At 33.3% G+C, this 135451-nt stretch overlaps 5 protein-coding genes, 1 long non-coding RNA gene and 1 pseudogene across 7 annotated transcripts; 2 read left to right on the top strand and 5 right to left on the bottom strand.

The window, feature by feature from the left end:
• Positions 1-8463: 8463 nt before the first annotated feature.
• LOC140061243 (carbohydrate sulfotransferase 11-like) lies at positions 8464-10697 on the bottom strand. The gene is made up of 2 exons (XM_072107752.1): positions 10662-10697; positions 8464-9330 (listed from the first exon to the last, which is right to left on the bottom strand). Exons 1-2 carry the CDS (start codon positions 10695-10697, stop codon positions 8464-8466), a joined length of 903 nt encoding a protein of 300 aa, XP_071963853.1.
• A 6104-nt stretch (positions 10698-16801) lies between these two features.
• On the top strand, positions 16802-115544 carry LOC140061242 (uncharacterized). The gene is made up of 15 exons (XM_072107751.1): positions 16802-16820; positions 17438-17490; positions 22544-22708; positions 22909-23054; positions 23421-23524; positions 29830-30023; positions 30772-30853; positions 31247-31376; positions 31810-31948; positions 32577-32684; positions 34602-34697; positions 35495-35646; positions 36080-36211; positions 37980-39119; positions 113714-115544. Exons 1-15 carry the CDS (start codon positions 16802-16804, stop codon positions 113871-113873), a joined length of 2820 nt encoding a protein of 939 aa, XP_071963852.1. The 3' UTR covers positions 113874-115544.
• LOC140060416 (ficolin-2-like) lies at positions 39727-67953 on the bottom strand. Of its 2 annotated transcripts, none has more exons than XM_072106606.1 (4): positions 67751-67953; positions 66627-66760; positions 66103-66364; positions 39727-40966 (listed from the first exon to the last, which is right to left on the bottom strand). In XM_072106606.1, exons 1-4 carry the CDS (start codon positions 67893-67895, stop codon positions 40719-40721), a joined length of 789 nt encoding a protein of 262 aa, XP_071962707.1. In that variant the 5' UTR covers positions 67896-67953; the 3' UTR covers positions 39727-40718. The 2 variants fall into 2 exon arrangements, with proteins under 2 accessions (XP_071962707.1, XP_071962708.1); XM_072106607.1 differs by lacking the exon at positions 39727-40966 and adding an exon at positions 58372-59146.
• Positions 54835-54955, top strand: LOC140061400 (5S ribosomal RNA; annotated as a pseudogene).
• Positions 83482-96215, bottom strand: LOC140060850 (ficolin-2-like). Its single transcript, XM_072107210.1, has 6 exons — positions 96101-96215; positions 95608-95869; positions 94353-94472; positions 85299-85449; positions 84849-85165; positions 83482-83729 (listed from the first exon to the last, which is right to left on the bottom strand). Exons 1-6 carry the CDS (start codon positions 96173-96175, stop codon positions 83482-83484), a joined length of 1173 nt encoding a protein of 390 aa, XP_071963311.1. The 5' UTR covers positions 96176-96215.
• On the bottom strand, positions 88375-89762 carry LOC140060417 (uncharacterized). Its single transcript, XR_011847322.1, has 3 exons — positions 89462-89762; positions 88862-88982; positions 88375-88655 (listed from the first exon to the last, which is right to left on the bottom strand). It is a non-coding gene; the product is annotated as an uncharacterized lncRNA (long non-coding RNA).
• Positions 104057-110100, bottom strand: LOC140060415 (ficolin-2-like). The gene is made up of 4 exons (XM_072106605.1): positions 109852-110100; positions 106743-106879; positions 105920-106181; positions 104057-105061 (listed from the first exon to the last, which is right to left on the bottom strand). The coding sequence occupies exons 1-4, from the start codon at positions 110015-110017 to the stop codon at positions 104796-104798; spliced, it is 831 nt and encodes a 276-aa protein (XP_071962706.1). The 5' UTR covers positions 110018-110100; the 3' UTR covers positions 104057-104795.
• Positions 115545-135451: the final 19907 nt, after the last annotated feature.

Raw genomic sequence — 135451 nt, 5'->3', positions numbered from 1 at the left:
TAACCCTTATCCAAATGTCTCTTTTTTGAGATTCTACTGTAGTACTTAATAAATGTTTTTCTTTTTCGTTTTTTTTCATTCTATCTTAAAATAATAATAAACACATTTTACATAGTATCTAGCTATTTTAAGAGCTTGATGTACACCATCATAAATACCATACCATTATGTTAGCAATGCATTTTTCAGATACGTTTTGTAGCTAATTTAGAGCAAATCATTCAGATATTGTTTTTTATTTTTTAGATGTTTTGATTGCAATCAAAAAGAAAGAGAATTAGAAAATCTCAAGAAAATTTTAGAGAATGAAGAGCATAAGGTTATGGAATTGTTTAAGGAAGTTCAAAGGTTAAGATTATCTTATATCGCTACACATAAGCCCATGGAATTCCGCCCTTTTGTTTAGACTGAGAATGCTATTGCCTGGCTCAAATGTTATAATAAAGTTTCCTAATTAACAAATATTTTTTCACGCTGCTGCTCTAGCCCGCTACGTCACACGAGATGACTCATTCATTAGATGAAATCAAGCAGCTTTATAGTACTACACTTTGACATTTTTGTTAAAATGGAAACTCCACTATAATTTATTGGTACCACCTGTTGAATCCAAAAACGGCTGAAAGAGTCTAACGACAAATCCCAAAGCATTCTGGTATTTATGAGTCCCATGATATAATTCGCTGTCAGATAATCATTGAATTATTATCAAAACAGTCCATTGAAGTTTTTGTTTGTAATAGGATACTTGAAGTATCTAGGCATGATGAAGTGACCCCCAGACTTGACCTTAGCAATAACAATAAGCGAGCAGCGTTTTTTGTAAGAAATATTCTTGTTTATTTTAATAACTTAGATAAGCAGGAAATATATTTTCTGATATTTCTGTAAACAAAATGGTAAATTATTTAACTCTTATTAAAACAAAAAAATAGAATTCAGCTACCCAATTCAAACCAAGAAAAAGACAAGACAGATGTATTAATGAGTCTCCTACCAACCATGAATCTGATAAACCAGAAAGATCTGAAACCAGTCAACGAAAACAAAACACCAGTTGTCATCGGTCAATGTGCTTTCGGGGAAGTGTCTCTAATGATATACAATCCCACCAACTAATTGGTTGCTGTCAAAACCATCTTGAATGGCAGTGCAGATAACATCAAGCTAGAGGCCCGCACAATGCAGCTATGTTCGTCTCACCCATCATTTCCGTTCATGTTTGGCGTAGTAAAAGATGATAATAACATCATATCAAAAATTGTCTCTTGACTGTCTCAGATGGTGTGAAGTTCCTCCACCAGAACAACATAGTACATAACGATATAAAAGCAGAAAACATTCTACTTTAATTTGAAAGTGAAGAATGGATGATGGGCAAGATTATTGACATGGGTGGAATAACATCACCACTCGTGGAACCACCTGCTGCTGAAGTAACTTCAAGCGACATCTTCGCCCTCTGCTTTGTTATGTGTGAAGTAGCCCAGGCATACCATTGGCAGCAAATAAATGAGTTGGCCATGAAAACTCGACCACCGATTGGTGATCTCATCTCTCTTCTATCCAACCTTACTTCTGATAGAATTTAATGATCAGTATAATATATTCAAATACAATAATCAATATTAATAATATCAATATTTTACACTGACTGAATATCTTTTAATTAACGTTTGCAACTTTCAAAATGTGCAATATTTGGATAATAATAATTATTTATAGATGTTTATATAAAGAAAATGAATTAAAACATTACGGTTTATAATTACATATTTTTATGGCAAATAAATATATTGGTGAAACTTTACTAACAAAATAATATATAAAAAGTGTTTGTTGTTTACTACTGGATACAGACAGCGGTGACTGAATTGGTAATGTTTATGCTTTTTATTCTAATCACTATCAGTAGTATCTAAAAGCGGCCACACTAAATGGCCGCTTTTAGATACTGATACTGATTAGAGACAGAGGAATTTGCATAAATTTAGACATTATGTTTGTAAATATGGTGTTGATTTTGTATTTACTGTCAACATAAGATATTGGTGTTGCTACATACGCTGAAAGTGTACTACATTGGTGCTGGATTGTTCTACATTAACAGTTGTTTCGACATTAGCTGGCGTTTTCGACATTAGCGGTTGTATAATCTCTCTTTTCATGATGGATATTGATTGAGGAGCAGTGTCAGTTCATGACTCCCGCCCTCATATAGCACTAAATAACAATCGTTAGATACACTATTAGTTCTTACTTTTGAATTCAGGTTAGTTGGCATTACATTATTTTCTAGGGTTTTTTATTTCTGTTGGACAAAGTACAAATAAATAAAATATTTACGTACAAAAGAATAGGGTTCAAAATAAAACAGTCCTATCATTGCAAGAAAACATACAGAATAACAACATTTTTAAAATGTCAAAAATGTTTACCTTTAGCCTACAATCCGAAAAAAAAACACATTATCTATCCAAACCAAATATAAGACATCATCACAAAGAAAAGAAATGTCAGTAGGCCGAATTTCAACCTGAATTCTTTCATATGCAGTATATTATCTAGACTCAAAGCAAATGGATAAACCACCAACTAATCAACCACCACCGGATGATAGTGTATGCCTTGAAAGCTGCTTAAGAGATACTGGTACTGTTGTTGGATGTGCTTTCTGTTCCAGAGATTGTCATATTGCTTGCCTGAAATTAGAAAAGAAGCCAGCTAAAAAATAAAAATGGACGTGTGATAGCTGTAAACAGGAACTCCCCTACATCATAAAGAACCTTATTGAGAGTATTGACACACTGCAATCAACAATAAACGAAATGAATAAGGAACAAGGAAAAATGAAAAAACGACAAAACATACTAGAAGAGGAAAGCAAGAAACTAATGAGAAAACTGAGCGAAATGAGTATTAAGGTAATTAAAATTTCAAAACCAAATACAGTAAAAACCGAATCAAATGATGGATGTAATTCTCTGATTATTGGTGACTCCATTCTTCGTGATTTTGAAAATTTTTCATCATCACACACCGATGTAATTGTGAAACGAGACGCTACTATAAATGGTATAACGGATGAACTAAAAGAAAATACGAAAAAAATACTCAAATATCATCATACACGACGGAGGAACGAATGACATATCAAATGGAAAAGATATTGAATTAATCGTATTGGAAGTGGAACACGCCATCACCTTCATTATGATTAGAGAACCAAAGATATCAATTTACATATCAGCGGTATGTCCAAGGAACACAAATATGGAGGAGGTAGAGATGTTAAACAAACGCTTAGAAGGATTATCAAAGAGACTGGACTGTGCTTTTATTGATATATCGCCAACTTGTACCTATAAATGCGGATCGATGGATAGCTCAATCTTGACTGATGGTCTTCACCTATCATCGGCTTGATCGGCGAAACTAACAAATTGTTTCAAAAATGCCATCTCTTCCATAGATCTTGACTTGGAAAAAAAGCTGGTATGGCGACAGATGAAAAACAAACACAGCAATGCACATAGAAATCAACAAAGACAACGACAAAACAGAAACAACACGCACATGTCAGTAAGGAATGCACATCAACCAAGAAACAATGGACGATATCAAAACAAAAACTCGACAAATAAAACTTGCTGGAAGCTGGAAGTGTGGACTGTCAAATCACCGCGCCAATGAATGTTACTACAATGAAGGCCTGGTATGTAAATCATGTGGAGAAATGGCACATAAGGCAAGATACTGTGTAAATAATGTAAATTTTTTAGATTCAGATTTTTATGATGATAAATATTATTTTAATCCAAATTGATTTACTTATAACGATGCAAATCATCATCTTGATGGTGAGATCGCGAATACCTTTTTAAATAACTTTGAAATAAATTTTATAGAAACGAAAATGATATTGATATAGGAAACATAAACGTAAATAATATTGATAATGATGTTTTTAAAGCATTGAAGCAAAATGGTTTTATTATAGACCATGCAAATATTCGTGGTCTAACAATGCATTTTGATGAGATGCAACATATTTTAAATGAAAGTAATGTCGATGTTTTTGTTTTAATTTTAAACGTTTTTAAATAATACCATCAATGTAAAAACAACTCCCTGTTTCAACTAAGTTGGCCGTTTGGTTTTTTTGTTTATATTCGGACCGCGCGTGTGAAGGTATAGTAGTGTAGTAAGATCAAATTAAATATATTCATAAAACATAGGAGTAAATTGTTGGAAATAATTATATAAAATTACATCGAGAGAATTGATGATAAGAGCTTTTGTTTGAAATCGAATGTTGTTGAGTAAGCTGCCAGTACTTTATGTATACTATGCGCTATCTGTGTCCAGTCAAAACCCTGGGATACTTCTACCCATGTCGCAAGCCGTCTAAAACGTCTTTCTTCTTAGGCCAAAACGGCTCATTGTGTCACGGAATAATGTATTAATTATACCAATTAGGATGGTATTGATTTGAATAAACGCCCGGAACACCTCTCTCCAATAAAACATCAATTAAAATAATTATCGCCAACGAATATCAAAAGCATTTAGATAATGGTAACCGATCAAAATCTTCCAGTCCAGAATGTCCTTCTAAAACTTTTTACCCGAGTCATTATCATTCCGAGAACCAACGTCTACACTTCCTAGAGGGGAAGCGAGCTCACCTCAATTCCAGGTTGATGATTATATAATATACAGGCGTGATCGTCAAAACAAAGCACGAGGTGGTGTTGCGATTTACGTAAATCAAAATACCGCACATAGAATAAGGAATGACCTAATGTGTGCTGAACTTGAACTTATATCTGTTGAAATTATGCGCAATAAATGTAAACCCCTTGTAATAATATTATGGTATCGACCACCAAATCCAACTACTTGTCTTTTTGACCACCTACAAAATATTTTACGTAAAATTGAATTACCAAAAGAAAGAGTTCATGTTTATGGGGGATCTAATGTAATATAACAAAATACTTTTATAATTAAGAAATCGACCTTTGTATCGGAATTCAAATAAGTTCACAAACTTGACCCAGAAAGTCCAGAGGAGAGTTTGTCCAGATGTTTTAATGACCATTTAGTTTATAATAGAATCCCTAAAGAAAACACTTAGCTTAACTTTGTGACTGTTCTCATCGTAAAACAATTAGATATTGACAGTTTTAAGCAGAGATTCGACAGGGCGAATTCATCATTGTAACCTCCCCCAGATAAGATCAATCATTCCCACTTAAACACCCCTGGATCAACTTAGGACCAATCAGTAACCTCTAAAATTACGTAGTGACATATGCAAATGAACCGAAGCCAATATACCCCCAAGTTTCAGAAGAGCCCAGACACACCTTACAGCCACCTCACGGAGCACACACCTTACAGCCACCTCACGGAGCACACACCTTACAGCCACTTCTCCAGAAGCAGACCTACACACTTCACACCTCACCGACAGCATCACTGATCCTCCGTTCCTTATCTATACTTATAGTTGTATATTGTACTGAAGTATTATACTGAATAAACAATATGTGTTACGACAGTTAAGCGAGTAAGAGTCTTCATTAGTACCTTAACACAACACTATATTACACTAAATTGCGACCTCCTATCCACCGAACCACATTGTTACACCAAAAGATTAAATGAAATAACTACAAACTTTCAACTTGAGCCCGTCATACATGAACCTACTCGTATAACTAAAGATAGTTCAACGCTTATTGATGTAATGTTCTTTACCAACGTTTCAAAGGTTTCTGGCGTTACACATGCTGGTCTCATTGACCACTCCAAGATATACCCTATATTGGGAAAACGAATAAACCATGACACGCTAAATAAACAGAAACACAAGTACAACGAAATTTTAAAAGATTTAATGAAAATGATTTTTTCTCTGATCTCCAAAATATAAATTGGAATAAAATTATAAATAGTGGAAATGTGGATGAAAGTGCTCAACTACTTGAAAATCACCTTATATAAAATGTAATTGGAAAACATGCTCCTATGAAAAAACATAGAATAAGAAAGAAAACGGCTCCTTGGCTTGGTAAAGATATTATTAAAATGATGCGAGAACGAGATTAATTTTTTTTAAATATGTAATATTTCTAATTATCAAACTTTGGAAAAAATACCATAAATGCCGAAATGCATGCAACAAATTAATTTTAAAAAGTAAGTCTGATTTTATTAAAGACAAAATAAACGAAAATAAAAACGATGTTTAAAAAACATGGAATGTAATAAGACATATCATACCATCAAATAAGAAAAGTCAACATTTTCAATGTATTTGTAATGATAATATAAAATCATCAACGGATGATAAAGAAATCGCAAATGTCATGAACAATTTTTGTTCAAACGTAGGTCCCAGTCTTGCAGCAGGTACAGTATAGATAAACCCAAAAGTAAAATTGATTATGATGGAATAACCCTTCACAGACAATGTATTCAATTTTGAACCCGTGTCATATGAATGGGTCTTTAGCTATCTGAGCAATCTTCTAACAAATAAAGCTACTGGGTTTGACAACCCCCATATATTTATAAAATAGCTGCTCAAACGATTTCCCCAATTATTATATATAAAATTGAAAACAGAGAACGTTCTGTCTACATAAATAATGTTCCTAGAGTATGCTACAGTAAACATCTTGGTGTAAACATTGATGAAACGCTAAGCTGGAAATACCATATTGAATATACTCGTGCGAAGGCTCTAAAAGGTTTAGGTATGCTTAAACGATGTAGACACATTTTTCAAAATAATATAATATTAAGACATTTTGCTAATTATATTATTAATCCACATTTAACTTATTGTAGTGTAATCTGGGGTAATTGTGGCTCGAGCTTTCTAAAAAGAGTACAAACTGTACAAAATAGAACAGCCCAAATCATATTTGGCCTATCTTGGGACACACCAAGTGAAGATGCACTTCAGCGAGTAAATTGACTTACCCTCTCAACTAAAGATGAGTATAAATATTGCATGTTAATTTATAAAGTTATGACAGGGCGGGCACCCACATATCTATCAAATCTGGTTAAACAAAATAATTTCAAATATAACCTTAGACATAATGATACAAACCTCTATGTTCTGAAACCTCGCACTGAGTATAAAAAAACGTAGTATTTTTTATAGGGGGTTTAACCTGGATTAAACATAATATTGATATCAACAAGATGCCACAATCTCTGAACGTATTCAAAAAAGAAATTGCAAACATATTTAAACAGGAAGTCTAATGCTGTATTATTTTATAAATTCTTTTTTTTTAATGTTTTTCTATAAGTGTGTATACACTGTATTATTTGTATATATTATATATGGCATTACCTATTACGAACTTGTGGAAGTTAAGAACACCTTTGTTTTTATGTTGAACGAGTTTTATATTTTGTATTTTATAATTTCGTGAATAAATAAAGATTTTGATTGATTTTTGATTGTTCATACAACATTGTTTCGGTATCATTAACCTGCCATTTTCTTAGGAAATCTAATTACTAGTCATACAATTGGCATGCTTTGATCGTTTACTTAGTCAGAAGATTAAACACTCAGATTTTCTAACATATTTTTGTCTAATATATCAGGTAAATGAACTAGTCACCGTTATTTGTACAGTAAATGTTGACAAATCAGGTATATAATGTATAAATGACTAATTCAATCATTTTAATCCCAAAAAATCAATAATTTCATTTACATTTTTTTTCTGCCATGGCTCCAATCCAGCGGAGGGTGCTAGCCGTTTTTTTACATAACTAATGACGTTAAAGGACTGTTGTCGTGGCAATTGTGGTTTTAGAGTGTTGTGCAAAATGACGGTATCAGGCAGATTCCTTGAAGCCCAGTATTACATAATATTTTCGCCGCCACTGAATACATTGGTCCATTTCAATAACAACAGGGGGCGATTCAAATACCCTCCACAATCCAAATATTTCCCCGAGTGCGGTTCAAGTCATCTCTTGAGGCCCTATATAAAACAACCATTACTATTAATACCTACTCCAACCCCCATCTCCTACGATCCAACTGTAGTTTAAAACATGTAAGCCTATGCAAATGACGTTGTTTGCATACAGTTAAGACACATGTAGGCCTATGTAAAATAACGTTGTTGACATAAGTTAGTGTTATTTGCATACACAAAGATACGGTTGTATTTGATGACATTGCATACGTTTAGTGTTGTATACAATGGTTTGAAAAAAAGGTTTATGGTTTACACATTTGATCTTGAAACGAAACAGGTAATAAAGATCCACAATAATTTTTGCGTAAATAAAGAATAATGTATCAACAATAATGATGTCATATGCGAGATTCAGAAAAGCCGAAAATTAATAAATATATTGGTGGCGTCCCGTAATAGTTTGGCAGCAACATAATATTCATATTATTGTATTGTATTATTAGGGTATAGCTATAGGCATATCATAGCCAAACAGTGTAAAGTCGTATTTAAATTTATTGTATAGTTCCCCCAAAATAGGAATTGGAATGGAAGAAAATTCATTTCTTAATATATCTTTAGAAGAACTGTTGGTAAGATGAGCTCCAGTAGATCGAGGAAATTTTAAATTATGAATATTCGTAAGGTTAAATATGTATTTTGAATCATTTTCAATATCTTCAAAGTAACCTATGATGTCATAAGGAACATCACATGGATAGCAGACAGTATACATTTCCCGCCAATGATCAGAAGAATGGCGAGCACTTCCATTTATGACCAAATTTAGGAAGTCTTTGAATTTCACTGTTTGGCTTTTGTCGTTGTGATCCCATTTGAAATTTTTAAGAATTTGGTTAAATATGTCTTGGAAACGACCATAACTCTGTAAATGTGGCCCTAGTTTTTGGTTAAAGGCTGATAATAAACGTGAAAATGGATGCCTTACAAACATAAACTTTGTGTATGTATCCATTATCTCCCTTTGCTTTTTATATGAAAATCTTTGAAAAATTGTAACATTTGTTTTCCATGCTGAGCTAACTTCTGGTGCGGTCATATTCATTACTTCCGTGTAGTTCTTATACCCTGCAAGAATCAACAAAATTCTGCACCAGCTCACAGTCCCTGCTTTTGGTGTTTGACAATAAACTATTTTGTGTTCCTCGTTAACTAAAAGAAGAGGAGTGTTTACTGGTTTAGGAATTTTGTCTCGATAAAACCGACACATCTCCCTGGTGTGGTTAATCCTTTTTGCATGAATAAGTGAATATCTTTGCATAAAGTTATCACTTGTTTCCTTTTCACTTTTGACTGTCTTGTACACCTGTAAAACAATGCATTATTAAATTTGTAAAGGAGCTTTTATGCACAAAAAGATTGAGAATATATTAATACAATAATCAATACCTTAAAGTGACTTGTATTTATAAAGTGAAATACGGTATGAAAAGAAGATGAAAAAACGTTAAATAGTAGTAGACCTAATATCGGTAAATACAACAAACTTACTAGAGTAGAACTACTAGAATATTTCTTCACATTCCTGTGAAAAGCATGAAGTGAATGGGAACTTATTATGGAACCTTAATCAATGAAGTTGAACCAAAAGAGAAAAATAAATATCCTAAAAATATCAAACCTTTTTAAAATAAATGTTATATATTTTATAATCTATAACCTCTTGAAGAGTAGGGATTTTGTGACGGGCCGAGTTTGAATGGGCGACTTAGCAGAGAAAATAAATTATGATAAAGATTTAGGCCTACAGTAACTAGACCCTTATGTTTAAAAAAATGAAAGACCTAAGTAGAAGAAAAATGCATTAATTAGAAAACGTAAATATTCAATTTGTGTAGCTTACTCAAGAAAGTAATATTTTACTGTAGTTTCTGCGTCAATGAGGACATCGTTAAAAGGAGGGTTTTGATCGCTTATTATTAGACATATTGACCTAAAAGTTTCGCTTCGTAACTAAGTTTAAATTGTAGACAGGAACAGTGGAAGAATTGGTGAGAAAGTGTAGTGACATCGACAGTTCATGAAGTCATGAGGAGTTGAAAAGGAGGAGTTAAAGCTTAACCAAGCAATAGAGGGCACAACCCATTAAAAAAAAAACAAAGATGCGTTTTTGTATTATATATTATATAAAAAAAAATCGCCCACCTACAGGAGATTATTCGATACAGTATCAATTCGTATACATGCACTATGCTTTTCAGGCACATATAATTACAATGGCTGTTAAGTGGAAAATATTAACGACATCGGAGAATGTTGGGTCTCCAAACTAAAAAATATGGTCACATAATAACCTATTATATATATATATATATATATATATATATATATATATATATATATATATATATATATATATATATATAATACCGCATGTGGTACTGATAAAAAACACACTAGGGCCTGACCAAATTAAGCTACAGTACGTAGATAAAATTGTTCTCTGTTACAAATTGTTGGACGATTTTTTAATTAACAAAGCATGAAGTAATGAAAAAATGAAATTGAAGAATATGCTGTAATGACCGCGCCATTTTCTGGCTACCATCCTTTCCATATAACAGTAAAACCTAACAACTCAGAGACACATTTTTATAAGCATCCCTTTATATACTGTAACATTTACATAAAACTCACATGTGTTCTTGCTTTTGAATTTATGTTAGTTGACATCACATTCTCTTTAAGTTTTTTGCTGTCTGTTGGACAAAGTACAAACACGTAATTATACAATAGTTCACAAACGCTACAGTATAGGCCTACTCGTTTGTAAGGTAACCAATTACATTGTAAATTGTAAACGATTTTTACCTTTAACTGAAAAAATTTGTATGTGTCCAACCCAAAAGCAAGACGCCACAAGGAAACCAAATAGAAGTAGGCCTAACTTGAAGTTTTTCTTCATTGTTTTTACGCAAACACACCAGTAAGTCTTGCAAATGGAGAATCAAAACACCTTTTTATTCTATGTACTAGGGCACTGTTCTGACACTACGGTACTGCATATAGAAATAGTATTTAACTGTGATTTAAGCAGTAAGGTAATCCAACTACATAGATGGATTACAATTCAAACATATATGGTAATTCAATATCTCTAGAAACCATTTCTTTGTGTTACACAGTATTGGATAAATATAATATAATAAACCTGGGGTTGTAATACAAATAGAACATAAATTAATTTTTTAAAGAGCAGCGAAACAGCCATATAATCAGAATCGACTTATTAATTTGGGCTCATTCATTTCAAAATCGGTAAATGCGGCAGTTCACACAATTGATTTACATATGCACAATAGGTTGGTTTTTATTGTGAATAGTTTTAAGCGGCGCTTCTAATGATTGTGATGGCGTTTGTTGTATGAGAGAATGCATCTGGTGGGTGAAAATCTGTGATAATACCATATATTTCTCTGTGGTCTAGTGGTAAGATACTCGGCCTGTAAGTGGGAGGTCGCAGGTTCGATTGCCGCCAGATGCATTTTTTCATACAACTAAAAAATATGGAACTTTCGCCAATGAGCTATGGTCGACGCGATTATGAGATCATGTTTAGAATATGAGCACTGTTTCAAATGTTCACTTTTACACCAACCTTTCATTCATCCCCGAATTCTCTCATCTTTGTCTTCTCTTTGTCGATATCATTGGAACATTTTCTCAACGCCAGACTTTAAATTTCAGAGTTGTGAAATGTAAGTCAAAACTGTACTTGAAACATTACGATTACAGAATCCAGTGCAAATAAAATTGCAAACGCGGAAACAAACATAGGCCACCGCAGGCCTAATATATGATACATAATATAGTGATGAAAATCAAATGGAATTGTTTAATATTCGTTAAAACCTGTTTACAGTAATAAATCAGTTACTAGGCTTACCAGTAACCAAATTCCAGTTAAACCCACCGAATTCAACTGGTTTTAGAATGTTTAACAAAATTCGACTGGTTTTAACTAGAATGTTTTAACTCGTTTCCCCACTGAACTTATTTTTCTCCTGGTTACAACGAAAAGGGGACATACTTTTATTTTTTTTATTACATTCAAACACAACTAGCAAAAAGTGAAGAAGGACTTGGCACAAACGTAGATGTCGCCACCTGTAGTTTTTCATCACCGGTAGCGCTTTGATGAGGATTTTGTCATCTATTCATCAAGCTAAGCTGAAGATTATGCTGTTAGATTTGATTGCTTTGGTCTTCACAGATGAGCAAGTCTATATCGATTTGATGCTGAAAGCTGTACCTTACAATCAATAATATACTTTCGCTCAAAACTGTGATTTTATTTGAATAGAACGTTTATTTTGTTCTTGAAAGGTAAGTTCTCGAAGGAGTAGAATGCACTACTAGTAACGTACGAGATTTTCAGTTGATGTGGAGACAGGTGTGTGGAACTGGAAGCGGAATGAGGAGGATGTAATGATGTGAATGTGATGATTCGAAGAATATGCGGTACTACTGGAAATATTTACTATCTTTGTTGCTTTCGGAAAGGTTCACAATCCACTGTTTTATTCATAACGCTTATGCTTTAATTTAATAGGCGCATGATCCGAATTGAACAGATTTGTTTTTGTCAATGAGGTGTTGTCTCGACACCATTAATTTCTTGAGGAGGTAGCGTACTAGCCTACTGCTTAGTTTTAAATGTGGTGACATTCATAAAGGGTACTTCATCAATTTCATTTTGTTTATAACAGTAGGCCTACAAATTCAATGGTACTGTTGTATACAGGGCCAATGTAACTCCCCAGATTGTTTTTTGTTTGAGAGAACTACCTTTAGGTCAGATTGATTAGCTTATCATAAATAAGCTTGCTTTCTCAATTATTCATCCTAGAAATATATAGCTCCACATTGCAAATATTTTGTTCATTCATCATTGATCATCATAAAATGTTAGGGAGTCAAAAAATCGACTTTCCATTTTTTTTGTCAAGAGACCTCATAAAAGGCTCTGTCTATACCTTTTTCACATGGTTTGTCTACTTCTACATAAAAAAACATGTATGCATTCTAAGTAAAAATTCAACATAACAATACTTAGGCCTACCTGCAATAGGATAATTAACCTTCTTCTTCTTCAAATATCCATCGAGTGTTATCCTTTTATTCAATATACTGTATTAATTTTATTAAGCCCTCAAGTCTTAACAAACTTAATCGCAGTTAAAATGGTGGCTTGTCCATTCACAATGTCAAAAATGTTGTCAGCACAGAATGAAGGTTTATCCCTTACTATGTCTGTAATAGAAGTGAATTGTATCTTATTAGATAATTTCATGTGTAATTATTTCATGCATACTTTAGAAATAACATTTGTGTCATGATGATTATTTTATTTTCATGTTAAGCACACACACACCAAAAAAATTGAAATTGAAATTATAGGAGTTTGTTCAAATTAAACTTAACAGATAAAAATAGAATACCAACATTCTAACAACCAAATAAAATCACCTAATAAAAATTTATATCAACAATTTTTTTAAATTACAATTAGAACACACATTTCTTAAACTTTTTATGTTGCATTGCAACTTCCTAGAAGGAAGAAATGTCAACATCAATATTTGATTATGATTCAAGATTCAAGATTCAAGAAATGTTATTTGTCCATAAAAATGGAAATTCACTTTGCTTGGTAGATTGAAAACAACAATAAAAACTGTTATGGTGTTGTTGGAAAAGTTCATGAAAAAACATAATTATTACAACTTTAGACTAAAGAAAGTGAAGTCACTCATCAATGGGAAGTGTTACAATAACCAAAGCAGCCGATCCAGGGGCAGGGAAAGCTATATGGGAGATTTCCCACTTTTGACCGCAACAATTAAATTCTATTTATCTATGACAAAGGTAATGACTCCCCATTTAAAAAATCCTAGATCATGAAAGTCTGTTTTGCTGTTAACTTTGGCATGGATATTATTTTTTTTTTAAAACTATGAAATATTAATGAGTAAATTTAAAAGTTTCTTTTAATTTTCAGGAAAGTGTATCTTCTTAGATTGTAAAAAGTCTTGACATATAGGCTACTGTATTCTGCTATGCTACTGACATATAGGCTACTGTATTCTGCTATGCTACTGACATATAGGCTACTGTATTCTGCTACGCTACTGACATATAGGCTACTGTATTCTGCTACGCTACTGACATATAGGCTACTGTATTCTGCTACGCTACTGACATATAGGCTACTGTATTCTGCTACGCTACTGTAGGCTTAAGTACCATTGACAATGATTTTTGCTATGGGTACCTGTTAAATATTTACTTTATAAAGAAAATTGTCTTTGCTGTAGGCATTCTATTCACAACAGTGGCACAATATTTACAAATTCTGGATATTGACAATGCTTTGTAAGAATTGTTACAGCTCCTGTATTTGTACCACAAGCAATAGTGTCAATGCTTTAAATGTACCTTCTGTTAGCTTAATGGCCTGAGCTTCTTAAGAATGTTAATTTTGTTAAAAACATGATAAAGCATCATGATTAATCTTGTTGATCATGACCAACTAATATGGACCTGCAGCAAGAGTTGCTTTATTTAAATGTTAATTTGCACAAAGTAGGATGAAGAATCATTCATAAGGACCACTAAATGTGTTTTTTTTTATGAACTTGTCAACATTTACAAATCACTGTTAAAACACAAAATAACTATGAGCAAGTTTTTACATTTTGTTTTTGTATCGAGTTATATGGTTCTTATATAAACATTTTTATTACAAATTATTTTTTATGCTGACTAAACCAAGTTCCATTAAAAAAAAGATATATTGTATATATTTTATTACAAATATCACACCTACCCAATAGGATTACCTATTAATTAGTTTGCTACATGACAAATTTCACACTTCATCTAAGCATCTTCAATTAGGAATCCATATTCTCCATAGAATAATTATGTTGCACATCGCTTAATAAATTGAATTAAAAATCTCCAGGGAGAATCTACTGTGTTGTTTGCATGTGTGTAATGGTCCGAGTATAGGTGTAAGTGTGAATTTTTACAAGGTGTTTTGATGCATCATAGATTAACTTAGATATTTAATTTGTAATGTTTGCAGATAACAAGAATAAACTAAAGACATCTCACAACAAAAAAACTGGCCTCTCGTCTGTGTGTTTTTCTTTCAGGTGTTTCACAGGGGTTCCATGTGAAATTTCAAACTTGGTTACAACTAAATTATTTTCGTATAAACTGATTAGGATCGGAAAAATTTAAAATGCAGACAGTATACTTTTCCACCAGGATACTGCTAACCGTTAGCATTTGATTCAGTTTTTCTTTTACCAAATTACAATCTATTGATCCGTATACAACTATTGTATTCTTTTGATAAAGTCATTTTATTTATACTTTAACCTTGAATTGGGAATATCATATAAATAATTAAGCACCTATATTATACACCTTGGAAGTTAAATCTACCTTTGTTAATTTTAAATTAATTATCATGTGAGATTATTAGATTTTATTAGGTTTACAAGGGCATCTTCTAGCTGAAATCAAATGCATTCTTTATCAGATACTTGCTAAATTAAAGAAGGTCTATACTGTATATGCACATTTAACTTGCTTACACATTTGACTGTCATTAAGAAAAATCAAAATTGATATATTATATATTAGGATGTCTCTCATAAATATGTGCTATCCATCAAGTAAATGCATCATCTCTTGGCTGTAATGTATTTGTTGTCTTTTCCGAAAGGAAATAAAAAGTGGAATGTCTCAAAGATTTTGTGCATATATGCTACAACCATGTAGGAAGTTTGTAGGAATACTCCTACATGTAATGCAATAATTCAACATTGTTAATTGTTATAGCTAGCAGTGCATTAAGAATATCATAGATATAATCTTAAAGTTGTTATGAACTTTAACTTCAATCTAAATTCAAATACATCAGACACTCAAGGCATTTGTGCTATTATTTCAGTCATTCAAAATGGTTTTACATCTTTCCTTCAGGTGCAGAATATTAGTATAGTGCAAATAGTAGATTAGGGAAAAGAGCAGTAATTAATCAAGAATTATAATAAGGTAAAAAAACCATTAGGCCTAAAGCCGATTTTCCACTAGGCGAATTTGTTCGCGCGAATCGAAGGCGTCAGCTAATACGCATGCGTAGAGAAGGATTTGGAAGACGTAAACATGAATACACATGCGTACAAGCTGGCGCGTTCGATTCGCGCGAACAAATTCGCCTAGTGGAAAATCGGCTTTAGTTAGCGTAACTCGACCGATCCTAAAAATATATTTACTCTAGACATTTGTATTTATTTGAAAGAAAAAAAAATTCAAGAATAAAAAAAAATGGAAAAGAAAAACTTTGATTTTCCAAAAATTAAACCATTTCAAATATTTAAAATACTGAATAAAAGCAAATTAGTGGTTGAGCTTTTTCTTTTTTAATTGGAAAAAACAAAATTGCCTACACCTAACTACCCTATATTTATCTATATAAAAGTCAATTTTACAATGCACAATATCTTTTAACAGAAAGAAATAAGAATTATTATATTTATATATTTTTTATACCATTGTAAATATAGAAAACAAAATAATAAATTATTCTATTATTAAATTAGACCTTTATAGTTTCCTTTTCCTAATCTGATTTATCATTTTATTTCACCTCAATTTATTTTGATAGACGGAAGCAAAGACTTAACAATTGAATGATCGAATGTTTCAAGATGTGACTGGAGCATAGACTTTGTATGTCCTTTAGATGATCATCGTGACAAATGGATTCGCCAACTAGAGGTCAGTAAAACTTTTCCATTCATTTTCAAGAGAAAGTGTGTCTTTCTGCTGAATAATACCAAATACAGTGGATATAAGATATATATGAATATATATATATATAAATCTAAAGGCAAATTACTGAAAGAAATTACAATGCCTTGGGTATCAGTGGCTGGATCTTAATGGAGATACAAAAAAAAAGTGAAAAGCTAAATCAAAATGATAAAGTAAAACAGCCAGAAAAGCTCTTATCAGTACAAGTGAAAGTACTAGGACAAAAATATATATATATATGTTAAAGCAGATATTTGTTTTAATATTATTGTATTAATATTGATAGTATAATTGGATATTGGCAACATTTATATATGCAGGATTTTGCAACCGATGATAAATATCATGTGATTCAGTTTTTTAATTAACATATAATATTGTTGATGTGTTTTAATCAATTCTTGAACTTGTTATCCTCACATATTATCAAGCCTATTTCATTTGTCCTTTAATTAATTGTCTTTAGAGAATTTTAATAAAAGTACTGTATGATTTTTTAAGTGATCATAAATAATACAGTAATAGAAATATATTATAAACATGGTTAATAAAATGTATAATTAGAAAACAATTTATTCCAGGAAAATCTGAAGATGGACCGACTAGAGAAGAGTTTGCTGAACAAATTGTTCAGGTAATTTATGCATGTTCATCAAAATAGCAACAAAATTACAATTTATACAATACAAACCTGTAAACAACGTTGGGCAACTTCTTAAAAGACAGAAACAAAACATTTAGAAACGATGAAAAGAAAATAATAAATAGCACTATATCCACGCTTGCTAATGTTTGCTGCTTGCAATTTTAATAAAAGTTAAGCAAAGGTACACAAGGCTTGATCTGCTAATTCAACTTGTTTTATCAACACATGAGTTTTTTATTTTGCTAGGTACCGTAAGATTTTTAAAACTAGTAAAGGTTTGCTAGTGAATAAGTAAAAGTAAATTTTAAGCTCTGAAATTAAACTGATGGTTTAATATTTTAAATAACATGTGTTAAATAACATCAAAACATTTCAGATTATGAGTGAAACAAATTATTATGATTAAATATTAAAAAATCTAATCATTTTCAATTCTGTCTTTTTAAACTTTTACTGAATTTTTTAATTAACTGATGTTAAAAAAAACTATGTTAGTAATCTCTCTCTCTCTCTCTCTCTGTATTTTCGAATTATAAAAATGACATTCCAAATATTGAAATTTGCTGAAATGAAGCAGAAAAACAAATAAATTTGAAATGAGAATTTGTATTGCACATTTGTAATTTGCAACTGACATTTAAAATGTAGTTCAGATATATTTTTGTCTGTGTTTGAAATTCAAATATTGTTTTTCCTTTTGAAAACAAATTTCTAAGTAGCTGGAGATAGTGTAATCCAGAGAAAAGTGATCACTCCCTCCTGATGATAAAAAATAATTTCATCAGTCAAACTGTTCTATGGTATAATAATAATGTGTGATAGTTATTTGAACTTAAGCCTGTTTTCCTGTCGACGTTAAGTTGCGTTGAGTTGACATATTCAACGATTTAACAGGAAAAGGGGGTAAAAATTAACGAACGTTGAAAATCGTTAAAATCTTAAATCGTTAAAGTTGAACTCGGTTCAACTTTAACGATGACAATCGTTACGATCGTTAAAACTGACCAATCAAATGGTCCACAAATTACGTCATTGCAGTTTGTGAAAAAATAGGTACGCGCTGACAATTCTTGAATGTTTACAACGCGACGATGTTTTTCACCTTTTTTGTACACTTTTAAGGTCTGATATTTAATAAAAACAAGTGAAAGTTAAATTAAATTATAATATTAAACCAATTAAATTTAATGTTTGTCTTTAGTGTAAGCCTAGATTAAGATATCAACGAAAGCATGTCCTAGGCTGGGTTTAAGCATCAAAACCCATAACTTTTTCAATTTTCATGCGGTCCCGGCTGCGCGTGGCCGGCCTTAGTTTTGCAACACTTCACGTCCGCGTGTCCCAGCAACGCTCGAGAGAACCAAGAAACTATGAACGATCGCGTAAAAATGTGTAAATATTAGCGGTCTGACTTGATCATCGTCATCGCTATTTTATTTTCAACTTTAACGATTTTAAACTCAACGCAACTCAACCTATTTCAACGTCGACAGGAAAACAGGCTTAGGACTATTGTTAAGATGTACACCTTGTAAATGGGTGGTTGCAGGTTCAGATGACTTCACAGTGTTACACAGCAATATTATACAAATTTCTGTTTCTGCACGTAATCATACATATGGGGTATCAAAATGACTGGAAGGTTAAACTACATTTTAAAAATTCCCAGAGTCTGGGTGTAGGCTATTAAATTGGTTGAAGAGGGGCTAAAGTTGATGAGTATAGAGATATATTGCTAGTTTATATATAAAACACAGTTAAAAAACACAGTTAAAAAACTAGAGGGTTTGCTCGCTTCGCTCCCGCACCCTCTAGTGGGTGTACTCAAATGATCCTCGAAAACATGACCAACGCCTCTGGAAATTGAAGCCCGGCTGACACCTATGCATATGACTGATGATTAATTAGTACTAATCAAAACAACTTTCGTAGCCTACTTATATATCGGTCGTAGTAGACACCATTTATAATTATAAATAGAGCAAGCAACAGAAATAATCGATAATATAAACAGTAAAGGTGTGTCCCTGGTAGGCTTACAGGCCTCCTATAGTAACATTGAATCGCACCTAAATTTGATAAAATGATTAATAAATAGCATAAATAATCAGTTGAATTACTAAAACAAATTGTATTTCACGTAAAGTAAATATTTTTTTAATTCAATTTTTTGTCAAAGTGAATAACTATTGGATGACATTAACAAAGCATACTCAACAACAAAATTGGGACAATATATTATCCCGTGTTTAGTATGCAAGTTGGCCATAAAACTGCAGTAGCATGTGTTATAATTACATACAATGACACATTTTTGTAAAACAGAAAAGGTAACTGCTTTGAACTTTAATGAAAAGATTACTTTTGTTTTGATGTTATTTCCATTGTACACATTTACAATAGCTAATTTTTATATACAACGTTAATGTTTATTAATCAATAACGTTTTCATAAAAAGTGTGTAATTGAATCGGTCTTAGAAATTGACTGATTGGCTCATTAGCGCTCGTTCATGACTGAAATCATGTCATTTCCCGACATCTGCGTGATCACGTTGAACATCAAGCGTTAGATACAATAACGGAAATAGTTGTTTTGTACTCTTCATCAATATTTAAAGCATATATTTATAGATGTATGCAATCTTATATAATACTCAATTAGATCAATTCTACCATTGAAGTTATTTCTTACTTTTAAATGCATCTCATATTGTTGTACATCTTTCTACTATTTCAAGATTATATATTTGTCTATAAACTGGAAATTTGATTATGATTATTTTTTATCATAAAATTACAATATAGGCCGATATTAAAAATGTTGTAAAAGAAAGTGAAATAGTAGTGGACAAAATAAGAAATAGTTTAACCAAGCTAACACATATTAAACAGTAAGAAAGAATGTTCAATTCATTTCCTCTCCATCAACCAATTCATACCAAATCGCATTCACCAAGTTCAGTTCAAACACAATTTGAAGTACTGTAAGGCCACATAAAAAAAATACTTGTTTAGCATCACTGCCCACCCCAGGATTTTGGCCTTTGTTTTAAAAAAATGCTGTATTTATTATTTTTACGACATTCAATATTTTAATATTATTACTCACCAATGACAGATTGAATATTTTCTAGTTAAAAAGTTCCCCAATCAAATAAGGCATCATAGTCATTTTGTGCTTTTATGGTGGATAACTGATAAATGATGTAATTTCAGAATTGGTGTGAGGTATCAATAAATAATAAACAAACTAGTCATATATTTCATGAATATTAATAACTAATCCATAACAGCTGCAACATAACTGCTATATATAATAATAATATTCATATTTATAGCAACAATCATCATTTTATGAAATATATGATGCGTAAACTTCAAATCCTTTTTTTTATATATGTGTAACAAAAATTGCAAGCTTTATAATAATTGTTTTAATATTAACTTAATAGTATAATTGAATGTTGGCAAAATTGATATACACATAATTGGGAATCGTGGGCTATGATTGTGAGCCTCAACGAAGGGTGACACCGGAAACACTTTGCGAATTGAGTATCTTGCGAACTTGTAAAATGCTAGAAGGTGTAGGGCCTAACTGTAGCGGTCTCATTCTGAGACAGCAGATTGGAACTAGCATGAAGCTGGCAAGGAAGCCGAGCCAGTCGAATACCGCCAGGGCCAAACTCTCGAGAGGACCGGGCAGACCTGCCTGCACAGGGACTATTCATGCTTTGGTCGGGTACACCACGCACATTTTTATTTTATTTTATTTATTTATTAAACTTTATTATAAAGCCTACTGAATAAGAATAATGGCCATATTATGGTATCCACATTATTTCATCCCACCTTAGGTTCTTATGTACATTAATATATTGTAAGAATATTGCATAAGCTGAATTTGTACTATGAAGACATTTGGCTTAAATTACAGGGTAATCATGCAAAGCTCCTAATAGCCTGAAACAACAATAATGCTCTATAAAAAATGATATCCAATATTTTGATTAAATTCGTTTCTGGATTACATACAGTACATTTTACAATCACAGATGCAAAAACAACCTTAAATTAAATGACCACACTATTGCACATGCTTTGTGTACATGTACAACACACTTCTTTGGCCAAATTTACATTGAACATTAATTTTTACCGAAAGTACATTAGAAGTGATATTATTATAACTTTTGTCAGGGAGCTACTGTATTAAGTCAGATGTTTTTCGCATCTGTGACGTATTGTACAACATTTTTAGCACATTTGACAATACTTTGTGAACTAGCCTGTCGGTCATATCTCCCAAACACAGAGAAATACTTTCAAATTACAAATGCGTTCGCGCACTGAGCATTTAGTACAAATTACGTCATAGTAAGAAATAACATTTGACTTTGAACTCAGGTCACATGGACTGAGTTGCCTTCATTTTTATACTACGCCTATACTTTAGATAAAAAATGCTAATTGATAAAAAAAATGGCAGACATCTGCAGAAAAATTGATAATCCAATGCATCATGACATAGAACGTAAAACTATTGTATTTTTTTATCGAGTACATGGCATCTTGGCTCCAAAAGCACATTCAATCACCTCCCCCTCGTCTGATCTAAGCAACAATGCCTTTTATATAATGGGGATGACAGTAGTTTTAAAGGTTAGGCTTATCGATATTGGAATTAATATGATTTGTTAATTGCTTAAACAATGAGTTTAATATATTATATAATAACATTTGAGATATTATTGAAAGAAAATGCGATAAATTGCTATTTTCTTATGATTTCACGATGTATAAAATAGTTTTTTTAAATTTTCAGTAATGAAACTTACAACTTTCAGTTATGTATTAAATAGCCAAACAGCCAGAAAGAAATTGCAGAGCACTAACCCTTCCTCAATTTATAAATAATTTGAAAAATGCCTGTGCTATAATTATGTAATTGAGGGTATGACTGTATTGATATAAGTTGACTGTATTGATATAAGTATAAATAAATACATCTATAAACACAATTTTATGTTTTTTTGTAGCTGACATATTTAGTTCAGGAAATGAAAGATGGATTTGTGAGTGCAATGCAAGAGTTATCAGTGATTCAAAGTGAAGATATAGCCCTCCATGATCAAGTAAAGGAGCACAAAGAAGATGTTAACAGTCAATTAGCAGAGCTCACTAGTGCTATAAAAGAAATCAAGGTATGCCTATAACAGAAATTTATTTTTTAATATTTTAAAAAGATTTGCTCAATCCATATTGGTTTTTTTTATTATAATAAGGAAATAACTAGTCGTCATAGTAATTTTTAATTACCTTTTTTTATTTGTATATTTATCTTCTGTTTATTTATGTAAATTGATGATTTAAAAGATGGTGTTACAATTTGAAAATTTTTTAGAGTGAAATGAAAAAAGCAATATCGAAAGTTCAAGAAAACAGTGCCACCACACAACAACTATGCGAGCAGGTAGAGCATCTGCAGTATGAACGAACAGTACTGATAGAGGAGCTAACACAAGATGGCTGTATTTCTGATGTATTAAGGTATTTCATCTCACAAACCAACCAACCTCTGTTGGTAGCCATTTTCTTATTTTTAGAACATGGAGAGTTATTAAATGCAATTTTCATATTGTTTGTGAAATATCTGTGTCAACCACCTTCCACCTCAGATTACTCAAAGTACACTATATTATAATACACAAACCAGGCCCCAGACTTCGGCATGAATTCTGTGCCCTTTTTGATCAGCCCATGTTACTCTACAATTTAAAAAACGATACAGCAAAAAAACAGAAACATTAAAAAATAGGAATAATTTACTTTGGTTTCCTAGAAAATGAAATAAATTCTTGAAATGGTAAGTGTCATCATTCTTGTTATGAGTTCGAGTCTTTTATCCACATTCAGAAAGAAGAAATTAAAGAAAAATTATGAAGCAGACGACAGAAAAGAAAAAGTGTGTGACTTGGATTTAGATATTCCAGAAGACAAACTTGATATATCAACACTCAGTAAGATTTCTAATTTTTATTATTATGAACAAAATAAAGTACTCCTCAAATCTTTGAAAAAAATTATAAATGTAGTGATCAGATTAGCACATGTAAAGGAAAGCTGTTTGCATGATTGCTTTTGAATGAAGGCAATATTCCAGATACCATTTTTAAGTGTTAAACATTTTTTATTTCCATAAAAATCTTTTTGACACTTTTTAAAATGTTGCTATATAACCTCTTCTTTTGTTGTTGTTGAAAATATACTTATTCCTTAGTTATTGAATACAAACCTAAAATAAACTTAAAGTAAATAACCTCCCAAGGCAGTTACTCATCTTCAACCCCCACCCCTTCAAATTTAGTTTAAAACCTTCCCACAATACCCCATCTGTGAATGTGTGCAATAACTACACAAATTCTCTCAAAGCATTATTATATTTTTTTAAAGTATTTTAGGTTTTAGAAATTTCTTTCATCTTTAACCATATCAATAGAGATTTATTTATTTATTTACCAAGATTTTAATATCTAACTAAAGAATTTATTTTGATTTTTAAACTTTAATTATCCTACTTTTGTGATTTTGGTAATTATCTGGCTGTAGGCATTTTCTTCATAATTGCTAGTAGTACACTATACAAACACAACGCTTGACTGCGAAACAAGGATATCTCCATGTTTCAGGGTGTTTCACGGTATCCTATAGGCACATATATGTTAAATATTGGTATGTACTGCAAATTTGGAAATTATTCGGTGTGGGCTGTAAATTCTTTATTATTTGAAAGTAACTTCTCTGGTTACGTTCGGCTGTTGAAACGGTACCTGTCGATACATATAACAGACTCCAGCATCACAAAGCATGCTGGCTCTTTATGTATTTTTATTTGAAATCATATTTATACAGGATAAAAACAAATCAGGTATTGATATTGCAACTGTTTTACATAATTATGGTCCTGTTTTTAGAGCCATTAATTTATTTTACTTTATGTATTATTTATGGAGACAGTAAAGAAAATACAAACTTTGAACAGTATTATATATAAGAAATCATATTTAAATTTTATCCTAACGCAGAAATTAAGTATACGCAATCTAATTAAAAATTTAGTTGATTGTGTATATTCTATAATTAAATATGTATGCATGTTTATCAACAAACCTTTTTGCACTTTTAATATCAATGAATAATTCATATCTTAAGGATGCCAAACACCTACGTTCAAAAACTGACTTTATGGCGTGTCAAATTGCTCTTTCTGCATGAATAAACTATAAACAAACATGTTTAATTGGTGCATTCTTTCATAGTTTCTACAGCTTGCTGCAATTTACGTACGATTTCTTGTCATGAATCCTTCATTAAAGATTCTACATAGTTAATGACATGATCGAGTGTACTATATGTACTACTTTTTAAGGCCATGGAAAATATATTATATGGTTCTTGTCAGCCGCACATGTTCAAAATTCGGCCCAATAATAAATAAATAAATAAAGTATTTGTTTTCAAGAAATAAAAACATGTTTGAGCATGTGATTAAATGCTGTGAAGTGAAATCCTGCCCAAAAATTATGTTTTCATATGGCTTTCACTGTTATGTCTTTCAATCTCGTGACTTTCAATTTAAGACTTTCAATTTATTTATTCAATCTTTTGTCTTTCATTCTTATTACTTTCAATCTTATGACTTTCAGTTCTTCTCATTGATATTGTGTATATCCACAATAGCATTACCTTTGTTTTCGGATTCCACCTGAATATTAAAGACACTACAAATTCTCCTGCAGTAGAGGGAATGAGGACCTAGGGAACGTATTATTAGCAATAACAGTAAATCTATAAATACATAAATCCGTAACATTTCTTTATTTCAATCCAAGTTACTTATAATAATATATTACTGTATTTCACTAATAAATAAATGTCCCTAGATATAAAGATATTCGGCCTACTGTATCGTGAAGGAAGCCTGTTAATAATTGTGCAATTACCTCTGTTTAAAAGAGTGAATAATGAGTCTTTATTTGAATATAACTATTTTATGGATAATCTTTAAGTTTTGTTAATGGATGATTATTGATAGTAATAGAAAAAAAATGATGTTGATGACCTTTTTGACCTGTAATTTTCATAATTTTATTTATTGTTAAGCGCTTTGAGGCTATCATAATGCACTATACAGTACTTCTATAGTGTTGCAATAAAGACACTTTCCCTACAATTGTTGACGTTTTGTAAACATAATGCAATATAAATTACTTTAAAAACATTAAACCTTGTCTTAAATGTACGTTTCATGGTAATTATGATAAAAAGAGAAAAATAATGCACTACCTAAATAGCTCACGTTGTACGTCCTCTCATCGAGAAATCAATCTGCTCACAATGAATGCTGATATTTATAGCGGGCCGCTTAAATTATTAAAATCGACTTTTTACCATTTAAAGACAAAAATCTTTATCACAATATAAGCCCATATAGTATTTAAATTTGCATAAAATGCATTTTGTGAAATTAGATGGAAAATACGTTGGGAATGTTGCTTTAATAATAATAATACAATTATGGATAGGCTACAAACAATGAAATTGTTGATAATGATTTTATAACATCAAACATTCAATGAATGTACAGATGATGATTATTATATTTTATAATACAACTTTAATAGTAGATTCTTGTCATTTCTTTAAATATTGTGGGTCACATGATATTAAATATTAGATGCTCCTCGAGAGTGCAGTGTTATACAATCAAACACTTCTTTTCAACCAACCTGCTTACATCCGTCAATTAATCACCTTTTATGTTCCTGGACGGACTCTTAGATCATCTGATGATTTTTTATTCTCTGTTCCACGCATAGCCACTAAAACCTTTGGTCATAGATCATTTTCTTTTGCTGCACCCACACTCTGGAATTCACTCCTCCCACAAATTAAACACTGCTCTTCTGTTGCCGTATTTAAAAAATTGCTCATTTTTTCGACCACTAACATGCCCAGCGCCTTTGATTTTGTACCTCGGTCTTTGAATTGACGCTTTATAAATTTTGATATAATAATAATAATAATGTGACAAGAGGCTAGGTTGTAAAAAATTGTTATATTTTAACCTCATGAAATTATTTGTACCATTGCACTCACAATATTATTTGTATATAATATATTTTTCAGATTTTGTTTTGCTTATTTCTGTAGACTATCTTTAAATTGAACTGTTACTAATTCTGATGTAAATGTGATTGCAAGTCAAAGTGGGATTTTGTCGTAACTTCAAATGTATGGACAATCCAATCAATTAACGAATACTATAAAAAATAGATAAGTGAATGTATCCTGACCAGTTGTGACAAATGTTTATTTCATTTTGATATATGTATCCACTTAAAGAGCCATAATGTAAGCTGTCTTTGAATATTCAATTCTTTTGCTCTTTTGAAATATTACAAATCATACACTTCTATAATAACACATGTACTCATATCTAATGCATTTTTTGGCTAGCTGCCAAATTTATGTATTATTGAATTTGAATCAAAAATATATATACATAAGTATATAAGCTAAAATATGTGAACGTAATTTAAAAACACAATGGGTCAGAACATATAAAGTGATGTACAATAGAAATGTACTGTACAATATATATATATGTATTTATGGAAATAAAAGTGGGATGAACCCATGTAAGACAAAAAAATATATATATACAAATAGTGTATATTTCTATCTATATAGAAATTTGTATCAATTTGATCTCTGTTGTGCATGCATACAATTGAGGGACTAGTGCTGCTCCACCGTACCACGCCGAGAATGTTAAAGAGTCGGTATCCAATCAAGTTTGAACCATACCATAGCAACAGTGGTCTAATGGTTAGAAGGTTCCGTGTTTGAATCTTGGTTGGGGCGGCTTTTTCTCATTCTCATAGATTTCCTGCATCTTAACGTTTCAAATTAATTACATTTCAATTCCATTATCACCGGGCGGTTTAGAATTTATTCTGTGCCTGTGATGTAAATATAATTCTACTTAGTATATTATCTACTATATTGTGTTTTATATAATACCTAAATTCTTCTCATTTGATTGGACGATTGTGCTATGGTACAAATAATTTCATGTTCAAATATGATTTTTCATCTTTTACCTCTTGAAATTATTTGTACCATCACACTGTACTCATAAACATTCATTTAGTTTCTTTTTCAATTAAAAGTATTATGCCTTGTAATTCTAAACTCCAATAACTCTTTATTTATTCTATACAAATTATAAAACATACAAAGTAATTAAACTATAATTAGGTATAAACATGTCTTGAAATCGTCAAAGTTACCAGATAATGGACTTCTGTCCGGTTCCGGGTTTTTCCCTTTGAAAATTAAGATATATCAAGTGAAATGTTTTTATATCATTTTGTCACAGCCATTTCGACTGCCATATTGGATCCAAAATATCAGATCGTTTTTAAATGTAGTTTAAAACCTTCCCAGTACAATTCCAGTTATTTGATAACCCATGTTATGTATATGGATGTGTGGACTTTAAAAAAAGAAACTTTCAAACACTCTCTTATATAAATATATATTTCCCGGATATTTGCATGTATGTAAATAGATCTGTTCATCATTGCTATTGAATGTCATGTCATTTTACAGCTTGTGTTTTATTACAGTGTGCTAGTTGATTTTTCTAGCTTATGATGAACAGTTTTATTTGCTCTGACAGTTACACATAGAAAGCATGTGTTATATTTTTAACATTAAATTTAACAAGCAATACCTCATTTACTTTATGAGTCGGAAATTCATAGCATAGTTCATCATCTGGTCTCGTTTATTCTCTTTAAATATTAATTGGATTTCATAGAAATTCTTTATTATTATTTTGTCATTAGAATTTTTATTTTTAACTAAAGATTTTATAAGAGAAATACACTGCGGTTATACATATTCATGAGATGCTTGTCTAGTAGGGAGGGCTGTTTATCCAGGTAACAGCACTTATAAACAGTAGAAAGAGGGTTGACTCATGTCCCGAGACGGCACACCACTTGTCGACTTGTTCCACACTTAATTTTCGAAGCAGGGAAATGAGGCTGACATAAGGTCTGTCAGGACAGTATGTCCTAATGAATCGCTTATTTAGACTCTTGAAGTTCAGTATGAGTCGCTTCCTTCTGAGAAGAAGTCCTTGGCGCCGAACAATTAAGGCGTAGTGAACCTAAGATGATAGCTGGAGAAATGTCGGCCAATTGCAGAGATAAAAGACTGCTGATCAGCAATAAGACCTGTGATCTGCTGTAAAAGTGTAATGACCTCAGAATTGTTCTTTTTTTGGGTTATCAGGGTCGGCCAAGAATGACAGTAGCCTGATATAGATGTTACACAGAGCATCTTGCGAGAAACGACTCCTTTGCCTTTGAGGTGGTGGATCTGAGACTCTGCGGAAGCCATCTCAGGTGCGACATCAGATATTGTACATCCCACAGGATGTGGAAGTGGCGCAGATTTTGCCAGGTCCAACGTATGCATTTATTGCACAGGTCTGTCTTGACTACACGTACTGCACTTTACGGGTGATTGATACACACTCCTGTTTAGGTAGCAAACACACAGCCATTGCCTAGCAGTAATTCCGCTAACGTAGCTAGGATCCGTATCATTTGAATCCCTTGTATACTGTCTATCGGTATGTTTAGTTATGCGGACGAGACAACATATCAAAGTTAAAATTCTATAACGTGAAGGTAAAGAAGACAAGGGCAACATCAAATAATCACGAATAAATAATAATAAAACCCTCTACTAGTTTCTTTAGCTTGTCACTGGAATTCAGTTAGATTCTTGTCAGTTCTTGTCGTTGCACTGTGTTTAACGACGGTACAAAAAGAAAGGATGACAATAATCTGTTGGAGAGAAAGGCTGTTTTTAGAGCATAAGGCATATAGGCCTGCACATCTTTGGCTCTTATTAATGTATAATAATGTTCTTCATTTTGTAATGTATTACCCTCTCTCTCTCGAGGGGGACTCTATACTTACTATATAGGATCCTGATATATATGCTGTCCTGAGATATTACTGTCTTTTCTGATGTATGTTTACATTTGTTCTGCTTTAAATGTTAAACTTTTTACCAAATTGTTTGAAATTTTAATCTTTTGATCTACACAGCTCTGAAACACTTCACATGAAATCTGATAAAATTGTTTACTTGTTGCAGTGATTTGCGACTAGTTATTATTTCTAGTAAAATATCACAGATCAGCGTTGACTTATCATTTAAGCCTACTTGTAATTTTTAGGTATATTAGACTATGATTCTGATGACTCGGATGATGGACTTGACCTTGAAAATGACGAGAAAGATTACTATAAAGATTTGGAGAAGGAGTCTGTAACAACGGATTTAGAAGCAAACTTAACGGAGGAAGAAAGCGTCAAGTCTTCTTTCAAGCGCACTGTGCAATTGCGAAGAGGAAATGAGGTGAATTGTCAGGTGAACTACTTAATATCCCATCATTTTTCCTACCTAAAATAAATTGAATTGATAAGAAAAAATTGTATATAATATATCATATGATTTGTATGCATTCAGAAATAAGATCATTTTAATATGCGCTTATCATTTGTGTCTATAAGTTAGTATAACATGCATCACTCTCAAACTATGACCTTCATGTTATTTGATGATATGCCAGAAACTACTTTAGGCAGTGAAACATGCAGATTGACTGTTAGACTCAATAGTAAAATAGTCACACGACACATCATAAAGTGTCACTTGTATTAACTTGAAACATCATATTGAAAAACCTAATAATTCCCATGTTGATATAAAATTTGCAGTACACCATGGTACCCACAGCATTGTCATTTTTTCAGTAATTTGCCTTTGGGTTTTATATTTATATATACGTGGTATACTGCAAACTTTATATGAAAATATTGATTTCGCCTTCCAAACCACTAATAATTCCCATCGTTAATTTAGGGTTAATGAATCAAATGTACAGTAGTTTTACTTTCACTTGTGCAATAAAATAAAGAGGATCTGGGTACTTAGTCAATGAAAACAATTTAAATATATTCCTCATACAAAAAAAATGAATTTCACTGATTTATGAAATAAATGATATTTATGATTTTATGTTGGATCACAACCTTTCTACACAAACATATTTGATATAAACTCTAATTATTTGGAGTTAGTTTATTACGAAGTAATCATATGACTGTTTTTACAGGAATCAAGTGGCTCGTGCAATAGTTCCTTTGGACCCATGGATTTCCCTCCAAAACAAACTGAATTCATCTCATCTGAAGAAGGTAAAATAAAGCACATTAATGAAATAACACTCATGAAGAATCACATCATCAGGGATCTCTTGCATACTTGAAAATATACACAAGAACACTGAGTTTGTAAAGAAAATCACATTGCAGCTCCAAATAGCTCTATTTTAAAACTGTTTCTTTTTATAAGGACCTGTTACTGCTGGCAAGAAAATACTATTTTTCAAAATATAGTATTTTAAAGCTGTATTCTCTTGCTCAGCAGAAACAGGCCCTATTATTCTTAGTTTATCAGCTGAGTAAGCACAAAATAGACCAATTAAGACAAATTTCTAAAACCACAAATTGGTTAGACATACATTGTTTTTAATTCACATTGATTATACAAGTTTCACTTAAATATTTCTCTCTCATGTATATCTTCAGCTTTGAGACAAACTTTGGCAAGACAATTCTTAGAATCTGAAAGACGTTATGTAAATCAGTTACAAACCACACAACAGCATTTTAACAACCCTCTTCTTGGTGAAGGATTTATCCCCCAGCCTGATATAAGGTATTTAGTATTTTGTCACCGTTTTGTGTTGTATGGAATACATGATAATGGGATTGGAATACAGTTTACAAACTTGATTTTCCAAATTATGGAAGCTGTAGAAAAAACTTTTACTATCCAGATGAAAATATATTAGTTCATGTATAATACAAATTGTGATGCAATTTTTTATCCTCTATTTATATTGATTTTATTTACAACAAATATTTCGAAAACATATTGTAAGGTCCAATCATCTTGAGATAAAGCACATTAAGTGATTCTATAGTTAAACAATCTTTACTAGTGATTACAAAAAGATAACAATAGCTTACTTTAATTTTCCTTCATTCACAATTCTTGTGTATACTGGTACTATACAAAAATTAAGCATTAAAATACTATTTTTATATTTTGTATTTTTATTTCATTTTCAATTGAAATATTTTTTTAGTGTAATGTTCCCAACTGAGCTAGCCTCTTTACTTCAGAAGCACAAATCATTGCTGATGTCATTACAAAGTCGTTTAAACACATGGAAATGGCAAGGCATGATGGGTGATATTTTGGCAAGAATTACAGATACATACAATGTAGGCAATTTGTTTAATTTAGTTATAATAATATTCGGTATATCTTTATTTTAGTTTTTTAATGACACAAGCAGCCACTGGCTGGAACTGTAGTCGTACATTATTTGCCTTATAGTTACAGTTGTCTTGTTTATATATATTTTCTTTATTTTTCCCTCCAAAAGTCTTGTAATTTTATCGTAAACTTATTTGTACAATGAGAAATTATTAAATACGCCTGTTACGGGCCCACAAATATTTTGGATTGCAATATTTGTCAACATTATATTCTGCTAATTCCTAAATTTTGGAATTTTTTAAAGCTGATGTTTGGTTAATAAATATATTGTATAATCAAAATAAAAAGATAAGGGTGCCTTAGAAAATTACCGTAAAACCTCGAAAATAATTTCGAAATCAAGTCCATCTCGAAAAGCAGCAACCCAAGAGTTAAAAAAGGAGAAAAACATCATGTGTTTTTTTTTTTTTAGGTTTTACGGTATACTCACATTGTTAATCCTCAATTGCAGAAAAAAGGCTGACCACAAATTTTTTGGTTCGTCAGGCTTTGGGCAACATGTAGCCCTTTATAAAACCAATTATACTGTCTATAATATATTATTTATCACCATATTTCACTAATTTGCAGGCTGACACGCTAGATGTGTATACAAGCTATATTGCAAATTTTCCAAGGTCTTTATCAAAGATGAGTTATTACTGCCAAAAGTCTCACACTTTCCGCAAGTTTTTAAGGGTAAGTTTTAATAATTGATGGGAATTCATATATGATATAGATACTTCAGTAGACAACCCTGTGTCACATTGGTGTTACTCTGAATAGGAGTGTTTTTCTGGATAGAGGTGTTCCTCTGAATAGAGGTTGACCGCATTGTTAAAATCTTGTCATTCGTTCAGAAAATAAAACAGTGCTGTTTTGTTAACAAACAAAACCATACATACTGTAATACTGTACGTACTGTCCTCCAAATATTATTTATGAGAAAATAAAAGCAAACCAATTGGAATGCAACCCATCTATTTTGACCCTCCCTATTATATAAAAGCTTTCAGGATATGTCACAGAACCGATATAAATGTATTTTTACAGAAAGCCTGACAGTCATCTCATGGTAAAGATGACACAAGTTGTTCTATTTGCTGTTCTATGAAACAAAACCGTTGAAAGTGTTCAAATATAAACAGATTCATTTACGCTAATAATGTAACATTTTTTCTCCAGACCCTTTTATAATGTTGTCTTTATAATGATGTATAATGACAAAATAAAAACAAAAATGCCACATGACACAAAAATGTTTTTAACAAGCATTTAATATTTACTAGATCAGTCAAATTTTAAACTCCAATCTATGGTTGATAATAAATTCATGACAACTTCAAGATGTGATAAATTATAAATAGTTAATATGAAATAGACAAAAACAGCTCTTAAGTGAAAATTGCTCCATTGAGGTTTGAAATATTACTAATAAATATTTATTAAACTAAATTGTAAATTTTCTTTAATTCACATACATACAGAAGTACAGAAATGTAAGTCTTTGCATTTAGGTTAGCTTTGTTGGCCTTCAACATATATAAGTGTACACGTATACATACTTAATATATGTATATAAAATCAATATATAAAATCAATTATATATTTTAAGTTAAACTACATACTATAAATACTTATATTACATAGCCTATGTAAATACGCTAACGTGATTGGTTGAAACTGCATCACATGACTACCGCTGCGAGGATCGTAAATCGTATATATCCTCGAGAACGATGATATTTACTGTGTAATTTTCGCGTAATTATCGTGTCCCCTGTCATTAAACATATAGATTCTCGAGTACGTTGATATTGACTGTGTAATTTTCGTGTGCCAACACTCGCGTTGCCGATAAATAAACAAAAGTCATCAACTCGATCTTGAACTCGGGTGGAATTGTCACTCCATCGCAAGACAACGCTTCAACCGCTGTGCCACGGAAGTTGCTTGAAGAAATTAATCATCTAAACTATTTAAACTATGCATACATAGCGCCCTCATTTGTTATAAGTCCACCCTAAATGTGATGAAACACCGTTTGTGATTGGTCAATACTCACGGTAGTAACCTAGTGTACGCGCTGAACATCCGGTGATTCGGCTCCTTGAAGATCGAGAAGAAGACGAATTGTTTATTCGGCCTACCTGATTATAATATTATTATTTTTAATAGGCTTATTGATGGAAATTCTTCTGTTAATTTAAACGACCTAGGCCTAAGTGAATATTTTATTGCCAAGGAATCATTAATTAGTAATTATCTGTATATTATTCTTCGCAAGGTAAGGTGTCTAGGCAGGCTTGTTTAAATACAATACAAATACATAGGAGGCCTAGCCTAGCTTCACCCAACCCAGCAGACTTGTTCTTGGCTATATAATATAACAGATATTGCCTTTTATATCGGTTAAATATAAGATTTGACATCCCCTCGGGAATGATATTAAGTTCTCGGGGAATATATATTTCCCTCAGCTGGCGCTTCGGGAAATATATATTCCCTCGAACTTAATATCATTCCCTCGGGGATGTCAAATCTTATATTTAACCTCTAAGCAGTCAATATCTGTATAATAATCAATGAATTCAATGTATGTATTTTCTTTTACAGAAACAGTTGTCTAGTTTAGGTTTTATTGAGTCAGATCTAGTTGGCAGCCTACTTAGTCCTGTTCAACGTATACCTCAATATGTTATTTTCCTTAAGGTAATCAACTATGTCGCTTCATTTTTGTAAATGTCACAAAATCAGGGAATTCAGACTCTTGAGACACGCTTATAATTATATTAAGTCCAGTGGTGTAACTGCTAGGGTCCAAGAGCGTTTGAGCTCTTAAAATAGGCCCAAGAGCAGTCCTAATGCAACTACCCAGCATTGAACTGCCACTGCCACTAAACCAATGGTCCTTTCTCCCCATGTTACCCCACTGAATAAGTCTCTATTATTCTCAATTGTTCTATAACTTTCTGAATTGCATTAAATTGATCAAAACATTAGGCCCATACAATCATGACAAAATACTGCCAATGCACACTTTCCATCTGTCCAACTGTCCACATAATAATAACTTCAATCTTTTCTCAACATTCAAATATTTACTCAGATATTTATTTCTCCAAGTGGACCCTAATTTAGGGTTTATTATGATTCTATTATATTTAAATGATGATGGAATACATTTTTGAAATGTTTTTTTATTAGTAAAGTTTAAATATAATTATAAACTTTTATAATTGAGCCCGATTTTTCTCACAGATGTACTCATCTTTCCTCTATCTATATAAATGAGCTGTTTAGAGTTTGCTGGTCAAATTTTATAATATATTATATTTTTATAATTCAAACACATGGATAAAAAAAAAAACCAATGTTTATAAAATTAATATTCAAATTGAGATTGGCAATTAAGATTTAAATTTTATTAAAATATATTTTATTGTATTTAATTTTTAAAAGTTGTAATAATAAAGAAGTTTCCATTTCAATTTTTTTATATTTTTTAGCAATTATCAAGATGTACATCTGTGGACCATCCGGATTATATTTATGTACAGAGCTCTACGCAACGCTTGACTGACTTTGTAACGGAACAAAAACCAGCGATCGAATCGGCCATTCAGACTACTAAGCAATTCCCTGTAATACTTTATAAACGGTAATTAAGTATCAATCTATGACCTTGATTACATTACATAGCTGAAAACAAATCTATTGTGTGTTCATGTTTGATAAATATTCTTTTTCTTTACAATATATTTTTAAAAAAAATATTAGCTTATCAAGCATGAAGTGGGACACATTACTTAATAAAATTTGAAATGTCCCTAACCAATCAGATTTCTATTCAAAACGAATTAGAACCAGTATATCGATGTGACACTTATGCATTTTGATCCATTGTCACTTTACTAGATTTTACGCCATTTTAACTGGACGCAACAACTAGAGGTTTTGGCCGTAGTGTTAAGGCTTAATATTGCCTTGAGTTATTCGATAGGTGTGTCCCAAAGAAGGTGAGCTACTGTCACTGAAGAAAGAAAACAAAAATAATGCAATTATTATAATTAATATTTCTTTTCATTTGATAGAAAAGAAAACAAATTACCTACTTATTATGATAGCACAAGCATGAATGCTAAAACACCAAGTCAGGGGTCTTCAACAAAAGACAGTGGAATACATTCAAATGATGAACAAATACCAGAAAACAGAACTAGCAGGTAATTTTTTTTTGTATTACAGTCAACCAGAACCAAACACACTTTTTCAAAAACCTCCAAAGTCTCCTCTGATAATCGTGGAAGTTTTCCGTTGAAGATGCAATTTCTCGCAGTTGTTTTGGTTATACCACAAAAATAGCATTTAGGTTATACATGCAATGGATTTTCCATCTTAACAAAACACCCAAACACATCAGTATTATAGATGATTTTTTTGAATACAGTCAACTCTCCCAATACCGGACTCTCCCAAAACCGGAATTCACGAAAAACCGGACTTTTTTGGAGGGCCCAATTTGTCCCTATTCTAAATGTACTGTAATTTATCATGAAAACCGGAATACCCAATTCCGGATTCCGGACAAATTATGAAGTACAAAACACGAAAATTAGCGTCTAAAAACCGGACTGACAGTTAAAAAACTCCAAATATTTACGAAAACAACGTAACATCGTCGTCGCTGACTCGGATTCAATACATTCACAATGTACAAAAGCTTTTAACCATACCCTCACCATGCATGAAGTGCGCGACGTTTCGCGGTACGATCAAATAATGTTGCCATGGAGCACTACACTGTGATTGACAGGTCAGTTCATTGTTAACCCACGAGGCGGCAATTGCTTTGTTGCGTATCGAACTGCGGTGGGCTTTTTCACATCGAAGCGCTATGTCTTAATGTCTATTGTTTTTAGCAGGGAGTTGTTAACAACTCCCTGTTTTTTAGCATATGAATTGTTTTTTAATAAAGTTCAATTTACATTCCACTTTGTGTCTTTGTTTTGTTTAAATTATTGTTAAATTCACAATTGCAATAGGACTTTAAAAAGGAATGTTTCACTAAAAATGTGCATCATTATAAATTTGGAAATCACTATGGCAAAACGTAAACGGAATGAACTTGACTTAACTAGTGTTAATAAACTTTGAAATGTTACCAATTAATTATTGTGTCATTATTGCTTGGCTCGTTTACCTAATCAATTTTCATCATTGCTATCAAATTACGTCAAAATAAAGGAGCTTAAAAAACATGTGGTCTAGGTGTGGGCGTTTTTATTTGATTATGACACCTCTGCATATGCGCATCAATCAAAGCCCTTCACCCATGCTGCTGCTGCTAGCTAGCTCACGAAAAACAATAAACAGACCGAAATTATGTTCACCGTACGTACGTACGTAGGCCTTTTTGCCGTTAAAATTACATTGAGAAACAATAATTTACTATTGTAATGTTTTATTGGTACAGTAAATAATGTAACTTTTAAAAAAGGTAAATTGAATTACTGTAGCTTAATATTAATAAAGTAGGCCTAGCCTAGGCCTATCAGTATTTATTTAATTAAAACTAGATTGACACAATCATAGCCTAGCCTAGGCCTTCCCTACGCTAGGAGACCGTACCGGGCAGCATTCGGACCGGTGATTCAAAGCATTTTCAGTGACAACGTGATGACTTAAAAAATATGTTTTCAGGAAACCGGACTTTCGAAAAACCGGAAAATATATGCCCGCCCAAGGGTGTCCGGTATTGGGAGAGTTGACTGTAGTACTCTTCTAGCGATTTAAAAAAATGATAGTGCCATGCTTTAACTCTCCAGATACTTAATATTTGTTTGGGACATAATAAACTAAACTTTTCTTGAAGTGTGGTTTTCAAAATGAATTTTTTGAAAAGAAGAATATGATTTTGGAAGTTGAGTTTTTCAACAAAAGTAAAACGAGCATTAATTTAGCATTTATTGTTGTTTTGTTATCTGGTCATAGGTTAATTCAGGAGCTTAACCACACCCATCAGTTACTGAGTGAACTTGCTGCCAGTCCTGTTTTTCAACTTAAAAGTACAGAAGCTATCCAGCATTCGCATTTCAGTGACTTCAAATCAAAAGCCATCAACAAATATCGACCAAAATCACGCAACAAAGCAAGAATGCGGCATAAAATGCTGCAGTTCAGATCCGCGCCATCTCTGAGTAGTATGAATGCCAGCCACATTGAAGACATGAAAAAGTCTGAGAGTATGTGGATGAAAACATCTAAAACAGATGTTACATACCCTGAACAAAGTCTTGCTAAATCTCAACCAGCTTTGGCAAGATATGGTCTTGTACAGAGTAACCATAGTACTTTTGGTCAGCTGTCAACAGGTTTGATTAATGGTAACCATAGCATAGGTCAACTTTCAAGCGGATACAGTTTGCGATCAGATGTGGTGATTCCCCATGCTGAAATAAGTGACATGCGCAATTCCCCATATATAAATGACAAATTTGACTTTTCAACAAATTCAAGAATCTTAAGAGGAAGGCAACAACATCGAACCCTACCAACATCATCAAATTATGGAATTTATGGTGCAGATGATACTGATTTAGATAGTGTCTGTTATGTACCATCCACGCTAACAAATGCGCCCTCAAGAACAATGCAATTGAAAACTATGATTACAACGAAAGTCGAAGAAGCGAATAGAAAGACTGGTTGCGATAATGAAAACAGTTTTCCAATTTTACGAGAAAGTCCGATACGAGATGCAGATGATATGATGTACAAAAGCTTGCCAATTATTGCTCCATGCGACAGTCCAATCTGTCAAAAATCCTCTGATACATATGGTACGCCAACTTATGATTCTGCATCAATTGAAGGTGGTAGCATCACAGAGAATTCCAAGCATTATTCACAACCAGATTTACGTAAAATAAGTAAAGCTAAAAATCGCAAAAAGAAGAATGCAGCAGATGCTGACATGCCAACACCATTAACGGTATGGAATGATGCTGGAGATGAACATTATGTTACAGGCAAGACGAGACGCAATAAGAAGCATGTTGCTATTGATGATTCTAAACTCTCATCAAAGAAATCGTTCAAACATTCGTTAAAGAGTATATTCTTCAGAAAAAAGTAAGTACAATAATTGATTTTAGTACACAATTATTTGTTTTTGTTTTTCTTTTTTTGATGATTATCACTCATTTTAATTACCGTACAATAGTAGATGCCTCATATCACATGGTGTTAATTTTGTTCCACTTTTTGATCATAAAATAGATAAATAATAATGAAAAAACGTTCATTTTCTCTGTTCTGTGCTCGTCCAATTCAAGAAGTGGTATGTTTTGTGTTGACCCAAATGGAAATTAATTACTTTTACTAATTGAATATGAAAAAAGCAATAAAGAAATAAGAAATTTAACATCTACTGAAAAACTTTATTTTCAGTACATGTTAAATTCCCACCCTTTATTGATGTATAGTAGTAAAAAGAAAAGCACTAAAAACAATATTAAGGTGATTTTTATACCACTTTACTAGTGGTTTTCTGTCAACTCGGAAGTTCCTTCCTTTCATAATACATCATTTTTAAATTAGCCATATGATGATTATTTTTTGTTGTTGATTGCTACATTAAACTTTGTTTTTAGTTTTATGTACAATATTTCTTTTCAAACGTTTATTTAGACATTAAAACTTGAGATGTTTAACAATACACTGATGACTCAACACGTAATAGAATTAATCTACAATAAAACATATAACCCGGCCAGTTCTGTTTTACAAAACAAAACGAACAGTATTCAAAAAATTGTATTCATATATCCAAAGGCAAATTACAGAAAAAATGACAATGCTGTGGGTATCAGTGGATCTCAATGGGGATACAAAATAAAATAAGCAAAATAAGCTAAATCTAAATTAAAATGATAAAGTAAAACAGTCAGAAAAGGTAGCAATGTGTGTAAATGATTGACAATAGAACATACGAGTGAGTCCATGAATAACATCAAAACTAGACTACTTTATTCTTATACCCCTCTGTAGAGGGCGCCATTCACTATTATGTTAACCTGGGATGGTTGAACATTACACCCTTCATCATTAACAATGTTCAATACGACATTTTAAAAACAAAATATGTTTATATTGAAGACACTTTCCCTGTAATTCTTATACATAAATAAATACATGGTATAAAAATAAAATAATGCATACATTAAACCAGGATATTCCTTGTCTTAAATATACATTATGGTTAATTACGATAAAAAGTGAAAAACAATGTGTTACCTAAGTAGCTCGCATTGAATGACCTCGTAGACGGGCCTTATGTCTATCTGGTAAACAGCGGTAACATACAGTATGAACATTGTACGCTAGCTGTAGACCTAGTCTTGCGTTTTCTTGTAGCTGAATTGTCTTTTTTTTACAGGATCTGTTAATACAAGTTGTGGAAATACTGTTCTTCTACATTTTCCCTTCACGATATATTGCATATAGCAAAACAAAAATATCAATCTGTGCATGATGCATGCTAGTATTATAGCAGCCTGCTTAAATTATTAGAATCAACTTATTTTTCACATTAATAGTTCAATTTTACATAAATTAAAAAAAAAACGTAGGGAAAGTGTCTTTGAATTTTATTAATTTTCAGATTAATTATTATACTCACAACACAAAAAATATTGAAAGTTATCAATTTCGCTATATCATATGCTACCATTAAATTCTACGTATTTTCATCTCGCTAGTTTTCAAGGAATAGTAGTAATCTTTCCAATGTCTCCACACCACACCTTTTCCATACTGATCGATCTGACCACCCAGGTACAATCCATTCAGATTTGAACTGTGACAGGCACCATACCACCAAGCTCCCTTGTATGACACAGAACATGATGAGGCTACTGTGTCATGATCTTGGTCAAACGTCGAAAACTGGAAATTGGTATGTTGTGTCAGTGAATCACCTAAAATAAAGATAGATAGATAGAATCTAGCCAATTTCAGTAAATTGCATAATGTGCACTTTGGTATAGTACTTCCTAATTTACTACCTATTGAAATCCTGCTTACTATAGTTAAGTTGAGTTATAGATACAGTAATTAGTTATTAACAATTACAAATTTATGTTGAACCAGTTGCCCTAAGTAGGGATGTTTTCCAAAAGTATGTAGTGTTTATGGTACCATTCTGAAACATACCCCACATAATCTCAATATGTAATAATTATTTATTTATAAATTATTCATTTATACGTTTTTAATTGCTGAAATTTGGTATACATTGACTACAACATGTAATGTTGACCACCCATAACAAAAAGTCTTAGTAGTTATAGCTCTATAGCGGTTAGCCTTATAGTCTATCCGGCTTAGTAGATATAGAGCTGTCGCCTATTTATCACCTACTAGTAGATAGATATTTGATAGATTTTTTATAGTTGTTAGTAGATTTTTGCCTCATTAGCATATTTCGCGATGATATTAGTAGGCGACACCTACTAAATACAACTATGATTAGACTACCAATAATCTATCTAGAATGGATTCTTAATTGGCTATTATTTGGCTTTTAAAAATCTACATTAATTTGCTATTTATGGGCTATTAAAAATCTACTAATTAAATGACTATTATTGGGCTATTAAAAATCTGTATAAATTGGCTATTATTTGGCAATTAAAAATCTACATAAAATGGCTATAATTTGTCTACTTAAAATCTACATTATTTGGCTATTAATATACTATTAAAAATCTACTAAATAATTGGCTATTATTCGACTACTAAAAATCTACATTATTTGCCTATTATTGGGCTATTAAAAATCTACATAAAAATGGCTATTATTTGTCTACTAAAAATCTACATTATTTTGCTATTATTGGGCTATTAAAAATCTACTTAAAAATGGCTATTATTTGTCTACTAAAAATCTACATTATTTGGCTATTATTGGGCTATTAAAAATCTACATAAAAATGGCTATTATTTGTCTACTAAAAATCTACATTATTTGGCTATTATTGGGCTATTAAAAATCTACATAAAAATGGCTATTATTTGTCTACTAAAAATCTACATTATTTGGCTATTATTGGGCTATTAAAAATCTACATAAAAATGGCTATTATTTGTCTACTAAAAATCTACATTATTTGGATATTATTGGTCTATTTAAAATCTACTTAAAAATGGCTATTATTTGTCTACTAAAAATCTACATTATTTGGCTATTATTGGTCTATTAAAAATCTACTTAAAAATGGCTATTATTTGTCTACTAAAAATCTACATTATTTGGCTATTATTGGGCTGTTAAAAATCTACTTAAAAATGGCTATTATTTGTCTACTAAAAATCTACATTATTTGGCTATTATTGGGCTATTAAAAATCTACATTATTTGGCTATTATTGGGCTATTAACAATCTACATATAGATATTATTGGACTATTAAAAATCTACATATAACTATTATTGGGCTATTAACAATCTACATATAGATATTATTGGGCTATTATTTATTAAAAATCTACATATAAATTGGCTATTAAAAATCTACATAAATTAACTACTGTTAATTTAGATACTTAAAATCTACAGAAATTAAAAATCTAATCTTTTCTGGCTAAAATACAGATACAGAACAATAATTCATCTTATTGGCAAATAACAAATGTATAATGACAATAATAATAACAAATTAATTTTTTTCTCGTATTTGTAAACCTTAATCTTGTCCATACATATGCGAGTCCGAAAACTTTAAGCACATATTTTAACTCAGTTGGACATGTAAAAGGAAGAATACCAAACAACAACAGTTACTTTTGTAACAATTTAGACTTATTAAGTGAAACAAGACATTAGTAAACCAAATATACAGTATACATTTTATAAATTTATTTAACAAAAAATTAAGATAGTACAGTATTTGTAAACCTTAATATCTTAACCATAACATTGCACATGTTTTAACATCACTTTTGTAACAATCTAGACTTATCAAATGAAACAAGACACAGTATCCAAATATACAGTATACATTTTATTCAAACTTCAAAATTCAAAACAATTCCTGAATGGAATTAGACCAGACAATAAGAAATGCACCAAATATTGTCACTATTGACATGAAAAATTAATTACGCAAAAGCACACTTCACCATAAATTAATCATCTTTGCACTTGACCATCAAATTTGTACTTGTATAGGTTAAAGATCGTCTCTCTGAAAAAATAATTGTTTAAACATTTTTTTGTTGAATATGCCATTTGAATTTTGCTATACAAGGGCTACCTACCAGTAACCTATTAACAGACTATAAACAAACTGATAATAGCCAGTAACTATTAATAAACTATTTATTTTATATACTTAGGCCTACTAAGAATGATTACAAATAGATACAGTAGATATAGCTAGATGACCTAGGCCTCTAGGCCTAGATACTGCATTAGAAATCTATTATTTAAATATCACAGTTGTAATATCTATCAACTGCATACTTACAATAGCTATACTAGGGCTACCAATAATAACTTATTAATAGACTAGGCTTAGGCCTATTAACAAACTGATAATAGGCCTAGGCAGCCCAGTATAACTATTTAGTATTAATATTATAAACTAAAAAATCTATTTTATAATTGAACCCTGGGAAGTAGGCCTACAACTTGTGGCTTATTACTATGTTTTCATTTATGTACACACCTATAATTATATTATACTGTATAATGCTATTGTTGAATAAATAAATGTTTTTTGAACAACAAATAGGCAATGTAGGGCCTAGGCTAACTAGTAGTAGGCCTATAAGCCTAGGCTATAAAGTATATTAGGCCTAGGCTAGGCTATTATAATTATAAATTGAATGAAAAATGCCTAGTGCAATTTAAAAAAGACTAGGCCTAGGCCAGGGCCTACCTAGCTTAGTAGCCTAGCCTAGGCCTACTAACTAATACAGGCCTGGCTAGCTTATAGAGCCTACTAGAGGCCTACTAGCCTAGCTTCTAGCCTATCAAAAAGGAACACTTTAACTTTAACAAATAAAATGTAAAGATATGGATTGATTCACTTACCACTAAACTGACATTGTGGTTGGAATAAAAATAAACATTCATGGTCTGATCGAAAAGGCCTACAACAAGCGAATGCTCCTTTTTTCTCTGATCATCTGCATCGTGCCTGCTGCTGCTGCAAAACAGAAGCGGGAATTTGGGTGTAACAATTGTTATACACACGCACTAATATATAGACAACGGCTATCTATAACCTATTAACAAACTACATTTTACATTTTACATTTAACTTATATTCCATACCTACTAAATATCTATTATATATAGATAGATGGAGACTACTACAAGTCTATTAGAAATCTATGAGTAACACAGTTTTGTATTATCTATCAACTGTCTACTTATAATAGATAGACAACAGCTATCTATAACCTATTAACAAACTACGTTTAACTTATATTCCATACCTACTAAATATCTATTATATATAGATAGATGGAGACTACTACAAGTCTATTAGAAATCTATGAGTAATACAGTTTTGTATTATCTATCAACTGTCTACTTATAATAGATAGACAACAGCTATCTATAACCTATTAACAAACTACGTTTAACTTATATTCCATACCTACTAAATATCTATTATATATAGATAGATGGAGACTACTACAAGTCTATTAGAAATCTATGAGTAACACAGTTTTGTATTATCTATCAACTGTCTACTTATAATAGATAGACAACAGCTATCTATAACCTATTAACAAACTACGTTTAACTTATATTCCATACCTACTAAATATCTATTATATATAGATAGATGGAGACTACTACAAGTCTATTAGAAATCTATGAGTAACACAGTTTTGTATTATCTATCAACTGTCTACTTATAATAGATAGACAACAGCTATCTATAACCTATTAACAAACTACATTTAACTTTTTTTTCATACCTACTAAATATCTATTATATATAGATAGATGGAGACTATTCCCTGTCTACATAAAAACTCTTAAGGTGAAAAATATCTATTAAAAACTACTAACAATGGTGTAGCTTAAAGACCTACTTTAAATAGTGCTACATCAACTATGATACAACTACTTACTGTGTACTTTTAATAGGTAGTACCTATTATGTCACCTATCTATTTTATGTAGTCAGAAAGTAGTCAAAGAAATTATGATAAAATCCTTAGTAGCCAAGAGAAAAAAACTACTAACGGCCTATTAAGCCTACTAAGGATAGAGCTATTTCTATTAAAGACTATCTAAATATACTTAATTATTTCGTTATGGGCAATAAACAAAAGTTGTAAAATATTTATTCAAATATATATATATTCCAATATATCTTCTAGCTTTGATTCTCTCAGTGCAATAATAGAGGGTGCAATATTTTGATAAGTGATTAATATTAATATGTAGATTTGTTTTTTTGGCCCATTTGTTTCTGTGACTTAATAGGCATATAAAATTTGAATTTTGCAAATCCCTTTCCCCCTAAAATTTATGTCTGAAATTGTTCTCATGTTAACAATTTTAGAGTGTTTGCTTGTAGTCCCATGATTTTTATAGTGAGCTCCATCTATATATAAATTTACGTAAGGGCAAAATTCGATAAATCCCGGTTAATTTATTGTATTTTTACTCGATGGTATATAAAGTTGGTTCATACTTTCGGTACTGATTTTAACCATCTGATATAACCCTGTTTACTAATTAAATTAAGTTAGTTAATTAGTTATTGACGATTAAAACGAATTTAGGTTGAAAGATTTGCCCCAAATAGGGGTGTTTTCCGATCGTGGTATACACTGTCTAATGGATGTCCATCTTGAAAAATACCCGCCACAAAAATGCGAGGAGGCTTCGCATTTTCCTATCTCCTCCTACGATAATTGTTTTTAATAGCTGAAAACCGGTTGCACAGCTCGAGTACAGTATCATAATGTTGAAGACAGGCCTATTTTCTTAAAAAAATACTATTTTGATAGATTTAATATACGTTTATACAAATACAAATGTTTTGATTTGCGATGAATGGAACATTCCAATCTCTGTGTCATTCCACAAGTGTCTATTCCCTCAGGCGTCGTAAAGGAAAGTACTGTACACTCATAACAGAAATTCGATCCATTTTTTTTTCAATCTGTGCTGCAGAGGTTGGATATAATTTTTTTTAAATGGATAATGAGCTAGTGCTAGCGCTTTCAGTCGCCGTATATTATGTACAAATCTTTATTATTGCAGTTAAACCACCCACATCATCACCCTTCCCTCATTGGCATGAGTAGCGTTGTAAAGCCATAGTAGAGCCTGATAGGCCTACGGTGCATCATATGCCCTAAACGCAAAACAACTTTGGTGGGTAGGGTAGGAACCAACTTAAGTATGACTTGGCTCTAAGAAACAATTGAAAACCATTAGGCCTACTAATTAAGTTGAGTTAGATAATTTAATATTTATTGACGATTAAATCGAATTTATGATTTTCCCCGAATTGAGGTGGTTTTCACAAATTGTTTTACATTATATAAACATACACGTCGTATAGTAGTGATGTATCGTTACATGTACTGCTATTTCAATCTACTAGGACGGTGATACTGATAGTTTCAACAAAGTATTACATCGCAATGTTTTACTGTGTTTAGTGGTATATTATTTGTAAAACATGAAAACAATTAATATTTTGTTACTAAATGGATAAAGAATATATTTAAAAATTGTTCCTCTTTGCACCCATCCTTCAACCCTAATGTTACATACAAAACACAAATTAAGTTTGTTTAAATTTGACTTAAACAATTGGTCTCATTTTGTGACAAGTTTCTCTTTCGGAAGTAATTCCCAGGGTGCTAATTTTAGTTGAGTACATAAATCAGTGTCTATTTATTCGTTCCTGTAAACGACATGTATTATTGTACGTACATTTGAAATCGTCAATTTTTTAACGCTGAAATTATTATGTATTCGAGAACCATCTGTGAGCACGACCTAGATGGTACGCTCGCGTACCATCTAGTTACACTAATTAACAGTGATCTGTTAATATTGTGCCTGGTTCATAGTAACAATAGAAAGCTCGGGTAGCCGGTTATCTGAACCAAAATTTACAGAAAAAAATGTTAATTTTAGACAAAAATCACTAAAGCATGATTTTAATTGCGTTTTCACCTGGTATACATGGTATTTGATCATTGAATGTGTTCATTGGGTATGAAAACATAGGTTTTGCCACAAAAAGTGTAATAAATGGATTATTAGTTTAGGAGATATCGTGAAAATATGGGTTTTATAGCTAATTTGCATATTTATATTAAAGCTTTTACTCAGTTAACAGGATATATTTTATTATTAATTTTACCTTTTTTTTCTGTCTCATCACCACATCCAATTTTAATAACAACCAGTATTTGAGGAACACCATCCTGTTCTACAGTATCTACAACACGGGCTACAACATAGCTGTCTGAGAATGCCAGAGCTACCATCAGTGACAGTAAGAAGTACGGTATCTTATCAGCATCTTTTCTCTTCTCAGTCTTGTTCAAATGATACAGTAGTGGTAGTAGTTTTAAAGCCTGGAACCCAATCAGATTATGGATGGTACTGTACATATAGTTCCAACATGTCTATTTATAGTTATTTTGGAATGAGCAATTGTGCCCTAGAACATCGCAATTTTTTATTTTATTATTTTAAAATGTACGGCTACCATATAATAAAGTTTTCTAATGATAGAACCTTAAAATAAAATATGAAATATTTTTTCATTTGTTCCACAGGTTTTTAAAACGTTAAACTTTGGTAAAAATATAGCTTAGAATTGAGTAAAATTACCGTACATAAATAAAAATTCCATAAATCTATGAGCCTTTTTGTCCATTTCATCAATATAAATATACTAAAAACATTGTTACCCATTTTTAAAATAGAATTTTAACATCTGGAAATCCCCTAAAAAATTCATTTTTGTAAAGCACCAAACAATTGTGATAAGGCAATAAGGGTCTAGGACAACTACCCCCTAGGACAACTACCCCCTAGGACAACTACCCCCTAGGACAACTACCCCCTAGGACAACTACCCCCTAGAACAACTACCCATAGGAAAACTACTCCCTAGAACAACTACCTCCTAGTACTACTAACAGTCAAACCAATATTCCATATTTTTAGTGGACTATAATGTCATTAAACAGCATGACATAAGCTCTTACGGTAAAACATTTGTTTTGAAAAAGAATGAACAAAATCAGGCCAATTGTATCGATAGTAAGGGGCTGATAAAAAAAAATGTTTATATGATTTTCGATGACTGGTGCAACTTGGTAAACTGTGTTCCTAGATTTCTATATGGCATCTTCATGTCAAATGTAATTTATTATTAGAATAAAGCAAAATAAATTAAATTAAATGGAAGACTAAGGTGTAGGTGTCATGAGATTAGTTATTCTATTTGTGGTTGTCAAGAGTGTGTTGTTGTTCTAGAGGGGTAGTTTTCCAAGGGGAATATTCAATTCAATTTATTCCGGATTTTACTGGCTTTCGATGGGACGTCCCATCCCAAATTTACAAATTTAATATAATTAAATAGACTGGTTAAGACCAAACATTGGTTATTTCAAACTCATATAAGATCATGATAGATACATACTGAATCTATATATAAATTTACGTAAGGGCAAAATTCGGTAAATCGCGCGTTATTTCTAGAATGTTTACTCGATGGTATATAAAGTTGGTTCGTACTTTCGGTACTGATTTTAACCACCTGATGTAACCCTGTTTACTGATTAAATTGAGTTCGATAGTTAGTTATTGACGATTAAAACGAATTTAGGTTCAACGATTTGCCCCAAATAGGGGTGTTTGTCGATGGTGGTATACACTGTCTAATGGATGTCCGTCTTGAAAAATACCCGCAGACAATAATACGAGGATGCTTCGCATTTTCCTATCTCCTCCTACGATAATTGTTTTTAATGGCTGAAAACCGGTTGAACAGCTCGAGTATAGCATCATAATGTTGAAGACAGGCCGATTTTCTTTAAAAAAATACTATTTTGATAGATTTAATATACGTTTATACAAATGTATTGATTTGCGATGAATGGAACATTCCAATCTCTGTTCCACAAGTGTCTATTCCCTCAGGCGTCGTAAAGGCAAGTACAGGTACTGTATACTCATAACAGAAATTCGATCCATTTTTTTTTCAATCTGTGCTGCAGAGGTTGGATATAAATTTTTTTTAAACGGATAATGAGCTAGCGTTTTCACTCGCCGTATATTATGTACACATCTTTATTATTGCAGTTAAACCACCCATATCATCACCCTTCCCTCACTGGCATGAGTAGCGTTGTAAAACCAGTAGAGGATAGGCCTACGGTACATCACATGCCCTAAACGCAACTTTGGTGGGTAGGGGGTGGGTAGGGTAGGAACCAACTTAAGTATGAATTTGCTCTAAGAAACAATTGAAAACCATTAGGCCTACTAATTAAGTTGAGTTAGATAATTTAATATTTATTGACGATTAAATCGAATTCATGATTTTCGCCGAATAGAGGTGGTTTTCACAAATTGTTTTACATTATATAAACATGTCGTAGTAATGTATCGTTACATGTACTGTACTATTTCAATCGACTATGACGGTGATAGTTTCAACAAAGTATTAAATCGCAATGTTTTACTGTGTTTAGTGGTATATTATTTGTAAAACATGAAAACAATTAATATTTCGTTAATAAATGGGTAAAGAATATATTTAAAAATTGTTCCTCTTTGCACCCATCCTCTTCCCCATCCATCAACCCTAATGTTACATACAAAACACATTTTAAGTTTGTTTAAATTTGACTTAAACAATTGGTCTCATTTTGTGACAAGTTTCTCTTTCGGAAGTAATTCCCAGGCTACTAATTTTACAGTACATAAATCACAGTGTCTATTTATTTGTTCCTGTAAACGACATGTATTATTGCCCTGCGGTACGTATACATTTGAAATCGCCAGTTTTTTTAACGCTGAAATTATTATGTATTCGAGAACCATCTGTGGGCACGGACCTAGATGGTACGCTCGCTTCGCTCGCGTACCATCTAGTAATATAAAATAAAAAATAAGCAACACTAACACTAAAGTTTTCTTTCGTAGATTACTTGTTTAAGTATTTCAGAAAAAGTTTTAACATCAAGTAGGTCTGCGCATATGTCCTGGACATCTGACAGGATTAAGTCCCAGATCCGAGAAAATATAAATAAAATAGAAGTTGTCCTAGAGGGTAGTTGTTCTAGAGGGTAGTTGTCATAGAGGGTAGTTGTCCTAGGGGGTAGTTTTCCTAGGGGGTAGTTTTCCGGGCGATAGTTGTCCTAGAGGGTAGTTGTTCTAGGGGGTAGTTGTCCTAGGGGGTAGTTGTTCTAGGGGGTAGTTGTCCTAGGGGTAGTTGTCCAGGTGGTAGTTGTCCGGGTGGTAGTTGTCCTAAGGAGGTAGTTGTCCTAGAGGGTAGTTGTCCTAGGAGGTAAATGTCCGGACATCTGAAGGATCAAGTCCCAGATCCGAGGAAATATAAATAAAATAGAAGTTGTCCTAGAGGGTAGTTGTCATAGAGGGTAGTTGTCCTAGAGGGTAGTTGTCCTAGGGGGTAGTTTTCCTAGGGGGTAGTTTTCCGGGTGGTAGTTGTCCTAGGGGGTAGTTGTCCGGGTGGTAGTTGTCCTAAGGGGGTAGTTGTCCTAGAGGGTAGTTGTCCTAGGAGGTAAATGTTCGGGTGGTAGTTGTCCTATGGGGGTTTTGTCCGGGTGGTAGTTGTCCGGTGGTTATTGTCCAGGGGGTAGTTGTCCGGATACGGGCAATAATACTAAATGGATTTATTACAAAAGTACACCAACTCTCTCAATATCTCAAATCAATGAAAAATTCAAAACAACAATTCATTCATAGCATATTGTTATTGGTCAATAAACTCCAAACCAAAAATATTGGGGAATTTTTGAAAAAAAACCCAAAAAATTAAGATAAGTGAATATTTGTTTGTATTCTGAATTGATTTCTAAAAATAAAAAAGATTCTTTAGGTTTTTAATATTTGTTCAAATGAAGACATTTAGTCTTGGAATGATAGTGAAAGGCTATTGTTTTTTTTTAAATAGAAAACCTTGATTGTTTCCACAATCATTGATGACATCCTGCTGCCATTTATCTTTACTTTTCTCCTTTAGGCATAGAACATTAATTCTAAACCGCTCGGTGATATACTGAAATTTAATTAATTAATTTGAAATGATAACATGAGGAAATCTGTAAGAATGAGAAAAATTTGCCCCAACTTAGATTCTAATCCGGGCCTTTGCATTGAAGACAACTTTAAAATCAAAAGAAATAATAATATTTATTTGGCATGTCATCAAGTACAATCTTTCAAGGAGTAAGCCATAGGCATAGGCCTGAACAGTTAACTGTTCTTGCTCCGACAACAAAGACATGCTATTAATGCACTAAGGCAGGATTGGTTAAAGCATAAAAAGCATAAATAAGCAGAATATAGCATTTGTATCTTATTATTATTCTTAAAATTATTTGTTCAGGGGGACAATACATCTTAAAACTTGACATGTTTAACAATAGACTGGTGACTAACATGTTTAATAGAATTAATCTACAATAAAACATATAATTTGGCCATTTCTGTTTTACAAAAAAAAAATTGAGCAGTATTTAAAAAAATTTATAATTACACATTTGCATTGAAGAAAACTTTATAATCAAAATAAATAATAATAATATTTATTTGGCATGTCATCAAGTACAATCTTGCAAGGAGTAATAGGCCTGAACAGTTAACTGCTCTTGCTTCGACAAAAAGAGGTGCTATTAATGTCGTGAGGTGGTTTCCCAATTAATCGTACGATCAAAACGGTACGATCAAAACGGTACTGGGTATGATCAACTAGCATTCGTGTTCCCACCTAATCATCCATTCATAGAAGTACTGATGAAGATATCAATCTGTGGCGACAATAGAATGGACCCGAGACCTGGCTATCTTCGACTTTTAAATAATAGAAAGTTTTGAAAAATTTTGTTAGGCTAGAAATGTACGTTTTATGATGTGTATGTTTATTGAAAAATGGTTGTAGTTTTCTAAATTACATTGTACAAGTTGCGATGAGAAAACTGTTATTCGATTGTTAGTTGACGTGTACACAAAGCAAAAATATAAATAAAATAAAATTTGTTAGTAAAACTTTTAATAAGATCGGTAACATTATTATTTACAGCAGTTTGTTTTAATAATGATGTTATATTAATAAGGACACGTCGGCGAAAAAAGTTCGTTTCGCCGTTTGTTGGTTCTACCTTCGGCCTGCTAGGCCTAGGCTATATATTTCTACCGAAACAAGTCAACAGACAACAGGCCTAAAAAATGACATGTAAAACATCGTTAGCCTGGACTGGTGGTATGTAACGGGTGTACTTGTAACACAGAATCCTGGAGTCTCTCGGTATAATTCTCCCCCACAAAATAATAAAAATCAAATGTTTAACATTTGATTGTTATTCGGTCTACATCGCGATCGTGGTTTTGCTGATCGTCGTCGATATCGCGCAAATAAACAGCATGTTTTGTGACGTGAATAAGTTTGTCATACTCTAGAGGTCAAAGTGAGGTCAATAATCGCTATTTGTGTTGCAGCTCAAAACTGCTCCGCAATAATCGGTTAAAACAAGAAATAATCGATTAAAACACGCAATGGATTGAGTGTTTTTAATCGGTTATTTTTAATCGGTTATTTTATTTTGCGCCGTTTCTGCTGCCCAAAAATAATCGATTAAAAAAATAAACGGTTAAAAAAATAAACGGTTAATAATCGATTATTTCTGCTCAGCAGAAACAGGCCCATAAATAGCAAACAAATAGCTGTTAATTGCTATACTTGATATAGTCATAAATAGCAAACAAATAGCTGTTAATTGCTATACTTGATATAGCCGTAAATAGCAAACAAATAGCTGTGCAATTGCTATACTTGATATAGCCATAAATAGCAAACAAATAACTGTGTAACTTAATTGCTATATTTGATATAGCCATAAATAGCAAACAAATATCTGTGTAATTGCTATACTTGATATAGCCATAAATAGCAAACAAATAACTGTTAATTGCTATACTTGATATAGCCATAAATAGCAAACAAATAGCTGTTAATTGCTATACTTGATATAGTTATAAATAGCAAACAAATATCTGTGTAATTGCTATACTTGATATAGCCATAAATAGCAAACAAATAACTGTTAATTGCTATACTTGATATAGCCATAAATAGCAAACAAATAGCTGTTAATTGCTATACTTGATATAGTTATAAATAGCAAACAAATATCTGTGTAATTGCTATACTTGATATAGCCATAAATAGCAAACAAATAACTGTTAATTGCTATACTTGATATAGCCATAAATAGCAAACAAATAACTGTTAATTACTATACTTGATATAGCCATAAATAGCAAACAAATATCTGTGTAATTGCTATACTTGATATAGCCATAAATAGCAAACAAATAGCTGTTAATTGCTATACTTGATATAGTTATAAATAGCAAACAAATAGCTGCGTAATTACTATACTTGATATAGCCATATTAGCAAACAAATAACTGTTAATTGCTATACTTGGTAATAGCCATAAAGAGCAAACAAATAGCTGTGTAATTACTATACTTGATATAGCCATAAATAGCAAATAAATAGCTGTGCAATTGCTATACTTGGTAATAGCAAAAATAGCAAACAAATAACTGTAATTATTATACTTGATATAGCCATAAATAGCAAATAAATATCTGTGTAATTGCTATACTTGATATAGCCATAAATAGCCTACAAATAGCTTGCAAATGCTGTACTTGATATAGCCATAAATAGCAAACAAATAGCCTTGTAATTGCTATATATGATATAGCCATAAATAGCAAACAAATAGCTGTGCAATTGCTATACCTCATATAGCCATAAATAGCAAACACATAGCTGTGCAGTTGCTTTACACCAACTATAACAAACAGGCTTAAAATAGCCTTGGAATAGCTGTTATTTTATTATCCTACTGTGACATTGGTCACTTGCCTGAAACCTCAGCTATAGCTGCTATATAGTAGATTATATTTCAACTATACCATACCATGTCTAAATGTAGTCACAGTTAAAGCAAAATAATATAACATACAAGGTGAAAAGCCTACTGCAAGGTGAAAAGCCTACAAAATATTTTTTAAATTTGGAAAAACGAAATTATGTTAATAAAATGATTCACGAGTTACAAAATAACAATGAAGATAAGCTCCTTAGTCAAAATGATATAATGAATGAAGTGACAGACTATAAAACCTTATATTCCTTTTCCAAAGTAGAACATTGTGAATTAGAGAAATTGTTGTTTTCAAACTATGTAAAACGATTAGCAATATCTGAAAAAACTGCTTTAGAGGTCACTTTAACTATGTCCGATATAACATCATCCTTAAAAAATATGAAAAATGGTAAATCACCTGGATCGGACGGTTTTACAGTAGAATTTTTTAAGATGTTTTTGAGGAGACATTTCACCATTTATTCTTAAATCACTAAACTATGCTTTTAAAAGTGGTAAATTATCAATTACACAAAGACAAGGAATAATCACTCTGTTGCCTAAGGCCTTAAAAGGTAGAAACAAAATAAGTAACTGGCGTCCAATATCTCTATTGCATGTACCATATAAAATTGTAGCATCAGCTATTGCTAATATACGGCCATACTGCGTTGAAACACCGGTTCTCGTCAGATCACCGAAGTTAAGCAACGTTGGGCCCGGTTGCGTTCTGGATGGGAGACCGTCTAGAAATCGTGGCGGGTGCTGTATATACTGGAGAGTGATGGTGTAATGGTAATATCGGACTAGCATGTGATAGGCATGGGTTCGAGGTTATCTGTACCATACTAATTGCATCCTTAGGCAAGATGATTTACTCTCATTGCCTAATCTGGTAGGCGCTGCACTGCTGGCTGCCGTGGGTCCGTGGAGGGCCTAATCCGAATTTCCTCACTGAGGACAAATATTAATACAAAATACAAAATACAAAATACAAATACAAATAATCTTTTAAAAGAAGTACTGCCAACACTTATAAACAGAGACCAAAGTGGTTGGCATTCGTTGCATCTATGACATCATTTCACATGCTGAAAATCATAAGCAAGAAGGTTTATTATTTTTAGTTAACTTTAAAAAAGCTTTTGATTCTTTGTCTAGACAATTTGTTAAAAATGTACTTAACTTTGTTGGATTTGGCGAAGATTTCATTCAAGGGTATCATGTTTTAAATGCAAAAGCAAAGTCATGTGTTACAGTTAATGGTCATTTATCTTGTTTTTTCAATGTATTAAGAGGATGTAGAAAAGGAGACCCACTATCGCCATATATTTTTATTCTGTGTGCAGAAATACTTGGGGATATGGTGCGACAAAACCAACAAATCAGAGGTTACCAGTTAGATGGGTTAAATATTTCTATAAAGCAATATGAAGATGACACAACATTTATTTTGAATAAAAAAAAAATGTCAGGACTGCAAATAAATTTTGAAAAATCAGTAGCCATATGGATTGGGGCAAGAAAATATAGTAACATAAAACTACTCGGAGTACATTTCTCACTTGACCTTAATAAAATGCTAGACCTAAATTATGGACCTGCAGTAGAAAAAATTAACAAGCTTCTAGAGGTGTGGTCGAAAAGAAGGCTGACAGTTTTAGGAAGAATTGTTGTCTGTAAATCTTTGATGCTATCAAAACTTAACTATCTGTTTAATGCATTACCAAACCCAGACCTGAAAACACTTCAGAAAATACACAATTCCTTTTTAAAATTTATTTGGGATAATAAGCCCGATAGGGTTAAAAGAAATGCAAGGATACTCAGAGGGTGGAACAAAAATGGTAGATTTTTTTTGTTATGTAAAATCTGTGAAAGTAGCATGGATGAGGAGAGTAAGACAGGATGACAATATAAATTCAATGTTCAACACTTTTGTAAAGACATCCTGCTCAATTTTCGATTATGGATCCTCTCCACTGTTTGAAATTTCAAAAAGGTTAAGCAACCCGTTTTGGAAGGATGTTTTGAATTCCTGGGCTGAATTGACAAAAATTAGAAATGCAAATTTAGATTTAAATGGAGTTTTAAGTTCATCTTTATGGATAAATAGTGACATAAAGAGATACAAAAAAAACAGTGTACTATGGTTTAAAAAGGGAATTCGTTTTGTTAATGATCTTGTTAAAACAGATGGAGATTTTTTGAGCTATGAAAATTAGATACACTTAATACAGATTGGATACACTTAAACTGTGTATAGTTAAAGGGTTAGGTTTAGTTTACACAGTGGAGGTTATTTATATGCTACTACACGTGGTAACGAGAAATTGTGTCTAACATATAATACTCTGTTAGATAGATGTATTTGCTATTTATTTAATGCTAATATTCATGATATTGTGTATTTCTATGTAGATATGGCGATGCATATTATTATTATTGAGCAGAATTGCATTTAATGTACATATAATAGCCGCTGTTAATTGATTCATGTATTGATTTCTACACTAATTGAGTACTTTAACTGTAGTTTCCAGTAATAATGTTAACCGTGTAGTTCCACTGTTTCCAGTTTAATAAGGTTGACCGTGTAGTTCCACTGTTTCCAGTTTAATAACGTTGACCATGTAGTTCCACTGTTTCCAGTAATAACGTTGACCGTGTAGTTCCACTGTTTCCAGTTTAATAACATTGACCGTGTAGTTCCACTGTTTCCATTTTAATAACGTTGACAGTGTAGTTCCACTGTTTACATTTTAATAACGTTGACAGTGTAGTTTCACTGTAGTTTCCAGTTTAATAACGTTGACAGTGTAGTTTCCAGTTTAATAACGTTGACAGTGTAGTTCATTGTAATTTCTAGTTTAATAACGTTGACAGTGTAGTTCACTGTAGTTTCTAGTTTAATAACGTTGACCGTGTAGTTCCACTGTTTCCAGTTTAATAACGTTGACAGTGTAGCTTCACTGTAGTTTCCAGTTTAATAACGTTGACAGTGTAGTTTCACTGTAATTTCTAGTTTAATAACGTTGACAGTGTAGTTCACTGTAGTTTCTAGTTTAATAACGTTGACCGTGTAGTTCCACTGTTTCCAGTTTAATAACGTTGACAGTGTTGCTTCACTGTAGTTTCCAGTTTAATAACGTTGACAGTGTAGTTCAGTGTAGTTTCCAGTTAAATAACGTTGACAGTGTTGCTTCACTGTAGTTTCCAGTTTAATAACGTTGACAGTGTAGTTTCACTGTAATTTCCAGTTTAATAACGTTGACAGTGTAGTTTCACTGTAATTTCCAGTTTAATAACGTTGACAGTGTAGTTTCACTGTAGTTTCTAGTTTAATAACGTTGACCGTGTAGTTTCACTGTAGTTTCTAGTTTAATAACGTTGACAGTGTAGTTCACTGTAGTTTGTAGTTTAATAACGTTGACAGGACGTGTAGTTTCACTGTAGTTTCTAGTTTCATAACGTTGACCGTGTAGTTTCACTGTAGTTTCTAGTTTCATAACGTTGACAGTGTAGTTTCACTGTAGTTTCTAGTTTCATAACGTTGACCGTGTAGTTTCACTGTAGTTTCCAGTTTAATAACGTTGACAGTGTAGTTCACTGTAGTTTCTAGTTTAATAACGTTGACAGTGTAGTTCACTGTAGTTTCTAGTTTAATAACGTTGACAGTGTAGTTCACTGTAGTTTCTAGTTCCATAACGTTGACCGTGTAGTTTCACTGTAGTTTCTAGTTTAATAACGTTGACCGTGTAGTTTCACTGTAGTTTCTAGTTTAATAACGTTGACAGTGTAGTTCACTGTAGTTTCTAGTTTAATAACGTTGACAGTGTAGTTTCACTGTAGTTTCTAGTTTCATAACGTTGACAGTGTAGTTCACTGTAGTTTCTAGTTTAATAACGTTGACCGTGTAGTTTCACTGTAGTTTCTAGTTTAATAACGTTGACAGTGTAGTTCACTGTAGTTTCTAGTTTAATAACGTTGACAGTGTAGTTTCACTGTAGTTTCTAGTTTCATAACGTTGACAGTGTAGTTCACTGTAGTTTCTAGTTTAATAACGTTGACAGTGTAGTTTCACTGTAGTTTCTAGTTTCATAACGTTGACCGTGTAGTTTCACTGTAGTTTCTAGTTTAATAACGTTGACAGTGTAGTTTCACTGTAGTTTCTAGTTTCATAACGTTGACCGTGTAGTTTCACTGTAGTTTCTAGTTTAATAACGTTGACAGTGTAGTTTCACTGTAGTTTCTAGTTTAATAACGTTGACAGTGTAGTTTCATTGTAGTTTCCAGTTTAATAGTGTTGACAGTATAGTTAATTCACTGTAGTTGCCTGTTAAATAACGGTTTCCTGAATGTTTTACACAGTTAAAATATGTATATACGATGTCATTTAATAGTTTTGCTTCCATTTTGCTTATGCTTCCGTTCCGTTGTGTTAATGTTTTGCATGTTTACGGTGACTTCTTGTGTTGCTGTTTGCATGGTTATGATTAAAATACGAGAAAGAAAGTACTGTGTACAGTGTTTTGTGTTGTCCTGACTCATTTTCATCCATCACTGGGGTTCAGGCTTATCACCTGGGTGCCGAAGGCAGAAAACACGCTAAATCGACCCATAACATTAATATTAAAGTTAAAAGTAAAGTATAAAAGTAAAAAGTCATCTGGTAGGCTGCAACACATCCTCATCTGTATTATTGTGTGCCATTGGTAAGCTTTCTACGTATCTTCATCTCACTAGTTTTCAAGGAATAGTTGTGCCCTTTCCAATGTTCCCACACCACACCTGTGGCAAACTGATCTGTCTGACCACCCAAGTACAATCCATTCAGATTTGAATCATGACAATTCTTATACCACCAAGCTCCTTTGAATGACACAGCACATGGTGAGGAATGCATGTCATGATCTTGGTCAAACGTTGAAAACTGTTGATTGTTATGAAGTGTCAGAGAATCACCTAAAATAGTAATACAAATAGTTTAAATTTACAATTCAAAAATAAATAAGATAAAACACAAGTCAATAATTACAATATAAAATTACATTAAAATATGAAACAACTTGTACGATAAAATGTTATAAAACTATATATAATATAAAAGGAATTAAAAAGTTATTCATTTGATACGTGTTTGTTTTTATTATTATTGTTATCTTAGCTATTTATTGTAATTATATAAGTTATTTAAAATCCAGTTACCAGGAGTCCCTACCAGAAAGAAGGGTTCCTCGGACCACCCCAAGTCACGGAAACGAAAGTGACATGACAAACAGGTGAGAAAGTCCATAGTTGATGATGAAGTTTCCTGATCTATTGATTCGAGTGAAGGGTATGGCGTATAATTTAGGTTATATTTGTGTTTGACTTGTGATGGAAGAAGGTGATTCAGCCGGTGCTCCTCTGACTTCAGTTTTGTGAAATACTTTCTGCTCATCTCCAGCAATCGTTCCTTGAGACAGGGTAGCCTAAGGAATTCCCTTGCCTCCCAGTAAGGGACTCCTGACAGTAAACACCCCATGCACGTTTCTGTAGTTTTTCGATGGAATCAGCCTGTTTGTTAGTTAAGCCAGTGTACCAAATCGGGCAGGCATATTCAATAACTGATCTTATAATCGTACAGTAAAAATATCTTAAGAGTCTGGGGGTTAAGGCCAGCTCAGTTAAGTTGCTTTAAAAAATAGATCCTTACATTACACTTTTTAACAATATAGTCAATATGACCTTGCCATGCCAGGATAGGTTATCTTGGATCATAACGCCTAAAAGTTTGGCGTGATTGACTTTTTTTAGATCTACTTCATTTAAGACAAGTGAAGGTAAATTAGTGTTAACACGTTTACAACTTATCAACAGTTCTACAGTTTTCTTCTCATTAATTACCATATCATTATTACTAGACCAATCATATATGTTATCACATGCTATTTGCAAACTTCTACTGTTATTGGAGGTATTTAATTAATGGAAGGTTAACATGGAGACTATTAATGAATTCCACTCCCCCTAACTCATTTTTTTCACATTTTTTGCCTAGACTATATTGTTTTTTCAATATTTTAGTAGCTCTGTTGACTGCATTTCGAAGAACATTATTGATTCCATGTCATCTTGTTTCAATGCGGCTTGTCGTCTGCGAATAAGACCTTTATATTCAGCAGTTACCCATGGCTTATCTGTGCTTGTCTTTTTGAATTCTTTTAAAGGGAAAAAACGGTCTGTGAGTTCACGAAGCACTCCACTGAAAAAATCATATTGAAGCTTGCATGATTCTAATGCGAACAGCTCATGCCATTTAATGCTGCTTAGTTCTTCCGCAAAACGCAGCTTGGCTTCTTTGTTGACTAAACGTTTAGAAAAGATTAGTTTCACAGGGGGATCAGTAGCTATAACTACTTTCGGTTTGCATATTACAGCATGGTGGTCTGACAGACTAAGCGCAGGTTCTATATAAGGAACATTAAAATAGTTGCCAATGTTCGAGTATATTAGGTCTAAAGTAGCCTGAGCTTGAGTGTTGACTGTAACTAGTTGTTTTAGCGGGTATTGGCGAATTTGACGGTCTTTCACACTATTAAAATCTCCTGCCAGAAAAATGCCAGTGTCAGGGTGTTTTAGTCTAATTCGGTCTAGAGACTGGATGATGTGATCCACTGTAACATAATCTACGAAATTTGGAGGATGGTAAAAAGCTCCTATCGTAATATTCGCAATTGATCTAGGAAGTCTTTTAGGTCTCATAGTGATCCATATGCTTTCGTGATTCAGGTCTCTAAAAATACCCCACAATTTATATGGGATATCATCTTTGATGTACATCAAGACACCCCCGTGGGGGCGATCAAGACGATCCGCTCTTATGGTTGAATAGCCATTTAAATCAACTAGACAGTTATCAATATGCGGCTTTAGAAATGATTCGGTAATAATAATAACTTCCGGGTGAATTTGATTTGCTCTTACTCATAAATCTAATTCAAAATAGATCTAGCATTGTGCACAAACAACGTAGGTAAAGTCCATCTGTTGTCAATCAAAGTAACTAAGTTAGTACTAGATGTTGACCAAACTTGTTCATTACGATTCACGTATTTTCTATTCTTGTTAACTCTATTTGGGGTTACTGACCTTATTGCACGATGTTTATTTTTACCTGCGCGGCAACCTCTTGGTTTAAAACGATGAATTCTTAGCTTGTTTATCACTTGAAATACGGCCTTTGATGGTTTGTTGTTTTTGTACTTTAGGTTGAGTATTTCTTTTCTAGAGTATCTACTGGTCAAGCGGTCTCTTGTACAGTATTGTGCATGTCATTCCAAAATAAATATTTTAAAAGGACTAATTTCCTTTATATAAAGATATATATCTTTATGTTTAGAATTAATGTTCTTGCCTTGTTGTGTTTATATATATAAAAGTATCTGCTCAGAATTCCCGCTTCATGAATAAAATACTGAAAGTATCAATTTGATCTATAATAATAATAACAACTTTATTTAAAAACGGATGCAACACTTGAATCACCATATTGGTGTTTTTCACAAGGCCGTTACTTACTACAAAACTATTTATTTATATCTCTGGTGGGTGTGCGTACAATTAATAATAATAATAAAATAATATCGAATCTCGGTTGGGAAACTTGTTCTCATTCTCACAGATTAATGAATTGAAGAAGATTCATCAGTTTGAACGTGAACCGCCCACAATGTTAAACACAGTTTAATTAACCGTTGCGAGTTGCGTTGTGCGAGTGAGTGGCCGAGCGGTTAAGACAGTGGAACCGTAATTACGTAGCCATAACATCGGCAAGGGTTCGAGGCTCACTCGCTCCATGGTTCTGGTGGTAGAACGAGTCTTCTCGGATAAGGACTATAAACCGTAGGTCCAGTGTACACATAGCTCATGCGCACTTTAAAGAACCTAGTACATCTTTCGAGACGAGTAGGGGGTTACCCCGGTGTACTAGTCCACACAAACACAGCCACTGTCACACACAGCCACTGTGCAAATTGGGACTGGACCGTTTTAGAGGTGTTTACCACCTGTTGGTTCAGATCCTTCACTAACTGAGTTAGTGAGAAGTCGAATAAAAAAAAAAAAAAACAAACAATTTGAAATGGTTGCGTGCCTAATATTGTTTACTGCACATGCGCAACAACCTTTAACCTTGTTGGCTATGCTTTCGCGCATTCTTGGCATGATTTCATATTTTTAGCACTATAGCTGCTATTCTATTAACTCCTAACCCTAGCCGACATTGATATACCGTAGGTATTGGTAGGCTAATCTTCAGTAGTAGCTAAAACGTGTCAATCATGATCTATATACTCACCTTTGTTGTATTTCTTTTAAATTCCTGTCCACTCAGGCAGCGCTTGCCTGTTTCTAAAGACCATTCCCTACGTTTTAATTTACGGTCACAAACTACATTAATGGTCCTATTGAGATAACTTTTTTGTCTTTAAATTGTTTAAAATGTGAAAAATATTAAAGGCAATTCTAATAATTTTAGCGGCCCGCTATAAATCCCAACATGCATTGCGTGCGGATTGATATTTTTGTTTTTCTTCTGTAATTCACCCACTTTTCAATTGATCGTGAGGCCAAAACAAATAGAAGATTCCTAACTTTTCAGCGAAAATACTGGTTTTTCCCAAATTTGTATCAACGGAGTCTGTCAAAAAACAGAGAGAAATTAATGCAGCAACTATACAACGTCAAACTAGGCCTAATGCTCGGTACGATGTTCGTACGTTACCGATGTTTACCGGCTAGGCCTACAAAACTAAGCCTACAGTAAAGACGGCCAACGAGAGGAAATTCACCGCGAGCTACTTAGGTAGTGCATTGTTTCTCTTTTTTTATCATAATTTACCATAAAACGTACATTTAAGACAAAGAATGACCTGGTTTAATGTTTTTAAAGTAATATATATGCATTATTTTTACAAAACGTCACAAATTGTAGGAAATAGGTCTTTAACTATTGACTTTTTTCAAGTACTTTCACTTGCACTGATGAAGAGCTAGTGTTGCCCCAAAGCTCTGATATAACGTTTCTGGATTTTTCTTTGATGCTTTTTGCTTTTTTTGTATCTCCATTGAGATCCAGCCACTGATACCCACAGCATTGTCATTTTGTATCTCCATTGAGATCCAGCCACTGATACCCACAGCATTGTCATTTTTTCAGTAATTTTGCCTTTGGATTTATATATATATACGAGTAAGAGATAACTAGATCATCTGGTTACAGTGCTCGATACCATTGGTAGAGCTAGATAGGTATCACAAATAAAAATAAAATTGATTACTTCATGGTAATTTATTGACTACGAAACAAATTTAGTCAATAAAGTGCCATGAAGTAACCAAGTTTTATTTTATAATATATATATAATATTTTATAATTTATAAATTAATGTTCTTTGCCTGATGTGTGTATATATATTGGGCGACTTTTTTTCACAGATTTCCTCATCTTTATCGTTTCAAATTAATTAATTAAATTTCAGTATATCACCGGGCGGTTTAGAATTAATGTTCTTTGCCTCTTGTGTTTATATATATATAAACATTTTAATTCAGCTGGTCACTCGATTGCAAATTTCAGAGTTATTGCAATAGACCACGCCAAAACTCGCAAATACAAAGAAAACCACTGGGAATTATGTCGTTTACACAGGAACGAATAAATAGACACTGATTTATGTACTCAACTAATATTAGCACCCTGGGAATTACTTCCGAAAGAGAAACTTTTTGTTTAAGTCAAATTTAAACAAACTTAATTTGTGTTTTGTATGTAACATTAGGGTTGAGGGATGGGGAAGAGGATGGGTGCAAAGAGGAACAATTTTTAAATATATTCTTTATCCATTTAGTAACAAAATATTAATTGTTTTCATGTTTTACAAATAATATACCCCTAAACACAGTAAAACATTGCGATGTAATACTTTGTTGAAACTATCAGTATCACCGTCCTAGTAGATTAAAATAGCAGTACATGTAACGATACATCACTACGATGTGTATGTTTATATAATGTAAAACAATTTGTGAAAACCACCTCTATTCGGGGAAAATCATAAATTCAATTTAATCGTCAATAAATATTAAATTTTCTAACTCAACTTAATTAGTAGGCCGAATGGTTTTCAATTGTTTCTTAGAGCCAAGTCATACTTAAAGTGGTTTCTACCCTACCCACCAAAGTTGTTTTGCGTTTAGGGCATATGATGCACTGTAGGCCTATCAGGCTCTACTATGGCTTTACAACGCTACTCATGCCAGTGAGGGAAGGGTGATGATGTGGGTGGTTTAACTGCAATAATAAAGATTTGTACTTTAATATACGGCGACCGAAAACGCTAGCACTAGCTCATTATCCGTCTAAAAAAATTATATCCAACCTCTGCAGCACAGATTGAAAAAAAAATGGATCGAATTTCTGTTATGAGTATACAGTACTTTCCTTTACGATGCCTGAGGGAATAGACACTTGTGGAACGACACAGAGATTGGAATGTTTCATTCATCGCAAATCAATAAATTTGTATAAACGTATATTAAATCTATCAAAATAGTATTTTTTTAAGAAAATCGGCCTGTCTTCAACATTATGATACTGTACTCGAGCTGTTCAACCGGTTTTCAGCTATTAAAAACAATTATCGTAGGAGGAGATAGGAAAATGCAAAGCCTCCTCGCATTTTTGTGGCGGGTATTTTTCAAGATGGACATCCATTAGACAGTGTATACCACGATCGGAAAACACCCCTATTTGGGGCAAATCGTTGAACCTAAATTCGTTTTAATCGTCAATAACTAATTATCTAACATAATTTAATTAGTAAACAGGGTTACATCAGGTGGTTAAAATCAGTACCGAAAGTACGAACCAACTTTATATACCATCGAGTAAAAATTCTAAAAGTAAGGCGCGATTTACCGAATTTTGCCCTTACGTAAATTTATATATACCGTATATTTCGGTGTATAAGTCGCACTTTTGACACGCAAATTTGACCTCTAAATTAAGGGTGCGTCTTATACACCGAACATAAATGCCTCACCACACAGATTGTACATAATCGTCACCTTGTTGGCACGGCTAGCCTAGGCCTGAGTAGGCTAGGCCTAGGCTAGCTACAGAGTGTACTAACGTAACGGCAACCTGCTTCTGCCTAGTTTTCTAGGCAGGATTTTTAGCGTGATGTTATACTAAATTTGATGAAAAGATTTGTTCATTATAGAGCTGTTTTTGGCGCTCCAATGAAATTTCATTTGTAAACGTTTACGATTGGAATGTATTTATTTATAGTTATACGCACGATCGCCGACCGCAGTACCCCTAGCCTAGCGCAAGTCCTTCTTGGTGGCGGCCACATTGTCTATGGTATTTTACACTTCTCGGATACATAGATACTAATCGAATACGATTGTCCGTGAAAACGTGCACCCTCTCGAAATGATCGAGCGAGGCTAGCCCACACACGGTCGTGCACTCGATGTTGTGGGTGTGAAACTCATGAATAACAAGTTAGAAAGAACTTGTTGAGGCTGGGCGCGACCGAGCCTAGGTAAGAAAAAACCTAAATAAAGACTCTGTTGTAGATATAACAAAATATATTATTACAATAATATTGATTACAATTTTTAAAAAAATTGTTTTGATGAAATATAAAGTGCGTCTTATACATCGACGATATAAAAAATACCGATATTTTACTCTCAGTTAGGGGGTGCGTCTTATACACAGGTGCGACTTATACACCGAAATATACGGTAGATAATATGAAAACAAAATTGGAAAATATTATGTGCTATCATGTAATATGCACATAATATGTGGATCACCACATGTGGGAATACATCAAGTCTAGTCTAGTGTGTACAGGCCTACCTACCTGCATTACCACTATAGCCACCACATATCAGTTTATAGTTACTTCCCTCATCACCTATACGAAAGTTGTTGTAGTGTGCGTAGGCCGATTCACCCTCAAAGGTGGACATGTCCACTCTTAATTCAAAGTGACCATCAGATGTAAGGCGATGAATGTTATCATTACCAAGCCAATGCTCACTATTAACATTCCCAAACCCTGCCTTGTATGCTGCCCAATTTCTATAGAAATTCATGGATCCATCTTCTCGTCTTTGAAAGACCTAAACAAAGCAATTGTATTCTACATACTGTAATAATATATGCTAAACATTTCTGAAGATTTCATCTTTGTATATTGTATATTATGTTTTGTTGGTCAAATAAATAAATGAAATGAAAGATGATTAACAATACAATACTTTCTTATATTGTGTTACCGACAATTTTAATTTTAATTAAACAAATTTACAGGCCCACCATCAAACTTGGCAACATTAGTGTAAAATTAGTAATTGGGTCCAGTAACCGCAAAAAAAGCCTTACTGTCCATCCACCTCCATCAGTGTCCATATCGCAGTAAACTCTGAATGGTTCACCTCCATCATGAATATTGATCATATAAGCACCACTTGTTGCTTCACTGTTGCGTTCAAGTATGTCAGTGCAGTCTTGATAATCTTGAAAAAATGTATATTAATAAAGATTGCCTTTTGAGGGGCAGTACATGTGTTTTATGGCAGTCATGTTGAAGAAAGAGTTGATTTGTAATTTCCATAGAATACATAATTTCATAATAAGATACAGTATATGCAACTCAAATACGGTATATAATACTGTATATATATCTTACCATAAATTTATTTATTTTTCAATTTTTTGAAAATTATAAAACGATATCATAGCTATTTATTTGGATCACATGGCATTGGTCACATTTATAACAGTGAGTTATGTTAAATGATACCAATTATTGGTCAGCTTTTTGTACAAAATATTTGATTTTTATACTGATACTGATATTATTTTATTGTCCATAGTAATATAAATGGAAATTCATTTGAAACTGGCATTAAAAATATTTAAAAAACAAAGATATACTATACAAATTCAACTAAATACACAAATATACATTAAAAGCTAGGTTAAGTATAATACGTACAGATTAAAAGCTTTTATCATAAAATTATAAAAACATTAAAAATACAATATTAAAAAGGAGGAATTGCACAATGATACGTTGACTCTACAGTTTCCTATCTTTATTGCCATGAGTTTATCAAATGTATGACGTTGGCTATAAAGGCATAACGGGATCGGTTTGTTCTTATGACAGATGGCAGGCCTATAAATAATATAGGGTGCAGTGTGTACAATTTTTCTTCACAGCTTAACTCTGAGCACTGATTTTTTTCTATGACTTAAACATTTGTTTCAAGTTGAAAGTGTAGTTCTCAATATGGAGAAACTGACAGTGAGGATCTAATTGGTAACTATAGTAAGTTAACTATAATCACTGGAAGTCTGTATTCCTTAAACAATTATAAAAATATTAGGTTTCTAAACATAAATATCAATTGAAAAAACAACCAAATAAAAAAAAAAACTAAAGCTTTTACTACCACTCTATTTTAGCCAGTTTAACAGAAGAAATATATTATTAATTTTACCTTTTCTTTCTGTCTCATAATCACATCCATTTTTGATAACAACCAGTAATTGAGGAACACCATCCTGTTCTACAATATCTACAACATAGCTGTTTGAGAATGCCAGAGCTACCATCAGTGACAGTAGGAAATATATTAGCAGCATCTTTTCTCTTCTCAGTTGAAATGATATACAGTAGTAGTAGCAGTAGTATTAAAGCCAGGAGTCGTGTCTCACCAGAACACAATCAGATTATGGATGGTAGTTCAAAGTCATGTCTATTTATAGCCATTTTGGAATGTGCAATTGTGGTATAGGGCATTGATGTTTTAATTGAAGTATTTTAAAATGTACAGCTTATCAAATAATAATTTCTTCTAAGTGGAATATTAAAACAATTGTTAATATTTTCATTTGTTCCACAGAACAACAAAAGAACAAAATATTGAATGTGTGTTAAAATTTGCTTATAAAAATTATACCTATTATAAGAAATGGGAAATTTAAATGAACTCAATTTGTGTTACATGGTAACAAGGAAACAAAATATGCTTGGAAAATGCTCTTTTATGTTTCTTTATTTGAACAAATATTGAAATGAAAGAAAAAGTACCAATGGGAATTTGCGATAGCAGTTTAGTGCTATTTTCATTCAGGGCCCCCTTACTAAAGCTGAATGCCTTCGCTTACCATTCACAAAGCATTCGATTTCGAATGCTACTCCTGGAATGCTATTATTGGCATTCGAAGGGCTATACTTAGCATTCGAATACTAGTGGTATATAAGCATTCAATGACTGAATTTAGCTTTCGAATGCTTCTTAGCATTCGCTAAACCTTCGAGGGAGCCAAATCATTTAAATGAGCTTAAGCATGCGAATGGTAGCACTAGCATTCAAATGCTAGTGGGTAAATGCTACACTAGCAATCGAATGGTAGTGGGTGAATGCTACACTAATACTATGCAAACTAGTGAGCAAATTACATGTTAGCAGGGAAATGCTACATAGCATTACGCTACAGTATTGTAATAGGAATTAGGGTTGCAACAAAACAAGTTAAAACTCTCATCAGACTACTATGTGTGCTCGAATTTCGCACAAATTTCAGTATGTGCTTGCTTAATTAATTATCTTTATCATGAGTTGACACTATTTCATTTTAATGACGTCATCACGCGTAAAAACTTGAATAACATAGGCCGTGTAATTTCACCTTCGCAGTAAATTTGAATATCTTACAGCTCTTCAGAATTGAAGGTTACCTTGATGATTATAATTTATTATGAAAGCTGATGAAATGTAGATATTAATTCATATAAAAATTAAGCCTATCGGATGTTGTGACATTAACATATGGCCAGTTGAAGTGAAAAAGTAGTTTTTTCATATTTTTCGTCAAAGTTATACACATTTCAAAGAGCGCGCACAGCGCTTCTACGTGCCAAATTTTTTTCCAAATCTTATATTTTTTTGCTCAATTAATTATCTTTCGAAAAATTGTCATCTTAAAGTTTAGTTTGAACGTCATCATGCCAACAAATTAGAACATGTGTGTCCCGTAATTTCACCTATGCTACACTGTATATAGATATACAGTATATACTGTACATATTGTATATGGCATATAGGCACAACTCAGTACTATAAGCGTATAATAGGATGGCATACATCAACATTTTCCGATTGTATGTTAACAAATACTTGCATGTTTAAAAAATAATATTATCAATAAAATTATAAAAATGATCACCTATAATTCGTCAAAGTGACGAATTAAATTCTAGTTAATTGTTTAGAAGTACATCTATTCAAACTTTTATTTATTGTTTATTTTTTGTTCAAGCAACTCGCTTCTACTTTGGCATTCTTCTCGGAGAATCAGTCTGAAAGATAACAAAAATCAAGACCATTATTTGCAATGGAGACCTGTTCCTTTGTACAGTCAGTATATAGCAGATAAAACTGAATTATGCACTATTCTCTAGTCTGTAGGAGGACTATTAATTTATTTAATATTTACCCTTTAAAATAAATACTTGTGTGGTTATCATGTTACTGTTTGTATTCATTTCAAATGTTGGAATTAGGAAATAATCTGCCATGGCATAAAAAATGCCTCCACCATCCCATGGTCTTATAATAAATGATGCCAGAGTGAAAACTGCTTTTATTTAAAAGTGATTTAATATATAGTTTAGTTAGCCTTCTCTTTGATCAGTGATACAATGTGGTTAGCTAGATTATAATATAACTAGCCTAGGCCTAGCTACACAATATAACCAGGGAGTGACTTAGGGGATCCAATTTATAGGTACCACCACTGAATTCTCCCAAACCACTCACTATCTACTGTAGCCTATAGCCCTGGTCCCTTTCTGCTGAACTCAACTTCCTCCTATTATTAGGCCTAGCTAGTTAGTAGCTAAATACAGAATGATAAAAGAGCATGAAGGTATAGATACTAGTTACAATACCTTTTATATCAGCAAAATCTGTGTCAGGGTTGCCAGCAGGTAAGCTGTGAAAAGAAGGAAGGCTGCGGTCTAGGCCTCCTCACTCAACTCAGCCTTTCTCTAGTCATTGGTCTCTTGAATTTTAATTGGTTGTTGTTTTTTGGCAGTTGGAGAGGATTGATCTGATTGGTTGAGCATTCAATTATTTCCCTGTTTACCATTCAAAATCTCTTCCTGAATGCTACCAATGATCTTAGCATTCACACTACCATTCAAAATATCTTCCTGAATTCTACCAATGTTCTTAGCATTCACACTACCATTCAGAATATCTCCACCGAATGCTTGCAATGATCTTAGCATTCACACTACCATTCGGGATAGCTTCTGAATGCTTATTGACTCTTGTAAGCATTCCTAAAGAATGCTTGGAAACTTTTCTTAGCATTCCATTTAAGTGGTTTTAACCATAAATGCCTAAATTCTAAAAATTACCTGTAAATTAGCATTCGAATGCCTAGCGAATGGTTAGCGAAGGCTTAAGCATTCTGCTTTGGTAAGTGTAAATTCGTTGAGTTGCTTGTGCACAATATTCGTGCAGTTATAATCGTCGTTAATGCGTTGTATTACTATTAAATCAATGTTTGATATTTGCTGCTCGCACGCACGGTACTCTTGGTCAGTGTTCAAGTCAACATTTGCATGCACATTATTTCAAAGTCAAGATAATATGTCATTGCTGCTTTAGAGTGTATGTTTGTTAAAGACCCCTTCCCTGCAATTTTGGACGTTTTTTGGAAAATAATACATATATATCACTTTAAAAACATTAAATCATGTCATTCCTTGTCTTAAATGTACGTTTTATGGTAAATTATGATAAAAAGTGAGAAACAATGCACTACCTAAGTAGCTCGCGGCGATCGACCTCTTGTGGACGGTCTTAGGCCTAGCCTAGCTAGGCTTAGTTTTGTAGGCCTAGCTGGTAAACATCGGTAACGTACGAACATCATACGCTAGCTATATACCTAGCCTGACGTTGTATAGTTGCTGCATTAATTGTCTTTCTATTTTTGCCAGACTCCGTTGATACAAATTGGGGAAAACCCGATATTTTCGCTGAAAAGTTAGGAGTCTTCCATTTGTTTTGGCCTCACGATCGATCGAAAAGTGGGCGAATTACAGGTGAAAAACAAAAATATCAATCCGCGCGCAATGCACTTTGGGATTTATAACGGGCCGCTATAATTGTTAGAATCGACTTATTTTTCACATTTTTAACCGTTTAAAGACGAAAAAAGTTATCGCAATAGGACCATATAGTATTATTTTTACATTAAATATAGTTTGTGATCTTAAATTAGATCTAAAAAACGTAGGGAAGGGGGCTTTAACTCGTTGGCTTACTATTTGTGTATAGCTTAAAGTTGATTGTCGATTTTGAAATTGTGTCCTTGTCATCTTTCACATATTTTTAGTTTTATTTTTAATTTAGTTTTCTCCTCCCATGTACTTCCATGTGCATGGAAGACATCCTGTTCAATCCCAATTCCAAAACGACATCATATTAGTTGTTATAATGATCTTAGACCAGTTGCACTGACCTCTGTGTGTGAAAAAATTGTGTTAAATAGGCTTAGTTATCAGTTGCGGATTTTCTTAACCCACTCCAATTCGTTTACTGCACAAACAGGAGCACTGAAGACGCTTTGATATAATTATAAGCTCCACCAAATGTACCGTCATTTAGATGACTGGAAAACGAACCCATGCGTTAGGGTTATGTACTTTGATTTTAGTTCCGCATTTAAAACAATTCAACCACACATATTATTTCAAAAATTATTTGATAAATTATTTGATATGAATGTTCCAAGTGTTTTAATTTCGTTTGTGTTTAATTTTTTAGTCGAACATAGCAGTATGTTAAGTTACAGAATAATATTATTTCCGATACTGTGCGTACTAGTACTGGTGTACCACAAGGTACTGTATTGGCACCTTTTTTGTTTATATACTCTGTACACGTCAGACTTTAGGTCGATAACCCTGAGTTGTCCAATGATAAAATTTGCGGACGACTCGGCTATGGTTGGACTTATTAATAACAACAATTCTTCTCTTATACCTTTCTGAGATTATTCGATTTACCGATTACTGTGGCACTTGAACTAAACATAAATAAAACGAATGAAATGCGGATTGATTTTCGAAAACACAATAGGTCTGACAGTATGGATCCGGTATACATTAAAGGAAAGGAAGTAGAGATTGTTAACAATTATAAGTATCTGGGAGTAGTATTTGACTATGCTTAAATGGGGGGATCATGTTGACCATATACAGTAGTTAAGAAGTTAAATAGAAGGCTGTACTGCCTGAGGAAACTCGGTTCATTTGGAGTAAAGCAGGATATTTGTAAAATTTTTTACTCATCAGTGATGTTATCTGTTTGGAGTTATTGTATGCTGGGCTGGGAATATCAATAAAAAGGGGATAAAGACCGAATTGAAAAGGTGCTGGGTACTTAGAGCGGGGAAAGTATAGTTCGTCTGTGCAAACGCTTGACTCTTTCTACAGCGAACGTCTTGCTGATGTGTTCATTCTATATTGGAAGACACCAACCACCTCCGTTATCGTTAGAAGTGGTAGGATGAGGACAGTGAATGCGCAGATGGACGGTTACAAGTACTCGTTCTACCCAGCTGGGATAAGGCATTATAACAAAACATTTGTTAGATAGTCCCCCTTATATTTATTTATTTTAGGCAAGCCAATGTCATTTGCACTGTAATTTCCATTTATATTGGACAATAAATGAATCTGTATCTGTATCTATATGTTATTTGCTGCGCGTACTTGAACAATACTACAAGGTCAATATCCTATACCATTGCATGCTACTTGTAGTGTGCGGTTGTTAACTCATTTTGGCTTACTATTATGTATAGTTCCAAATCAATGTTCGGTGTTTGTTGCGCGCGTGCACAATACTATAGTCATTTATAACATTAGTTTGTGGTTGTTAAGTCGTTTGCTTACTATTATCAGGGGATACCTCAGTTATTATGCATAGTTCCAAGTCGATATTTGGTGTTTGTTGCGCGTGCATGATACTACATGGTCATTTATAACATTACCTTTTAGTTTGTTGTTAAATCGTTGGCTTACTATATTATCAGGGAGGACCTCTGTTATTATGTCCACATATTTCCAATTGCATGCTACTTGGAACTATACGTGCCTTAATAGTAGGCCAGCGAGATAACTACACACTACATGAGTAGTAATGGTAAATGACCTTGCAACAAACACTGGACTGAACATCGACTTGGAAATTCATGATATGACCTTGACCTTGAAGTAATGACGTGCACGCGCGCACCTAATTGCAAACATCGACTTAATAGTAATCCAATGCGTATCGTGCACCCACAAGTATTGAAGCAACTCAATATAATGTATATAAATACATTAACATTACCTCGTAAAAAGATTAAGTACCACAATTGTTTGGGTCTAGCACTAAACTTGACAAGAATTGTTTTTTTTTTTTTTACATTTGTGGGCATTATCACATTTGTGACCGATGATATTTTTCATATTTGTGGGTTCAACTGACTTCCCCTGACGTTTGCATTGAATAAAAAAAAATGTTGTCCTATTGATAGTTAATACTTTCAATATTTTTTTAATATAGTCTTAGTAGTAAATAGTAAAGGTGATAAAGTTATCCGTTCCAAAATAAAACTATTATTATTACACAGTACAAAGTTTATTTGATTTTTTAATGAGAGAACATGTTTTCCAGCATTCAAAAAAACTTAATGTCAGTATATTTTACATTTTACGTCATTATCAACACATCAATCAGTTGCTGTCCTTTGCTTTTTGGAAACGTGATTGCTTGTTTAACACCAATTCTGATTTGTCAAACTTTTTGAATTTGGATGTGATAGGCTGTGGTGCAGCAGAATAATTTTCTCTAGCATCCATAATTGCTTTCTGGTGACTTTGGAACTGTTCACGTATCCTACATACATCTTCCATTAACCTCTCTACATATCCTACAATGAAATACAAAAATCATGATAATGCATGCAAGTATGTAATACAATTTCCATTAATTTCCTTTACAGTATATAATCAACCATTGCAATAAAAATGTCCTTGCTGCTACACTAGGATACAATCTAGAGGACAATTTAGATTAAATCCAAAACTTACTATAAGTAGAGGGAACTTTGATTTTCTTTGGGACTGCCTCTTTTTCCTTCTTTGCTTTTGGGTAGCATACAGACCACCGTTTGGTTCCATCTGCTTTTGTAGCCTGCTCCTTATTTCCGTTTTCATTAAAATGAAGAGCCGCTAGTTGAATCCTGTATTTGAAGTGTTGGAGTGCATTAACTATTCAGTACATCAATAAATGATGGAGTGTACTTGCATAAATATTTATAGACAATTTCATGTTGAACCAGAGGTAAAATGGGTGTGGGTGTAATCTTTTTCCAGTTTACTTTACGCAATAAGAAACTATAATTCCTCTTTTTATACTAGAGAGTACAAGGTATACACCAGAACTCATCATCATACACACATACTGTTTATACAGGGAGATGTCAACATACACATCCTTGGTATGAGTATTAAATAAGAAAACAACATTCTGCTAAACACATAAGAAAAACAATACCTTGCTTTCATTGACTTGTAGAAGTAGTGGGTGTTCTTTGGAGCAAATTTGAGGAGGACACTGTGGAACACTTCAAGGCCATATGTCTGCAACCGAGGAGAAAGCTGTGGGATATCTCTCAGTAGGTATGGGTATAAAACGATTTCTGACAAGAGTTTGTATGGTCGTGTTCCTAAGAAGTAACAAAGAAAGTGCAATTTTTTAATTGGAGACATTCTAACCAGTCCCACTTCTAAGAAGATTTTCTGTATAAATAATTATTCTTTAATATCCTTGGCTGTGCATGCACAAACACACATTGTCACAGTATGATGGACAGTTTACCTTTCGTTAGCCAGAGTCTGTCTTCATCTAGGACATCATGAGAGCACTGACAAAATTCACCTTCAAAACCATCATGAACATTGCAAACATGAGAAAAAATCGAACGCCACTTTTCTGTTTTGATCGCTTGATTCTCGCCACTGGATGAGGCTACCCAATACATATGGTTACCAACGGATTTAATCCAGCACCGTAGATCTTCTGCACCTTTCTTTGTACCAGCTTTCAGCAGCCTTTTGTGTACACCTATGAAAGTAATTAATATTAGGTATGCTGTAGCTTACTTAGCTTACCATGGAATAGAAATGGAAACATTTTTCAACTGCCTGTTTGGTGCACAACATTATGAATATAATATTTATTATTACCCAAATGGTATTTGTTGTGCTATTTTAACATTATTTAAAATTTAAAAAGAATATTTAAAAAATAAATTTAAAAAGTGACCTTTTTTAACATGCCACACATCAAAGTAATGCTTGGCTTCCTTCCATTCTTCCCGCATATATTTCTTGACCTGAACATGCCTATCCGTTATCATGGCATCAACCTTGATTTCAGCAGTATCTAATGTTGCCTTGCACAATTTAAGTCCTGCCAGCTCCATCGCATTTGAGCTGCTTGCCTCGCTAGACTATATAAATATAAAGAATAGCATAGTTAATATCACAGTTTCTGTGGCGTTTTTTTGGCATGCTATAAGTCTATGAATTTGTAAGTTAAATGCCACTGGCTTTTTATTATGGATTGTAAATTATGCAGTACATTTCATTTTGTTAATGTTTCAAAACCAACTTCTAGAGTTTCATTCTATTTAAACAAATAATCCTTCTATTCCAAGTGCAAGTCATAGTATTGAAATTCAGAAGTATACATACCTGAATCATCTGTGTGTCCACAACCATGTTCGTCTCAAGATCGATTATGGTGTACGAGCAATACTTGGCAGTGTGTCCAGGACTGTCACAACGCCCATCCCCTCCGATCGTAAGGTGCTTCCCTCGTCTACTTTCAAGAATTTCTTTTTGCTCATTTTCCCACACGTTGTTGATGGCAGGGATGAGGTATGCCTCCTGTAAACGGGTATATGTTCGTGAAGTAAAACATTGCAAGTTTGCATGTTCACATAGAGAAATAAATTTTGATGTGTTGCATCCAGAAAAACAAATTGCAGCAGAAAGATGAAGATTTCCCCATGGCATTCGTCCTTGTGTAGGCTGTGTCTTCCACTCCCTAACATGACTGTTTAAACATTCGGAACGGAAAACAGCCATGCTACCCAGAGTTTTCACCAATCGTGTAGATGCTATTGATGAACAACCTGAAACGCAGCAATGGGACAGCAACTCTTTTAGGCATGACTCAAACACAATAAAAGTTCTGTCTTTCTGGGGCTCTTTTGTTGTGAATGAGTCATCATCATCTACAACAATTTCCCAGTCACTATCGTCGCTCTCACTTTCCTCCTCCAGTTCTGGAATGTATTCATCATCTTCATCTTCAGAAGACTCATCAGATGAAGATGAGTCTTCTTCCGATGAAGTCTCAGATGAAGATGAAGAAGCTGGCATCATAACAAGAATCTGATCAATTCCGTATATTTCGGTTTGGGAGTGTTGTGTGGTGGTATGTTTCTTTACTACTGGTGGTGGTTTTGGCTTAGGCATTGGCATTGTCTGCGAATAGCGTGAATTCACAATGCACATCCTTACAGTTGGCTCCTCAACAATTGGTGTTGCTGGTTCCTGTACAATTGGTTCAGCTGATTCTGTAGATGGCATCAAGTCTTCAGATGAACTATCTGTTGCAGCTAGACTAGTTGTAGCCTTCTCCAATACACTCTGAACAACCTATGCACAAATCAGATGTTTGGTTAGTCTTTAGTTAGTTATATTTAATTCATAAACATAGAATATATTAATACTAAATAAAATTAGTTTTTAATACCAATCATTGATTGAACTAGTGTCATTATTTAAGTAGGCCTTTTGCTTGTTGTTAATAAAAAAATGTAGATGGAGCAATAATGCCAATATATGCTCCATTAATGATATATATATAACTATGAGGCCTAGTACTGTACATAGGATCAGGGATAGCTACAAAAATGTAAGGAAGGGTGATTACTGGTAGTTAAAACAATAATAATTTAGGTTATTCGGGGGTTTATTGTTGGTTTAAAATTATTGAAGTCCCTGCCCACCTCCACCCAGCACAATTACACGCCTGTCTGTAGTATGTAGGCCTACTATTTTTAAGTTAATTATAGCCTTGCTAGGCCTATACATTACTATATTAAACATTTTACATCTTTTTTTATAATTTCAAGTCTTAGGCCTACATTTTCTAGGCCTAAACTTGCGACTGAAACGAGTGGCGGCCGAATTTATCATAGACCCCTTTAGGCTAGTAAGGTCTAAATTAACTAACTAAAGACATGCAGAAAATAGCAATACTTGCCTCTCGGCGTCTTCGTTTTTTGTACGCACTTCGTGTCTTTTCTTCCGTACTACCGGTGGTTACAGGATTTAGGTTTACTTGTGATGGAATCCTATCCACTTTCAACTTCCAACTAGCGCCAGGGTAACCAAATTCAGCCAGCTTGGGTGGATATCTTTCGAAATCCTCCTCGTTGAAATGTGCTGAACATACCCTTGAATGTTTGCTAGGCTCAAAATTTTTACGCTTAATTGCATGGATCCATGCCTTACGCAACACTTTATCTTTTGGGAAACGAAAGAATCCTACTTTTAAAAGAGCATTCTTGTTTCTGCTTGTTGAGTTACTACACCCAAATACTGCACAATACGGCATTTTTTAGTAACAAAACTAAGTTTAAATGAAGAAAAGTTTGCGAAAACTTCGAACAAAAGAATCACTCGGCTGATCAAACAACACAATACACAGCAGGCAGCTACCGCACATCGCACATGGTCGTGGTAGAGCGCTGTCGAGTGTCGCTTTCGTGACGTAGCTAATTAATTAGTAATATGATGTCAGCATATGAACCGGAAGTAGAGTTCAACTGATTGAGCAGATAAGAATGTACATTTTTCTTATTCCCCAAAACGAATTAAAAATAATGCCAAGAATGAATGTATTCTATGTATATATGGTGTTTTAAACATACGGAATGACTTCATCTGTCTATTGTCCTTTAATGAATATTTTTATTAATTTTCAACATGTAAATTGTCCAATTGAAATGCGTTGTTTTGTCAAATAAGTTGACTCCAGTATGTTTCCTTGTACTAATAGGCCTATTGTTAAATAATATTTATTTATTTTACTTACTCTGGAAGCACCTTCATTCAAGAAGTGTGCCACTGTTTCTAAAGTGTAGCTTCCAAAATCCAAAATAAATTATTATATTATATGTAAAAAAAGTGGAGTAAAGTTACTTTAGGTAACTAATTATAAAAGGCATTCATTTTAAATGTGTTATAATTATAGCTAATTCTTTATTTTGTTATTTACTTTATTAATATTAAAAATAAACTTCCAACAGCAAGGAGTTATTTAATTACTTATGTGTACACATTCAGAATACCATAGATATATTATAGAGAAAATATCTCTATGAGAATCTCTACCAACTGTACTATCTTCAGACTAGCCAGCAAGTTTGGAATAGCCAACATGCATTTGAGCAGTGGGGTGTGTAATAATTAGAATAGCCACAAGGATATCTCAGAAAAATTAGATATTTTATCATAACTTTTGAACTACTGGACAGATTTTTTTGCAAAAAAATCTATAATAATTCTTCAAAAAATGCAAGACTATAGCAATCAACTTAATAACAAAAAAGTTTTTGTGAATATTACTGAAATTGTGTTCAGGCAGAATGAGTTTATATCACACTTCCTTTCCTGTTCACCAAGATAAATTAAACAGATATGATTTTAATCCTTTTTTCCACTTTGACTGGTGACTCTACTTGTAATGTTTCCTTTCTTCCTTTTTCCCCATTTACAAAAGAAAAGGTCCTATATAAAATTAAAAGTTTAACAAGTTTCCATTTCACATTAAACAATTCTATTTCGTCATTTATCGACTCAAAATACTCTTCTACTTTTGTTTCGGCTTATAAAGTTTACCAGTCCTAAATTTAATGGTTTTATATCTGCACATCTGGATAAATAAACAATTTTACCAAAATGATAAGATTTTTTACAGACTTGTCAGCATTACCAAATAAAATGCATTCTTTGTAAGACTTTTCTCTAAATTATTATTATTCCACCCATGTATTTGTTTGCTTTTAATTTGTTGGATAACAAAAGCCCACAAATTGCATGGATACAATCATAAAATATATGCTGAATTGTTTCAGTGTTAATTTTACAAAAGGTACAAAGATCACTATCTTTTATCTAAATTTTTTTTAGAAAGGTGTTTGTTAAAATTCTATTAACAATTCTATTGTAATGTAATGATATAGATTTACAATTGGAAAATCAACCTTATAGTATCACAATTCAATTGGGTTCACGAATTTGCCACAGAAAGGTCCAGTGAAGAAATTGTCCAGATGTTTTAATGTCCATTAGTCCATAATTAGGGTATGTTCAGACTCACGGAGTTACGGTGGAGTTAAAAGCCAAGGTGTTCAGACACAACGATCAACATTCCAATGCCTTGCGTTTAAAACACTCTGATCTGGTCAAAGCAGATAGAACTATTATGTATAAATTCATGACAATGCATGAAAGTTTACATCGTTTACATTGTTTTTTGTTATTTGTATTTATATAATGTTTACTGATTTGTTCTTAATACTTGTAGAATTACATTTTAATTCCAAATAATTTAAAACGTTATCTGATTAATTGATTTAATTGAATATCATATCACTGACGCCAACTTTTTACTGTTCTTTAAAATCTGAACATGAAAATACATTTGACATAGCTATTTCGCTGTCCTATCATTGGGTACGGGTATGTACAGTAGTTGCTGTCTGCTAATCGTGGTCGTGTATTTTCATTGGTTAATGTTAAAATCACTGATGCATCACTGGATTAGCGTTATGAAATCTACCCTCTCCTGCTAGAGTTATTAACGGCACTGGCGCGGAGTAACATCTCCCTAACGCTAATCCGCGGCATGGTTCAGACACAAAAATATGTACGCCGCTTTACCAGTATCCATCGGAAGCCTTAGCATATGTCCGGTCCATTTGTATTTTCTTTTCCTTACCGTCTGGAGACAAAATAATCAAAATTAGGTAATATAAAGTATTTGTAATTGAAATGATTAAAATATACTTTAAAATTCTCATCTGAGTTTAATCTCAAACTATAATAAATTACAAACAAATAAACAGAAGAAACAACTTGCACATTAAACTTGATTGATTTTGTAGTATTACATTTCCATTTTTATTCATATTGAAATATTAAACATTGTCAATAGAATCTAAAAAGTTTACAGAGTCAGAATGCATACATTAAACCAGGATATTCCTTCTCTTAAATATACATTATCTATATATAAATGCTACTAAATTGTTCGCATAATTTTACGTATCTCCTCTAAAACCGCTGAATGGTACGTGCCCACATCTGCCATATTAATGTTTATTGACGGGCTGCACACGATAGGCTATATCACTTTCCTGAATTTTAATGATAAACATTTTTAAAATTCAAAAAATAAGAGAAATTTGACGGCCATGTTTCACGAGTTGTTACGTCACTTTTCAAGTACGCAACCACCTCTGTTGTGTACCGCCATGGCCGGATCTACAAATCCTTCGGCAAGCCACAAAATTTAAACGGTATTTAGTCTCGGCTGCCGACCAACCATATCAACTGATCGCGTCGTGTACGTTTTAATTAGCTACACCTATCCTTTAAACAGAATGAATTTTGTAAATCATGGCTAGCTCAGTGAGTAAAACACTGTGGCCATTGATAGTAATGCTTAGTAAGTTCAAGTTTGAATCTGCAAAATGTGTAAATGATAAGTATTAGTATTCTGATTCGATTTATGTCCACTTTTTTATTTTATCTATAGCTATCTAATAATACACAATAAACGAAAAACACCCAAAATAAGTTTGGTATTTTACTTTCGTTAATGTCTGCTGCTGCGCGTATCTAATGTCAACTAACTACCACCATGTGCATTTTTTTGTGTTGATTTTAAGTCCAAAGCAGCAGTATCCATTCAATACATCTCACTATAAATTACCATTTTTTTTAAATTTTATCATTGAAATTTTTTAACTGCTGACTGATTGGCAGAGTTCAACATGTCCCTTTTATGAACATGCACGTTGTCACTTTTTGATGCGCACCATAGAATAATTCACACAACACAATATTTCTTCAGCGTCTTCTATTTTTGTACAGTCTGAACAGTCAAAGTAAAGTTTAAAGTTCCATATCCAGTATTGCTTTCATTTTTTAGATTACAGATATTTCAACGTTAAGGAATAGTGTAAAAAAAAAAATCAATGTCCGTAAACAGTTCCAAATTTGATTCTTGATACAATTTTTTTTATTTCGACAAATTTTCAGAGTACTTTTATCAGTGTTCACTATTATTATACTTATTCCTCCCATGTGAAGTTTATAACCACATAGTAAGGCAGATAAAGTTCCCTGCTAGTATTACCTAATAGCTTGTGTTGAATGACCTAGTAGACAGGGCTTATGTCAGTAACGCATGAACATTGTGTGCTAGCTGTAGACCTAGCCTGGCGTTTTCTTGTACCTGAATTGTGCTTTTTTTTACAGGATCTGTTAAAAATCGGGGAAATACTGTTCTTCTATATTTTCCCTTCACGATATATTGCATCACAGAAAAAAATGAAAATATCAATCTGTGGATAATAAGTCAGCATATTTTCAATCATGGCTACAGCCTAGAAATAAACCGTACAACTTAAGAAAGACCAACCCATATCAACAAATAAAATGTAAAACTAAATGATATAAAAATAGCCCTTTGCCATACCTAATTAACCTGTTGAATAATAAAGAATAATTACATTTAGACAACGTTGCCATCATCAACCAATGTGAAATAATAAACAAATAATACATAAGTTTTAATATAGATATTTTATTATTTTATTTATTATTTTATTTATTTTAACAATTTCTTTGATTTTTCAATGTTTTTTTCATTTTCATATTACCGTATATTTCGGTGTATAAGTCGCACTTTTGACACGCAAATTTGACCTCTAAATTAAGGGTGCGTCTTATACACCGAACATAAATGCCTCACCACACAGATTGTACATAGGCCTAGGCTATCGTCACCTCGTTTGCTAGGCCTGAGTAGGCTAGGCCTAGCTAAAGTAACTAACTAACTAACGTAACGGCAACCTGCTTCTGCCTAGTTTTCAAGGCATTTTAGCATGATGTTATACTAAAAATATGATGAAAAGATTTGTTCATTATGGCGATAAAATTTCATTTGTAAACGTTTACGTACGATGGAATAGTATTTATTTATACAGTAGTTATACGCACAATCGCCGTACTCCTAGCGCAAGCCCTTCTTGGCGGCCACATGTACGGTATTCGACTAGTATATTCTCCAGGTGATTATAGCATGGACCTAGCGTACACACTTCTGGGATACATAGATACTAATCGAATACGATTGTCCGTGAAAACGTCCGCCCTCTCGAAATGATCGAGCGAGGCTAGCCCACATATACGTGTTACACACATGGTCATGCACTCGATGTTGCGGCTGTTGAGGCTGGGCGCGGCCGAGCCTAGGTAAGAAAAAACCTAAATAAAGGACGCCGTTGCAGATATAACAAAATATATTATTACAATAATATTGATTACAATTTAAAAAAACATTGTTTTGATGAAATATAAGGTGCGTCTTATACACCGACGATATAAAAAATACCGATATTTTACTCTCAGTTAGGGGGTGCGTCTTATACACAGGTGCGACTTATACACCGAAATATACGGTATGTACTTTATCTAATTCATTTTAATATAAGACGTTCTTTTTATGTGATAACTTTTTTATATGGGCAATATTTTGTAAAATTGTACAAAATTTAGCCTTTGGCTACAATGTAAATTTTCGTTTTATTGAATAAAAACCTTGAATAAATGCTAGTATTTATAGCATCTTGCTTGAATTATTAGAATCAACTTATTTTTCACATTAAGTGTATTTAATTTTACATACATTTTTAAAAGCTTGGTGTCTTTGAATTTGATTAATTTTCAAATTAATTATTATACTCTGAGTTTAACTCAAGTTGTCAACTTCACTATATCATGCTACCATTAAATTCTACGTATTTTCATCTCGCTAGTTTTCAAGGAATAGTAGTAATCTTTCCAATTTTTCCACACCACACCTGTTGCAAACTGATCAGTTGTACCACCCAAGTACAATCCATTCAGATTTGAACGGTGACAGGCACCATACCACCAAGCTCCCTTGTATGACACAGAACATGATGAGGCTGCTATATCATGATCTTGGTCAAAGGTTGAAAACTGGTGATTGTTATGATCTGCCAGTGAATCACCTAAAATAAAGATAATAATTATATTTGAATATCACTTGAGTACAATCTAGCCTAATTTCAGTAAATTGGACATAATGTGCACTTTGGTTTTTTTCAGTACTTCTTAATTTACTACCTAATGAAATCCTGCTTATTAATAGTTAAGTTGAGTTATAGATACAGTATTTGTTATTAACAATTACAAATTTATGTTAAACAGTTGCCCCAAGTAATCTCAATATATAATAATTATTTATTTATAAATTATTCATTTATACGTTTTTAATTGCTGAAATTCGGTACACAAATTGACTACAACCTGTAATGTTGACCAATAAACAAAAGTTGTAAAATGTTTATTCAAATGTATTGATTGATAAAGGAATATTCCAATATATCTTCCAGCTTTGTGATTGTGAAGTGATTAATATTATGTAGAATTGTTTTTTTGTCCCATTTGTTTCCGTGACTTAATATGCATATAAATATTGAATTTTGCAAATCCCTTTATTAGTCCCCCTAAAATCGATGTCTGAAATTGTTCCCATGTTAACAATTTTAGATTTTTTGCTTGTAGTCCAATGATTTTTATATTGAGCTCCGTAATTCTTAATTTCTTTTCTTTCTCAGTGTTTCGCTCTCCTGAGTGTTTTTTTTCTCTGTGTTTTTTATGTTTATTATCACTTTTTCATGCACAATTTGGCATATCATATTTGTGACACGCAACTGTTTTTATGAAATAAAGAAAAATTTAAATAATTGTTATTATGTCTTTTTTTTCAGTGGGTGTGTCCCACATTTATTCTTTTATTCTATATTTCATAGTAATTTGTATATTTCACACTAGAGTACACAGTGCATTAGTTCTGGTTTCTTTAACCAAACTCTTATAATCTTCATTATTTTACTAATTTGTTTTACTCTATACATTTAAACTTTCACCCACTTTTGACTCATTTAAAATTGATCTAAAAACTCATTTATTTAGAAAATTTTAGAATGTGCGTCTTTGATCATCGTTTTGAAATTGGTGCTATATATGTTTGATTATTATTACTATATTCCACTGTACATACAGTATTTAAAGTATTGAACCAAAAATACTGTAGATGAGCCAAAGGTGTGTAAACAAATCCTTACCTGCATTACCACTGTAGTTACCACATATCAGTTTGTAGTTACTTCCCTCATCACCTATTCGGAAGTTGTCGTAGTGTGCGTAGGCCGATTCTCCTTCAAAGGTGGACATGTCCACTCTTAATTCAAAGTGACCATCCGACGTAAGGCGATGAATGTTATCATTACCAAGCCAATGCTCACTATTAACATTCCCGAACCCTTCCTTGTATGTTGCCCAATTTCTATAAAAATTCATGGATCCATCTTCTCGTCTTTGAAAGACCTTTGCAAACATAATCAAGATTAAAACAAAAGAAACTGTGTAATGTAATAAAATGCTGACATGTTAATGGCAGGATTTTGGAAGACTGAAATTATGTTTAATAGTATTCGTATCAATTGCACTGTAGGCCTAGGTGTCAATGAAATGTTTATTTTAATCTACTTGATACTCATAAATTAACCCTATACCGGTTTAGCCTTACTGTCCATCCACCTCCATCAGTGTCCATATCGCAGTAAACACGGAATGGTTCACCTCCATCATGAATATTGATCATGTAAGCACCACTTTTGGCTTTGCTGTTGCGCTCAAGTATGTTGGTGCAATCCTGTGCATAACCTTTGAAAAGATTTACAAAAAAATAATAGTCTACATAATAGATATTGTTTGATCTTTAATAAATAAATAAATAAAATAAATAAATATGCCAGTGTCTCACTAGTTTAGGCCTACGACTAAACTAAAACTCCAGACCTCGCTAAAAACTTTAGGCTGCTAAGTGAAGCCTCTAAAACTATGTAATTCAGTCCATAGAGATATTTCACTATTTCAGTCTAACTTTAAGCTTCTAAAGTAAGCCTTAAACTAGGTCTCACTCTAACTTTGTATGTCTCTTAATCTCAGTCTAACTTCAGGCTAAGTTATTCTTGTGTTTTACCCAACAAGCTACATATCACAAGTGAACTAATCACTCCACAAGCATACAGCATAGTAAGTTCTAATTTGCATAAACTACCACCTGGTTAAAGATACAGATCAGTGATTATATTGTTATTGTTATATTTTAAACACACAGATCAACTTGATATTTGAATTAGCACATCAAAAACATAAAGGTTGGTGTTCGACAATATTATGTAATCTTTTTATTTGCTAATGTATTTGTATATTTGGACACATGTTTCATGACTTAATTTGTAATATTAAGTTCAAACACTAACCTTATGACTATCTTGTAATGCATTTGAACAGACCTATGACTATCTTGTATAAGTTGGAACACAAACATTTTATGAATTATCTTGTAATAAGTTTGAACACAAAACTTTTATGTCGGCCTTATCTTGTAATAAGTTAGAATTTACCATTTAGGACTGAACTTGTAATAAGTTCAAACACGGACTTAACATTAACCTTTATGACTTTCTTTACAGTATATGATTTTAATATTTTTCTCTTTGAAATAGTGTTGAATAAAAACTATTGTGGAACGTAAATTAAATACAAAATGAGATGATGACACAAATATGAACTAAATATAACTATAAGTCTATATCCCTCAACAACTCTAGGATATACATATATATTATAAAGAATGCCATACCCTTAATTAAATACAAAATGAGATGATGACACAAATATGAACTAAATATAACTATAAGTCTATATCCCTCAACAACTCTAGGATATACATATATATTATAAAGAATGCCATACCCTTTCCTTTTGTCTCATCGCCACATCCATTTTTTATAACAATTAATTGAGAAACACCATCCAGTTCTTCATTCTCTACAACATAACTGAGTGCCAGAGTCACCAACAGTGACAGTAGGAAACATCTTCCTAGCATCTTTTCCACCTTCACAGTCACCAAACTACCTGTCTGATATATAAGCCGGGAGTCCTGTCTTAATATCAGAAAGCCGTAATCAATTTATGGAAGGTAGCCCCAGTCAGCTCTATTTATGTATCATTTTCAGCTGGGAGTTTCCTAGCAGTCAAGTGGGCTACATAGATGGTTGATTCTAAATTAGAATTTGTAAGCACTTTGTGTAATACAAATCTATTATACAAACAATACAATCCGTAAAACATGGAAATAACTAATAATTAAAACAAATAATATCTAATGGAATATCATTCAGTATATCAGTATGTATGCCTATCCCAAGTCTCAAGTTGATATATACAAAATGTCAGTATTGTATACATGTTTCTGAGCATGTGCAGAATGAATTTCATACTTAAACCAGGGAAGAGTTAACCTGCTTAAACAGTGTATTGTAGTTGATGTTGGTGCATCATAATAACGAAAGACCACTATATTGTTTTAAACGTGTGTACGATATGTAAAACAACAGAAGCCGCAATTGTCCGCGTCAATCCTGGGTGGTCCTTTCGGATATAAATAGAAATATCTGCTGGCCGATCAGTAGCAGCATGAGGGGTAGGCCTAGTAAAGGATCGAGTTCATTTCAGATACTACAGAGGGCACATTTTAAGCTTTTTGTGCGCTACCCTTACCAAAGCTGAATGCCTTCGCTTACCATTCACAAAGCATTCGAATGCTACTCCTGGAATGCTATTATTGGCATTCGAAGGGCTAATACTTAGCATTCGAATACTAGTGGTATATAAGCATTCAATGACTGAATTTAGCATTCGAATGCTTCTTAGCATTCACTAAGCCTTCGCTAAGCCTTCACTAAGCCTTCGCTAAGCCTTCCTTCGAATGCTTCTTAGCATTCACTAAGCCTTCGCTAAGCCTTCGCTAAGCCTTCCAGGGAGCCGAATTATGTAAATGAGCTAAGCATGTGAATGGTAGCACTAGCATTCGAATGCTAAAAGTAGCATTCGAATGCTACTAGTTGAATGCTATACTAGCATTCGAATGCTAAATCTGGAAGGCTTAGCCTAGCATTCGAATGCTAGTAGGGGAATGCTAGGCTAGCATTCGAATGCTAGCCTAGCATTCGAATGCTAGTAGATGAATGTGCTAGTGAGCTTTTTTAGTGGGCGTGGTCTATCATTCAAAACTACACATTCAAATATTGGTACACAACTGTTACACTGTGAATGCTAGTGAGCGAATTGAATGCTAAAGCATTCAAATTCTACAGTGGGAAATGTTGTGATCCAGATTTCTCACTTTTTTTATGAAGAATCTAAAATGAAAAGCGAAAAAATTCTTCAAATATACAATAAGAGACATTAAAATAAAAGATGTCTTTACTTTAATTTTTTTTAAATCAAATTTAATTAATATATTTTCGTCGATACTCGATATTTAACATTCCCAAACAGAAATAAAGTATCAAAAAGCTATCAAACGTATAAACAGCAAGAGAGTGTAATACTTATACTGTATATGACAAAAAGGCCATATACAAATGAACAATTATCAAAATTAACTACTTTAAAATATTTAATTTAAAACTTCAATTGACACCATGAATTTCCTTATGGAGGCATCTTCAAAGAAATATATATATACACTATATATATAAAAGGCAAATTACTGAAAAAAATGGCAATGCTGTGGATCTCAATGGAGATACAAACTAAAGTAAGCAAAAAGCTAAAAAATTATCAATTAGCAGAGCTATTGGCAACACTAGCACTTTATCTGTGCAAGTGAGAATACTTGGACAAAATTGAGAATATAAAGATATGATAAATGAAAATAAAAATTATATATAAAATATTTATCTATTTATGTAGACTCCTGCGTGCATTGGTGCATTTAGACACAAACTTCTTGTTAAATTCTACCGGGCTAACAGGAGTCCAATCATTTTTTACTGCCACGACCTTGATATACTCTGCAAAAAAAAATATTGAAATATATGTTAATGAAATAAAAAACCGACACCGTGTGAAAAGAAATTAAAGATAAAAAGAATTATTAAGCAATTAAAACAAAGAGAAATGGTGGGATTCAATTTTCCCTCAAATTTAATTGATCATTGAAGGCATGTTTATAAGACATGAACATGTTAAAATAGATTAAAAATTTATAGTTAAATACCTCTAATGGCATCAACAGATGATTTGTCCAATGCACTCCTGTTGGATTTTGTTTTCTATGTTCCTTTATGTACAGTCAGTATATAGCAGATAAAACTGAATTATGCACTATATTCTCTAGTCTGTAGAAGGACTATTATATTAGAATCATTCAGGTTTAATAAAAAGGATTTTATTTAATATTTACCCTTTTTAAAAATAAATACATGTTGTGTTACTGTTTTTATTCATTTCAAATGTTGGAATTAAGGAAATAATCTGCCATGGCATAAAAATGCCTCCACCATCCCATTGTCTTATAATAAAATAAACGATGGAGTGAAAACTGCTTTTATTTAAAATTGCTTTTATAGTTTAGTTAGCCCTTCTTTTTGATCAGTGATACAATGTGGTTCTAGAGTATACTATAACTAGCCTAGGCCAGCTACACAATATAACCAGGGCACTCACTATCTACTGTAGCCTAGCCCTGGTCCCTCTCTGCTGAACTCAACTTAGTAGGCTGTGTGTGGCTATACTCCTCCTATTATTATTAGGCCTAGCTAGTTAGTAGCCAAATACAGAATGATAAAAGAACAAGTATAGCTACTAGCTACAATACCTTTTATATCAGCAAAATCTGTGTCAGGGTTGCCAGCAGGTAAGCTGTAAAAAGAAGAAAGGCTGCAGTCTACTGTAGGCATCCTCACTCACTCAACTCAGCCTTTCTCTAGCCATTTGGTCTCTTGAATTTGAATTGGTGGTTGTTTTTTTGGCAGTTGGTGAGGATTGATCTGATTGGTTGAGCATTTAATTATTTCCCTGTTTACCATTCAAAATCTCTTCCTGAATGCTACCAATGATCTTAGCATTCACACTACCATTCAACATATCTCCCTGAATGCTACCAATGTTCTTAGCATTCACACTACCATTCAAAATATCTCCCTGAATGCTTATTGACTCTTGTAAGCATTCCTAAAGAATGCTTGGAAACTTTTCTTAGCATTCCGATTAAGTGGTTTTAACCATGAATGCCTAAATTCTAAAAATTACCTGTAAATTAGCATTCGAATGCCTAGTGAATGGTTAGCGAAGGCTATTTAAGCATTCTCCTTTGGTAAGGGTATTTTCGACATTGCTTCTGAACATGCCTCGTAGGAAGAGGTGAGAGAAAATGTAAACAAAAATATTTGGCACAACAAGCCAAACATGAATCATGAGCATCATCTGGGATAGTGTCTAGCCCCGGGGGGATCACGTGTATATAAACCAAACAGGTGGGTGCCGCAGCCATTTCAAGACATGAGGCACTTGAGCTACCTGTTTTACTGAAAAATACTACGGACTTGAACTACCATTTACCAAAATCCATGCCAAAATCCAGTGTGCTCTAAAAAGACGGCAGAAACAAGGCCACGCCAGAGAGGGCGCAATATTTGTACTGGTTCCCGGCATGATCTGCGCATGGCCAAAGAGACATTGCAAATTTTGACAAGTTTATCGCGCGTCCGCGGGAGGTGCATGACGATGCTGATCAAGAGTGGTCACAGTTGAATGATTTTGTCCTAGGCCGGCATGCTATATTTCGTGTTCTGCTGATGTGAAAACTCTTGGGGAAAACTCTATTCAAGGTATTTAGCGATGGATGGGCCCCGCGATGGGACTTATATAGCCGGGCTTATAGCATCCAGTATGCTAAAATCCCTGCAAAATTTTGCGATAAATCGTGACATTTTGACACGGGTGGGCGGGCCAGGGACTTAAACTACTAATTTCACCCTCTCATTTCTCACACTTGTGCTACCAACACTCCATATTTTCCCACCATTTTGCTACCAGGCCCTCGAAAATATACCCGTAAATGCGGCACCTCCCCGTATGGAAATATTTAAGAGTGAAGAGTGAAAAAATTGTTTGTTTGACCTGACGGAATCAATAGGCTATGGAGTCCTTTTTTTTTAATTTTCTTAAGGTTTCATAAAGCTTAAATAAAGGTACATGAATTTCGATCTAAAGATTAGCCTTGGTATGAGGATGTATGCCATGCGTACCACTTATCAGCATTTTTTGCCGACCTACAAGCTATAGAGGGTAGATAAAGTGTCTCAGCTTGGGGGCCCAAAAAGGCAAATGGTTGATCATGAGCCTGACATTTATGCACTTGTCAATTGTATGACCCACTATACGACCCCCGGGAGAGGTGCGTCATTTGTCCAATGTGCGTCATACCTTTGAATACCATGACGCACCCGTGCGTCAAAAATGTGACTTACTTTTAGGTGACCATGACGCACCCATTTTGACGCACTGTGACCATGTTGTTTATGATATGGTGGGTGGTAAAGTGACGGACATTGACACACCTTGTTCATTGATGTGACGTACCATCTAGGTTTTTTGACAAACCCCTGCGTCAGTAATTATTTGTAAATGACGCACCCATGACGCACCTCTCCCGGGGTCGTATAGTGGGTCATACAATTGACAAGTGCATTATTAAGGTAGCCCCAGTTATTAAGTATACTGTAAGTGCAATTTATGAAGACCTGCAGTTCTAGTTTTCAAAATTGTCTTAGCTCAGCCCTAACCAGAGAGCTGGTCCTGGATACTTTTAAATTTCGTTTCATATTTTGAAGTACAATAAGTGCATTTTCCGGGGACCTATTAACAGCTCTATTTTTCAACATTTTCTTAGCTCCGCCCCAATCATAGTGGGCTGGTCCTGTAGACATAACATTTCGTTTCATATATATCAAAGTATAATCCAATTTCCGGAGACCTATATGCAACTCTATTTTTTAAATTGTCTTAGCTTCGTCCCAACCAGGGTGGTCTGATTCTAAAAACTTCACGTGTGGACCGTGAAAAAGAAAAGTGTGTATGTCGCCGTCAATGTCAAATTGGTCGGAAGCAAAAAACCCGGAAGTCGCAAAGTGATTACATCAACCCAGAAATCACTTACCGCGGACGGTTGAAAATCTTTTAAAACCCTTTATATCTTCCTAAGACAGAAATACGGAACAATATCGTAATAGTGAACACTAATGTTATCAAATCTACGTTTTGTTGTACATCTGAGATAGATAAGGTAGGTATCCAACGGGGAGATCTTCTCAACAGTTTTTCCATTGTGCTCGCCTATTTCAAAATTTAGCAAATTTATATATACATTTAGATACACAATTTTATCAGAATTTACGGTGTAATGATGGTCATGAATGTCACTGGCAGTTCAGTCATAAAGCTAAGCAGGGCTAAAAAGGGTTGGTTATGGAGAAATTTGTATTACCTAAAGACCAGGGGCGGATCTAGGATTTTGATAAAGAGGGGGCCGATATGGGAAAATAATCGTCTAAGGGTGTCCTAGAGAGGTCCTTTTTTCTAGACGCACGGAAATACAATCTGAGGCGTTTTGGCCAGTCGATTCTTGTCATATAATTATCTGAATATAGTGGGTTTTATAGACCATATTTAATATAGGCCTACGGAACTGTTTTCTTTTGCGGCAACAGCCTAAAGCCTATTTTCCCGTCGACGAAACGTTACGACTAGTTGCGTTAAATTTTCAAATCAAACGATAACGATGATCGAGTCGGACCGCAGATTTTTACACATTTTTTACGCGATCGTTAATGGTTTCTTGGTTCTTTCGACGTTGCTGGGACACATGGATGTGAATTTTTCCACAAACTATGATGACGTAATGTATGAACTATTTGGTCAGTCAGTTTTACCGATCGTAACATTGAAGTTGAACTCGGTTCAACTTTTACAAAAAATTGAAGATTTTAACGATTTTTAATGTTGATTTGTACCCCCTTTTCCTGTAAAATCGTTGATCATATGTAAATGGGTGCATAATATATTATACAGATATTGCCTGTTTGAGGTGAAATATAAGATTTGACATCCCCAAGGGAATAATATTATGTTCGAGGAAATATATAATTCCCCGAGAACATAATATCATCCCGAGGGGATGTTAAAGCTTATATTGTACCAATATAAAAGGCGATATCTGTTATATTACGTAGGCAACAACAAGTAGAATATCTGCTGGGTCGGGTAGCTAGGCTAGACCTCCTTTTGTATTGTATGTAAACAAGCTGCCTAGACACCTTACCTTGCGAAGAATAATATACAGATAATTACTAATTAATGATTCCTTGGCCCAATAAAATATTCACTACCCTAGGTCGTTTAAATAATAACAGAAGAATTTCCATCAATAAGCCTACATTATTAATAATAATATTATCAGGTAGGCCGAATAAATTATAATTCGTCTTCTTCGAGCCGAATCACCGGATGTTCAGTGCGTCGCGCGTGTACCGGTTACTACTGTGAGTATTAACCGATCACAAACGGTCTTTCATCACATCTAGGGAGGACTAATAACAAATGAGGGCGCTATGTATGCATAGTTTAAATAGTTAAGTCATCGCGAGTTCAAGACCCAGTAGATGACTTTTGTTTATTTATCGGCAAACCCAAAAATTACACAGTCAATATCATCGTACATAAGAATTTTCTGGATTTTATATGTTTAATGACAGGGACACGATAATTACGTGAAAATTACTCAGTCAATATCATCCTACTCGAGTATATATACGATTTACGATCCTCGCAGCGGTAGTCATCTGATGCAGTTTCATCCAATCACGTTCACGTATTTACATAGGCTATGTACTATATATAAATATTACAAAGAGGGGCCGGGGCCTAAATCTGCGCCTGGGGAATGCAGCAGCTGTACGTTTGACAGTAGGATTATCTCGGATAAAACGGAAGTTATATACTTGTGCATGAGATTAAAATTGGGTCTTATCATGGAAAACTGAATCCCTCACCACATTAAAAAAAGCTTCTCAAATCCCACCTTTTTAATTTTCACTATCATCATTATCTTTTGTTATTTTCTTAGAGACCCTGCATTTTTCGCTATATTAAATTGAACTCTACTATTATTATTATACTGTATAGATAACTCCATGATTTTCTGAATAATTTTAAGTTGAATAAAAAATATTGGTAGTGTCCACAATGTTCGTTACTGTGGCTTGTTAAAAACATCCAACATATAAGCATACCATGAAATAAAACACATTTCATACTTTGCACTTTTGTTTATATTTCAGAAATCCAAGAATAACACTTGATTATAATTTAATTAGGTCAATAGATTATAACAAGTTTAACAAGTCTGAATACATTTCTTGGTTTATTGATATTAGTAGATGTCATGATTAAATATTCAATTTCTAATTTGTTATTAAACTTAGATAAAAGAAAATAATATTAAAAGAGATATCATTCCTTTCAACCTTATTCTATACCATGTGTCAATACTCAAACAGTAGAATTAAACTCTACGTATCTTCATCACAGTAGTTTTCAAGGAGTAGTAATCTCCTTTATAATATGCCCAAATCACACCTTGGTGAGACTGACTATTTATACCACCCAAGTACAATCCATTCAGATTTGAATCATGATCGGAACCATACCACCAGGCTCCTTTGAAATCCACAGCACGTGATCGTGAAGACGAGTCATTGTCGAAGACGAGTCATTGTCTTGGTCGAATATTGAAAACTTTTGATTGTTATGTTGCGCCAGTGAGTCTCCTAAAATAAAATCATTTTTTTTAATTACCTTGATAACAAATTAGTTTTTTTATGCAATCATTGAAAATTAATTATTATTAGGTCCTATACTTGAAATGAGGAATATTATTGATGATGTAGTATAGCAATTTCAATCCTTAGAGCTAGAGAGGTGACTATTGATCGGATCTCCTGCATAAAACATGCATTTTAGGAGTGCATGGCACTCATATAACGTAATATCCTCAATAATAAAATTAAAGTAACTCTACCTTATGAAGAATAAAAACATGTTATATATATATAGTATATAAATCTTGTGGAAGATAAAGTGTCGTTATATGAAATATTAAAGAAATCAAGTCAATTTGTTAGTAAACTGAATATAGATGTTAAATAGTAATAAATAGTAAGTTGGTGGTATTATTATTATTTTTTTTTTTTAATTATTATTATTATAACTTTCTTTAAACACAATAGTTTGTTTCACTATTATTTGGTGTTACTATACAAGGCTGTGTTGACAGTACAATTGTAATTACTACTAAGACAGTACAAATGGGTATACAAATATCAATTAATTAAATATTAGTTTACATTGAATTACAACAAATAAATATCAAAGTGAAGCAAAAACCATTACTTTACAAAAGGTTTTTTATATATAAAAATTATATATAAATTGTGGCTTTTTAAGTAAACTCAATCCCTAGTTTCGAAATGACAGATATAGCCAAGCTCTTGGCATTTGAGTTATATATAATGGTAGAATGTAGAAAATAATCAGCAGACAGGGCTATTTTACTATGGAGTACTCCATGATTTTACTACATACAGCGAAGAGAAGGTGTGTAGCAATTATTTGAAATATTGACAAAAGAAGATGACACGTATGAAAAAGAACCAGAAGCGCTGAATTTTTATTATATGCCAAAGAAAAATGTTGTGTATGAAAGACATTTCTGACAAGCAGTGCGGGAGTGAAACAACGGACAGTTTTCTACACACTCGAGAAATTAATAAAAACACATAAAAGTGTGAAACGAACTAGAAACGGTATGATAAAAGATCATCAGATAATTGAAAAGTGTGGATTAAAGAAGTATGAGAGTTAGGTGGGAACATTAACATTAGACAATAATTAGCTAAACCCTACCTGCATTGCCACTGTAAGTGCCAAATGTCAGTATGTAGTTACTTCTCTCATCACCTATTCGAAAGTTGTCATAGTGAGCGTATGCTGAGCCTCCTTCAAATGTTGACATGTCCACTCTCAATTCAAAGTGACCATCAGACGTAAGACGATGAATGTTATCATTACCAAGCCAGTGCTCACCATTAACATTCCCGAACCCTGCCTTGTATGCTGCCCAATTTCTATAGAAATTCATAGATCCATCTTCTCGTCTCTGAAAAACCTTCATAAAATAATAATAATTGTAATAGAAAGCTAACGTTTAGTACATTTATCGCAAGAATATTGAAAATTTACTATTCCTATACTGCAATGTTTCGAGGTAAAGAAAATGTTTTGCTTATTATTTCATTTTCTGATCTACTTAGATTCTCTTAATTACAGGACCACCCAACTTTCTTCAGTTTATGTATATGCATCCATGAATATTATGTGTCTTATTGATTAAACCTACCGTCCATCCACCTCCATCAGTGTCCATATCGCAGTAAACTCTGAATGGTTCACCTCCATCATGAATATTGATCATGTAAGCACCACTTGTTGCTTCACTGTTGCTTTCAAGTATGTCAGTGCAGCCTCGTGGATAATCTTTAAAAAGTTGTTTTAGCATTAAATAGCTTTATTTGCAAAATCTTGTTCTCTGGCATTTTAAAATGACAACGTAGGAATTTTGTTTTATGGAATTCTTTTAAAAAAATTGAAAAGTGAGTAAACATTGTAATAATACAAAATAACATAAACTGTCACCTTGTACATGGTAATTTAATTCGTTTAGTGCATTATATATGCGATTCTGCCTCTTTGCGAGTAGTGTCGATTTTTAGTTAGTATTTTAAAAATATCCCAACCCTATTAGTCTGGAGCAGCAGACCCAGATTTTTATACAAATAATACAAAATACATAGATATTTTTTACTGTTGGGGCACCTGTGCAATGTTTTGTAGATCTGATTTGAGTAGGTTTTTCTAGATTTTGTCAATCTGTAGTATGTTTTTTAAATGCATAACAAAATGACAAGCATATCTATCTATTACAAACATAAAGATTACAAAATAATATTATTCCTGTCATACTTGAACATTTCAAGTCATTTTTCAGCACCTATTACATAACAGTTAATGCTTAATGTAATGCAAGATAATTTGTGAAAGGGTCATGCTTTAAAATAGTGCAATGTAGTACAATATTAAACATAAATTTTGTGCAAAATTATTTCAAAATAATTTATAGAATGTTCATGTTTGAACTTTAGACTTGCCCCAAGTCTGTATTATCTTCTTTTTTTTTTATTTATTTGTTTTTTATTTCGACCGCGATTTTTGTCTGAAAATACAGACTTGTGAACACGTATAGAAATCGGTTTGCAGACCACAAACATCCGATAAGAATGACGTAGGTTATCATACCGTATTTGGCTATATGGGGCGGGCGGTATGTAAATATGGATTTCGAATCAACCAATGATCATTTTGTTTCAAAATGAAAAAGATCGAGTACGTGCAGTGCTGAATGTACGATCGAGACTGTTAAAATATAAAATCGTAATGCCAAGTTGTTTTGTTTATTAATTGTTTAGTCCTTGGCCTAGGCCTCTTTCGTAGGTCCTACTCAATTCGCACGTATGACCTGCCAAATAAAACGCCAATAAAGTAGGCCTACATACCGCCACCAGCACACAACAGGTCTACACCACCACACAGCAGGACAGGGTCGGGTGAGAATTAAATCAAAATTATCTCCGCGTAATAAATGATCCATTCAATGTTTGATTTGCGGAGAAGCTAGCCTATCATATCAAGACGAGTTTTCATGTTCTTGGGAAAAATCCCATCAAATGTTTACCAGACTACTAGGCATATAAAATAATATCTAACCTTCAGAAACTTTCATAAATGTACCTAAGTACACATTGTCTAAACGTAACATAGCGCATGCGCATCATCTTAGTTGTTGAGTCTTTGAAATTCTGAAATATGAATATTAAAACGGTGTACGAGTGAGTAGCCAATCGCATGCAGCTGAAACTAGTCAACCGGATAATCGTATGCACCAAGAATTCTTGGTGTCAAACCACGTGACTTGTGCGTGTTTCCCCAGACGGAGTATCCAAAATCAAGTAGTATACGTATGAAACGCCATATGTGCCAAAATATTTTTCGTTTTACTAATATTAAGACAAAACTCCGTCTGCAACCCAGACTAGTTTGAACTTATAAGTTAATTTATGAAAGGTTTGTGTTTGAACTTATTTCATGGTAAGTTATAAAATGTTTGTGTTTGAACTTATAAGTTAAGTAATGAAAGGTTCGTGTTTGAACTTACAGTAATCATAAAAAGGTAGTGTACGTAAGGTAGTGTAAGGTATTGTACTATTACAAGATAAAGTCATAAAAGGTTCGTGTTCAAACATATTTTTACAAGGTAAGTCATAAATTGAAAATTTCATAATCCATAAACAAACAAAAAATATTACAAATATTGTTATCCTAAGGAAAATTGGAACAATATGTTCAAAGACAAATTTTTTACCATACTGTCTTCCATACCTTAAAATAATTGAAACTTTTTTTTTGTGAATTTAGTATTATAAAAGGGCAAGATATAAAATATTAATTAAATAATTACACCTATTGTTTGTTTTATGCAATATATTTAGTAAACCCTGTCGGATAGTGACAGGTTTACTCCGAAATTTAATCTTCATAATTGAAGAGCGAACAATAGTTTGTTTAACTGTTGCAATAATCGAATAAATTTTCGCCTGCAACAACAAAAAGAACTGAACTGAACACACGCTACGCCGTGCATACACGTTCGTAACTAATTTACAGAAAGGTGTTCAACCATCTAAGAAAGAATTCATGCAACAATCACAATACAACTATTCTTCTGAACATTGTCCCCCTCCTTGTCTATTACCATACATTGTTTATTTTGTTTCAATTTCTTCTCATTTATATATTTCTTTAATGAACTTAAATAAATATTTCGATTTTTCATTTTTTAATTAATTTTTTTTTTATTTGTTTATGTTTTATTTTTATGTATGTACAATTCATTGAATAATTCTTGTTTCTTTTAATTAATTTTATCTATGTACAATTCATTGATTAATTAATTCGAGTTTCTTTTATTTATTTTAACATTTTATTCTTTCAATTAATATTCACTTTATATCGCATATATTATTTTTCCATTTAACACATATAACTACAATTCAAACAACTTAATCTAACTTGGCAGCATTTCTAAATGACAAATCTTCGTAATATTTCTTAAGAATTCTCCACTTTAACAACTCTAACATGGTTATCTAATCCAGGATAACAAGTATTCTACATGGCAATTGCAGTGGTGGCGCCAAGATCTTTCCGACGTGGGGCTAAATTCCCAGACGCGGGGCTGAATTCCCCGACGCAGGGCTAAATTCCCAGAAGGGTGGGCGTTGGGCTATGCGAGTGATGAAGGAATCACTAGGCTGGGGGGCCGCCAAGGGCCCCCGAAAGCTATGCGTTCTAGCGTAATTTGAAGCCGTTTTAATCAGATTTAGGGTAGCCATTATAGTATATCGTTAATAGAAGAGACGTAGGCTGGTTGCTGCCTAGGGGTTTGGAAATTATAAATGCGCGAGACACCCATGGGCTGCTAGGTCCCCGGAAATTGCAATTATACATAAGAAACAAAATTACAAGTCTACAGAGAACCAGCCCACCAAGGCTGGGATGGACCTAAGAACATTTAGAAAAATACAGTTAAATAGAGCTAAAACAAAAACAATTGAAAAATAGAGCTTATAGGTCCCCATACAATGCACTGACTGTATTATACTTCGAAATATGAAACGAAATGTATACCGGTAAGTACAGTATCTATGACCAGCTCGATAGTGGGGCTGAGCTAAGACAATTTAGAAAACTAGCTAGTGGCTCTTTTTGCCTTTGGCTCCCCAACGAGGGGGCTAGAGCCTTTGCAGCCTCCCACCGCTGGGCAATTGTCCTCTCACATTAAATCTATCTTTTACAATAACAATATCATTAACTTTAAAGTCATGAGTGTGATCTTTCCATTTTTTTTTATTCATTGTAGGTAGCCATTCTTTAACCCATCTATTCCAAAAATGTTTCATAAGTTTTTTCTAAGGTTAATTTTGCTATTATCCTTGCCTAATATTGCAATCATTGATTTTTTTGGATGATTTAATTAGACTTTCTTTAGACATGTGCAATGTGGATTTAAAGGTGGATTAAAACTCCATCCAATTCCTTCATGAGTCATATAGTTTTTAATTTTACTAAAATCCAACATTTCCATTACTTTACTTAATTCCCTTTTACCCCCAACAAAATTTGTACCATTGTCTGCTGGGGCGGATCCAGACATTTTTGAGAGGGGGGGTCCGCCGATAAAAAGGGCACATCAGATATTGAGTATTTGAGCCACAGCCCCCCCATGGTGGGGGTTGTGGCGAAGCGAATTTTGTTACAGGACACACTTAGATGGCCGGAAATGGCACTCTCGCACGCAAAATCCATGATAAATGGCACCTTTCTAGTTCGCCGGAAATGACACTTTATTAGCAGGGATAACGATGCAAAATTAAATGTTTTTATTTTTCAACCAATTTAAACATTATCTGTTGGTATTTTGTTTCAATATTCCAATAAAGAAAGAATTACGAAAATCTGACTTGTAGTTTTCGAAATATAGGGTCCGAAAACATTGCCGAAAATGATCGTTTTTAGCCACGAACGTTGTAAACAAATTGCGCCATTTTTCGCTAAAATAATTACATATAATTACGTTTTATAGTAATTTCTTTTATATATCAACATTGGAAATATCAATAAAATATGTTATTAAATGTTTATAAAATATATAGAGTTGTTTATTTAACGGAATTCGTACAAATTCATTGCTCTAAATTTGTGTAGTACCGTTCAGTACAGAGAGATTACGTGACTTCTTGGTACACGCGAGAGAAAACATTCCGCTGTGGGTGATTCGCGTCCACCAATCAAATAGCCAGAATCCAAAATCATTCAACTTAACCGTGAGCTCTGCCGATCGCGGGAAAGCTCAGCTTTGATTGGCTTACGATGACATCATATCACAAAATGGTGGTTTTGTAGTTGAGCCTCACGTAATTTTCACAAATATTGTTTCAAAAATGAAAGATTTGAATAATAAAGGCTTCATATCGAGAAAAAAACATTTTTTTTGGGACTTATAATAAATATTTCTCAGAGAAAAAAGCACATGGCTTGTAGAACTATATTATCTTGGCGTAGGAAGACAAACAAATCCCAGGTCATGAGAGGCTCAACTACAAAAACAAGGTTGAATAGTATAGTGTAAGGAACGTTCGATGATTTTTGAGTAAACAATCTACCGCGTATGGTCGTACGCGGTAGATAGTACGATATTTTAACTACATTTTTTACATGTTTGGTTGGATGTAATGGAAATAAAAAATAGTTGATCTGATGGAATGATATGTAAATAAACAAATACTCAAAAGAATTATGTTTACAGTTCAATTATTTTCAGAATAATAATACATAAAAATGTGTTTACCAATGGACAAATAATCGCGTCAATGACAGAGCGCGCATGGTAACGTACGCGGAGTTGAATCGTAAAAAGTTTACATGCGCCCTCTGTAGTAAGCGAAACGATCTATTTTTAGAAGTTTAAGTAGATCATCACGCGTCACCACCTCTCACAATGCTCTTTGATCGGCCGCCGTAACTTAACATCGCGCTCATTGTGATAAATTTTTGTTTTTATTTTTGGGGTTAGTGTAGCTTACTCTGTGCATACTAATATACACACAAATATGTCACACGAATAAAATATTGAACCTCTAAAAAAAGAGCACCCTTAAAATTTAGGGGGGGTCCGGACCCCGTGGACCCCCCCCCCCCCCCCTCTGGATCCGCCCCAGGAGTGCCAGAGTCACCAGCAGAGACAGTTGGAAACTTCTTCCTAGCATTCTTTTCTACCTTCACAGTCACCAAACTACCTGTCTAATATATAAGCCGGGAGTCGTGTCTTAATATCAGAAAGCCGTAATCAATTTATGGAAGGTAGCCCCAGTCATCTCTATTTATGTATCATTTTCAGCTGGGAGTTTCCTAGCAGTCAAGTGGGCTACATAAATGGTTGATTCTAAATTAGCATTTGTAAGCACTTTGTGTAATACAAATCTATTATACAAACAGTACAATCCGTAAAACATGGAAATCATTATTAGATTAAACAATTAACATATTAATAAATAAATATAAATATATAGTATGTGTCATTCAATATAATTTTTAATAAAGCATGACTGTATTTGAAGTACAAATTTGGTAAAATTTAATTTTAAACAACAAAATTGAAATATGAAGGCATTTTAATAAAACATACATAATTATTTCAACATGTATGTAATATACAAACTTATGATGGTTATCTATATGCTAAGTAAACGTACTAAAACCAAACATCTATCGATTAATCAATATTGATAAGATTTTTTTGGGGGTGTTTAGGAAACTGATTCATGAAACCTAAAAGCTACCAATACCATAACAAAACACATATAACTGCATTCCATTTATTCGACCGTAACTCAATAGTACATAACTCACAGGTGTTCTCAGTTATGCGAGCATCTAAGGGCCTGTTCAGACCTACGAAGTTATGCTTTTGTAGGGTTACGTGGCATAAATAGGTCTGAGCCAGAAAAAGACACTTATCTTTCGTTCGTTACAACAGTTCAAGTTACAAGATTAGTGAACGACGCTTATGATATGAAAGTCATGCATTAACAATTTTGACCTATAGTATAACTAATCAAATTTTCTCCTGCGTACCAGATGTTTGCCCAAACCGGTGACACTTACGAAATAAATTAATGTCATGGTGCAGTGACAATTACCTTAAGATAAATTTTAGAAAAACTAAAGAAATTATATGGGATTTAAATAAAAAAGAAAATGAAAAAAGTTATCTGATAGTTAATGATCAGACAATTGAACATGTTCATATGGAACAAAATATCTTGGTACACATATTGATGATCAACTCAGCTTTGAAAAAAATACGGCCGAGATAATTAAAAAAGGTCACCAAAGGTTATATTTCCTCAGAAAGCTAAATAAATTTAATGTTAGCTGTTGTACTTGGAAATTATTCTATGAAACAGTTATTCAATTAGTATTAGTTATCTCTTTCATTGCCTGATTGATTAATTTGAATGAAACACACAAGAAATTTAGGTCTCATTAAATTACTAAGATAGCATCAAATATAGTTGGTTGTATTAATGATTTAAAATATTTTTATGAAAACAGGTCCTAAGTAAATTAAGTAAAATTTTTGAAGATAAGAAACATCCATTACATACAAGATTTTATAAGAACAAGTTAGGCCGGCTACAGGCTCCTAGAGCTGATACGTCAGGAAACCGACTGTCATTTTTACCAAGCCATGCATATTTTTAACAACTCAAAGATTGTTAGATCATATTATATAACACCTAAAGAAATTCCTGTCATTTGATTGTTGGACGGTTGTGGGTCACATGGCGTGCAATAGTACGCACTATTAAACGATTGTTTAATATTAGTTTTTTTTGTGTACAAAAAAAAAATCTGTTCGCTTTGGGAAAATATTTTTGTTGTACTATTGCTTTTGAAATATAACAGCGCCACCTATTTTTTACTTTCGTTGCAAATGTTATTATGACATGGTGATGAAAGTACCATTTTTGGAAAGGGTATGTACTAATTTAGATCAAAAAGGCATTTAAAGTAACTTTAGATCATTTGTAGGATTTTGATCGCTTAATGGAAACATCTCTACAAGACGTGGAATCGTTGGAAAACACATAATTTAGCCTAGATGAGTTCCAGTTGCCTGTCAAAGTTTCGTATTGCTGTCTTTCAGCCTAGGTCTAGCTAGGCCTAGTAGGCGGGTGTCACAAAACCTAAGATCACAAAAGCTAAGACCCCCTAAGACCTAATATCACGATAGATCAGTTATCTTGAAATTCTTTATAATAGAAAATAATTAAAAATAATGCCATCTGGCTATACAAATGCTATGAGCTTACAAAGATAGGTGGCAGCAAGTAACTTTTTGAATACAGAATATGAAAAAACTCGAGATTCGAACACATGTTTGATTATATTAAAAGAGAATGCAATCAACTGGTTTATAGTTCAGAAATTTATTATAAAACAGGGTAATTATGGGGATTACCCTCGGGTATACACTACAACTTCCCTTCCCCACCCATTGACTACCTTTTTAATAATATTTAATATCAAACGTATATCAAAACATTAACACCAATGCTGTTCGTCACAAATCTCAAACTATATTAAATAGAAAATACAAACAAACATAGGAAACAACTTGCACATTAAACTTGATTTATTTTGTTTCTGCAGTATTACATTTCCACACTTATTTTCTATTTTTATTCTGCATTTGCTGTTTTGTGTCATCTATTAATTATAGGTTCTAACAAATTAAAAAATAAAATTTATTCATAGTGAAGACACTTTCCCTGCAATTCTTGATGTTTCAAATCAACAGAAATATCAATCTGTACACAATGGATGCTAGTATTTATAGCGGGCTGCTTTTTCAGATTTTTGTAACCGTTTAAAGATGAAAACATATATTTCAATAGGCCAACATAGTATTTAATTTTACATAAATTTCAGTTTGTGACCTTAAATTTTTTTTAAACCATTCTATACAAATTTTAACCATTTTAAATCATAGTTTTTGTTTTACGTCTTGGATTTTTATTTTTAATTTCTTCTTTTATAATTTGTGTATGGAATCTGTGCAATTTGTTTTTCCGTGTTGAAATAGAATTAAGTATTTTACTTTTTTGGGTTATCCTTTTAACTTGATCGAGTCTTACTGTTGTACTGATTTTATAATTGTTTTATATGTTTATATTGTATGTATCTGTGTGACTCTGGTTACTAAAGTAAATCAATCAATCAATTATATTACATGGAAAAACGTAGGGAAAGTGTCTTTGAATTTTATTGGTTTTCAAATTAACTATTATACACTGAGTTTAACTCACAAAACAAAAGATAGCGAAAGTTATCAACTTCACTATATCATGCTACCATTAAGCTTTTACTGTTGTAATAATTCCACGTATTTTCATCTCAGTCGTTTTCAAGGAATAGTAGTAACCTTTCAAATCTTTCCACACCACACCTGTTGCATACTGATCAGTTGTACCACCCAAGTACAATCCATTCAGATTTGAATCATGACAGGCCTCATACCACCAAGCTCCTTTGAATCTTCCAGCACATGATGAAGTAAAGGTGTCATGAACTTGGTCAAATGTTGAAAACTCTTGATTGTTTTGACGTGTCAATGAATCACCTAAAATTAAGCATGCAATACAATCTATTTATATCAATTTTCCATAAGGCCAAATTTTTTACCATCATTGGATTGAATACTAATGAAATCCTGCTTAATTTGAGTAAGAATAAGCGAGATGCGCGTAAATGAATGTGAAAGGTAACTACGTCATATGATGATGTCACAATGTTCAGTTAGTCATATTGATGCATGATCCGATATCTATAACTCATCACCTTCCAGAATATGTAATAAAAATTAATTTCACTGTTTATTTTAGGAAGTATGACTGTTTAAAAAAAAATCATTTTCACAATTTTTTACATAAATTTCAGTTTGTGACCTTAAATTTTTTTTAAACCATTTTATACAAATTTTAACCATTTTAAATCATAGTTTTTTTTACGTCTTGGATTTTGATTTTTCATTTCTTCTTTTATAATTTGTGTATGGAACCTGTGCAATTTGTTTTTCCATGTTCAAATAGAATTAAGTATTTACTTTATGGGTTATCCTTTTAACTCGAGTCTTGCTGTTGTACTGAAGAAAATAAAATGTTGGTGTGCTGTCTATTTTGTGTCTAAAGTATCTATACTGGTATACACTATATACTGTATACATACTACATACAGTGTAGCATAGGTGAAATTACGGAACCTGCCTTTTATTCCAACTTTTAACATGATGACGTCATCAAAATGAAATATGATTTTGTGAGACAGTTTTATTTCAACATAGGTGGTGCTATACTATTATTTAGAAATATCAGAGAAATACTATTACCAGACAGACATAATGCTGACATTACAATATTTAAATTGTTATAGAAACAGCATGTACTGTAGAAGAGTTAAACGTGTGAAAACAAGTCCTTACCTGCATTACCACTGTAGTTACCACATATCAGTTTGTAGTTGCTTTCCTCATCACCGATTCGGAAGTTGTCGTAGTGAGCGTAGGCCGATCCTTCTTCAAAGGTGGACATGTCCACTCTTAATTCAAAGTGACCATCAGATGTAAGGCGATGAATGTTATCATTACCAAGCCAATGCTCACTATTAACATTCCCAAACCCTTCCTTGTATGTTGCCCAATTTCTATAGAAATTCATTGATCCATCTTCTCGTCTTTGAAAAACCTTTACAAATATAATTGAAAGAAATTAGTGAGTTTTAGATCTGTGACAATTAAAGTCATATTCATAATGGTTACCTAATGAGTACCTACAAGTTGACATTTTGTTGTTGCAAGAATTTTGGAAGATCGAGATATACATTGACTATTAATACAGGTAAAAGAAATGTGTTGCTAAAATGTTTTTTTTGTTCAAACTAGACTTTCTTAAATCATTGTTCAGTTCCTCCAGTCCAGCGGAGTTTTTAACTTCCTAAATTTCATAGTCTTGATATGTGTCCATATAGTAAATAACAAATTAATCTGTAAACTACAGAAAATCATTCTGCACATGCTCAGAAACATGTGCGCATGTGCAAAATGAGTTTCTGTAGTTTCTTAGTGAATTTTGAGAATTAAAGGCACTGTGTTTTAATGCTCATACAATTATGGAAAACTATTACGGGTATTATAATATTTTGGTTTTAATATTTTTGTAGTATTATCTTCATTTCAGCACATCAATAATTGGGCAACATTTTTGTAGAATTACCAACATTTAATGAAATGTAATATTAGGCCTTACTGTCCATCCACCGCCATCAGTGTCCATATCGCAGTAAACTCTGAATGGTTCACCTCCATCATGAATATTGATCATATAAGCACCACTTGTTGCTTCACTGTTGCGTTCAAGTAAGTCAGTGCAATCTCGTGGATAATCTTAAAAGAGATGTATTCACATAAGTAAAATAAATTGTAATTAAAAATTTACAGTAAACTCAATCTAAAGTCTCATTTCCACTTGCTCTCATGTCAACTTGTTCCCAAAACTAATTCCTAACATGATGTGGTCTACTTTTTTCATTTTTAATTTATGTGTGTGAAGACTACAATACCATATTTTCTGGAGTACAGGTCGACCCTAAATATTGACGTAAAAAAACATTTGACAATCATAAATATATTAATCAATTAGTTTAATCATGCACTTTCAAAAAAATTGCCAGATGTGAACAGCTCTGTGAAATGGCCTTATAAGCCTATTTGCAAGAGTGATTGCCCATTCTAATGTGGAAAGCTTTTAAAAAAGTAAGCTACATCATGGGAACTCAGAAAGAGTGCAATGAGCAACTCTCGCAAGTGTTTTCGTTGTTGTTCCTTAATTTACCTCCTATCAAAGAATATAAACCTGAAGCTCTCAATGACTATAGGCCCATTGCCATAACTGCTGTACCTATAAAATGTTTCGAAAAATTAATTAAGAATGTGATTTTAAGTGAGACTGAGAGTCTTTTGTATCCCTGTCAATTTGCCTACCATTCCAAAAGGGGTGTAGAAGATGCAGTTACAACTTTATTACATAAAATACTTGGTCATGTTGACAGCCCAAATTCGTATGCCAGAGTTTTATTCTTAGATTTTTCATCTGCTTTTAACACTTTGCAACCTCATATTTTAATGGAGAAAATGAATGTCTTGGGTATAAATCCAGCTACTATTTTATGGATCAATGATTTTTTAAAAGATAGGGAACAATTCGTTTGTTTTAATGATAATATTTCAGAAAAACTTATGTGCAATACTGGTGCACCACAAGGTTGTGTTTTATCTCCTATTTTATTTTCTTTATATACTAATGATTTTAAATGTTCAGATGATCTAGTTTTAACCAAATGCTTTACTGTGAAATACGCTGATGACACCGGTCTAGTTGGCCTGATAAAACATGATGACCCTAAGTCATATTTCAGGGCCGTAGCCAGGATTTGTCAAGGGGGGGTTCGGACATTGGGTCCGGACATTGGGTCACCCCCCCCCCCCCCACTCACCGAATTTTGTTAAATGACACCCACCCCTAGATGGCCGGAAAAGACACTCTAATGCAGCGATCGTACTTGGACTCGTGGACTATTTAAACGATAACATTGTTGCCGTATGTTAGATGCGCGTGCTCTGTGCGGAACCGCCGATTGTTTGATCATTTACTCGGTATTTCATTTTGCGTTCAAGTTCAATGCGAACGTACGTCTAGGAGAAGCCCCGAAAAAAGCACACTGGGTGAAGGCAAATGCAATTCTTATTATAGCTCTATCTATAATATTTATTTACAGCAATTTGTTGAGGAAATTAATTATGCCAATGTAAATAGGTGATATTGATACATTTGAGTACGTATCGGCTGGTGGTCTAGAAAAAAATAATCGGATGCCATAATGTGAACTACAGTACATGATACCATAGATATTATAGTGTAAAATATTAATATTCACTATAATCCTCTATGATACATTACACTTCATAGCCACACATACATACTGATGTATGTCGGAAGGCTATATACTTTATGCATGCTGTCTGACTGCCAGTGATCTAAACAATTGGTACGCAGTTGTCTGGCGGTGTCCTTTGTACGAATCGTTCGTGCCCCAGCTCGCTGTGAGACGCGTCAATATCATGTTACATGCAGGGACCAAACATTTATTTTTCAGGTTAAAATCGGCAATTCATTTGCAACTCTTAGAAATTTTCGAACAACTTTTTGTACTGTGGGGCACGTATTTGGACGATTTTCGGAGATGAGGGTGAGGTATTGGGCATGTCGGGGATGGGGGTTCGCAGTCGGTTAAGGGGGGTTCGCTGTAAAGGGGGGGTTCGCCCGAACCATAAAAACCCCCCCTGGCTACGGGCCTGTATTTTGATGTCAGTTATTTTTCTACTTGGTGTTCTAATAACTATCTAAAATTAAATGTTAACAAGACTAAAGAAATGATCATTGATTTTAGAAAAGGTAACAAAACACATGATAAGCTACAGTATGTATATTAAACGATGAAGTGGAGGTTGTTAATAACTTTAAGTATTTAGGCACAGTAATCGATGATAAACTTAATTGGAAGGAAAACACTAAGTTAGTTACCACAAATTGTTATAAACGACTACTTTTTGAGAAGATTGAAGAAATTTCATGTGTGCAATAGGATCTTGACTTTATTTTATGAATCTGTTATTTTATCTGTTTTAACTTTAATGCAATAGTTTGGTTCAACAATCTAAACCAGCAATGCATGAAAAAAGTACAAAGAATAAGTAAATCTGCCAAAAAGATAATAGGAAACGATATTAAGAAATCAGATGAAATTGTTAACAACGCACTTACAAATAAACTTAAAGTTATTATGTCAGATGTTAGCCACCCCCTTAACCAGTACATTACGTTAAGCCGGTCTGGGCGCATTACATATCCTCGCTGGAACACTGAACGCCTACGTAGATCCTTTCTCCCATCTGCTATGAGGCATTTTAATTTAAGGTGGAAACGATAACTGCAATAATTATTTTAAATCTGTATTTTTAACTCAATTTGTACTTTTCGTGTCCTCTTTTAACTTTTTTATATAACATCTTGTTCTCTGTTTTATGTGATTTTATTCTTTTATACTGTTTGTGCGACAATGTTTTTAGAAAATTTTGTGTACTTTCAGCCAAAGTTTCAAGCCATTTATGAGTTTGACAATAAAGTTTATTGAATATTGAATTGAATTGGGACATTGCAAAAATAGGCCTAATGTATGATGCTTAATTCACTCTTCTACCTTGCCTACATTTTGATATGCATGCAATTATGGCAATCTAAAATGCCATCATAAATACAAAGCATTTTGTTCACATACATCAACAATTAAAATAACTACCTTTTAATACTTGAGTGTCTTGAAAAGCGCTTCCTTCGTCACCACATTCTTTTTTAATAACAACAAGTATGTTAGAAACACCATCCTGTTCTTCAGTTTCTACAACACAGCTGTCTGAGAGGGTTAATGCCACCATCAGTGACACAAGGAACCATCTTGCCAGCATCTTTCTGCCTTTACAAACTATGTCAGGTTGATATAGTTAAGCTAGTGGTTGTGTCTCATCAGAACACTAACAAAATTATGGATTGTAGCTCCAAAGTCATGTGTATTTATATAATCATTTTGGAATGGGCGATTGCAGTTTAGAGTATCTCAAAATTCTCATTTTAGCATTTTACTGTTTCTTTTTCATCATAATAATAATTTCTAAAAATTTATAATACTTAAAATAAATTTTAAATACATTTTCATTTCTTCCATTAGTTTTTTTAATATTTTTTGATAACATTTTTCTTTATTAAAATATAGAAAATACCTTATATATATTGAATCGAATATTCCAATCAACCCATGTCCATGTTACCATATTTGGTGGCCATAAAGCAACTTATAATTTTCCATGATTGACAGATAATATTGTTACTCTTTCTTAGAATTTCAAATTTGGAGGTTTATACAGGAAACAAATAAATGTACACAATGGAAGAGGGGAAGCAATAAGTAACTGGAATCTACTTATTTACACTGTTTAATATTTTGTGGGAATACAAAAAATTTCTTGGCAACAGAAAGGCCCTGTTTCTGCTGCCAAGAAAATACCGTATTTTATACGGTATTGTTTGAATACCGTATTTATACCGTATTTTCCCCACAAAATTTGTGGATAAAATACGGTATTTACAAATTTATACCATATTTTTTGGTACCCTTTTCTGCTGCCAATAAAAAATACAGTATTTTTTTTTACCTGCGACATGAGGTCAACATTGTGTTTTTATTTTCTGTCGCTGTCAGCTGTTTTACACACGTGTATAGATATAGCCTATATTCGGAGCGAATACGTCACAGTATTTACTATATAAATCTGTGTGGGGGAGGGGAAGCTAAAATGTCCGGCCAACTAAAAGATAATAAAAGCGACAACCACATTTATAAAGACATTTCTAAAAAAATAAAGCAGGAGTACGAGCAAGTATAAACTCAAAGCTGAAGAGCCTGCAAAAGCAGTACAACATTGCAAAAGACAATAACTCGGGGAGAGAACAAATTACTTGTCTTCATTACAATGTTTTCTGTGCTCTCACAACATCTCCATCACTAGGGCTAGGCTGTTAAAGTGAGGCGTAAAACTTCCTTTATTGCGACTTTTAATTATCGATTTAATAAATGAATGGCAATGTGGGTAAAAAGGATGAAATTTAACACGACCACCCAAGAAGTATTGTTAGCAGGAACTGGGTACTAAAAAATATGGTATAAAAAATACCGTGTTTTATACCGTATTTTGAGCAGTTGCAGCAGAAACAGGCCCAAAGACATTCTTAAAATAAGGAAATCACCCACCTGGGTGTTGGACATCAATAACCAGTTATTCAATTGACCTGGAGTTAATTGTGTAATTGCCTTATGGGATGTTCAGACTCGCAACGTTAAGGTAGCGTTATGTAAGTGGCATACATATGTTTGTGTCTGAACCGCGGATTAGCGTTAGGTGGCTGATCACGCCGATCATCACTAAACCTAGCAAGGGGGTGGGGGTAGATTTATTATTGCTAATCCAGTGATTTCTCAGTGATTTTAGCCGTAACCAATGAAAAGGCTATGATTAGTAGGCAGGCCAAAATTATACCTAGGTTAATTATGACAGCAAAATAGCTAAACGTTAAATACATATTTTCATTTTTTCACTTGGTGTTGCCAATATATTCTAAATTAATCAGATAATTGTCTGTGTAATAATTATGTTTGAAATTATTTTAAAGTAGTAAAAACACAAATCAAATGAAATAAAAATAACAAAAAACAACTTTACGATGTAAACTGTCATGCGTTTGTCATGAATGTATACATACTTAGACCTGATCAGAGTGTTTTAAACGCAAGGCATTGGAATGTATTGACTTTTAATGCCATGGATAACCTACAACTATAACAAACCTCTGTTGAGTATGAAAATAATCTTTGGGACGGTTAGTGCCAATCTTTAGTTGTCTGTCTATTTTATTATTAAACAACAAAAATGAAGCTTTTTTGATGAACATTGCATGTTCACTTTGATTTTGTCTTTGCTTTTTCCTCTTTGCCTAAATAATGCACAAGTCTGAGTGTGTTAGTGGAGATGTAGCGCACTTGAGGGTATTTACAATGTTGCATAACATTGTGAATACCCGAAATAGCGCACACCTAGCTAGCCTACTGCGGCCTAGCAAAACAGTCGAGTAGTATAGAGGATATAGACAAGATATTCTATACATTGGTGTGTTTTTTTTTTTTAAATGGGACCACGGTGCAGGACCTGCTGTACTCGTAAATCGTGCAGCAAGTCTATAGCGTGATCGGTATGATTACATGCAGAGTGCTGTTATGCTTTTTTTCTGTGCACTTTTTGCACTCCAGTACAAACAAAGAGTGCACACATGACTCATTTCATCGCGTCTGATTGGCTACATAAAAAGAAAGAATAACCAGGGCATGCTGTTCTTTCTTTATGGCTTTTTGTACCTTTTTCATAACAATTTCTAAATTTTATTACTTAAAATAAAGGTTAACTACATTTTTAATTGTTCTACTGACTTTTCAGAGTATGTTAGTAACATTTTTGGGGATTAGAATGTCCCAAGAAAAATACCTATATACCTACTGATATTAAATCGATTCCATATGAACCCATGTCCATGTAACCATTTGGTGTCCATTTAAAGCAATATGGGAAAATATGTTGTGATCAACAGTTAATCTTTTTTAAATTTCAAATTGGGAAATACTTCCTTAAAGCTCGGGTACAGGCATGAATTTTTAAATATAATAACTGGTTAATTGTACATAAATCAAAAATTGTAACAGAAATCAAGACAAAAAAACATAAATTTCCCTTAAAATGGCAAAATTTTTCTATAAAAACCAGGAACACTTTTTTCATAACATGTCTGGTGACTCCCTAGAAGGTGAAAAAAGATGATGGATTTACGGTGGATAAATTTTGCTATAGCAATTATATTATAGCTATAGAAGTTATATTATCTATATTTAGTCATTTGATAACATTTTTACCACACCGTTTATTTTTCATAGTTTCTCTATTTACAACATTTGTGTACAAGAGATTTTACTGTGTAATTTGAACTATCCTCCCACTGATAAGAAAGTGCTTATTTTCAACAAGCTCCTGTAACACAAATAAAATCCCCAAAATTATGAAACATGGAGGAACTATAGATTGATAATTATTTGAATGTATGATCAATAGAAATTTTTTGCCCGCACCTGGCCTTTAAAATAAGGTGAAGACACAATGGAAGAGGTCGTGGGAATGAAAGTACTGAATCAATTTATGTGCTCTAAGCATGGTGTCAAAGCGTCAGTTTCAGGCTGCTGCAAGCAGAACAACCAGTTTTGATAAGCATGTGAATACATTAACCCCAATTTTCTATTCTATTGACAGTTGCTGACCATCTGAGATACTTTCAGAATAAACTGAAATCTAGGGACATCAAAATGTGATCTTTTGCACATGGTAGCATACAGTACACTTTCTCAATACTCAATATTATTTAACTAATCACAATTATGAATATATAAAAATTACTTGTTAAGTTTAGGTCTTTGCATCATTACCACTACCGTTTGACATTTAATTGATAACATTTTTGTTCCTTAATATCTACGGTATAATGTCAAATTTTTTAATTTTTTTTTTAAGGGGCCAGACAAACAAAGTTGTGCACATTGCCGAGGCCAAAGGTGATGAGCCACCGATGAAAGAGAGTGCAGATGAAGTATTTAGCACACAGGCAATTCAACCTAGTATGCTAGGCTCTACTTACCAGGATGAGAATGGAGATCCATGCAGTACAGTGTAAGAAGGAGGTAATAAGTTTAACCAAACAGTACAGAGTTAAAAACAGATAATTATGAAGATGAAAACATCATTTCGTTAATTGGGTTTCTTGTCTTCTTTCATGATGAGAGGTGATAATCTCCCATGTGTGTGGAGTTTTTTTAACGGCAGTTTAGGGTGTTTTTTTAACGGCAGTTTAGGGTGTTTTTTTAACGGCAGTTTAGGGTGTTTTTGAAGAAAAATATAGATACTGATGAAGATACACAGACAAAATAGTCAATAATCAATTAATAGAGCCAAACTTGTGTATTTTCATGTATTAGTTTATATTTTTAGTTTCTAATACATATTTTAAGGCCATTCTTGTAAAATTCCTGGATAAGAAATTTAATGTTGTTCCTACTTGACTCATCAGTAAAGCGTGGTTCCCACTAGCGACGCAACGCAAGGACGTAACGCAACGCAAGTGAATTGACCAATCACAAGCGATGGCTTATTCGCTTGTGATTGCTAACTGTCTATAACTTCGCTTGTCATTGGTTAAAACGATTGCGTTGCGTTTACGTCCTTGCGTTACGTTCTAGTGGGAACCAAGCTTAAGAGAACACTAAAACTGTGTTAGGACTTGAATACTGTGGTATTGAAATTGCCTGCATGGTTTTTAAAGTTTGGATCCAACTGGTATGTATGGCCAACACAAAAAAATGTGTAGCTTTTGATGGTCAATGTGTTTATGTACATAACTTTGTACACCTTTTTAAAGTAGTATTCATTGGTGCTATACTTGTTTTACTTGTATTTTAGCTGCGTCTGCAGATTTAATGTAAACAATAATATAGATTTTTGTATGAATTATTACAGTATTGATCTTCATGTCTTTCCAATAATTAAGTGTCAAAGTTGCATTTTTGTAGATTAAGTGATATGATTGGAACACTTTTCTGATATAACGTTGTATCCATTTTAAAATGTTAATTAGCATTTTCAATCATTTGCATTTTAAGAATATGTAATAATAATGAGTAATTATTTAGTTGTGACAGGATCACCCAATTCTTTTAAAACTTGTATTATTGGGGCCTGATCGTTAGTATTTTTCATTCAAAATAAACAATGTACACAAACCTGGTATACAGTATCCACTGTTTACTGAACTATAAAGAATAGAAATAAAATTTAATTGGCGGCTGAAGCTCAAATTTTCGTGGAATGTTCTTTTTAAAATTTCAAACTGATCTGAAATAACAGTACTGCAAGGACATGGCTCTGTATTTTTAAAAATCTTACAAATTCCCTATATTGTTTGTAACTGAATCTGCTATAAAAAGGACATCTTTTCAATGTACTTTATCGAAACAAGACATTTTGGCAGGTTTTGGCGGTTGTTTGGTACAATATTGAAAAAGGTATATTTAGTGTATATCATAAATCGGATTAAATCAGTTGACCGTGTGCAGGCAGGGAAAGTTGACCATGGGTGTTATTTGGAACTTTTCTATTTAAATATGTCAAGCGATACCCAACGACGTCATTTTTATGATTTGCACATGTGCAAGTTATTCATTTCAGTTGATTACACAAACTGTGAATTAACAATTTTTTAGTGGTTATTTTAAAGATGTATTGTCCCCCTGAAAAAATAATTATTTAAATTTTTGTTGTTGAATATGGCATTTTAATGTCACATAATAGTTATCCATTTTCACAAAAAAATTAGATTGGAAAAAAAAAATTTTTTACTTGAAAAAACTAATTTAAAGCAAAAAATTGGCTGCCAGCCAATGGATTTTTGGTTGAATTTAACCATTTATTTTGTCATTTTATAAGGGAAAACATTATTTTTCTTTCGTTTTTTGCTACGGAAGTGAATAACTTTATCAAAACTGCAAAATAACCTATTCAAAGTCTGATTTTATTAATCTTCATTTTTCATGTTTTTGGGGCACAATACATCTTTAAAGAAAGATTTTAATAATACAAGTTAGGACCCTTGTCTTGTCACTATGACACCTTATTTTGCACTAAAAATAAAACGGTTTTATTTCATTAGTGATTATTTGTGGTTGTTTTTATGTAATGATGTCATTATTATCCACATAGTCAAATGTTTGCGCCATTCAGTGACCTTTTGAATGAGGTCAAATTTGGATCATGATTGTGTGTGATTATGCTTTTAAAACCGTTTGTTGTATAGCAGCAGAAACTGGGCTTTACGAGTCTCCTTAATAATGTACCCCTTCTTGGATGGCAATATACTTCTTAATGCAAAGTTTTTTTCGTTTACAATTAGTCCTGTATAATATTACACTAAGTTATGTTAGAATTGTAAATTTCTGTAGAATACTTTTTACACATACAATATTAAATGTGTTTTGGGTAAATCTGTCTTCTAAGTAAAACTAGTACATTAAGAGAAAGTACTGAAATAAAGTGCAATAAATGTTTTGATTTGAGATTGTTTTCTTGTTCCTTGAATGTGAATTTCTGTACTGACAACACTCAACATTGTACGGACTATGAATCAATAAAAACATTTAAATATGTTTGAATGCGATGTAGAGAACAATTTTATCTAAATTAGTTATATAATATTACTTATATAATATAAATAATATATTTGTATTTCTGTTAAAGGAAATTTTCATACATAAAAAAAAAGACAGTTTCGTTTATTTTACGTTTGTTAGATTTTTTTTTATTGAATACAAAAATCAATGAAATACATGTTTCATGAAATACTAATAATTGTGTTAAAAAGTATAGCACCTGAAATCAATAAAATCACAAACACAGCTCAGGCAACAAATTGTATGTACAAGAACAGGTGAAACAGACAATGTAATAAAAGGCATTAACAAGGGACACACAAGCATTGTAAACATATTGCACTAGGGGCCTATAGGCAATTTGGCTAGAACAAGTGTCAAGCAGCATATAACCCCAAGATATAATTGTCTTTTTAAAATACCAGCTGGTGATAGAATATTTTAAAGAAGACCTACAACATTAAAAACAGGTGTATTCAAGGTTTTACATATTGGAATGTTTCTCAAATTAAGCATTTAAAAAAACAAAATTACATTATAAACTTATAAGTTAAAAATAAATATTAATATAAACTAAACATGTGGAAAAATATAGTAGAAAAGTATAGCAAACATGCGTAAGGGCATATAAAACAAACGCATGTATACATTGTAAATAATAACTCATCTAAATTTAAACAGGCCTTGATTACAAGAAAATAATAACTTATCTCCACTTGGTTCCTATGGGCGGATTGGAAAAGATGAACCTTCCCAAATGTCATATATAACTACTACCAGGAGTTTTTCAGGTGAGATTTGTGCAAGGGGAAGATTGATGTATGCAAAGACAAAGTTACTCATGCACTCATTTTAAGCCATTTTTATGTTTTATAATCCTTCTAGAAGTTTGTATTCTGTTTTAACTAAAAATGCAGTTTGTACAATGAGAGGCCTAATGTAGGCTTGTACCCTTTTTACATCTGCCTAAATTATTACAAGTTGTAACCAGGTTGATCTCCCGACTTATTACTATGTTTTCACACACATACGTGAACCTTGTGAAATCTCAGGTGGAAAGAATAGTTGCGATTGGTCAGTTAATACCAGGGCACTACACGCGTACGCAGTAAGAACAAAAACACAGACCTCTTGTCAAAGGGTTTGTTTGTACAAAGGGAAGTCTATTAATTGCAGGCTGTATCTTATACAAAATTGAGGTAGGCTAGGTCTTAATATTTGTATTAGATTTTTTTTTTGATAAATAGTTTATAATTAATTCCAGAAAAAAAATTGAATTTGGGTCACGTCCAACAGGTTCAATAACTTTGATTAGATTCCTGGTACAATAAATTTGATTTGAAACTTGGCAAACAGATGTGAAGACATTAATATAATCCAAATTGAGGAAGTTGTTTTTATTCAAAAACACTAAGGGTTAGAAGTCAGATGAATTTATGTTGTAAACACTTTGTGTGTATTGTGTGTATTTTGATGTACTTAAGAAGCAGGAGGCTATCTGAAATATTCTTATCTCCAACTGAAAATGTTCAGACTTGCTGCATTAGGTGGGCAGATTATGGCCAAAAAGTCCTCTAGAAAAGGATGAGGTGGCAATGGAAGTACTACCGGCTAATTTTTATATTTTTAGAAAATATAGGTCTTGGGAAGGTCACAACTCAAAATTACCCAGAATCCCTTTGGGGGAACATGTCCAAATCGCATAATCAAAATGGCTGCCATTTTTTACATAAGAATTATGGTTTTAGGATAATTTAAGTTAAAATTGCTTTTCTCCAAAACTACTCACCAACAATCATTGAAACCTGCTAAAAACATACTCTGGTATTAGAAAGCGAATAAAACAATTCAAAAAAATAAAATATCCATCGCCATAGCAACCATTTCTATACATATTTGTACATTACAGATTTTACACAGAATTTTTCCGTAAAAAGGGACAAAAGTTTTTATTTACAATAATAAACATTGTATTTTTCATCAATTTTTAAATAAAAACTATCTACTAGTATTGTTAAATATAGTTATGTAAAAAAAAATCCAAATTCTTTTAATAACATAACAAAAATTCATTTTTTCTTTCCATAACAACAGAGTAAAATTACAAATTGTACAGCTAGTTTCATTCTATATCAATAAAAATCATCTGAAATAATGAGCAAAAGCACAATAATCGCAATATTTTTAATTAAGTATGATTTTTTTTTAGTTTCATTATTTACAAAGTTACCATCCCCAAATTATACTATGCGCCCTCTAATAGTTTTAAGATGAAGGCTTATGATTGGTTGAAAGTTGGAAAGCGTAACCAGGAAGTAATTGGCAAGTTTCAAACGCAGCAATGCAGGCCTGGAACAATTGGCCTACATTAATCTTGTTTTTTACTATTTATACTAAAATAAGTTGTGTTTAAAGGCAAGTAAATCAATTGTTACCTTTCTATTATTAATTATGATTATTAAAAGTTTAAATTAGTTATCTTGTAATTCTTAGGCCCTTCTGTTATTAAAGTATTCCTCTAGGCTAGGCCTAGTCTAGGCCTAGGCAATTTAAGCTAGGCCTAGACTGACTTACATTGTGTTCGGTAGCCTTCGCATTGGCTAAGTAGTATTTATTCTCTCAAATAAAAAGTTTATTAACTTGACGATAATCTTGTAATGCTAGGCTTCAGGGGTGCTTAGTAATATAGTAGGCCTATGTTAGCCTAGACCACCATGCTTCAGTGTCAAATATAGCAGTTTTTTAAATGATCGAATTAGTGTGATTTAGGCTATTATTTAAACAGACGAGCCTTCTGTATTATTATTATTATATGTATTATTTTATACTGTAAACCAATTTATTCTGTAATATTCTAATAGAACATGGAAGTAACTTCAGGCTTGCAAGTATGTCTCATCTGCAATGGTTTGAAGGGACCGCTATCAGACAGAGAATTGACTTTCAATATAACAAACAAAGGATTAAGTACTTTCCTTAACTCTTGCGACGAGCGTCAGGATGACGTGGCCGAAAGGGTCAAACATATTCGGAATACCAACCAACCAATATCAAATATAAAATTCCACTTTCAGTGTAGGTCATCATATACAGATATCCGGAAGCGTGCACTTGCAAAGAAACGGAAGCAAGAGACTGAGAACAAGTCATACAAATAATGCTTTCCAACATAAGAGCAGAAAGAGAAGGCGACAGGGGTGGCGCCAGGATCTTCCCGACGCGGGGGCTACATTCCCCGACGAGGGGGCTATGCGAGCGAAGCGAGCATCACTAGGCTGGGGGCCAGGGGGCCGCCAAGGGCCGAAGCAACGCGTTCTAGCGTCATTTTAATCAGATTTAGGGTAGCCATTTTTTCCATTTTTTATAATTCATAAATAAAATACTGCGTGCAAAAAAACGATGCGCGATGACTGTTTCAATCCATATTTTTCAATTTAAAAAATAAAAGTTCAAAGAAAATTTAGAAAAATAGAGTTGGAGGTCCCGGAAATTGGACTTATTATACTTCAAAACATGAAACAAAATATATAAGTCCCTATCATGGTTGTGACTGAGCTAAGAAATGTTTGAAAAATAGAGATGTTAGGTCCCGAAAAATGCACTTCTTGTAGGCCTACTTCGAAATATGACCAGCTTTATTGTTGGGGCTGAGCTAAGAAACTGTTTAAAACTAGAGCTGCAGGTCTTCAAAAAATTGTATTTTATACTTTGGAAACATCAGGCCTTAGAGGCTTAAAAAACGCAAGCGTAGACCTTTTTCAGTCGGGGAAATAAGTTTATTCCTCCCAAGTGTATGCGTGCGTACCATCTGGACTTCCGAGTGGTGAGAAATTCATGACATACAGGACATTGAAAATGTAATAACTTAGCTATAATAAGATGTTGGCTAAGCGAAAATGGCATGTTTTTTTGTTTAGTATAATGGATGAAAAATTTATTTTAGGTGCCCCACGGTACAGATAAGGTTACTTGTAAATTAAAAAATTGGTGAACATACGAACAATTAACAAAATTCGTTTTTGCTGTAGAGTAGCGTACGTCGACGCAGTACACGACGTAAACTTCGCCTGAAAAATAACTACAGTACATATTTTGGTACATGATATCACGCGTCTCGACCCAACGTTGAACGATTCGTACAAAGGGATACCGCCAGACAAGTGCGCGAACCTGGCTATTGTTTAGTAGTAAGTTAGATCGCTGGCAATAATGAATTCATATAAAGCAGTGTTCTCCCCAGGATTCACATCAAGCGTCACGCTTCGGCCCCCCCCCCCCCCCCCCCCTAAGTACTTGAGTCACAGCCCCAACCATGTGGCGAAGCGATTTTTGGTAATTTACACCCTAGATGGCCGGAAATGGTACTCTCGCTCATAACATTTATGTTGAATGACACCTCTGGTTTGGCCGGAAAAAACACTTATAGCGCGCTAGTAAACAGCAAAACGATCGTAGCCAACTTTTTCCGCCGGTAAACATACGCGAAGAAACATTTTTTGCGTTCATTACGAACGTCAGGGGGAAGTCCTCAATAAAAAAAATAGGCCTAATCTAAGCCTACTCATCAGTAGGACAACTGTAGTTGGCCGGAAACGAAACTTTATAGCGCACTAGCAAACAGTAAAACTATCGTAGCATACTTTTTACGCCAGTAAACATACGCGATAAAAAAATGTTTTTGCGTTCAATACGAACGTCAAGGGGAATTCCCCGATGACATAAAACTAGGCCTACTCATGAGTAGGACAACTCTGTAGTTGGCCGGAAAGACACTTCATAGCGCGCTAGCAAACCGCACGATCGTAGCCTACTTTTTCTGCCGGTAAACATACGCAATAAGAAACATTTTTTGCGTTCATTCGAACGTCAAGGGGAATTCCCCGATGAAATAAAAATGCCTACTCATCAGTAGGACAACTCTGTAGTTGGCCGGAAAGGACACTTCATAGCGCGCTAGCAAACAGCCCGATCGTAGCCTACTTTTCCGTATACGCGATAAATGAAAAAAAAGAATATGCCTGCTCATCAGTAGGCAACTGTAGTTAGCCGGAAACAACACCTCATAGCGCGTTAGCAAACATTAAAACGATCGTAGCCTACTTTTTTTTTCCGCCGGCGGGCAAACATATGCGATAAAAAAAACATTTTTTGCGTTCAAATACAAACATCGGGGGCAAGTCCCGATGAAATAAAACTAGGCCTACTCATTAGTAATACACCTCTAGTTGCCCGGAAATAAAACTTCATTCATAACATTTTTAACCGTTTAAAGACGAAAAAAGTTATCGCAATAGGACCATATAGTATTATTTTTACATTAACTATAGTTTGTGATCTTAAATTAGATCTAAAAAACGTAGGAAAGGGGGCTTTAAAAAGTTATATTTAGTGTATATCATAAATTGGATTAAATCAGTTGGCCGTGTGCAGAAACTGGGCTTTATTAATTAAAAAAATTAACGCAGAGTTTTCTTTGTTTACAATTAATGTCCTATATAATATTACACAAGTTATGTTAGAATTGTAAATTTCTGTAGAATACTTTTTACACATACAATATTAAATGTGTTTGGGTAAATCTGTCTTAATTCTAAGTAAAACTAGTAAATTAAGAGAAAGTACTGAAATAAAGTGCAATAAATGTTTTGATTTGATATTGTTTTCTTGTTCCTTGAATGTGAATTTCTCTACTGGCAACACTCAACATTGTACGGACTATGAATCAATAAAAACATTTAAATATGTTTGACTGCGATGTAGAGAACAATTTTATCTAAATTAGTTATATAATATTACTTATACAATATAAATAATATATTTGTATTTCTGTTAAAGGAAATTTTCATACATAAAAAAAAAGACAGTTTCGTTTATTTTACGTTTGTTAGATTTTTTTTTATTGAATACAAAAATCAATGAAATACATGTTTCATGAAATACTAATAATTGTGTTAAAAGTATAGCACCTGAAATCAATAAAATCACAAACACAGCTCAGGCAACAAATTGTATGTACAAGAACAGGTGAAACGACAATGTAATAAAAGGCATTAACAAGGGACACACAAGCATTGTAAACATAATTGCACTAGGGGCCTATAGGCAATTTGGCTAGAACAAGTGTCAAGCAGCATATAACCCCAAGATATAATTGTCTTTTTAAAATACCAGCTGGTGATAGAATATTTTAAAGAAGACCTACAACATTAAACACAGGTGTATTCAAGGTTTTACATATTGGAATGTTTCTCAAATTAAGCATTTAAATAAACACAATTACATTATAAACTTATAAGTTAAAAATAAATATTATTATAACCTAAACATGTGGAAAAATATAGTAAAAAAAGTATAGCAAACATGATATTATATTACCAGCCATGGAAAAACATTTTGTAAGGGGGGGGGGGGGTTAACAGCGTAAGGGCATATAAAACAAACGCATGTATAAATTGTAAATAATAACTCATCTAAATTTAAACAGGCCTTGATTACAAGAAAATAATAACTTATCTCCACTTGGTTCCTATGGGCGGATTGGAAAAGATGAACCTTCCCAAATGTCATATATAACTACTACCAGGAGTTTTTCAGGTCAAATTTGTATGTCTTTTTTTAACAGTGAGATTTGTGCAAGGGGAAGATTGATGTATGCAAAGACAAAGTTATTCATGCACTCATTTTAAGCCATTTTTATGTTTTATAATCCTTCTAGAAGTTTGTATTCTGTTTTAACTAAAAATGCAGTTTGTACAATGAGAGGCCTAATGTAGGCTTATACCCTTTTTACATCTGCCTAAATTATTACAACAAGTTGTAACCAGGTTTGATCTCCCGACTTATTACATGTTTTCACACACATACGTGAACCTTGTGAAATCTCAGGTGGAAAGAATATTGCGCGCTATTTGATTACTACGATTGGTCAGTTAATAGCAGGGCCCTACACGCGTGCGCTGTAAGAACACGGGAAACAAAAACACAGACCTCTTGTCGGATTCCCTGTGAAATCTCGAGAGATTTTCCACAAAATTGTCTTCAAACTATACAAACCTGGTTACAAATTGTTAGATTTTGCAGATGATGAAGAGGGTATAAAAATCAGTTTGTACAAAAGAACGCCTACTGAAGGTTAAAAAGTGTAGTTTGTACAAAGGGAAGTCTATTGCAGGCTGTATCTTATACAAAATTGAGGTAGGCTAGGTCTTAATATTTGTATTAGATTTTTTTTTTGATAAATAGTTTATAATTAATTCCAGAAAAAAAATTGAATTTGGGTCACGTCCAACAGGTTCAATAACTTTGATTAGATTCCTGGTACAATAAATTTGATTTGAAACTTGGCAAACAGATGTGAAGACATTAATATAATCTAAATTGAGGAAGTTGTTTTTATTCAAAAACACTAAGGGTTAGAAGTCAGATGAATTTATGTTGTAAACACTTTGTGTGTATTGTGTGTATTTTGATGTACTTAAGAAGCAGGAGGCTATCTGAAATATTCTTATCTCCAACTGAGAATGTTCAGACTTGCTGCATTAGGTGGGCAGATTATGGCCAAAAAGTCCTCTAGAAAAGGATGAGGTTGCAATGAAGGTACTACCGGCTAATTTTTATATTTTTAGAAAATATAGGTCTTGGGAAGGTCACAACTCAAAATTACCCAGAATCCCTTTGGGGGAACATGTCCAAATCGCATAATCAAAATGGCTGCCATTTTTTACATAAGAATTATGGTTTTAGGATAATTTAAGTTAAAATTGCTTTTCTCCAAAACTACTCACCAACAATCATTGAAACCTGCTAAAAACATACTCTGGTATTAGAAAGCGAATAAAACAATTTAAAAAAATAAAATATCCATCGCCATAGCAACCGTTTCTATGCATATTTGTACATTACAGATTTTACACAGAATTTTTCCGTAAAAAGGGACAAAAGTTTTTATTTACATTAATAAACATTGTATTTTTCATCAATTTTTAAATAAAAACTATCTACTAGTATTGTTAAAATATAGTTATGTAAAAAAAAATCCAAATTCTTTTAATAACATAACAAAAATTCATTTTTTCTTTCAATAGCAACAGAGTAAAATTACAAATTGTACAGCTAGTTTCATTCTATATGAATTAAGTATGATTTTTTTTATGAGTTTCATTATTTACAAAGTTACCATCCCCAAATTATACTATGCGCCCTCTACATAGTTTTAAGATGAAGGCTTGATTGGTTGAAAGTTGGAAAGCGTAACCAGGAAGTAATTGGCAAGTTTCAAACGCAGCAATGCAGGCCTGGAACAATTGGCCTACATTAATCTTGTTTTTTACTATTTATACTAAAATAAGTTGTGTTTAAAGGCAAGTAAATCAATTGTTACCTTTCTATTATTAATTATGATTATTAAAAGTTTAAATTAGTTATCTTGTAATTCTTAGGCCCTTCTGTTATTAAAGTATTCCTCTAGGCTAGGCCTTCGCATTGGCTAAGTAGTATTTATTCTCTCAAATAAAAAGTTTATTAACTTGACGATAATCTTGTAATGCTAGGCTTCATGGGTGCTTAGTAATATAGTATGTTAGCCTAGACCATGCTTCAGTGTCAAATATAGCAGTTTTTTAAATGATCGATTTAGATGTACATGAATTGATTTGACAAAGTAAGATCCAAATATAAAAATAATATTAAAAAGTGAAAACTTTTTTTCCTTGAACAAACAATTAATAACCCACTGAAACTGAATAATATCTATAGTTAGCAAGTAATTTGTTTTTATATTTTTCTCCAACAGAAATTATATTTACACACCTTGGTACAGAACATTCTTTAAAAAAAATACTAAGTAAAGTATAACAGTTGAAGTTAGTGTGATTTAGGCTATTATTTAAACAGACGAGCCTTCTGTATTATTATTATATGTATTATTTTATACTGTAAACCAATTTATTCTGTAATTTTCTAATAGAACATGGAATTAAAAGTAACTTCAGGCTTGCAAGTATGTCTCATCTGCAATGGTTTGAAGGGACCACTATCAGACAGAGAATTGACTTTCAATATAACAAACAAAGGATTAAGTACTTTCCTTAACTCTTGCGACGAGCGTCAGGATGACGTGGCCGAAAGGGTCAAACATATTCGGAATACCAACCAACCAATATCAAATATAAAATTCCACTTTCAGTGTAGGTCATCATATACAGATATCCGGAAGCGTGCACTTGCAAAGAAACGGAAGCAAGAGACTGAGAACAACGTCATACAAATAATGCTTTCCAACATAAGAGCAGAAAGAGAAGGCGACTGGAAGTTACATATTTGCAGCCACATGAACATATTTTTTTGTTGCAGACCGACCAAATTATGCTCGATGGGGAACACTGTATGGTTTAGAAATGATTAATTCCCCCCCCCCCCCCCTGAATCGGTTTCTAAGGCATTTAATGATGGAAAGTCACCAGGGAAGTTTAAGGGAATTTGGACAGACATGGGAGTGGAGACGACAATTATAAAAGATAGCAAGAGCCATAGCGGCATAATAGGATTGACTCGTAGAGGTTCAGCTGTACTGAGGTGGACATGCATACGGCACATTCTAGGTCAGTATGCCAAAATGATGCATAAGAGAAGTGGAAAGAAAACTGGTGATACCGATTGTCATGAGCAAACTAAACCAGCCCTGATGAAAAGAGATAAATCATGAATCAGATGCACAACAAATAATAAATCACACACAATAAAGTGACTGATCCATTTGCATCATCACACCCACCAATGCTTGTAAACTTGGGCACAGGACTTGTTTCTACAAAGGAAATAAATGATTCACTATCAAACATTGCTGCTAAAGGCCAGAAGATGTTAGATGACTTTGTCAATTCTCGCTTGGTTGTAAATCCAGGGAAGAACAAATCTTTCTACCATCCAATTACAAGGTCTGGGGTGAAAACTTACAGACATCTCATGAAAACTACAAAGGTAAAAATCAAAGGAGAGTTGAAAACAATAGCTCTATCACCAGAATTGATATATCAAAGAGCACTTTTTTTGTCAAAGGTTAGACCAGAGGTGAACTTAACCACAGTTCTAAGTTATCCTGTAACTGCTATTCCACCATCTTTATTCAAAGAAGATGGAAGTAGACGAAGAACAAACAAATCAGACCTGCTTCATGCCCTTGAGGACAATGTGAAACATTTAACCACAGCAGACCTCCCACCATCAGAACTAACATCTGCTGTTCTAATAGACGCAATGGCGGACTTGCAAAAAATGAACGTTACGAATATGACATCATTCGCCGATATCGGAGATTTTTGTTTCGAGAAAATCAAGAAGCTGCTCTGTTCGAATGAAGAGGTGCATTTGGTTTTTGATAGGTATGATGAACAAACACCAAAAGATGAAGAGAGAGATCGTAGGAGCCGTGCTGTTAATGAATACCGCTACCAAGTTGAAAAAAACAGACCACTTCCAAATTGGAAAACCTTTATGGGTGTTTCGCATAACAAGGGGGAGCTGACTAATTTTATTTCAAGCTATGTCGAGGAAAAGGCAAATCAACACCCTGAAATATTCAAGGCTGGAAATAGAATGTTATTTATTGCAGGCGGATATCAAATGAGATTGATGTCAAAGGTGGTAAATCAGACAGGGATTAATGAAATTGTAGAAGACTTATCGTCAACTCATACTGAAGCTGATACAAGAATGCTCTTGCATGCCACGCATTTTAACAACCGAATGATCACTATACATTCTAAAGGACGGCTAATTGTTCAGTCTCCAGATACAGACGTGCTAGTTCTTTTGACACATTATTGTCAAGAAATGCAGGGAATTAGTGAAGTTTGGTTTGAGACTGGGCACATGACCAAGATGTTAGATCTTAGAAGGTATATTCCAGTGCATTCAATTGCTGATCGGATTGGGAAAGAAGTTAGTAAAGTGTTGCCAGCTGCACATTCCCTTACAGGATGTGACACAATCTCATCATTATTTGGAGTAGGAAAGAAAACAGTGTTCCATATATTGCTGAAAATGCCAAAAGAACACTTAAATAATCTTCAAGATCTTAATGATGATGACATAGATAAAGCTGTGAACTCTTCAAGGAAATTTGTTGCTAATCTTTATGATACTACTATACGATTTGAAGGAACACATGAATGTCTCAATAAGCTACGGGTTCGTATAGCAACAACACGTTGTGCATCAGTATCAAAACTTCCACCATGTGAAGCGTCATTCCTGCAACACGTCAAACGTGCATCATGGTGTAAATCGCATGTGGCAAAACCAGAACTTCCAAACCCTATTGGAAATGGTTGGGAATTCAATGATAATGGTGTAATGAGTCCTGTTTTTTTTAAAGGCCAAACTGCATTAGACAAATTGCAAAATCTGGTTTGTGCATGTGTAGGGAAAAGCTAATGTACCAACAATTGCCCCTGCTACACAGATAGATTAGGATGTTCAGAAGTATGCCGTTCTGAAAGTGGAGAAAATTGCAATAATCCATATAATGGTAAGGAATTGACAGACGATACAGACGACCCATAATTTTGTCAAGATGTTTAGGGTTTGGCTGCACATTTCACTAAGTTGTTAATACAGTACATTTATTTTGTATCCATTTATTTTGTTTGTTAATATTCAATTAAATAATTTAAATAATGATAAATATTATTTAAAGAAAGTAGTCTTCTTTACAATTTAAATTTGCAGTCAGTTGGGCTAAACAAAAAACCTTCAATTATATGCAAAATGAATTTACCGTGCTAGGTTTTTATTCAGGTAACAAAAAAACAATGTATTATTAATTATATAAAAAATGAAACCAATTCTGTGAAATCTGAATTCTGAAAAACTTCAATAAATATGATTCTATAGAAACTACATGTCTTATCAGAATAACATTATAATCAAATAATACAATGGTAATTAAAGGAGAAAAATTGTATAAATAATAATTTTCTGAACTGTAGATGATATGCAAAATTTTTTATTTGATTTTAGGTAAAAATTAGATAACAAAATATACATAGCAACAGCTGCTATGGCGATTAAACAATTACAACACACCAAAACAGTTTTAAATTAATTTATTAACTTTTAATTATTTACGATGATTTCTTGTAATAGGTGATTTTTGCATATATATAGAATGAAACTAGCTGGATAATTTGTGTAATTTTACTTTGTTGCTATGGAAATGAAAATGTGTTATTGTTAAATAATTTTACATTTTTTTTAAACATATACATATTTATAAACATAACCATATTTACCAATACTAGAAGTTAGTTTTTATTCACAAAGTAACTAAGTAGTATTTTTCAATACATTATATATAGTATTTAAATTAATTTATTATGAAATGTTGCTTATAATGAACCTACTGTACACTACTTTAGCAAGACAATTTGCGTAATTTTACTTCGATGCTAATGCTATGGAAGTGAAAATCTGTTTTTGTTACATTAGTTAAATAATGTTTCTTTTTTACACATAACTATAAAAATATATATATATTATATATATAAATATAAATATAAATAAAATAACAGCAGAAAACTTGGTTACTTCATTGTTTTAATCACTACAAATTTGTTTCGTACGACCAGCATGTAGCTGGCCGCACTCTTCAGGTGAAATATAAAACATAAGTGACACAGTTGTCTCATAGTGCTTAATAAAAGTGAGTCATCAGGAAGTCGTATACAATAGCCTATTGTTTTAGATAAACTGTTTGGATCTGCAATTGCAGACAACTGTGTCACTTATGTTTTATATTTCACCTGAAGAGTGCGGCCAGCTACATGCTGGTCGTACGAAACAAATTTGTAGTGATTAAAACAATGAAGTAACCAAGTTTTCTGCTGTTATTTTATTTATTTATGCTCTACCTTGGTATTGAGCACTCTTTCCAAACGGTCTGAAAATTTCAACCTAAATATAAATATAAATATAAAAATGCACTTATTCACGGATAACTATATTTACCAATACTAGAAGTTTTTTTTCCAAAAAGTAATTAAAAAAAAACAAAACCAGTGTATAATAAACTGTAATCCAAAAAAACAGTTCAAACATTCTGTTTAAAAGCTGTGTAATGTAACAATGTACATAGCAACAGTTGCTATGGAGATGAATATTTAATTTTTTTAAATTATTTTAGTCATTTTTCAATACCCAAATAGTATTTTAATTGATTTATTAAGTTATATATATATAACTTTCTTATAATATCAGATGATTTTTATTTATATAGAATGAAACTAGCTGTACAATTTGTAATTTTACTCTGTTGCTATGGAAAGAAAAAATGAATTTTTGTTATGTTATTAAAAGAATTTTGATTTTTTTTTACATAACTATATTTAAAAATACTAGTAGATAGTTTTTATTTAAAAATTGATGAAAAATACAATGTTTATTAATGTAAATAAAAACTTTTGTCCCTTTTTACGAAAAAATTCTGTGTACAATCTGTAATGTACAAATATGCGTAGCAACGGTTGCTATGGCGATGGACATTTTATTTTTTTTAATTGTTTTATTCGCTTTCTAATACCAGAGTATGTTTTTAGCAGGTTTCAATGATTATTGGTGAGTAGTCTTGGAGAAAAGCAATTTTAACTTAAATTATCCTAAAACCATAATTCTTATGTAAAAAATGGCGGCCATTTTGATTATGCGATTTGGACATGTTCCCCCTAAGGGATACTGGGGTGTCTCGAAACCTAAGACCACGAAAGCTAAGACCCCCTAAGACCTAAGATCACGAAAGCTAAGACCCAAGACTAAGATTACAAATTATAAGATATACTACAGCTTAAAAACAATACTTGTTTTACCATACATAATTTTAAACACAGTAGGTTTCATTTATTGGACCATAAATATAATTTAATACTACCGCAAAACATAGATAAACTCACATTATTTTCGCCCGTTGAGTAAATGTATATTTTTTCTTTACAACAAACAAACTTGACGGGTTGTTTGTTGGTATATATTTACTCCATTGTGTTGGTTCAGAGGATGTTTTTCTTACGCACCTGCCTTTCTTGTATTTTGACTCCAAATTTGTTGACTAACTTTATCCTGAATACCACACTTTAAAATTAGGACTTATAAGTACTTTCAGAAGGAGAAACACATAATAACAAATAAATAAATCCTTTAAATTGATGATTTTACAGATGTGTTTCTTTGTATACTGTAATGTAACTCCTCGAGCTCCCATGCTCAATGTTTTTGTTTCTATGGAGCGCCAAAAGAGCAACAATAATAGTACAAGTATAAAAACAGAAAGAAAACGAAACAAAAAAACTTATCATGATTTTTAAATTAAAATTTATTTGCCAGTATTTATTTCTTCGTACTTGCATGATTATACTATTATTATCATTACAATTTTAATTTTACATTGTTCCATCCACACTGTAGATGGACTCCACAGAGTTTTCAGCCCTCTATATAATGTTTGCTCTTTTGACGTTCCATAGAAACAAAAACATTGAACATGGGGTAGGCCTACTGTACTGGGTCCACCCTGTACTGTAGGCTAGTCATTTTGTGTGCGAGGAAAACGTCTGTAAAATCATCAATTAAAAATGTATTTGTTACTTTTTATGTGATTCTTTTTTAGTAAAATGCCAATTCTAAGGTGTGGTATTCAGAATAAATGTTGGGAGTTAAAATACAAGGCAGGTGCGAAAGATAAATATTTGTAATCTTAGGTCTTGGGTCTTAGCTTTCGTGATCTTAGGTCTTAGGGGGGTCTTAGCTTTCGTGGTCTTAGGTTTCGTGACACCCGGTGTAGGATCCCCTATCTATTGGCTAGGCCTAGAGTAGTAGCTAGTCTAGTAGTAGTAGTAGTAGTAGTAGTACTAGGCCTAGGCCTACTTGTAGGCCTGAGTGAGGGTTCACCCTGAGTGAGTAGCAGGCCTAGCTAACTAATAGATACAACTTGTAAGCCTTATTAATAGTTATTGCCAACCTAGCTTTAAATAGGATTAGGCCTATAACATTCATCTGTGAGCATGGAGTAAGGAATAAGGTTTTAGCATGGAGGTATAAAAATAAAATATTTTATACCTCGTGGTTTTATTGTGACTTGTGTGGATTTTGACACCACCAACTCGTCTTATTTTTAGTATAATACTATAATAATAGTCTTTATCATTATTCATATCACTTTTCATTCATTTTAAAACATTTAATTTTCTTTTCTATGTAGAGTTTGTGATTAAAAAAAATTATACATAAGAGCAGCGAAACTCAAAAAGCGAAAACTTGTGAATGGCTGCCAAAAATAGAAAATAAGGTCACCACCAGGGCCAGGAGAGATTATGGTGCTTGGTTTTTCCTTCATGATTAATTAGATTTTAATGCTAATATAAATTTGTGAAAATTGTAACTAGGCCTATAATGTACATCCAATAATGTAATTATTTTAGAGAAAATGACCAAACAATCTAAGTTAAATATTTTTTGGAATGTGTACTTTACAGTACTTAGTACCATTATGTTGAAAATTCTTCCAAAGCAATAACGTTCAAACCAACATTCACACAATTAAACTTTTTATGTACATATTTTAATAAATAATGTCTTTCTTTTAATAGGTATTAACACACTTGAATGAACAATATGCGCCAGTCTAGTGCCCCCTATCTGGGTTGACTCATATATATCATGGCCGCTGGTTGTTATGTTATTGTTGTGATATTTAGTTTTGACGAATAAAGATCTTATTCTACTTGAGTCTTACGTGTCCGGTCGTCTTTATTGTGGTGTGCCTTTTGCCCTACTGGCGTGGTGGCAGCTATACGATTACGAGCCCACCCACCATTATTCGACTAGTACTGGTGAGTAGCCTACCCAATCTAGTAGTCCTAGCGCAACAAATCGAGCTAGCATATCATCACATACTCCACGCTTTCACAGGCGCCGATCGGCTGTTGCTTCACACGTGCAACTGACAACACCTAGACTTCTGTATATATTTCTTACCATGGCCGGTACTAGAGCACCCAAGCAATGGTGCTTAACCAAGAAAGAAACTATAAATACATTCGAAAACTGGAAGCAAAACCTTATCTACACACTCTCACTTGATGCAAATTTTGCCCCATTTCTCCTAGATGGTTCTGTTTGGCGTCCCAAAACCAGGGCATCCCCCCTTCGCGGCTTAGCTGACGACAATGAGGAGGTACCTGTTGCACGTCGTCATACCGCCCAACAAAAACTCACTATCCTTGAACTCATGCTCGGTCAGATCGCTAATTTTTGCCCTATAATTTCCCGGAATACCATTGTTAAAAGCTCCTCCTCACTTTCACAAATTTGGCAAACTATCCGACTGCATTATGGATTCCAGTCAACCGGCGCCCATTTTATTGATTTTGCTGATATACTTTTACAAGATAATGAAAGGCCGGAAGATCTCTATCAGCGCTTAGTTGCTTTCGTCCATGATAATTTACTACGTCAAGACGGGGGCATTTCCCACCATGATGCCCAAATACAGGAGGACGAAGAACTTTCACCCTCGTTGGAAAATTTGGTAGTTCTTACTTGGCTCTCTCTCATCCACAAAGGCCTTCCTAAGTTGGTTAAGCAAAGGTATGGTACTGAGCTCCGCACTCGAACTCTAGCGTCAGTGAAACCGGAGATTTCTCAGGCTTTAGACTCTCTCTTAGAAGAGTTACGAACTGCGGATGATGCGCGTGTTTTTCGGTCATCCACATTTCGCTCTCCTTCAGCTTTCACACCCCGCTCCACTGATTCACGCCGAAATTCCAATCCTAGGCAGTCATTCTCCCGACCACAGTTTTCCCAACACAAGTCCTGTCCTATCTGTAAACAGAGCGGCCGATCGGACGACAAGCATTTCCTCAGTGAATGTCCTCATTTGCCCGAGTCAGACAGGAAATACATGGCTAAAGCCCAACAAATCGTTGGCATCATCGATGATGATAACACCTCGGATGAGCCTGGTGATAATAGTGCTCCGTCGACAGCTTTACGAGTCTAAGTTCGCCAGTCCCCATACCTTGACACATTTCACCAACACCACACAGCCAGAATCACACTAGACAGTGGGACTACAGGAAACATGATTGCCTTTACTGCTGCCACTGCCCTTGGCGCCACCATTAAAAGTAGCTCTCAGTCTGCCCATCAGGCTGACGGATCTTCCCCACTTTCGGTTGTAGGCGAAACCACAATTATTCTCACAAGGGACGACAGGGAATTCAAATTTGAGGGTCTCGTTGTCGAAAAACTTGACGTCGACATTCTTGCCGGAACTCCTTTATGGAGCTAAATGATATCGCCCTCCGACCTGCGAAGCGGGAAATCAAATTGGGTGACGGTACCACGTACATCTATGGTTCCCAGGTACAGGGCCTTTACCATAACACGGTTCGCCGTGCTTGTGTGCTTCGTGCTCCTGAAGGGGAGACCACTATATGGCCGGGAGAATTTATAGAGGTAGCCATTCCGTCTGACTTCATCCAACAAGATGACGTGTTTGCTCTCGAACCACATAGTAAGGGTACGTTTCCTCGAACCTGGCCAAAGTTTGACTTGGTCTCTAGTGTTGCGGGAAGGGTACGTATCCCAAACTCCACCGACACACCTCAGGTCATCAAACGACACGAACATTTTTGCCAAGTCCGACCCACCTTTGTGCCATTGTCGGCCGAAAATGCTATTCCCCAAAAGTTGCCATCTAAGCCCTGTAAGCCTCCTTCCTCTGTCGCGTTTTCTAATTATGTCAAGCTAGATCCAGACCATATCCTCCCACAGAATGTGAAATCCCAATTCCAATCCATTCTTACCGAATACGATGTTATTTTCGATCCTATGATTAAAGCCTACAACGGCTCTGTTGGCCCATTCCAGGCTGTTGTTAACATGGGACCTGTACAGCCTCCTCAGAGAGGATAAACTGGTTGAGCTACAGGACAAATTTGATGAGCTTGAGAAAGTGGGAGTATTTGTTCGCCCCGAGGACGTCGGTGTCCAAGTCGAATATCTTAACCCATCTTTCCTTGTCAAAAAAGAGAGTGGTGGTTACCGTCTGGTTACAGCATTCGCCGAGGTCGGACGATATGCAAAACCCCAACCCTCCCTTATGCCGGATGTCAACTCCGTTCTACGTAACATCGCAAAATGGAAGCACCTAATCACTACTGACCTCACAAAGGCCTTTTACCAGATTCCTTTGTCTCGCGCTTCTATGAAGTACTGCGGCGTTGCCACACTATTTCGAGGTGTGAGAGTTTATGCCCGGTGTGCCATGGGTATGCCTGGTTCAGAGACCGCCCTCGAAGAGCTGACTTGTCGGGTACTGGGAGATTTGATTAAGGAGGGAGTAGTAGCAAAGCTTGCGGATGACCTTTATTGTGGAGGGGACAGTTTAGAGGAGTTAATTTACAATTGGCGGCGTCTACTCCAATGCATTTACAAGTGTGGTCTGCGATTGTCTGCTAGCAAAACGATGATTTGTCCACAAACTACAACCATTCTTGGGTGGACCTGATCCCTAGGTTCTATTCGCGGAAATAGTCATCGTATTTCAACGTTAAAGGCATGCACTCCACCACCGACGGTAAGAGGTTTACGCTCCTTTATCGGGGCATATAAGGTGTTAGCACGCGTTTTACCTCAGTGCGCATCTCTCATCGCTCCACTGGAAGAAGCCATAGCCGGCTTACAGTCCAAAAAAAAACAATACATTGGTACGATGCCTTACATGAAGCATTTAAAGTAGCACAGAACGCACTTGACTCAAACAAGGTCATAGTTTTACCTCATCCCGATGACCAAATGTGGATCGTTACGGATGGTGCTGTTAAAAGTCATGGTCTAGGCGCAAACTTATACGTTACTCGTGAATCCAAACCACAGTTAGCCGGCTTTTTTAGTGCCAAACTCCGTGCGCGTCAGGTCACATGGCTACCCTGCGAGATCGAAGCTTTGGCTATCGCGGCAGCCGTTAAACATTTTAGTCCTTTTATTATCCAGTCTCGACCTA

The sequence above is a fragment of the Antedon mediterranea genome, chromosome 10 (genome assembly GCF_964355755.1).
Source record: "Antedon mediterranea chromosome 10, ecAntMedi1.1, whole genome shotgun sequence".
NCBI classification, from domain to species: Eukaryota; Metazoa; Echinodermata; class Crinoidea; order Comatulida; family Antedonidae; genus Antedon; species Antedon mediterranea.
Note: the sequence above shows the minus strand (reverse complement) of the source record. Positions and strands in the feature narration are given on the sequence as shown.

Bases quoted from the DNA above. Each gene is read 5' to 3' on its own strand.
- LOC140060850 (XM_072107210.1), bottom strand. From the start codon at position 96,175: ATGATCAATATTCATGATGGAGGTGAACCATTCAGAGTTTACTGCGAT. The intron at 95,870-96,100 runs GTAGGTTTAATC...TATTTTATGAAG, and splicing joins CTGATGGAGGTGGATGGACG to GTTTTTCAGAGACGAGAAGA. The intron at 85,450-94,352 runs GTATGGTTCCGA...ATCTTTTCAAAG, and splicing joins GATTTCAAAGGAGCCTGGTG to GTTATGCACAGGATTGCACC.
- LOC140061242 (XM_072107751.1), top strand. The intron at 22,709-22,908 runs GTATGCCTATAA...AAAATTTTTTAG, and splicing joins GTGCTATAAAAGAAATCAAG to AGTGAAATGAAAAAAGCAAT. The intron at 31,377-31,809 runs GTATTTAGTATT...ATATTTTTTTAG, and splicing joins ATCCCCCAGCCTGATATAAG to TGTAATGTTCCCAACTGAGC.
- LOC140061243 (XM_072107752.1), bottom strand. From the start codon at position 10,697: ATGTCAACTAACATAAATTCAAAAGCAAGAACACAT. The intron at 9,331-10,661 runs GTGAGTTTTATG...ATTGTTTTACAG, and splicing joins ATTCAAAAGCAAGAACACAT to GTGTACAAGACAGTCAAAAG.
- LOC140060415 (XM_072106605.1), bottom strand. From the start codon at position 110,017: ATGCTGGCAAGATGGTTCCTTGTGTCACTGATGGTGGCATTAACCCTC. The intron at 106,880-109,851 runs GTAGTTATTTTA...ATCTCTTTTAAG, and splicing joins AGACACTCAAGTATTAAAAG to ATTATCCACGAGATTGCACT. The intron at 106,182-106,742 runs GTAAGGCCTAAT...ATATTTGTAAAG, and splicing joins CTGATGGCGGTGGATGGACA to GTTTTTCAAAGACGAGAAGA.
- LOC140060416 (XM_072106607.1), bottom strand. From the start codon at position 67,895: ATGCTGCTAATATATTTCCTACTGTCACTGATGGTAGCTCTGGCATTC. The intron at 66,365-66,626 runs GTAAGGCTTTTT...TGCTTTGTTTAG, and splicing joins CTGATGGAGGTGGATGGACA to GTCTTTCAAAGACGAGAAGA. The intron at 59,147-66,102 runs GTAGGTAGGCCT...TTACTATTTTAG, and splicing joins TGGCTATAGTGGTAATGCAG to GTGATTCTCTGACACTTCAT.